At 40.1% G+C, this 144179-nt stretch overlaps 6 protein-coding genes and 3 long non-coding RNA genes across 12 annotated transcripts in view; 4 read left to right on the plus strand and 5 right to left on the minus strand.

Moving 5' to 3' along the window:
- Positions 1-8865: 8865 nt before the first annotated feature.
- LOC145422455 (uncharacterized) lies at positions 8866-10755 on the minus strand. The gene is made up of 2 exons (XR_013903740.1): positions 10264-10755; positions 8866-9841 (listed from the first exon to the last, which is right to left on the minus strand). It is a non-coding gene; the product is annotated as an uncharacterized LOC145422455 (long non-coding RNA).
- Positions 10756-27807: 17052 nt separating this feature from the next.
- On the plus strand, positions 27808-62655 carry LOC113019449 (uncharacterized). Its single transcript, XM_080293855.1, has 15 exons — positions 27808-27959; positions 39759-39896; positions 39981-40079; positions 40182-40289; positions 40404-40544; positions 46800-46878; positions 47028-47247; positions 47380-49147; positions 49876-50049; positions 51277-51450; positions 52171-52344; positions 52898-53071; positions 53579-53752; positions 60986-61032; positions 61207-62655. The coding sequence occupies exons 2-15, from the start codon at positions 39808-39810 to the stop codon at positions 61725-61727; spliced, it is 3942 nt and encodes a 1313-aa protein (XP_080149981.1). The 5' UTR covers positions 27808-27959; positions 39759-39807; the 3' UTR covers positions 61728-62655.
- Positions 41974-43904, minus strand: LOC145422456 (uncharacterized). Its single transcript, XR_013903742.1, has 3 exons — positions 43583-43904; positions 43294-43381; positions 41974-42582 (listed from the first exon to the last, which is right to left on the minus strand). It is a non-coding gene; the product is annotated as an uncharacterized LOC145422456 (long non-coding RNA).
- A 6746-nt stretch (positions 62656-69401) lies between the features above and the next one.
- Positions 69402-74233, minus strand: LOC113019466 (uncharacterized). Of its 2 annotated transcripts, none has more exons than XM_080293864.1 (6): positions 73769-74233; positions 72827-72929; positions 72611-72726; positions 71994-72232; positions 71777-71880; positions 69402-71011 (listed from the first exon to the last, which is right to left on the minus strand). In XM_080293864.1, exons 1-6 carry the CDS (start codon positions 73989-73991, stop codon positions 69694-69696), a joined length of 2103 nt encoding a protein of 700 aa, XP_080149990.1. In that variant the 5' UTR covers positions 73992-74233; the 3' UTR covers positions 69402-69693. The 2 variants fall into 2 exon arrangements, with proteins under 2 accessions (XP_080149990.1, XP_026018990.2); XM_026163205.2 differs by having other exon boundaries at positions 69402-71014.
- Positions 74234-74749: 516 nt separating this feature from the next.
- On the minus strand, positions 74750-78474 carry LOC113014526 (Fc receptor-like protein 5). The gene is made up of 6 exons (XM_080293868.1): positions 78435-78474; positions 78108-78143; positions 77341-77604; positions 75546-75791; positions 75312-75470; positions 74750-75173 (listed from the first exon to the last, which is right to left on the minus strand). The coding sequence occupies exons 1-6, from the start codon at positions 78460-78462 to the stop codon at positions 75079-75081; spliced, it is 828 nt and encodes a 275-aa protein (XP_080149994.1). The 5' UTR covers positions 78463-78474; the 3' UTR covers positions 74750-75078.
- A 6070-nt stretch (positions 78475-84544) lies between these two features.
- On the plus strand, positions 84545-88179 carry LOC145422459 (uncharacterized). Its single transcript, XR_013903745.1, has 3 exons — positions 84545-84982; positions 87606-87788; positions 87863-88179. It is a non-coding gene; the product is annotated as an uncharacterized LOC145422459 (long non-coding RNA).
- A 3097-nt stretch (positions 88180-91276) lies between these two features.
- On the plus strand, positions 91277-122332 carry LOC113019468 (NXPE family member 3-like). Of its 2 annotated transcripts, none has more exons than XM_026163207.2 (6): positions 91277-91529; positions 113566-114024; positions 115321-115610; positions 116021-116091; positions 118070-118276; positions 118368-122332. In XM_026163207.2, the coding sequence occupies exons 1-6, from the start codon at positions 91284-91286 to the stop codon at positions 118970-118972; spliced, it is 1878 nt and encodes a 625-aa protein (XP_026018992.2). In that variant the 5' UTR covers positions 91277-91283; the 3' UTR covers positions 118973-122332. The 2 variants fall into 2 exon arrangements, with proteins under 2 accessions (XP_026018992.2, XP_026018993.2); XM_026163208.2 differs by lacking the exon at positions 91277-91529 and adding an exon at positions 94377-94637.
- Positions 122333-123643: 1311 nt separating this feature from the next.
- LOC113019481 (uncharacterized) lies at positions 123644-135392 on the plus strand. 2 transcript variants are annotated; one of them, XM_026163232.2, is made up of 4 exons: positions 123644-124445; positions 126182-126532; positions 131268-131618; positions 134239-135392. In XM_026163232.2, the coding sequence occupies exons 1-4, from the start codon at positions 124379-124381 to the stop codon at positions 134415-134417; spliced, it is 948 nt and encodes a 315-aa protein (XP_026019017.1). In that variant the 5' UTR covers positions 123644-124378; the 3' UTR covers positions 134418-135392. The 2 variants fall into 2 exon arrangements, with proteins under 2 accessions (XP_026019017.1, XP_026019019.1); XM_026163234.2 differs by having other exon boundaries at positions 131268-131548.
- An 8591-nt stretch (positions 135393-143983) lies between these two features.
- LOC113014535 (Fc receptor-like protein 4) overlaps positions 143984-144179 on the minus strand; it is a 2126-nt gene continuing 1930 nt past the window's right edge. Inside the window, exon 5 of the mRNA XM_080293896.1 lies at positions 143984-144179. This exon is cut by the window's right edge and continues 611 nt beyond it. The gene's annotated coding sequence lies outside the window, so the exon portion shown is untranslated.

A 144179-nucleotide genomic window follows, 5' to 3' on the forward strand; every position in this document is an offset into this window, starting at 1 on the left:
CCCCCCCAAAAAACCCAATATATAGCCACAATTTATATAAAAATAAAATAGATATAAATATATCTATTTTATTTTATATATATATAAAATACATGACAAATACCTGACTTGATCACCCCAAAACCAACATCCTGAGACTTTATGCTAAGTGGTGGAAAGAAGGCTGAGGACTCGTGAGTGTCAGAACCACCGTCCAAGATGAAAAAACAAAGATCCATGAATACATAAGGAAGATAGCCACAACTGATCATGTGGTTAGCAAATACCTGGGCAGCAGAAACCTGTGAAAGAAGAGGAGCAAGAAGAGGATCCATCATGGAAGGACAGGCCCCTGCATGGTATGTACATCCGGAAGATAGAGGAAGTGGCTGACATCTATAAATCCTACCAATGCCTGGACAAAGCTGGACTGAAAGACAAAGGCACTAATCATGGCAGCAGAGGAACAAGCTCTAAGTACAAGATCCATAGAGGCTGGAGTCTATCAGACCAGACAAGACCCCAGGTGCAGGCTGTGTAAAGATGTTCCTGAGACAATGGATTGTCGGAGCAGTACGGCTACCGTATTCAGAAGCCTTGAGGAGTAATCCAGGTCCAAAACTCCACTTCAGGTCCCAAAGTCAAACGAACACTACGGCATTACTGAGAGTTAAAAACTGTCTAAATTCCTTCATCTTTAATAAAATGATCAGTGTTGCTGCTTTACCAGGTGTAACAATTAAGTTTAACATTCAGGCATCCATGAAAACCAAAGCTGGAGGATGAATACTAACTTTTTTCCACTTGATAAAAGTTAACGTGAGGGTTCCCGATGGTTAGGGACAAATGCAATGGCATGGCAGGATGCTGTAAATGGACCAAACTTGAGTCAGGTCAACTGAGATAATCCATCCACAATACAAGGTTAATCATTAATATACTGCAACAACATGGGAATAGAGCAGCTGCGAGACATTAATGAATCAATGGTAAGGAAGTGGAGGAAGCAAGAAGAATGAGTTAAGTAAAGTTTGACTTATCTGACTGTTTTGTTTTCCTTAACGCGCCTTATAACCCGAAAAATACGGTCTGTAAAAATCTAAATCTTGGGCCCATAAAAGAGGTTGAAGTAAGAGAACTCTATTCAAAGACTGGCAACAAATCAACTCTAACTCAAATAAACAGACTTACCTAAATAAGGCAGAAATGAAAATAGTTGCTGATCAGCCTACAGTGACACAAAAACATGTGGCAAAGATATTGAGTAATATCTCATTTATTCTGTTTAAAAATTGTTCTATCAACTCAAATTCTTACTCTCAGGAGTTAAACACAGTCATTCCAATTGACACATATCAAAAACTATTCACATCATCAATAATGATAAATGTAACTGTTAAACTAATTGTAAAAAAAAAAGTCATCCGTGCTTTGAATGTAAATTTGTAGTAGGAAAGCAGCCACACCCGTGTGCTGGCCAATGTGGTAGGAGTTAATTTTAATACATTCATCTTTAGCCTTGTTCATTTGAATCCTTCTATATATCCTCTCAGTCATTGGAGCGACTTAATGAACCATGCAATTTCTACATTATTATTTACAGTGTAAAATCTAAAAGCTGGTTATCAATCAGTTAGATCAGAGTTACTGAAATACTGCATTTTTTCATGAAAATTTAAGCTGTTTAAAATTATTTTAAAAAGTTGCAAGATTGTGTATTAAAGTGTCAACAGGGATGATTGCGGTTTTATTCAAAACACAATCGCACTCCACAATCAAAGCACATTTCTCAGCTGTACTTTAAACACACACACACACACACACACACACACACACACACACACACACACACACACACACACACAGCTAAACCACAGATTCACATTGAGGTATATCTAGATCAGATATCCATAAACAACATTCAGACACTTCAGAGACGCGGAACAAGAACAATTTCTGCTGAGGTACCTTTTTAAAAAAAACAAACATTTTAATGTTTTCTTTGGGGAACTTTGTAGATTAAAGATCATGTTAATCCTTGTGCTAATTAACTATGTTTAATACTGTTGGAATTTCATGCTTCGCAAAGACATAATAGTGTTAGTATGAAAAAAAATGTTGCTACATGGGTTTTTCAAATGTTATCATATTTAAAGGAAAATCATGCACACAAAGCATACTAAATTATACTAAAGCAACATAGATGGATTAAAAGCAGTACATAAAAAGTGCCCAAATTTGATTTTGGGGATAAAGGTTTTTTTCAGCCTTTGTTTCTGAAGTAGAGTCATTGCATCCTATGTGTTTTTCTTAATGGAAGAAGATGTGGATGGAGCACTTTGTTCTATAAACTTCAACAAAGTGTTTACGTTTATAGAACAGGCGACTGTTGTGTTTTGGTGATGTATAAATAAATTTGAATTGAATGTTAGCAACATATTTGCATTACCTCTCTTGTGACATTAATTTGTACAAGACTCTCTACATTTCATTAGGGATTCCACTTTGAGATCCATGGTTACAAAAATAACCTTTAATTCCACCACTTCCAGTGATTCAGCTACCTCAGCAGCAGCATGAGAGAGAATATATATCACAGCTATTTTCTATTGTATGTTGCCATTTTAGCTGCACCCCTGGTGAAAAACTGAAAATTGCTGTTGAGGTACTTTTATGTATTTCAAATAGAATCATTATTTTCTTGGTTATCCGATTCCAAGACTTGGGCAACCAGTTTACAAATTAGCTAAATTATATGAGTCCAAAGGTAATTAAACTATTTTCTCTTTTTAACATCCTAATTGTTTTCTGTACTTCCTTTTCCCCTTCAGCCCGACATGTATTTAGATATGACCATCAATTCTTCATCGTTCGCTGCAGTCCCCTTCATTCCTACAAAGCTCACAAACTCCAATTCCACCGTGATTCAGTGTTACCGATCCAAAGTGAGCATTTTAGTCTTCATCGCATCTTACATCGCCTTCTTCCTCCTCCTTCCTGTATGCATCCTTGTTCTCTTTCTGGGATATCAACAATGGAAAAAACAGCACTCTACTTCCAGGGCTGCAGTCAGTCACTCTGATGCCTTCCTCCACCACTCCTTAGCCATGGAGTTGGCTTCATTCCTGGCAGTCACTCTTTCATTTTGTGGTGGCTATTTAAACTTTGAAGAGATGAAGTTTCTGGGGCTCAATGTTTGGTATGTCACTTGGCTAGGACAGGCTCTGTTCCAATTCCTCACATGTGTGGACAGATACCTTGCTGTTGTTAAACCCATCACCTATCGAAGACTGAAGCAGGCAGATTGTGTCAGGATGAGAAATATGATCATTGGCTGTGTCTGGTTACTGAGCTTTGGATGGCTGTCTGTGTTTTATCTAACTGTCTTTAGTGTCCAATTAATTTTGCACTTCTGTGTTATGACTTTCTTTATAATTAGCTTTTCTTTTTGTAGCATTTCTGTTCTCTATGCCCTCAAGCGCCCAGGCCCAGGGGAAGTAGGCGGGAGCAGAGAGCGAGTTGACCAGTCAAAGCTGAAGGCTTGGTACACCATCATGGCTATAATGGGGACACTATTGTTCAGGATCGGAGGCAATCTGATAAGCACTATCATCTACAATTTAAGGCTGTTGGGGCCAAGTGAAAATTGTGTGATGTATATGTGTGATATCTGGTTTTCAGTGCCCAGCAATCTGGTGCTACCTTTGCTGTTTTTGCACCGAACAGGAAAGCTGCAATGCTATAAAAAACCAACTAAATCAAAGTAAGAAGAAAACTAAATTCAAACATGTAAAAACAAGTAGAGGAATCTTTGGCAGTAAACTGAAGAGTTAAGATGGACACATATAAAACGGAATGATCTGCATACAAATACACCACAACAGCCTGCATGCCACTGAGTGGCCAATCAATGATGCCACTGAGTGGCCAATCAATGGTGTCACTTGAAGAGTCATGCGAATTACTTCTTTCCAAAAAAACAAACCACTTTTGGAAACTGGCAATGAGGGCAATGGGTACACAAAAACCAAGACCATGGTTTCTGAGTCTGACAAAAAACCATAGAGCAGGGGTCTCAAACCTAAACAGCTGTGGGCCACTGCGGGCACTGTCATCTCACTGGGGAGTGTTCAAGTAGTACAGAAAAAAAACAACAACCAAACAAGAAAACACCCACAAATATTTCTGCAAATGTAGTGTTTTTTTTTTTTTTAATATTTCAAGTATTTTGTAATAAGACAAAACTGCAAATGGCAGTGCAAATCTTTTTTTCCTCACTCTTTACTTACTGAAGCCTTTCAGTGAACTAACAAATAAACAAATTGGTACTGTCTCCCTGGCCAGACACATGGCAGCACTTAATAATTCATTGGATTAATTAATTTTAACTTGGAAGTATGTGTATTTAAATTTATTTATGGAGTAGTTTAGACATACTTGGGCTGTAAAATATGTTCATCTGGAAGGAAAATCTTTGCAGAAATTTAGTCTAAAACTTTAATCTCAACTGTGCTGGTTGACGTATCAGGAATACATTTTAATACAAACTTCTTAGATTATGGATGAACTGAAATATTCACTGAGTGGCAAGCAGTCTGCTGTGGTGTATTTGTAATTGCTAAACAGGTAACAATATTGTAAATTCTTAATGACTGGTTTCATCAGACCTATTTAAATAGCGGATAGATATTTAAATAGATTCAGTTTGAAGAAAAGGCATTTGAAATTATACGTGAAGATCTATCATAGTGTATATTGTAAGATACTGTAATTCAACAAAACAAATTTCTGGTAAAATGATTGGATTTCAATAAAGTAAAAACACGTGTGATCATTCATTTTATGTTTTTCCTTTCTTTCTATTTCTTTGAATCCCAACAGAGCTAATTGGTGATTTGTTGAAACATTCTCCATTTTTTGGTGCACCTTACACTGTTCAAACTCTACTGAGGGAATCATGGAGTGGTTCTTATGGTGATGCCTTCTTGTGTGGAGTTTTCAGGTTCTCCACTTGCCAGCATGGATTTTCTCTGGGTATTCCAGCTTCCGACGGAGAGTCTCTGGCACCCGCATCTGATGATGTAAGATTAGATGGTCTCTGTAGCTGAAAGCTGTGTACAACTGGAATATGATATATGACCCATCAAACACCACCACCAAACAATCTAAAAATCAAACTAAAGTTAAGTAAAATACGAAAAAAAAAAAGCAAAAAAAGCTGATAAAACTAACGTGTTGCTCTACTACAGCACCAGCTTGTTTTGTTTGTTTGGTAGTTTTCTCCTGAAAGTTAATCTTCGCCTTGGTTTATTATTAAGGGAGAACCTGAAAACTCCTCACAGGAGGACATCAGCTGGCAGGATCCCAGCATCCACTTTCTGTACTATTTAATGTCAGCCTGTAGTTTGGATCAAAACTTTAACTCAGTCTGTAAAATCTTGCCATCTTTTAGAAAAGACTGCAATTTGGTAAACCTGTCCATGGCCACAAAGCATATAACAAACATCTGATGACTTTGCTAATCTCCTGACTTTTCCTCTAGCACCATGCAGGAATAAACTAAGGAAGTGATGTAAAAAAATATCAAAGTAAAATGTTTTCTTTTCTTTTTCTTTGTAATTAACAAGTGTTGCAGTTAAGATTTGCATAAACTGCTAAATATTTAACAAACTGGGGCAGAGGTTCACAACCTTGTACCTGGTTGATGCAGGGCTGCCCTTTGTCGCCAGTTTTATTCACCTTTTTTGGACACAATGGAATGATTCATATTTCCACCCTCACCTGTTGTCCTGTGCTGTGGGTAGTGATCAAAACTATAACTTCAAAGATGCAAGGAGAAAGTCAACCTCTCAATTTTTAATGTGAGGCTTAAAGCTTTCCTTTTTGATAAAGCATCTTCAATATTTACAGCTGGATCAGGTGACCCTGAGTCATTCCTGTGTTTTGCTGTAATAGGCCTAGGCTGCTGAAGGCTTCACATGATGCATTGTGAAAATGTGAAAAGTGTTTTTACATTTTCTTTGTACAATGCCAGTGGAGGTAATTGCTGTTTCATTCAAATATTAGTGCTCCTGGAAATGTAACCTGACCTCCTTCAATAACCCCTGCAACAATTTGAAGATTTGCCTGTTGTAATATGACCAGCGTAGACAAGAGTCATGCACATACAAATATAATGAGCAACACATACCTAAATCAGTGATTTACATGGAGATGTATTTTGACCACATCCAAGTGATCAGCAGTCAAAGAGTCGACAATCAGAGAGAAGCCAACTGCGGTATTTCTAATTTTGTTGTTAATGTTTTTCTTTATTTAATAAAATGTTGATAATTTATATGCTTTTAATTTATAGGAAAAAACATGCAACATTTTTCCCATATATTTGCTGCATTATTTGGTAATAATGTGAAACGCCCCCTTGTAAGATAAATATTGTTTCAGAAACTTGTTGTTTCTGGTTTTGTTTTTTTAACTGTTATGGATCTTTCTCACCACTGCACTGTTATACGAGTGTCACTTGCTTATCGATTACTTTGTTAACTTGACACTAAAATCCTCAAATTCAGTGAAAAACAGTTCTACAGTTCTTTACATGAAAATAACAGTCAGATCAAGATTTCAAAACTTCTGCATTTTTGGCGCCAATAAGAGAAAAAGTAATTTCAGTACAACCAGGAGGTTAAACTGGACCGGAGCTTTACAAACCAGGTTTCTAGACCCAATAAATAAGTGACTTTACTTTTCATTTCTCTCATACCTTATCATGCGTACACATGTGCAAAGGTGCAACTGCCATATTTATTTTTAGCATTCAGCCATCTGATACTGTAAGGCACAGTTACTCCAAGAAAAACATTAAAAACATTAAAAACAAAAAAGTAAGAGACCCTGAAAGAAAGATGAGAAATTGTTTTTAAAGTTAAAGACTGTACGTCAAGTAAAAGTTGATTAACCAAAAATGTAAAGCTTATTGTTTTTAGTGCTGTTGAAGTGTTTTTCCCACTTCCTTTTCTTTTCTTAATTTTTTTACAAACTGATCAAAACATTTTTTATGTAATTGAAAAAGTTACACTGAACACAGATACACTTGAAACTAGTCAGTTTTGCACTATTGTTGTACAGTTCAATGGATGCAGAGCAGTATGTCACATTTTATAGTCACAAGTAGTTAGTTGTTAATTTAAATGCTTATATATCGCAGAAAACAGTTGGCTAAATCTCCAAAAGCTCACGTGATCACAGCTTGTCCCCAAATAAATATATAAATTCAAAATTTTTATGTATGAAGTGCATACATGAAAATCTACTAAAGATCCTAATACAAATGATTGTGTGACTTGATGCTGCTGCATCACTGCAGTGAATCTACCAACCCACACTTTAAACCCAACTTATTGCAATTAGTCAGAGACTCTGGCGCCATCGAAGCTGCTCTAAAAATACTCAACCAAACTGACACTAAACCAAATATACAAAAAGAAATACTGAAGAATCCATTTTATTCACTGTGGTACCACCAAGGGAATCTAAAATGATCTAAACATCAAACTCACTGTAAATAACTTTAAACAACAGTGAGTTGTCTCAGATTGATGGCATGGTCATTTACCATAATAGATATACATAAACTGTGAGTCTGACAAGTGTGGCTAACGGAAAATAATCTAAACCTTTTCTTTCTTTCTTTCTTTTTTTATCTTTTTTTTATTTTGTTATGAGACAGTAGAGGGGCGACCTCTCAGTTCAAATGTATGTGATATCAGATTCTCAACTCTCTTCATCAACAATCTAAACAAATATTTTTCTTACGAGTTTATAAGATTTGTTTACTCATATCAGATGGAACGAAAAAATAAACACAAGCAGATCGGCTGACAGGGACCGTCTGACCATGACAACAGGATGTGTATTATGGTGCCTGTTAAAGTCCAAAATGACATTGAAGAAGTTAAGTTTTTACTAATGACTGAACTGGCTATCTCCTCTCCTGTCACATTTGTTATAAAGCATCAGGAAGCATTCAGACTGCAGTTTCTCAATGTTATTTCACTGTTCAGTAAGAAACTTTGTTGGCTATCCACAATCTATACCATTGATGTCTAAAATAAAAACTAATTGGCTCAGTGGGTTACTGTGATTATTATTAGTTTTAGTGGTTTAAAATATTCTTTCCAAGACCTACCATAATATTTGTTTACCCTCCTTCCCATCTCTTCACAGGTCTCTGTGAATTTGAATATGTCATCCAACTCCTTATCTTTTCCCCGCATCTCCATTCCTCATCATCATCATCCTTTAACTCCTCAATCCCTTCTATTGTGACTCCATGTTTCACATCCAAAGAAAGTATTGTTGTTTTTGTTGCTGTCTCCATCACCTATCTCCTCCTCTTCCTTCCCCTCTTCATCCTTGTTCTCTACTTTGGATATCAACAATTCAGGCAACAACACTCCACTTCCACATCAACGACCCACACTGAAAAAAATAATCAGTGGGATAAACATAAAAAAATTATTGTAAGCGGTTGCACGAAATTAAGTTATGTTTGGTTAACCTTAGTTTTTTATGTTATACCTGCACACATTTTTCTGGTAACACGAACATGACTTTTTTATGTTGTTGTTATGTTTTTCATTCCGGTCAAATATTTATAGAAACCACTTGTTTATCAGACATGAACTTTTTGTGTTAATTGTATTGGACTACTATGTGTTATATTGACAAGACAATTTTATGGTAAGCTTATTTTATTTTATAACAAATTTCTAATATATAATATATAATCTAATACATAATTGAGTGTTCAATAAATAAAACTAAATTAAGGCTGATCTTACTGTATGTACTGTACACTTTCTCTCAATCAAAGAAATAAGCAAAACATTTTTGAACAATGACCTGTATTTTTGAAAATACTACACAGTTGTAAAAATGGACTTTCAATTCAGGCTTCCAAAATATACATGAGTCATATTTGTACAATGCATCTCTTGAAAAACATTCCACAACATTCCTCAAAGTTATCTGCTGGAACCTGAATTCAACATTGTGGGGCCTTATGACATCGCGCTTATGTAAAAAATAGTTTTTTAAATGTAAGAGCCATAAGGTAATATGGCAACAGGGGTGTAATTATTAAAATGACACAAAGAAGAGACTTAAAATAACATTATAACCCACAGGCACACAACCAAGAGACCTAAACTGATTAGTATTGGCTTGCTTCTATCACTAAACATCACAATCACTAATACTAGACGATGCAATCTGTTTGTAGTGGTGCACCTTGGGAACAAAATTGCAAATTGGTGAAATTGGTGCAAGGCACCATTTCCATTGAGAAAAATGGACATTCAAAGTTTGAATTTTTTTTTAAAAGAGCCATGGCTTGAAAAGTGAAAACTGCAGTAATAAAGGCCCCAAGTTGAAAAGTGCCAGAAAAATAAGTTTCACTATGTACTGCAACTTTACCAGTGCTGGCTTAAAAGAAAGGATGGTATATATTCGAAGAGGTAAACATGTTGTTCCCACATCATAACTGGAAAACTGTTCAATCGTACAGTCTGGTCCTGAGAACCTGGGCCTTCTTTGAAAGGCTGTTCCTTTTGAGCTCCATAACCAGTTTCTATAATACCTCGAAGGTATACTTTTCCAGTGGGTAGGTGAGGTTCAAAGTGTACATTAGTCCAAACAGCATTGCAGCTGCTAGGGTATAGTTATCCAAATCCTGCCAGACTCTCTGGCCTTCAAGGACTATCCCGATGTCCTCAGGGCTGCCATTGGCATCTCTTGACTTTATGATGTAAATTCCCATGGTTGTTTCCTTATTAGATCGTTGGATAATGGCTTCATCTGTGGCCTAGAAAATGCAGAATTCCAAAATTTAATTAAACAGAACACTGGTCAAAGAACATTATACCAAATCTTTTTTCAATCTGTGTCACTATTCCAAAAAATGTTAACATTAACACATTAGGTGAACAAAAATGGATTCATTACAGCATGTGATTTGAGTCCTCAGAATGCTTAAAAAGGTAATGCATGAAGTGAAATCTCCATGCAAAGAAGCAGAATACTGTCAGAGCATAGAGAGGTGTTCAACTATGAACTCCACACATAGTTCTAATGCAGGTAAAAGAAGAAAAAAAAAAAAACGCACCCATGGTAAATTGTGAAAATCCCAGGTGATTTTCAACATACTCCTGGCATAGAGTGACAAGCAGCATTTTGTTAAAATTATTATTTTCCCTAGAGTGTATACACAAATTATTTTTTTCTTACCTGGGCCGTGGGCTCCAGAATGTTCTGCAGTCTTCTTCCTATTTGTCCTCCTCGCCTTTTGAAGACCTTTATGAGTTTGTCAGATAGCACATCTATCTGTGAGAGTAATCTGGACTGCAGTGGCATGGTGGTAATGCGCTTAAACTCTGCATTTATCTAAAAAGAGAAGTTGTCACATAAAAATGCTGTCAAAATCTCAAATCTCACAAGGTTACATCCACACAAAGTTGTTATTTTTTGTCATATTACTATTTATTAGCTATGGGTCCCATGTTGCTGAGCAGTTCCATAGTTGCCCTTACTTCCATACCACCCAAAGCCTGTTTGCAATCACAGCAGTTGCCTCCTTCTGGCCATTTTGCAGTTCTGCCAAATGACCCAGAAACTACATCTATTATTGTCATATACACATCAAGGTCTTTCATTAATACTTAGTTAAATTAGTTAATTTGACCTTTCCAGAAAATTTACCTTACAGAATGTGAGATAACATATGCAAATCTTCACCCCCCCCCCCCCCCCCCCCCCCCCACAACAGAGCCCACCCCATGGCAAACTAGCTTATTTAACTGTTTAACTAAAACATTTTAGGTACAACCAGTTAACTAAATGGACACGAGTTTGTTAGTCTGTATTCACTGAGAAAAAACAAGCGGATGTGACTGGGCACACACTGAAAAAAAGCTAATGCACATAATATTGTCCCGCAGCTTAAGCTAGCATTATCGTTAGTTAACTTAAGGAATGACTTGTTTTTTCCATTATGTTGCTCAACAGCAATTCATGAGAAAAACTTCCCCATCTAATGGATGTTCTCTTCGTTTCCACTCAAACATGTAGTTTTCAGTTTACCTCGACAAAGTAAAGCTCAGCACCAAACGTAAACGAAGCAACGACAAAAAATGGCGGACCGCCACAGTGAATTTTCCCTCGCAGAACACGCCCTGGGGGGTGGAGTTTCAACAGAAAACGTAACTATTTTCTGTTATTTTGATATGACTGGTTTTAAAAGACTGAACATCCTTCTAAAACAAGTGAAAGGCGTGAGACTTAATTATGTTTAGACCAAAAATATAACTGATTCATGTTGGATATATTTACTGTATTTTTACTAATTTAACAACGTCATCATTGCATTAGTTGCTTTATGCTATAGCATTACGCTTACATTAGCTTGAAGCTCAAGGTCGTCATTTTATTTAATTTCTTTTTCTGGGCTTACAAACAGGACACACAGCATTTAGATAACCGTTACACTGAATCTTGGGTCTGTGTTGAGTCTTCCAGCTGCTGACTACAGAAGCTAGATTGACCTTTCAGCATGTTTTTAGCGGCTGTGGCTATGTGCTGGTAATGTTACCGTGTGTGAGCAGTCACATTGGCAGCAGACATGTTTCAACAAACTAGTCATATCCCAGCCCTACATTAGCTTGTTTAATGGTTAAGACACTGCAGGTACCACCACTTACTACAGACACCGATGCAAGTTTGTAATAGTCTGGTAATTTAGACTGAAAGAATATACAAACAATATTAACTCACATTATATATGTTAATTACTAATTTGCTTATCGCATAATTTCGGTTACCATTAGCAAACTGGAGCTAGCTAACATTGGCCTTTCATGGTTTTCGATAAACAGCCCACATACCTGTAAAATAACAACACCCCAGTAAAAGTCCACATATATAAAGGGTCTACACTCTTTCTCACTGGTGTGTTAGCTTTAAAATCCTATTTACCTTCAAGTGTAAAACTCCAGATGGTAGTAGATTTTCCAAAGCGAGAGACAAAAATGGCGGACAGTGCAGCCGATTTTTCCTTTCCAGGGGGCGGAGCTTGAGGATAAAACACGACTAACTTGTTTCTTTTCAACATGATTTGTTCTAAAAGAATGAATATTCTTAAAGAATATGTGAAAATTAAAAGACAAAAATATGTTTAGATGTGAAATTTAAATTAGTCATGCTGGATATATGAAGTAATTCTACGCAGATTCAACAACCACCCTATTGCATTTTTTTCAGTGCAGTCTGACGCCTTCCTCTATAACTCATTTGCCATGGACCTGATTACATGTGTGGGGTACAACATCTTATTTTTTGGCAGCTATTTCAATCTCCCAGACATGATGTTGGTGGGGCCATGCTTTGAGACTGTTGCCTCCTGAGGACAGGATTTCTTCCACCTCCTTAGCTATGTGGAGCGCTACCTTGCCGTTGTTAAACCCATCACCTACCGGAGACTGAGACATGCAAGAGGGGTCAACATCAAATATATCAGCATTGGATGTGTTTGGTTTCTGAGTTTTCTTTATCTCACTCAGACTTTTCTGGGCAACGAAAAACTCAATATGATATTGTATTTCTGTTTTGTGGGTTTCTTTTTAATTGGCACCTTTTTTTTTGCAGCATTTCTGTTCTCTGTGTTCTCAAACACCCACGTCCAGGGGAACAGGGTGGGAAGAGAGAGCAGGCTAACCAATCAAAGCAGAGGTCTTTTTACACCATTATGGCAATAAAGGGGCTCACTATTGTTCAGGTTTGGAGGTCATTGATAACCTATATCATAGTCATTGGGGCCACTGAAGCATGTGTGATAATGTTTTCTGAGTCCTTGTTAATCTGTCCAGCACTCTGGTGTTACCTCTGTTGTTTTTACACCGAGTAGGAAATCTGCAATAGTGTAATACAAATAGTAAGGTAATTAGACCATAAACATGGATGTAAAAACTGTATCATCTGCACAAAAAATGATTGGAATATTGCACATTTCAATGTAAAAACACAGAATTTTCATTCATTTCATTATCAACTGCTTCTTAGATATATTGAAAAAGATCATCTGAGTCATCAAAATGCTGACTAAAAAGGTTCTAACTGTGAAATAAGTCTTTGGAGTGCTTCACATCTATAAACATGACTACACAAGACAAATGTAAAATAGAGTGCTGTTTTTCCTAAACAGGTTACATGGACCAGTTATTGGTTGTTTATACAGATTAGAAAGTAAAAAGCATTTACTGTGTGCCTAATGTAAATGACTGTTCCACTCTTGAGTTATCTTCTCATACTCTAGACTCTCTGCTTGTTTCAAATATATTTTCTCCTTGTTTTGCTCTGCATTGAACCGAGCCAAATATCCAGACAATGATAGGCTCAATATGACATTTTGTTGTCCTATTCACTAACATGAATCTTTCAGCTCAAAGCTACTTCTGGTTCAGCAGCCAGCTTATCAATCTATTTTTCTGGTTTTCTGTACCATTGTAGTTTTAATGACAACACGATCTTTTAACTTTTTAGTATTTACTTAAATACTGGTTACACAGAGTTATTATATTTTTATACTATATTATCAGAGTTATTATATTTTCTAAATTTTCCAATTAGTTATAATTTTTTATTTCATTTGGATATTTTTAATTCGACTCACCAGTTTAGCTTTTGTCTAAAAATATAAAATTTAGTCAAATTTTTAATTTTCAGTGTTAATTGTAGTCATTTTCATTTGTAATTGTTTGGACAGTATGTCAGAGATTCAAGATTTAAGGAAATAAGTATTTCAATATAATAAATAAGTATTTACTATTACAATAAAATCACATAACTTTAAAAAAAAAATAGTCAACTAACATTTTTCTCTCAATATAAACATCCATCAATGCCTCATGAGACAAGCTGTTATAAGGTTTTTACCAAACTAACACATATTAAACTAAGCATATTTTTTCACATTTTTTCTATTTTAGTTTCTTAAATTACAAAAAAATATTAGAGAGTTTTGTTTTTCGAAAGTCAATTTTTTATTTTTATTTTAGAAAGAATGTTTTTCACATTAACAATTATAACTTCATCCAATGGAACGCCTTTGTTATCGTTTCTCTCCATCCTGGGGTCTGTTCTTCGTACCTCGCTAAGTAGGTTAGCTGGATTTGATTGTTGACGATTTCGCGTGATCTTGGATTGTTCGGTTCTCCGAAGCTCATCCGGGACTTGCTGTCATAGCAACAGAGCCGTAAGCGTAAACCTGCTCGGGAGCAGGTTTACTTTATGTAAACAGGATTAGATCGCGGCCACGCAGGTATGTCCGCTTCATTTATACGAAAGCAACAGCGATATTCCACCACTGTTTCACCATAAATAAATAACATCAATGTAACTAAAGACAATGCAGTATTTGATCTTTTTATTGATGTCACACAGATACATACAGGTCATTTCCTAAAAAAGGGAAATGTACTATTAACATTCTATTACATGTATGTGATTATTACAGATGTAATTCATATTTCAGAGTAGTAATTGCAAATTACTTTGTGTAATCAAGATGAGAGACCACGGCTATAAAAGCGAAGGTGGATTTGGGAAGCCTGTCGCAGCCATGTCCTGTCCGTATACGCGAGCCACCCATTGCGAAGGTGCAAGATTGATAAGGAGAGTTTTCAGAATTCAGCGTATATTGCGGGACAGACAGGATCCTTTAGCTCAGCGCGACAGTGTGCTCATTGAGAGATATCGATTTTCCCGTGAGGGTATTATTCACTTAACCAACTTGTTGACGAGGAGGTGCAGGACCACCACCTGTCTTTTTTTGCTCTGCCCTTTTCTTGGTTGCTGTTATAAACAAACAAACAGATTATTCCAGGGTCTCTTTCCAAGAGACTAAAAGCAATATAAGTGATAAATATTACCAGTCTGTAGAATATTCTTATATTTCACTTTTACTTGTTCCCATGTTCTAGTGGGTCCTGTTGTGGCTCTAATGTGAAAGGGGATATAATATAACATAATACAATATAATGTAATATAATATTGGATAATATAGTGTGATATGATAAATCTACCCTACCGCCTACTGGTGTTGGCCAGAGGGGCCGATGGCGCAATATGGCAGCCTGGCTTCTGTCAGTCTGTCCCAGGGCAGCTGTGGCTACAACCGTAGCTGCCTCCACCAGTGTGTGAATGTGAGAGTGAATGAATAGTGGTATTGTAAAGCGCTTTGGGTGCCTTGAACAGCGCTATATAAATCCACTCCATTATTATTGTTATTATTAAATTACTTACGAGTTTAATTTGTCAGCAACTTTCTGCCAGCCCTCTCTCCTTGCTTTTGCAGCCTTTGCAGTGTTCCCTTGCGTTCTGATTAAACTCTGAAACTCCTGAAATCCCTCAATCAAGAGTTCTTGCTCTGCTGCCGAAAAATACTGAGCGCGCTCCTTCGACATTTTCGCCGACCAATCAGAGGGTTGCCGATCAATGTTTCTACTATCGATGCGTAGCCCCTGTTAAGCCACTCAGTGATCTCACATTACTTCATCCAGCTGTACTAATCGTCAACAACAGATGTGTTCGGAGAACCGGAATAGCGAGCTCAAAGTTAGCGCGATGATTTGATCTTGGATGTAGTAAGCGAGGTACGAAGAACGGACCCCAGGTTTGATCTGCTTGGGTGTTACCTTTGTTGTTTGTTCACCATGCAGAAAAACAAGACACGTTGATGAAGACTTTGAATGTTTTTTTTTAAAGTACCTCTAAGTCATAATGAAAATTTCAAACAGTGACGTGCAAAACATTTGTATATATTTTTGCATAAAAACTACTAACACTGCATCTCCGGACATGTTAGGCAGTAATGCAAAGTTATTGTAATGAGTAGTGAAACAGATGACTTAATTCAAGAAGAAATTTTGTAGTATATTTAAAAGTATAGCTTTTACTTTTTATGACTTATTTTACCTACATATTTTGTTTAAAAACACCATTTCTGGTGGAAAATCTTGGTGGATGGTGGAAATGTAGTACAAATCATTAGTCGCATGGAAAAATACAGCCATGTGCACATGTGCACTGGGCTGTGACTACATCCACACCTTTTCACTTACGAGCCATTTGAATACTTCCACATTTTCAGAATAATCGACTGACCAAATGATCCACACAAATTCAGCATTATTCACAACGATGGAAATTGTTAATGACTGATGATGTAAGACTTATTCAATAATTTTGGGAAATTATTTTATTGATACAAGTCCTGATATGCATGTTTTATTCATACATTCACCATTCTTATTATAGTTTACACCGTGTGTTTGTTATTCACTTTCATGATGCTTTGTTTTTGTAAATGCTCAGTAGAGGTGATTGATGTTTTATTCAAACAGTGGTTCTCCTGACCCTGCAATTTGAATCCGTAGGCATGAAAGAATACATCTGACTGTCTGATTTGCCAAAAAACCCCCAACAAATACCAGCCAAAAAAGGAACCAAAAAGCAACACACACCTATCTTAGAGATTAATATTTGATCAGACATCAGTGAACAGGCGTCTGGTTGTTTGCAGACACTGAAACAGGATGACTGGGAAGACATTTTGGTGAGGTACTTGATTAGGTAGATGATTTATTTAGTTCTTAATTAAGTTTTTTAATTGAGTTGTGCACAAGTTTTATTCTACAGTACATTTACTATTTAGATTTAATATTTAGAAACCGTTAATCTTGCAAAAAACAATTCTTCTGGGTTAAAACTTTCTAAACTGTCTAGTTATATAAACTGGGTTCTTATACATTAGGACTATGTAGGATGTAGTCTTAACACATTGGATAATATTTTATAAGACAGGCAAATAGGATCAGGATCAGAAACATCAGCACTGGAAACGTTTGCATCCTATACTTGCTTAATTTTATTGTATATTATCTGGTTAGCTCTGAAATGATTATGTTCTTTTGTATCATAGGCTTCACCCTAACTGTCATGTCTTTCTACAGCATTTCAGTTCTCTGTGCCCTCCCACGGCCAGAGGAATTGAGTAGAAACAGGGAGCGGGTTGACCAATCAAAACAGAGGGCTTTTTACACCATCATCGCTATATCGGCAGTGCTGTTGATAAGGTTTGGGTGCTATATGTGTTAGATTTGTATTGTTGATTGTCATTTATGCTTAGAAATATTTAACCATATATGCTTAGAGGTGTATAATCATTTGTAGATTGAAAGAATGTCTCATCCTAGGAGGTCTGTAACAGCTCTGTGTAGCATGAAGGGGGAGTGCGTTCACTCCCTCTACAGAGTGTTCCGGCGTAGATCACACCTCCTAGGAGAGGTCGTATCTTTTCTTATTGATTTATGGTATAGCAAGCACACGTATATCTGTTTAAGTATAAGAGCCTTTTGTTCAGATGGACCGCTAGACTCCTGGCACCAGCTTTGGGGAGTCTTCACAGGGTCACATCTGGATCTCACACACACACACACACACACACACACACACACACACACACACACACACACACACACACACACACACACACACAATACAGACCGCTGTGTGGGGTACTGTAGTGAGTTCTCCACCGCTCAGTGGGGTGTTGAGAAGTTCCGCGGGGTCCAGATTGTGCTGGACAATAGGCCTATTTTGTGTTGTTGTCATTGTTGTCATCGTCGTTTTTGTTGTTGTTGTTGTGTGAGTGTGTGCGGAGCAGAACATGTGGTCTGTGACACCGACTGTTGTTGTTATCATGGGTTTCTAAGCAACCAAGAGTGAGTCGGAGGGAGACAGACGTTTGTGCTGGACTTTGCTCCTGGCAGCACAAAGTATTTATGTAAAAAAGAGAGAGAGCGACGGCTCCACAGCTGCGCGGGTTCACGCGAGCGCGGTCACACGGACCTGAGCCGTGCGGTTAATCGCAGGCTTATAAATGGAAGAGATTCAAATGTTAGAAGTTTTCAGAAAACACACCAGCCTTGGAGAGCTGTGGAGAAGGCCAGCCCACACCAGCAGCACTTAAGATATGCTCTGGTGAATGGCTTTCCCCCCACCCCTTGCTGACACAATGTTTATTCTTTAGCTTGCCCTGATCGACAGCAGCCTGTGTGCCAGACCATAGATTTAATTGAGGTGGATAGTTGTTAAAAGTAATCTACATTAAGCTTGTGGTTGCTTAAATTCAGTACAATGACATGTGAGGTGAAGTGATATAGGTAAATATTTAAACTAATGAAGTGCATAGAGGCACTTGACCTGTGTGAAAGACTGTCGTCTTGTTATGAGCCATTGTTGAGATATGGAGCACACCTGTGAAAACAACTAATATGCTGAACCCTGTATGAAACATCTAAAAGTACATGATGGAGGAGCTGTGTTGAATATGAAAGTGTAAGACTTTGCCGCTGTGGGCAGAGCAACTACTGTGTGATGTTGCGTTGCAGTTTTTTTTCTGAGCTGATGAGCAAGCTACACATTATCAGATCAAGAGCTGTCTGGGAACTACTCAAAGAGAGGGAAACAGGGAGTGTGCAGCGTTTCCGTGAGCAGTTTTCCTGCATCTTGACTTGTGTGTAGAGTGTTCATAACATCAGCATCATGTTTTTGTTTATTTGTTTTGTTGGGTTGAAAATAATTAAATAAATGTGTGATCATGCCTATGGATCACCATGGCACATATCTCCAGCCATATGATTTATTTATGCAGATGACAAAGTGAGTGTGAATGTGTCTGACATCACAGTGTTTTTGTGCACTGTGCAAAAGTAATTGCCTTTGATTGTGAGTGAGAGCGGTGATTCTGCAGGTCACCAGCTATTGTAACGAAAAAAAAAAAAAAAGAGTGAAAAAGAGACAAAAATTACATTGTAGACGAAGAAAAATAATCATGGGAAAAAGGTTTCGTGTTGATCAGCCGAAAAACAACTACAATGTCATTTTATGCTTTTAAGAAAGGATTGTTCACACAAACACAGACAGAGAGAGAGAGAGAGAGATGTGTGTTGATTAAGCAGCGATGATAATAATGAAATGTCTTAGTTTGTCACTTTCAGGTGAAAAGCAGACCTGAATCAATTTTCCACATGCAGCGGTCGGAAGAAAGTTATAGTTTAACATCATTGGAAACATGCAGGCCAAGTTTCTGGCTGACTTATTTACAGTGCCATGTGTTTCTCAACCTCACAAGCGAGCTCACTCCTCCCTGAAGATAAGGAATGCAGCTCCAAAGCAATAACATGATAAAGAGACAGCAGCAAGTCCTGAGCACAAAAAGTCCCAGCAAAGCAGCAGCAATGTGGACAAACAGCAGCAGCAGAAGAAAGCAAACCCATCTTCCTGTCTGATTGGATGAATTCCACAGAGGGGCGAGCAAGATGGCGGTGGCAGCATGTTGAACTGCTCAGAAAGGACTGAGTGACTCGGGCAAGCCACTTTAGCCAGCAAGCTAGCATGCTGGCTAGCGACATGAAAGAAATGGACCCTTCATGATGCGTTCAACGTGCCAGTGCTGTGGTGGGAAAGGCTCCATCATAAACACGCCCTGCGCCCAAGAAGGCAGCGGCAGCACTTCAGACACTAGCACAAAGTCAACCGCATCAGAGGAGGGACAGGACAAAGCTGAAGGAGAAACTGCCTGCTATTGGACTATTGAAGTGGCAGAGGACAATAGTGAGAGTGGTGAGAACACAAATTTTGTTATTAAATGTGGGAAATCAAAATTTGGGTTAGCAAACCTGGGGAAAAAGAAAACTGACTGCTTAAGTTGGAAAATTGTGAAGGAGTCTGAAACATATACAAACATATACAAAATCACACAGAACATGCCTTAACCCTACTAATACAAACACAAAATAACTCATGAAGATTAGACATTTTAAGCGTGAGTCTGTTTATCATCTTGTCCAAGTCACCTCGTGTGATGCAAAGACCAGTGGAACTCATAGCACAGAACATGCTCTGTTGGAGATGCAGCTCCACAGACATGCTTGTTATCTTTCATCAGTGTTAAAATAGTGTCAATTTAGCAGACACTTGTTATCAAATACTGAATTTATCCAATAAAAAAAATTGACTCTCTAGGTTACAGGACAACAGTTTAACTTTTGTGGGAAAAAAGATCCTGGTTTGACCAACCAGTGATCAGACAATAAATTTAGTTGTTAATATAGCTTCCTGCTTGATTGATGCAGCACAAGTAATTTACTGTATGAGGGAAATTGTCTTTTGTGATACTATTTTGAACATGCATTTCTGTCGTCCTGTCAACTTAGCGGGTTAATAGCTGATATGCAAATTAGTTGATCGTTCTTAGATTAATGAAAGGTGACTGAATTCTAGCACGAGTGAATGAGATGTGTTGGAGTTTGTTGTGTGTTGAGTGGAGACTCTAAAACACTGAGTTTCCTGTTTTGATGTGCGAGTGAATCCTGTATTTAGATACACAACTCTGAATACGTCAGAACAAACTTCTTTTGTGAAGTGCATGACAGCATGTCACATGTTTTATGATGAAGGGAAAAGGAAAACTGAATAAAATGGGTGTGTGGCCTAAATGAGTGAAGAGCACAGACCGGGTGATTAAACTCATAGCTAATAAGACATATTAGGCTTATGTTGTGTGTTGTGCAGCTGATGGTTGGTTTGGAGTGAATCTAGCTAATGATTCTTCTCCTGTTGTGAAGATGATGAGGAGTTTGTGTCATGACTTAACAAGGCCTTTTTATTTTGATACTTTCACAGTGCACTGAGAGTTTGGTTTGATAATCTCTGTTATTTTTTATTTTTCATTTTTGAACAAGCACTGATTTTGCTTGTGAATTTCTTTTCTTTGAGCAGATCTGCAAGTCGGGAATTAAAAGCGTTACACATCGTCAAGAAAATTGTTGCAAGTGAGTTTCTCCACATTTAAAATGGGTTCAGGAGAAAGCCACTTATTTGGGACAATTAGGAAATGAGAGTCCCCCCCAAAAAGGATTCAACGAGGAAATCCAGTCTAAATTATTTTTCTTTTTGAAATAACGTCGTTTTGCTGAGCGTGGAAACGAATGCGATGATAATTTCCACAATTAGCAAAAGAAGGAACCACTGAGTGAATGAGTAAGAATTTTAAAATATCTGACTGACTGACTGAACATGATTGTGTGAAGTTAACCCCCACCTGACAAAGGTGCAGATGAACCCATGTGTTTCCTTTTACAGGAGCAGAAAGATGACAGCAACACTCGAGGTTGCATGATGATTTAACCTTTTAAATGCCATTTTCTGTGTCTGTGCATTTATCAGGTGTGTTATTCATAGGCTTGTGTTGCTCACAGAGGGAGCTGTGAATAAATATGCATACGCCTGCGCAAGCGCTAATATTTGCATTTTCTTTTCTTACAGCATTTCTGGGTTTATGTGTGAGGAAAACTGTGTTTACCGGTTATGAGTGGTGATGCTGTTACATTGTGTTTTTGGGAAAATGTGACGGTTACTTTGATGATATGAATAACATATTTTCCACAGCAATGGATGGTTGATTTTATGGTGTTTTTATGGCACCTCTGGAATGTGGTTGGCCGACGCCTGCCCACCAGGATAATCAATGTGTGTTGCTAATGTTTGTTTTTTGAGACTGCATGTACAAGATTCAGCAGAAGCGGACAAGTGACATGAGACAAACAAATAAGAGATGCGGTGTTATGGAATAGTTAATATGGGCTCATTTGCTGGCCACTCTTGAGCCCATAAATAATATATGAGTGGAGTGACTTTGCTTAAGAGCAGTCGCTGATTACGTTAATGTTGACTGAGTGCATGGGATGATCCATGTCTGAGGCGACTTATGAAAATAATTGTAGTTTACTGATTTGAGAAAACCTGCACATGACACTTGTCTTGCTGATGTTGAATGCTTATTGTTCTTATGATACAATTGTTTACAGGTATGTAGTTTGATTTCACTTCCAGATCTTGTTTTCCAGGCCATGATGGTGTGTATGCAGGCTCCTGGGAGAGCCCGGTGTTAAGCAAACTTAATATGCAAAACACACTAGCATTTTTGTTGCAGGATTATAGGTCCAGGGTGGTGCTGCTCCTGGGGAGGAGATGCCCTGATGTTGCCTGGGATATGATCTAGCTAATCTTTTTCTTTAAGACAGGAATCCAGGTTTGGTGAGTTGACGCATGGGTGTGTCCATGCGTCAAGAGGAGGGGTCCAAGGATTAACATTAAAAAATGTTTTTTATTAAACAATGTTTTCTATTATTGTTGCAGTGATTTGTGTGATTAACCGTTTATTTACAAGTATTAAACCTATGCAAGTGGTGCATCCATGTTCAGATGAGGCTTTGATGGCCTATAAGTGAAGTTCACTGAACTAAAGAATGTTGTTTGATGATTGTTGACATGCTCTCCAAATAGAAGTTTTCCCTCCTAGCAAGGAAATACAGGTGCAGCAGTAATCTCCTGAGAAATCTTAAGAGGCCAGTGAGAAGCAAGAACCATTCCAGGCATAGCTGACAGCCCAGGCAGTGGTTGAGGTCAAAGGTCGAGCTGGTTGGGGCCCATCATGAGATCAGACTTTGGAGCCACAGCAAGGACCATGAAACTGCGTTGGAATGAGAGCTGTGCCACGGGGGGTTTCCAGAGGCCAACAGAGGAGATTGTGGACAACAGACGGGGACCTGAAGGATGAGGGGAGCGTGCCAAGCTCCATCGACAACGCAGAGGGAGTCTAAGGATGACATCATGATTCTGTGAAAAGCACAGGAACCAGAAGCTATGGTGGTGATAACAGCAGTTTCCTATGAGGTCTGCAGCTTTGGAAATAGCTGAGACCCATGTTGACAAACAACAAAACTAACTGGTATGTTTGAATGTTTATTCTACATACATTTGGACTCTGGTCCTATGGACAATGATGGAAACAACTGGAAGAGACATTCATGACGCCCTGCAGAACTCAAACCACTCTGCAGAGAGACATGTGATTTGCACACCCGGAGGAAGCATCACCAAGCTGAGATGTTTTTGAGTGTAATAACGGACTGAAACAGAAGATGGCAGCACTGCATGTACAAGGATGCCAGCTGCCGTTAAACCCTGAAAAAGAAGAAGCTGTGTCCCAGAATTCATAGCACGGCCCAGCTCAGTTGTCAACAATGGCGGCAGCTAGTTAGTTTTAATATTACTCATATTATTCTTTTTGGGTCACAAAATAAACGTTTAACATATTTTCAGGCGAGAATGTAGCTGTGTAAACTTCAAATATCTGCTCAGTTTATCAAGACACCACATATTCTCAAAAGCGCTCCGAAGTTTTTGGAGATGTCTGTTACCCACCAGCTCGATAGTTAGCCGGGTTCAAGGCTCATTAGAGCCGGTGAGAACACCGGTCTCCCGGCAAATCGTTTTCAAAGCCACCACTTTTTTTCGCTACTCAGGTTAAACATGTAATATAAGTCACGTAGATAAAAATGTTATTATTTTGCTTTTTTTTAGTATTTTATTTGTTCCTGAGTACATCGGTTTGGCTGAGAAATAAATTCATAGTTTTTACACAGCTGAATAAACGTCAAGCAGACAACTGATTATCAGAAGTGTGAGATACTCGAGAATATACTCCGGTGTCCTGTTATATTTTAGATAGCAAGGAGCAGATGAGACTGAGTTTATTAAACTCCACCGAAACAATCTGCAGATTTCATTAAACTTTAATAAACTATCATCTTGTCCTTATTTTTAGTTAGCACATACCTTAAACACTTCAAGCTGTAAGCTAATGATAGTTATATAAGAGCAGATGCTGCTGGTGCAATAACCTGTACGTTTTACATTCAATGGATGCATGATCTGATTAGTCGACTAATCGCAAAAATAATCGGTGACTAGTCGATTATCAAAATAATCGTTTGTGGCAGCCCTACACAGGACCCGCACATTTCAGCTCCATATTACACGTTTTGACATTGAACGAAACTGGGAAATGGTCAGAAATCCCAGGGTTGTAAATGTCCGTGATGCAAATGTCCAGGCCGTAGGACAGTACCAAGTCAAGTGTGTGGCCCTAAATATGAGTTGGTTTGCTGACCCACTGAGTAAGGTTAAAAGAGTCTATAAAGGCAAGAAAGTCCTTGACCAGCGGGTCCAACTCACAACAAACATGGATATTAAAATCACCAGTGATGAGAATACAGTCACAACTTACAAAGAGGTTTCCTAGACAGTCAGCGAACTCACAGATCCTTATTGAATTTCGGTGGATGATACACCAGGACGAAGGACTTGTTCGCCAGCGATCTGATATTAAGCACAGCCATCTGGATCGTAGTCATCTCATTGTTGTTCAAGGTTCAAGGTTCAAGGTACTTTATTTGTCACATGCATAGTTATACAAGTATAACACACAGTGAAATGTAACCTGACACACTCCTCGACATGTGCAAAAATGGGGGGGGGGGGGGGGCTGTAGAGGAAGAACATTATATATATATATATAGTATGTACATTGGGTGAATGTGCAGTAGTAGCAGCAAGCAGGTGAATTCTGTACATTAATATGAATAAACATCTGACTATTTTACAGGATAGACAATATAAACATATTTAAAATTAAAGGAATTTGAAATGAACATTGTGCCTGGGTTTAGAGTGTTTGGAAGAGAGTCCTGTCTCAGTCAATTATAGATGATGTGAGATGATGTGAGAGGGCAGGTGTGTGTGTTTAGGGCACGGATGGCTTGGGGATAGAAGCTCCTCTTGAGTCTCTCTGTCCTTGCCCGGATGATGCGGAACCTTCTGCTCGCAGCAGCCCTTGAAATGGCGACTCTCATAGAGGAGCACTGGCTGAACATGATCCTCAGCCTGCCTCAGCTACTACACTGCTGTCAGACAGGAAACCTGATGTTGCTGATATCTGACTTTTTTAGGAGAACTGATTGATCTAGATTAGATTAGATTAGATTAGATTAGATTAGATTACCGTATTTCCCGGACTACAAAGCGCACCTAAATATTAGCCGCACAAGCTAAAATCAGGGGAAAATCCTGTTTTGTACATACATTAGCCGCACCTGACTAAAAGCCGCAGGTGTTTCAATGTTGACTTATCATATGTAAGAGAATATGCACAAAGGGAATTGTCAGGAAAGAGATGGCTGTTTGGAGACATCACTTTTATTAATATTTTGAAAAACAAGTTATGGGTACATATTTGCACATGTAGTACATAACAGTAGCCTACAGCACACCAGAAAAATAGATTCGGCCTACCTTTTAGGCTCAGGTGCAGTGACACAGCTTTAACAAGAAGAAAAGTCAGTCATTCACCACCATCTTTCTCTTCTTCCTGCGCACTAAAACCACCAAAGTCCTCTTCTCCAGTGTCGGATACAAACAGGCTCAGGATGGCTTCGTCATCCACTCTTCTTCTCTCTTTCGTTGTCACTTTCAAAACCAAAGAAATCCTCATTGTCAGTGTCAGAGTCGAACACCCTCAGAAGGGCCGTGGCGGTGTCCTCCTCTCCATCATGCAGCAGTCCAGCCCTTCAAAATCCGTTGGTGATTGTGGATGTTTTCACACTTTTCCACGCTGTCAGAATCCACCGGTGGAGTTGGGCATAACTTGCTTTTTGGGCATAACTTGCAAGTTTATCGCCGCTCATCATCCACGCCTCCCGCTGAATGCGTAGCGCTACTTTGAAGTTTGTTTTTTGCGCTACTTCGTACGGCACTACGTTGCCTGGCGGACGGACATGTGACTAACATACCACTCTTGAACCCCGATCCTTCCGCCAGGCAACGTAGTGCCGTACAACAGCGGAACACACAAAACAAATCGTCTTACGATATGACAAAAATCACGGACAATCCATAGAAAAGCCGCACCTGACTAAAAGCCGCAGGGTTCAAAGCTTGTGCAAAAAGTAGCGGCTTATAGCCCGACATTTACGGTAGATTAGATTAGATTAGATTAGATTAGATTAGATGAAAGTTTATTAATCCCTTGAGTGGGTTCCTCTGGGAAATTCAGTTTCCAGTAGCACAGCACCGACAGAAGTTGCATGTTACAGATACAATAAGGGGAATGAGGGTAAGGATATAAGCATAAATACACCATATATACACATATACACATATATAAATACAGAATATATAATATGGATAAATAGGATTTCACATTTGAGTGAGTAGGAAGGAACTGCAGGAAAAGTTACTTTGGCAATATCCCAGTTAAGAAGTGATCAAAACTTCACAGCGTAGAAAAGCCAGATTAATCCTGAATTCATCTGGATAACATGAAGTCCTGCATCATTACGACACCTGGTCAGAATCCTTTAACACTGACATTCTATGGATGGTAAACATGGTGTAAAACCCTTTATTTATTTGCAGTCTGAGTCTCTGTGCTCTATGTTTCTTTGTGTTTGCTATAGGGCAGAAAATATGAAGAACTTTTCTATCGTCAGGGACTCAAAAATCACTTCACTTTCAGGGGGAGAGGAGTTAAATGATTCACACAAATGTAAACTACACACTGCACAAGTATATGACACACAATTTACTGCATACTGTATGAAATCTGAACCTGAAGAAGTCAGTCTTCTTCCTGTTGTGGTCGTGATAAAAAGAGGAACAGAAAAACTGATTATGGCCTCACTTCTCGTTTCAGCACCAACACAGACATTTGTCATGGTCCTGGGTCATGGGACCCAGTATTTCTGAGTTTACGTTATCCTGTTATTTCATCTATATTCTAGTTTTTTCTTCAATCTAGATAAATTTGGTCATGCCTAGTTTACAGTTTTAGTTCATGGTTTATCAGGTTCACCTTGTGTGATCACGCCTGTGTCAAAGTTCCCCTGGTTGTTACGTGTGTCTTATCTGTCATGTTTTAGGTCTGTGTGATTCTCATTGTCAAGTTTGTGTCATGTCTACATCTCCATGTTTCCTGTTTTATTTTGAAAGAGTCCGGTGTTTTTTGGTTCATCATATTTAGTTTCATTTTCCCTATCCTGTCATTATGTTCATTGTTGTCAGGTGTTTTCCCATGTGATTGCACTTCCCTTGATCACTCCTTAATGTGTATTTAGTCTGTGTGTTTCCGTTCAGTTAGTGTCAGGTTATCATCATCATTGTTACAGTCATTGTGTTTCACAGTTTACTCTGTGTTCACAGTTTCTTCGTGGTGTTTTCACTAAGTGTCGTAGTCTTTTACTCAGTCTGAGTGTTTTCAGTCTTCTTCGTTTTCTTAGGTTCATTTTTGCTATTGCTTACAGCCAAATAAAGGTTCACCTTTTGTTAACACCTGCAAGCCCTCTGCGTCTGCTTCTGGGTCATATAAACGAACATACTTGCGCACCCCACCGTGACAACATTTACACTTGGTTTGTCTGGAAAGGGAAACTCACTGCGCCTTGTGTTTTATCTATATGCAACTTTTAAAGTGGAATATTTTCTCCATGTTACATAGCGAACAATTTAAATGTCAGTGTGACCATCAGTGTATTTTCACTGGCTTAAAAAACTGCTTGAGTTTTCCTGATATTCAACAAAGTGAACTCATTTAAGATTTGAGAACAACAGTGCAGCGAAAGCAAGTCAAACTACATCAAATGCCTCTAACATTTTATAGATATTTCTAAAGATAAAATAGAAAATACTCTCCTAATCGACCAGTTCCCGATTAGCTGATTCTGAACTTTCTCAAAAACATGTCTGGGAGTGTTTCACTTCTCTTTCCTGAAATCGGTGTCAGATGATCGTCTCCCTGTGAAGCTGCATGTGAAGGTAATGTTTTTCAGTCTGTAATATTTTCATGGTTAACATCAGCTGTGTGCAACGTAGTTCGAGCACAAACAGCATAAATCTTCCCTTCTGTAGTTCACGCTAACAGACTCACAGCTGGACCAACGAGAGTTAAACCTTCTTCCATCTGTTAGTGTGTGAGTATAATTCTGGAATCAGCAGAGCTGTTTTTGAATTCATGTTTTCATGAAATGTTAGAAACAGGTTGTTTTGAAAGGTTTGACCTGCTTTTGTAACTTAAAGCACTAAAAGTTGATTTTCTTCTCTGCTCTCTTGAAGCACGTCTGCTTTATTGAAATATTTCCCCTTTTCCTTACACAATCGAAGTATTGCATCACATATTTATGTGCTGAACATGACAGTAAACCAGAAACAGCTGACGTTATTAATGAAGAGCATTTTTATTTTTATATTTTATTAATATTTTATTAATTAATGAGATGATCACATGCTCTATTGTTTTGTGTTGTTTTCTATATGTACTCTCATGAAACAGTGATTGCTAAGATGTTAGTATCTGAAGAGGAACTTAATCAAGGGACTTCCTGGTCATCTGATATCCATAACACTGTTTATTACATATTTACTTTTTCTTCTTCTTTTTTTTTTTTTACACCAGTTTGTATATTTGTACATTTTATATATTGTTCTCTGTTAATGCTGTTCATATGTATATTGTGCTGCAGAACTGAGAGTCAGGGGAGGATGGTTGGAAATTTGTGATCATTGTTTGGTCATGCCTCCCCTGTTTAAGCAGCACAGGATTCTTTTTATAGCAGAGGGACATATAACTGTGTGTCATCTAACTGTGAAGGAATTATGTAAATCAAAAATAAAAGACGCATTGGCTGCCAGAGAAGTAAGCATTCAGCCACAGAGAAAGTTTTGTTTGTTTGATGAATCGAAGAGATGAAAACAAGATCATGAATCCTAATAAAAGGTCTGTAGACAGTGTAGGAGCATTCTGGCTGCATTCTTAAATACTTTTAAAAAATCTAAACACACAGAACTGAGCAGTCATATCAGCTGTTAGTCATGATGACCTTGATGAGGACACTTTCTGTGTTATGGCGAGCTCTAACACCTGGGTGAAAACTATCAAATATATTATTCACACAATAGTTTAACTGAAATGACAGTTTAGAAATGTTTAAGGCTTTTTCTTTCATAATTCACTGATTGAGTCGGTGCAACATTTAAAGGAAAAAAAGGAACTTCATCTTAACCAGTTTGGAAACTGAAACCTAATTACTGACTAAATGCGACTCCTGACTCTTGGTGGCACTGTCACTTGGTGTTTGCTATCACGTCCTGTTCCTGCTCAAACACAGTGGTGTTTTTGAGTAGCTTATCTGCTTAGCAATTTAATTAAAAACTGTTTTCATAAACAGTTCAAAACTTTTTTCATAGTACAGGGCTCTAGACTAACCTTTTACCATGGGCGTACCGGTATGCCCAACTTTAAAGAGTTAGGCGTACCGGCACAAAAGTTAGGCGCACACAAATTTTATAATAATTTATATAATATAATGTGTTTTTCTGGATACACTGTGCTTTTTCAGCATTCAAAGATTGATGACACCGTGTCAGCCCTCTGGCTATGAATTTCAGAAGGATCAGGCCTTAACTTAACAGAAAAGTTAGCAATAGTTCTTTTCCTATTACAGCTACATCCACTTCTGTCGTGCCTAGGCTGCTCACAAGGGCTGGGTATCATCACTGATTTCTATAATCCATTCGATTCCGGTTTTCAAAGTCCTGATTCGATTCAACTTAGCCTCAGACAGTCAGAAATATTATAATTCTGATCATTTATCAGTACTGACTTCATCAGAATTGTGAACATCACAGCAGATGCCTTTGTGTGAAAGTAACTGAGAATAAAACACAGAAAAACATGAAGGAGATTTTCCTGGTCGGGCTTTTTATAGCAGATAACCTTAAAAATATTCTACAATGTTCTGCATATAAAGTTTAAGTTTCTTCAGTATTGAACAACAGAAAAAATAGGCTTTCTTGTCCGAAGTCATTTAAGTGAAAAAAAGAAAAGAAAAAGACAGCAGCCACAGCGCTGTAAACAACGGTAGACTGGTGGGTAATAAGCGAATGAATAATACAGAAAACAGAGATTGGAGACGGGAAGCTGTTCTTGAAGTACAGAGAGAGATAGAGAGAGAGCTAGCTGTGCATGAAGTGTGATTTTAATAGTCGTGGAAGCAAAACAGCAAAATTCATGACGACATTGATCAAATGTGAAGCGCAGTTTGCTGCTTGTTTTGCTGCTGGCTCAGTGAATTTTGGTTGGAGAGACAAAACCTGCAGCTCAGAATCAGCGCAAAAAGACGTAATCACAGCGCAGACCGGACGCATCAGAACCGCTAAGCTCCGACAGCGTGTCCGTCTACGGGCCGTCGGGTGAGAAAGTCGAGAAAGACAAAGTTGAATCTGATGCGTCGGGTCCGTTCTGTGTTTACGTCTTTGTGTGGAATCCGTGTACCTGCTCTCATTTGCTGTTTGGTTGTTGTTGAAATGGTTTTGTGAGCTTTAATCTGGCAAAACACAGTTATATTTAAAAGTTGATTCAGGATTTAATGAATTGATATCGCTTTATTCAACCTACTCACCTCCCACTTCCACCTGCACTTTCAACTGGACTACGGCCAATCAGAGAGGTCCCGCCCCTGACTATCTCTGATTGGTTTAGTCCACGATAAGGGCAAAATGTGTGTCTGTTGTTGACCACAGGGAAGGTTGCAGATTTCTCTTCACCTGTCCCTCCTGCACTTTCCTGCTCATTGTGTCAGATGTTTAGCTACTCCTTGGCCTCCTTTAGCAGTAATGATACCTGTAACACATGTAGCATATTTGCATCTCTGGAGGCCAGGATTACTGAATTAAAGACTCGGCTTCGCACCCTTGATTTATCCGTAGCTAGCCAGGCCCCTGTAGCTGGTGCAGCCGAAGATAGTGTAGCCCAAGCAGCTGAGGAAAGAGGGCGGCTGGCTGATGATGAGGAGGAAGCATAGTCCTAAACAGAAGCCCCAGGTACACCACCAACCTGTTCATGTGTCTAACCGTTTTTCCCCACTCTGCGATACACCCGACCACTCTGTGACACTCTGGTAATTGGTGATTCTGTTCTCAGACATGTGAAGCTAGAGACACCGGCAACCATAGTCAATTGTCTTCCAGGGGCCAGAGCAGGCGACATTGAGGGAAATTTAAAACTGCTGGCTAAGGGTAAACGTAGATTCAGTAAAATCATAATTCACGTCGCAGTAATGACACCTGGTTACACCAATCAGAGGTCACTAAAATCAATATTGAATCCGTGTGTAACTTTGCCAAAACAATGTCGGACTCTGTAGTTTTCTCTGGTCCCCACCCCAAGCAGACCAGGAGTGACATGTTTAGCCGCATGTTCTCCTTAAATTGCTGGCTGTCTGAGTGGTATCCAAAAAACAGTGTGGGCTTCAAAGATAATTGGCAAACCTTCTGGAGGAAACCTGGTCTTGTTAGGAGAGACAGCATCCATCCCACTTTGGATGGAGCAGCTCTCATTATTGTACGATCTGCTGTACCATATAAAGCACCTTGAGGCAACTGCTGTTGTGATTTGGCGCTATATAAATAAAATTGAATTGAATTTAAAAGAATATTTTACTTGTTTTTTAAATGAAAATATTTTGTGTAATATTCTCATCTTTATTTTGGTCTTAAGTATGGGCTGTAAAATAATCAAATTCAACTCAATTTTATTTATATAGCATCAAATCACAGCAAGAGTCGCCTCAAGGTGCTTTATATTGTAAGGTAGACCCTACAACAATACATACAGAGAAAAACCCAACAATCAAATGACCCCCTATGAGCAAACACTTCGGTGACAGTAGGAAGGAAAAACTCCCTTTTAACAGGAAGAAACCTCTGGCAGAACCAGGCTCAGGGAGGGACAGCCATCTGCTGCGACAGGTTGGGGTGAGATAAGGAAGACGGGATAAAGACATGCTGTGGAAGAGAGACAGAGATTAATAACAGGTATGATCCAATGCAATGTCTATTAACACATAGTGAGTGAGAAAAGGGACTGGAAAGGAAAAACTCAATGCATCATGGGAATCCCCCGGCAGCCTACGCCTATTGCAACATAACTAAGGGAGGATTCAGGGTCACCTGATCCAGTCCTAACTATATGCTTTAGCAAATGCAACATTTTCAATTTTGTCCACATGATGGACAGAATGTAACTGTGTGCTTTTTGCAGATGTACTTCTTGCATTTCTTACAAAAAGTGCTTGTTTTAATGTCTTCTCGTGAGGGACAGACCTGGCATCTTTTCCATTTCTTTACACCCGTATCCACTGGATCCACTACAGATTGGTTGGATGGTGCACACTTAACCTTTTCAATGACAGCTGATGCTGCTGGGGATTGAGCTGGTCTGACTCGCATCTGGATCTTGGGAGTGACAAGACTTTTTCCCAGTTCTTCCAGGAAAAGCCGACGTCAGAACAATTTACCCGCATTCCAATATTGGTGGATTTCACTCCACAGGACATAGGCATTGTAAGCAGACACATCCAAAATGTGGAAAATTTCCAAGGGCCAAAGACCTGTCTTGCACTGGCAGCTGTATGTTGCTGTGACTTTGTCAAGATTGTCTACTCCTCCTTTGGTGGAGTTGTAGTCTAGGATCATTTGTGGTTTTTTGTCTTCTCTTGTGCTCAGACATGCATCTGTGTGCATTGTGCTCATGACAAGAACATTGTTATTTATCTTTGGGCAGTATGAAACAACTGTTGCTTTCTCAGTGAAAAGAAATATTGAGTAATGCAGAGATCTTCCCTGCATCTTCAAAATTTCACTGGGAAGTTCTGGCTTTTTTCTTCTGATTTTTCCCAACATAGTCAGCTTTCTCTTCAGAAGTTCCTCTCCAAGCCAGTAGGATGTAAAGAAATTGTCACAGGTGATGTTATCCCCTTGCAGCCCTTCACTCATCTGCAGCACCACACACATCCCCTGATTCTTCTCAGATGCTCCTCCAGGTAGCTTTCCAGTGTACACTTTCATATTCCATGCATAGCTAGATTTTGCATCACAAGGCTACCCATATTTTGATGCAATACTTGGCTGGCTTGTTGGGCATATACTGTCAGAAAGGACAGCGACCCCTGAATGGGACAAGGCGCTCATCAACAGTAACGTGGGAACCAGGGTTGTACAACAAAGGTAGAATTTCCACCCATTTATCCCATTTATTTATCATCTGTGATTGCAGCAAGTTTGTCTCTTACACATCAACCAGCTCTGGTTTCGCGGTTGTCAAATCTGATCACATGAGATATCTTGAGAAATGACATTTGTTGCTTGAAAGATTGGCCTTCCATTCTCTTCATTCCATAGACTTGCAGTTGCTTCTCCCTTGGACCTGTATACTCCAGCTAATATCAGATATTCCAATATAAGCATGCAAGTCAGTCTGATCCAGTGGCTTCCATTTCTCTTGAAATACACGCCTCCCCTCCAAGTTAGTCATGTCCAGTATAATTCTTTCTATTGGAGGGGATGTGAAGAGTTGAAATGCTGATTGAATATCATCAACTCGTGTGATGGCAAATCTTGTAGGACCAGGAGTCATTTTGATGATATTAGAAGATGACAGCCTACCTTGACTTTGGTGTGGTGATAATGACCATTTTATATTACTATCTTTAGATGTCCATGTCTCCTCTGTGGATGATGATTGCTGCATTCCTTGGTTTTCATTTGATGTGGAGATAGCGGTACAGTCCCTCTCAGAATCATCCTCCTCGTCTGAAAACTGGCAGTCTGGACCATCAATAACATTGTCCTCGGCCTCTGAAAGATCCTCAGTCTCTGAAACATCTTCTTCTTCATCACTATCCCAGTTGAAGAGCAATGATAAAGCTTCTTCAGCCTTCAACCTTCTGGAGCTCATTTTTAGTCTGTTGAAATGACGTGAGAACAGTGACAGGAATAGGCGAGAAAGGGCAGGAATTTCTTGCATACACACCTGCGTCTGAATGTATATTCAGTGGCAGTCAAAACAAAGTACTTCAAAGAGAAATGTTTATTTTTGATCTAAACAACTTTTCACTTACATAAAAGTGTGTGTGTCAAATTGACCCACAACATCATCTTTGTATACAAACATTGCAGAGACATTCCGGGACACATCAAAGTGTCCATATTTTACACACCAGTTCATGACCCCAGATGAGAAAAGGTCATAAACTTTCATGAAGAAAAAGAAAGGAGGACCAGTACTTTGGTCAACACAAAAACTGGAATGGGTCAAATTGACCCTTAACATAATAAAACATCATTTCTCACGTTTTTACTGAAAAATTGCTTATTTACTCCTGACTGAAAGTCATTTGTTCCTCTAATCACTCCATCAGTTTTTTGTTAATCTTCAATATTTCCTGATGAGTGTTGTCACATTATCAGGAGTCAACAGTCTCAGGCTGCAGTCGCACACACTAAACCCAGTCCTAATAAGGACTCACTGACTGCTCTTGACTGGACTTGTTGGTATGACGCTGAAGTTCAGTGAGGAGCTCAGACTTGTGAGAACAAGAGGACTCACTTGTAGAACTTTACTTCTCAATGCACTCTGGGTAGTGACGTCACACGGTCGCACCGCATCGAGTTCACAGTTAGCAGCAGCTTCTGTTCAACCTTTCCAGTTTGAACCACAGCAATCCGAGAGAGAGAATGAAAATAGTCAACCAGTACTTAGTTTAGATGAAGATGAAAGCAATCCATCACACGAGGACACGAGAGTGAGGGAAAACTACTGGTCTCCATGCGGCTACTGCTTGCCAGTGGCGTGCCAGATTATGTCTCCCCGACAGAATTTGTTTACCCTGCGTTGGGACCTTGGTAAAACATCGGATGGGATCATTTAAATAAACCAATGACATTTTGACTGATCATTATTTGTATCCTTCTGTAACTGTACAGAACTGTACTGAGATAAAACCTCCAAAATTTCAGGAGCAATACGTCTTTGGACAGGGGGAGCAAATTGTGGTAGAATCACCCTGATATTATTTGTATCCCACTGTAACTTTACTGTATATAGAGCTAACATCTCCAAAATTTCTGAAGTAGTTAGTAAGAAGTGTTTATGAACTACAAATCACGAACGTGGGATACTGTTAGTCCATGATTTCGAAAGGCCAGTGTTTGCACCCGACGCAGGGGAAACAAATTCTGTCGGGGATACCTAGTTTGGCACGACGGCTTCAAAGTTTTGGTGCACTGGTGTTGCATGGAGAATCTGTAAAAATAACGATATCATAATTTCACTGTATAATAAAAATTTGAATTCTATTAATGTTTTTATCTTGCGGTTATGTAATACCATGGATAGCTACTGCCATAAAACTGAGTTCTTTACAACAAACACTCTCAGTCGCCGCTGCCATTGGCAAGCAGTAGCCACATAGACACCAGTAGTTTTCCCTCACTCTCGCATCCTGGTGTGACGGATTGTTTTCATCTTCATCTAAACTAAGTACTGGTTGACTGTTTTCATTCTCTCTCCCGGATTGTTCTTGTTCAAACTGGAAAGGTTGAACAGAAACCATTTCTAGTGCTGAGCAGCATCTGCTGGGTCCATTTTGTGTCAAGTCGTTCACCGGGGTTCACCAGTGTGCAATTATTTCAGGACCCAGATGCAGATGCTGACACAGGAGTGCAGTTTGAACAAAAAGCGATCCTTTATTTGCATGATTTCAGGAGTTAAACATAAAACACTAAGCAAACTAAGAAACACTGTGAAACTATGACAAGGACTATGACTTTGACTAAGACTACGGTGGAAACAACAGAAGACCTGACAATGACATACAGAAAACAGAGGTCTTAAATACACCAGAGGTAATCAGGTGAAGTGGAAACACAAGGGGAAACAGCTGACACACATGAAACCAATGACAGGACAGGGGAAGTGAAACTAATTACAAAGACAGAGAACAAAAGACTCCTTCAAAATAAAACAGGAAACATGGAGAAAAAGTACAACAATCAGTGAAATAAAACTAAAATGCACACAACACTGGGTCGCAGACCCAGTACCATGACAGGTGTTCCTGCTGCTCCAGCACGGTATAGGTGACGGCGCTAAACGGTGTTAAAAAAGTTTAAAAAAATTTAAAAAACAGCTGCCATGTCTCTCTGCTCGCTCAGGAGTCACCAACAAACAAAGAGCCCCACACCCAAACAATAAAATCTTGTTATGAGGGATAAACCAGACACTTAGGTGATTAGTCAAAACAGTTTAGGGTGGCTCATGTTTATTCTGTAACTTTCTGGGCTTCTCCTATTTGGAGATGATCCTTCTGCTGGCAATGCTCCCATTACCATGACAACCATTTTCTGCATTATTCGCTTCTACCGTTGTTTACAGCTCTGTCGGCCGCTGTTTTTTTCCCTTTTACTTACTTCCGAAAAGAAAACCTAATTTCTGCTGTTCAATAGGCTTCTGAACAAATTTAAACTTTTTAAAATTGTGCAAAATGCAAAACGCTTAGCTGTGTCTCTAATAAAACCGTTGTAACGTCAGAGGTAATGTTCATATGTTGATTAATGGTTTTCTTTAGTTTTTGATGTACTGCAGAATATTTTTATAAAATCCCAGGCCAGGAAAACCACCTTCATGTTTTTTTCACTTTATCACTTTATCTTCAGCTACTTTGACACAAAGGCATCTGCTGTGATGCTCACACCTTTGATAAAGTCTGGAAAGTGTCAGCTTCCTTTTTATAGATACAAAAATATGTAAATGTACTGATCTGAATTATAATATTTCTGACTGTCTGAGGCAAAATTTCCCAGATTTAAATCGAATCGAATTTAATCGAATCGTGGATTGAATCGATTCGGGACCTTGTGAATCGGCATCGAATCGATTCTAGAAATCAGTGACGATACCCAGCCCTAGTTAAAAAGGGGGTATAGTGCATAGTATGAATGAGGCCACATTGCTGTGAAGGGCCTTCCCCAAACCACAGCTCAGTTCATGTCCAAGCACTCACCATTAGCTACTAAAACTCCTTCAATGCTAAGATGACGATGTGGGCCCACTTAGTGAATAACATATTAGCCGTACAGATAAACATAAATAGAAAAACAACATAAACAGTTGTCAGGTGAGAGTAGCAGATAATAAGGATTGAATATAATGCTGAATAACTAAATGCTGCTAATCTGTGACGTACCTCCAAGCAGCATCACATCATTTCTTTACTTTGAAATTTAACACTAGTTAGCTTAGCTAGCAGAGCAGCTAGCAGTTAAAGTTGAACTCTATAAGCAGTCAGCTTGGTCCTAGTAGTTAACTGGATTTTATGTTAATTGGTCTAGATTTGTTTACATATCCCAGTCTCTGAGTTCCAGATGTTGCGGATTCATTAATTTATGTGAGACTCTGACATAATTTGATCAGATGAAAGACTTTACAGATAAACAACAACAGCTGCCGTCTAGCTTGACTTGAACATGTGTGTTTGCTGCGATTTAAATCACAAGCTGACATCTTCCTTCTGAAAGCACTGAGCAGCTAAATGGATGTTTGAGTTTACCTGCCTATATGGTGTTAACCTGTTCACCTGTTTAACACCTGCCTGCTCAGTAACATGGTCTCAAACAGAGAAACAAAGAACATGTTTATTTGTGAGATTGCTGTCGTGGAGTCACCAGTTTATTTCTGAATCACTGACTTTTATTCTCGGTCAGCTCATTTATTGAGTTAAAGAGATAAACCCACACAACACTGACAGACTGTGTGTGTGTTCTTCATAACACCTTATTCATCCATCCATCCATTCACTTCCGCTTATCATTTCCAGGGTCGCGGGGGACACACGAGCCTATCCCAGCTGTCATAGGACGAGAGGCAGGGTATAGTGACAACTGTGATGAACAGGTCGCCAGTCCGTCGCAGGGCCAACACACAGACAACCATTCACACTCACATATTCACACCTATGGGCAATTTATATTAACCAATTAACCTATCCCCACTACTACATGTCTTTGGACTGTGGGAGGAATCCTGAGTACCCAGGGAGAACCCTGGCAAACATGGAAACACATGCAAACTCCACAGAGAAAGACCCCGGCCTGATGATGGAATTGAACTCAGGACCTTCTTGCTGTGCGGCAACAGTGCTAACCACCGTGCCACCATGCTGCCCCATAACACCTTATTCAATAATGTAATTGTCCTCAGTCTCACACCATTACCGGGAATCATGGGCATGTGTTCTGAATCTGCAGTAGGTGTTAAACAGCGGACAGAGTTAACACCATGTTTGCCAGTATACTCAAAGCTCAGGTGATCTGCTCGATGGTGTCAGACGGAAAAACCCAACTTGTAAATTTATGTCACAGAGACTCAAAGGTTTGAGTCCAGCCAGAGGGCTGCTTTACTATTTTAACTAATGTAAAAATAATTTTAATCAAAAAAAATTTGGTATTGAAGGATAATACTGACATTTATGCACATATACATGTTAACCTGAGAGAGCTTTTTTTCTGTGAGGTCTTTAATCTGGTTAAATCATGTAACATAATCAGTTTCGGGAAGGTTACTTTTAAAATGTATTCCACTACAGATTACAGAATACATGCTCCAAAATGTATTTTGTAACGTATTCCGTTACTCAATGAGAGTAACATATTCTGAAAACTTTGGATTACTTAATATATTATCATGCTTTTTACAACTACGTGAATGTACTATTGCTGTGTGATTTATTACTATTACTGAAGGTCACCTGCCATACCAATACCAACTATATTTTTAAATCTTAATGACTAACAGTAGGGTAAACATTAGGTAAGGCTGCACTTTTTGCAGCGATCTCGTGTAGAAAACTATCCTGCACGCATATAAAACAGGTTCGCGGCTCCAAACCGTAGTAAAGGGACCTCTGACTAATATGTTGGGTTCCGTGTCGGGCTCGTAGTCGAGGAAAACACAAACAAAGTGTACAGTCAAGTTTTAATAGCTTACTTACAACTGGGCTTATCAGGTACTCTTTTTGACTGCAGTGGTTATTATTATATTTACATGCTTCCAGCTCCCGTTTCTGGTCGGTGACAACTTGTAGTTTTCCCTTTTTTCCCTCCCTGGCGCTCACAGACACATAACGGGTATATGCATCCATTCTCTCTGCAGCATGGACTACACTGCCCATGAGGCTACATTCTTTAGGGCGATGCCTGTAACACTCTGCCTATTACCTTCATTATAAATAATTTTTCAAAATATGTCTTCAGGTCATAATGTATTATGCAAGTAGAGGTGACATGGGCCACAAAGATAAAGACATACAGGCATTAGAGCCTCTTAATGCGTGTTTTGTTTGGGTTTCCACCGGCATGAAATTACCAAAAATAGAGAGGGAATAGCCTAGCACATAAAACAGGAAAAGACCACTGTGTAATCCATTTATTTCAACAAAGTAACTGTATTCTGAACACCACCTTTTAAAATGTTAACTGTAACAGAATACAGTTCATATTTTGTATTTTAAATACATAGCACCGGTAAATATATTCCGTTACTCCCCAACACTGACCATAATCTACTCGGAGAAACCAAGAAATCTGTAGATGCAACATCTGGAACACATTAAAGGATCTAGCAAGTTTACATTAAAACCAGTTAACCTGGGACACTGGGCAGTGTTGCTTTCTGGCATTTCTACAGCCATGACTGACCTGCTGCTTTGTAGGACTACAGTAATGGAGGGATTTGGAGGCTGAACTGGGCTCTGTGACACTTTTTGTAGTAAACTGATGAAAGCTGTGTCTCAGATTGATGTTAGTCCAACACATCAGACATAACCTCTGCAGCTCTCAGTTGATTTGGACATGAATGCTTTGTGTTTCCTCCGCAGGTGAAGTTAGAAAGTGTGTGTGAGCTCATGTGGATGTGAATTCAGCGGCATGGATCAGTGTGAGGACGGAGAGGAGGGAGTCCCTCCCTCTAAAACCACTCTGTGTGGGGAACATGAGAGCCAGGCCAAAGCTCAGAGGTGAGATTACCATCCCTAACTCTCCCTGACTCTTCTCCATGTCACAGCTCAGCACTCACATCACTGCTACATCATTGTTCACAGGAACCAACCTGGCCCTCCACCCAGCTCTGTATCCGTAAAGAGCAACCGGGTGAAGGATTTCTTTCATAATTCAGGGGGGGCAAGGACATCTGAGAGAAGGTAGGTTCTTGTCAATATTAGAATGTCTAAAATTATATCTGCTTTTTATATACAGTGAGGCACATTGTATATTATACATGTTTAATGTTCACTTATTTTTAGGATCCCCCAGAGACTCAAACCTGAACCCAGCTGTTTGTCATTAAAGAGTGACTGGTCTAAAGCTGACCCCATTAATTTTACAATCCAGTCTCTGTCGCCTGCAGAGAGGTGAGCTGTTAGCAAAATGAACTCTTTGATGTCAGTTTGGGGTCTGACTTAAATGATGGTGATGCTTCATTAATTGTTTTTATGTTTCATGGTTTCTAATATGTATCCCCATAGGAGACAAATGGCTCAAAGGACATACAGGAAAAAACAAGGAACTAAACATGAACCTGAACCCAGCTGTGTGTCCTTAAAGAGTGACTGGTCTAAAGCTGACCCCATTAATTTTAAAACCCAGTCTCTGTCTGCTGCAGAGAGGTGAGCTGTTAGTAACATGAACTCTTTGATTTAACTGCTTGATGTTGTTAGAAATCCACTTCAGCAAACAGGAAGTGATGCTCGTGCTCATGTTTTCTTCCATCAGTCACGTTGTGCTGTATGTTGGAGGAAGTTAGAGGAGGTAACACTAACTTTGCTGCACAGATTTCACTTTTACTCATAAAACTCAGAGCATCAAAAATGACTCAAATACTGTCCCCAAAGTTTGATTCTGTCTGTCTGGACGTGGCGTTTTCAGTGGGAGAAACATTTCGTCGCTCATCCAATTAACTTCTTCAGTCTCAGCTGACTGCAGGTTTCCTCAATCTTATAAACAGTACATTTGCAGAAATTGTGCAAATGTACTGTTTGCATCAAGAGACTTCAACACTGATTATTATTTTTAACTTCTAAAAACAAAAGTCACTTTTATGAAAATCCATCAAATAAAAATCTAACTCTATTCTGCTAAAATGTAGAAAAGAAAGTTTACTCTCTAACTTTGTGCCTTTTGGAAATCACTTCATCTTCTGCTCATTGAACTGTTGACAGAAAAGAAACAAAGCTTCCCCATGCAAATGTGTGCCAAGAAATTTAAAATGTAAAGCAAAAGGAATTCAAATATTTTCTAAATCAACACCTGACCATGAGTTTGCATGTACCTATTACAGCTGCACCATACAGCTTGAAATTCCCTGGCTTAGTCTTTTAAAGTAAAACTACATTAAACACACACAGACAACAGAAAGGCAGAAGGTGAAGAGATTGTCCCTTGAGCTGGATCATTATCTGTTCTTGGAAGTACTTTGGATTTAGGATAAGTGGTGTTAACCATAAAGAAATCAAATGTGACATGAATTATTTGCCTGCAAAGCAAAGAAACATGACTAACTTATTGAATTACCTAAAAATACAACACAAACTATAGGATAATTAATGAATAGGGGCCAAGAAATGACAAGCGATTCAACTGAAACACAAATACAGCTCTCATGCACACACTCTGAAATCGCCAATGCGTTTCATTCCATCTGGCCAAAAACTAAACACAGAAAGTAAAAAAGAGTTCAGAAAAAAAAATTCTATTCATCACAGATATTAATCAAACTTTACGGTCAGTTTAACCATTCAGACATTTTAGCTCTGTAAAATGTAATGTAAATCAAACTATTCCCACCAATCATCCCTTTATTGATTTCAGTCTAATCAAATAAATATAAATAAATAAAGATGAATAACTTAAGAAAATAAATACTCAAGAGGCAGCATTGTTGCATAGCGGTTAGCACTGTTCTGTGCTAAAGCTCACCATCTGGCCTTTCTGTGTGGAGTTTGCATCAGAGGCAGAGCCAGACATTTGAAACACCCGGGGCTTAGCCCAAAAGGGTAGTATGCATGTGGGATTTTTTTTTAATTTTTTTTTTTGGGGGGGGGGGGGGGTTAGAAATGAGTGAAAGATTAATAGGCTCTGTTTTGAGTTTTGTTCAAAAAAGAATGTCTTCTTATAGGGAAAAATATATATCACATGTGCAGGACACCTTAAACTAGTTTTTTAATTAAGCAGCAAGGCAGAACAAGGTCAGGGCTGTATCAAGACATGAGGACTAAACCCCAATTCAACCAGACCCAGAACTGATCCAGAATTAAAACAGGACTACAAGAGTTCAAAATCAGGAGTACTTGGGATTTAACCAAGACAGAACCACAATCAGAACTAGATGATAGTAGCACTAAAAATCATCATAGACCTGCACTACACTTGTTTAATTCTACCAAAGTCCACTATTTAGATTGAGAAAAGTTTATATAATTATTTAGCCTTGTTGTGCAAACAAGCCTGCAAAACTTAATAAATATAGAATTTGAAAAATAACAAACCTAAAAAGAAACACTAGAAGATACATGAGTACCTATGATACGGTGGTACTTTTGGCAAACGACCATTTGACTAACATGTGTGTCTCACCTGCTCTTGTTCCATCTCTGTTCTGTCCTCATTCTCCATCTCCCTCTCTGTTCCTCTCTCTCCCTCTGTGTGCTGACAATCATCAAATATACAGGTGAAACCAGATATTTACAAACTCTTCAGATCAAAACACAAACACTTTTTTAATTGCAACATCAAATCAGACTAAATGTTTATTTTTTTTGATTGATAAATATAAAAAACACATTTGTTAACTTTAAGAGTAAAGAGAGAAACTATCTGTATTTCTTAATTGTAAATGGCACCAAATTGTATTCAAAATTGAGCCACACTTATGGAGCTCCACAGTTCTTTTTCTGGTGTTTTGGTTGATATCGCTTGGTTTTCCCATTTCAAAGAAACAGGCTCTGTGTTTTGCCTTATATGCATCCACAGCTGTGCCACCAATTTACTCACATGGACTCTACTAACCTATCAGAAGCTTCTTCAGCTCAGAATGGAATCCTCTGGAGTTTTCTTATTAATTAACAATAAACGTAGTGTATATGTACTCCTAAATTTAATGAAAGTGATAAAAATAGATCTCTCTCTCGCTTTATTCTGACATTTAACTAATTCAAAATATATTTCAATATTTATCTAAAACAAAAGTTTACTCTAAATTGATCTTGTACAGTAAAAATATTTTATGTTTTCTCCCTAAAGTGTATGTAAATATCTGGTTACAAATGTGAATATCCTGCTGTGTACTGAAACCCCTCTTGTTTTGCATAGAAATATACTGAACAACATACAAAGCATAATATATAAAATAACATTTACCTGAGTTTTTTCTTTGAAAGAACCCTCTAATGTCCATTCTTATATTTCAGTACATAACTGAAACCGATTTAGTCGGGGAGGGTAAGAACTGAAAATATGAAATAAACACACGTAAGCTAAGACTCTCTTAAAAAAATAGCATTTGTTCGGCTTTTCATTTCGCCATTTGTTGATTCACTTGAAGAGCGAGTAACGTAATATTGGTCAAGTGATCAGTTTGATATCAATCTTTCATGATGCACCGTCATATTTACATTATTTGTACAGTAGGAATGATTTGCTTTGGTACCTGGTCAAACTTAAGCTCTCCTTAGTATGGCTGGCTCCGTTTCTCCAACAGCGCACTCACTGCTGGCAGCAGCTGCCCCACCCCCTCTCTCAGTCGCTTAGTGACTGAGCTCGGATCATACCAATATCAGGGGGGATTCACGCACAGTCGTAAATTCCCACAGTGTGCACTATGTGCTTCGAATATTGTGTGTACTTTTTGTTTTATACAGTTGTCAGCCAGGCATCTAACTATGAAAAAATTACACTCCAAAAGACCCCGGGCTTCTGACAAAACAACCCGGGCTTAAGCCCAGTAAGCCACCCCCACGCTCCGCCCCTGGTTTGCATGTTCATCTAGTGTTTGCATTGGTTCTGGCAAGGTAATTTAGTTAATCATTAATTAGTCAATAATTTTAAATTTCAGTCCAGTTGTTGCTGGACACTTTCTGAGAAAATTTTCAGCTAGTTTATTTGTTAAGCTGCATTACACTATGCTATGAATCATTACACCATAAAAAGGCTCAGGTAAAAATAAATAGTGTGTATGGAGGAGGTCCAGGGGAGGTACAACAGTCCACCTATCTGTCAAAAATGGCTGAGGTGTTCTGGTTTGGGGCTGCATTTCAGCCAGTGGTGTCGGAGATCTTGTCAAATATGATGAATTATGGACACAGAGTTTGATCCACAATGCAATAGCACAAGGAAAAGCATCTGACTGACAACAGCTTTCTTTTTCAATGATTCCAAACATACCTAGACATGCCTGGACAGAAAAAGTGTGCAGCAGAAGACATTAGTCATGTAATTCCATTTATGTTTGCACCTACTTCCCATTTTTCAATCAATATGTATGTCCATATATGTGGTTGTTTGTGCATGTCCATGGGTATATGAATCAATTGTGTTAAGATGTAAGACACTTCACCCGTTGCCTACTGGTGGTGGTCAGAGGGCCCGGTGGCGCCAGTGTCCGGCAGCCTCACCTCTGTCAGTGCGCCCCAGGGTGGCTGTGGCTACAATGTAGCTTGCCATCACCAGTGTGTGAATGTGTGTGTGAATGGGTGGATGACTGGATATGTAAAGCGCTTTGGGGTCCTTAGGGACTAGTAAAGCGCTATATAAATACAGGCCATTTACCATTTACCATTTAAGATGTATTACTAATTAGTTATTACTACTTACTAATTGCTTTAATAATTTCTTGATTACTATTATTATTTGATTTTCTAATTCTAATTGTTTTTTAATTCATTAGGTTATCCCAAGAAGGTATGCAACAAGTCTATCTCATGACTTCCTTTCAGAACATATAAATATAGTTATGACTACCAATTAGAAAGGCTCCCTCCTCGGTGTCTGCAGACTGGTTTTTCATGGTGGTTATGCTCCAAGTTACCCCCTGACCTCTGATAAGGTCAGAGGGGAACTCAGAGCTAGCTGATCGCAGTCTAAAAAAAATAAAGATAGTGTCTGTAAAGACGGACACCACACACTGTTATAGTGTTCGTGTTTATGTCCTGGTCCTGAGTCTGACGAGTCAGTGTTTTGTATTTCTTTATAATATTTTATGTTCGTGTTTGTTCTGGTTATTTCTTCTTTTAAGATTTGCCATTTGTTAGATTTCAGTTCTGTGCCTGCCCTGGTCATCAACAGTGCCTGTATCTTGGGTCCTTACTCATAACCCCACACGTCTGCCGTCACAGCTGTAACAGTTTATGAGCTTTTATTGGAGTTTTTCACAGACAGTGACTCTCAGTTCGCAACTGGGCTCAGCGCACACAGGTCTCACTCCGGTTTCTGGCTTCTCTATAAGAAAGGAGATCCTTTTTTACCAGATGGTGACAGTGGCAGAGAAGAGGACATTAAAGAAACTACTGGACATTATGGACAATGCTGGGCATCCTCTGCACAAGGTCATAAACAACCTGAGGAGTCTGTTCAGTGACAGGTTGCTTTTCCCAAAGTCAAGAACCAACAGACTTAAAAATTCTTTTGTCCCACACGCCAGCAAACTGTTTGACCCTTTAAAACCGGTCGGAGTGGGCATGCTCTGCGTTGCGTAACTATTTTTAAATCTCTGTAGAACCGGAACCACATAAGCTAGAGCAATAACTTTTTTTGCATCTGAAACCAAAGGAGTTGTACTTACATCTTATGCCATTAGCTTGTCCTAGGTCACAGTGTCCTTCCAGATATAGCTTTGCAAAAATTGCATAAAAAGCACTTGCAGCAACAAAAATATAATATTCCAGAAATACGCTTTGCCGATCCGATCAGCTGTTCGCAACATTTCCTAGGTTGGAATAGACATCAGCGTGAACAATCGCATGTCCGCCATTACCTGGCCGAACTTGAAATGCTCCCAAAAATGGCACTACAGCATGTAAAAAAATAAAGATAAGCTTTGGCAGATTTGGTTCTATGGTAGGTCTTAAAACGTTAACTCCTCGTTGGAGGGGAGAGGGAGACGAAACAGGGGGACAAAGGAGGGCGGGAACAACTGAACAGTAGTGCTTTCTTTAACTGTGCAATATTTGCAATTTTTTTTTATATTTGACTGTGCAATAGACTCACTCAAATGTGCAATCCACTGGTATTCCTATTTATCTCTATTATATATTCTGTATTTATATATGTGTATATGTGTATATATGGTATATTTATGCTCATAGCCTTACTCTTATTCCCCTTTTTTTGGTATTCCAACTCTGTAACATGCAACTTCTGTCCATGCTGTGTGGAAACTGAATTCCCCGGAGGAACCCACCTGAGAGATTAATAAAGTTTAATCTAATATAATCTAAACACTCCCCTGAGCTGGAGAGGAAATCAGGCACAGCCATCTGTCCCCCTGGCCTATGGACCACCTTGACTTTAAACTACTATAAAGCCAGATACCACTGGGTGATCCGGGCATTGGCATCTTAACATGGCATCCCAAAGTTAACAAGTTGGCCAGACAGATTCCAGACAGGATGCACTCCAAGGGCACACTTATCAGCGTAGATGGCAGACCAATAAAATCGGGCCAATTATTTGCTCCAGGGTCTTGCCAGTCTGCCATGGAGTTAAAGTGTGTCACCTGGAAAATAATTTCCTGTCATCTTTGCGGCCCCAACAACTGGGTGTCTCTCTCCTCTGTGCCAGTGTCACAACTAACTCAATATAACCCATCTTTTAATAATTTTGGATCTTTAATTCTGTGCTTGAACTAATTCTTCATTGTTCCTCCACAGAGTGGACCAGGAGAGCTCAGAGGTTCCCAGTGGTCAGTCTGTCCAGCAGCATCAAACGCAACTGGACTCCATATTTATGGTCTGTACATGTACAACAACTACTTTTACATCTATTCTGTTCACAGTCATCTCCATGCTGCTCATTGTAGACCAGTGGATTGTCAGTGTGTCCAACATGGATCTGATGTTTGGCTCTGATTGGGTCATTCTTAAAGTATTCTGTTCCAGCTCCTGGAGGACAACATCATCACTTTTGTGAAGAATGAGCTGAAGAAGATCCAAAAGTTTATGAGTTCAAATTACCCAGAAGACAGTCAGAGAGAGGTTGGGGAGCTATTGGAGAGTGAAGATGAAGAGCAGAGGAGCAGCAGAGAGGCATTTGTAAAGATCACAGTGTACTTCCTGAGGAGAATGAAGCAGGAGGAGCTGGCTGACCGTCTGTATTACAGTAAGAGGATGTCTATAAAAAATCCTATTGTCTTAAGAGATGGACCAACATGTAGCCAAATATTCATATTTTGGGGAGATGTTTGCGAAACATAATGTTCTGCATTCTTTTTTGCATAAAAATTTCATGTAGTTTGTCAACGCAAGCTTAAATCTGCACTGAAGAAGAAGTTCCAGTGTGTGTTTGAGGGAATTGCTAAAGCAGGAAACCCAACCCTTCTGAATCAGATCTACACAGAGCTCTACATCACAGAGGGAGGGACTGCAGAGGTCAATGATGAACATGAGGTCAGGCAGATTGAAGCATCATCCAGGAAACCACACAGACCAGAAAAAATAATCAGACAAGAAGACATCTTTAAACCTTTACCTGGAAGAGATAAACCAATCAGAACAGTGCTGACAAAGGGAGTGGCTGGGATTGGGAAAACAGTCTTAACACAGAAATACACCCTGGACTGGGCTGAAGACAAAGCCAACCAGGACATCCAGTTCATATTTCCATTCACTTTCAGAGAACTGAATGTACTGAAAGAGGAAAAGTTCAGCTTGGTGGAACTTGTTCATCACTTCTTTACTGGAACCAGAGAAGCAGGAATCTGCAGCTTTGAAGACTTCCAGGTTGTGCTCATCTTTGATGGTCTGGATGAGTGTCGACTTCCTCTGGATTTCCACAAAACTACAATCCTCACTGACCCTAGAAAGTCCACCTCAGTGTATGTCCTGGTGATAAACCTCATCAGGGGGTACCTGCTTCCCTCTGCTCACGTCTGGATAACAACACGACCTGCAGCAGCCAATCAAATTCCTCCTTGGTGTGTTGATATTGAGACAGAGATCAGAGGGTTCACTGACCCACAGAAGGAGGAGTATTTCAGGAAGAGATTCAGAGATGAGGAGCAGGCCAGCAAGATCATCTCCCACATCAAGACATCACGAAGCTTCCACATCATGTGCCACATCCCAGTCTTCTGCTGGATCACTGCAACAGTTCTGGAGGATGTGTTGAAAACCAGAGACGGAGGAGAGCTCCCCAAGACCCTGACTGACATGTACATCCAGTTCCTAGTTGTTCAGGCCAGTGAAGTGAAGAAGGTCAAGTATGATGGAGGAGCTAAGACAGATCCACACTGGAGTCCAGAGAGCAGGAGGATGATTGAGTCTCTGGGAAAACTGGCTTTTGATCAGCTGCAGAAAGGAAACCTGATCTTCTATGAATCAGAGCTGACAGAGTGTGGCATCGATATCAAAGCCGCCTCAGTGTACTCAGGAGTGTTCACACAGATCTTTAAAGAGGAGAGAGGACTGTACCAGGACAAGGTGTTCTGCTTCATCCATCTGAGTGTTCAGGAGTTTCTGGCTGCTCTTCATGTCCATCTGACCTTCATCAACTCTGGACTCAATCTGCTGCAAGAACAAGAAGCAATGTCCTGGTGGTTTAAACCATCTCTCCACCAGAGCGCTGTGGACAAGGCCTTACAGAGTCCAAATGGACACTTAGACTTGTTCCTCCGCTTTCTCCTGGGTCTTTCACTGCAGACCAATCAGACTCTCCTTCGAGGCCTGCTGATACAGACAGGAAAAAGTTCTCAGACCAATCAGGAAACAGTCCAGTACATCCAGAAGAAGCTCAATGAGAATCTTTCTGCAGAGAAAAGCATCAATCTACTCCACTGTCTAAATGAACTGAATGATCGTTCTCTAGTGGAGGAGATCCACCTGTCCCTGAGATCAGGAAGGCTCTCCACAGATAAGCTGTCTCCTGCTCAGTGGTCAGCTCTGGTCTTCATCTTACTGTCATCAGAAAAAGATCTGGCTGTGTTTGACCTGAAGAAATACTCTGCTTCAGAGGAGGCTCTTCTGAGGCTGCTGCCAGTGGTCAAAGCCTCCAGCAAAGCTCTGTAAGTAAATTGTGGTGATATCGTCATGCTTAACCCTGGAGAACCCATGGGGTCAGAAAACCAATGGGGTCAGCTCTGACCCCATGGGTTCTCCAGGGTTAAAATGTTGATTATACTTAACAAAAAAGCAGGAATGAAAAAAACAAACAAACTGTGTAGCAGGAAATCTGAATTCAGTATCCTTAGCTAAAAAAATATTTAAGAAACACACAAAAAAGTAATCTGAGAAATTAGCAATTTATAGTTTATAGCAGGTTTACAGTTTTTTTTTTCACAAGTTCTACATTAGAAGCCAGAGGAGATGACGCAGTGAAGCTTTAATGCTTCAAAAAAAAAGTTATCTTTCTGGGAAAGGATAAGGGGAAAAGAGGTGAAATTACTTATTTCTGATGTAGAATGAAGGGCCTACAAACAAGGTCCAGAAAGGGATTATTTGAACTGTACGTAATCACAGACATTAGAATATGGAAAGTGACCAACAGTACTTTACGCCTGTGTCAGCAGGTACAGAGGTAGTACAACTAATTTTCTTCTTCACAGTTTTCCATTTACATTAAGAGGTATAATTATTTTTCCAAAGCAAATTCCACATTTAAATTCTGTTTATAATGAATTTAATTGTAATTTGTTTATTTTAAATGAATACTATTGTAAACCAACATTTTTCTTTTGCCTGTCTTCCTTCAACACAGAAAGTGATTTCATGTGAGTGTAAATTATTTTTTCAGACTGAGTGACTGTAACCTCTCAAAGAGAAGCTTTGAATCTCTGTCCTCAGTTCTCAGCTCCAATTATTCTAGTCTCAGAGAGCTGGACCTGAGTAACAATGACCTGGAGGGTCCAGGAGTTAATCACCTATCTTCAGGACTGAATACTACACACTGTACACTGGAAACTCTGAGGTAATCCCCCCATCCCCATTGGACAGCTGTGCTAAAGGTCTTTACAAAACGCATCAGAAGAGTACAAAGAATGTTTTACTGGGTAGTTACCATAAACAACACCTTTTTATAGCTACTCTGTTTCATATGGTCACTGTTTGAAAGACTGTTTCAAATCAAGCAGATTATGAGTGTAATATTCAACAGATAGTGATGTCCTGCTTTAATCTTTGTTGAGATTATGTTCCAAGTCATAAGGCAGAAATTATGTTTATAGTAACATAGTTTGTTTTCATAACCTTTACATCAGAAGACAGAGGAGGTGGAGCAGCATGGTTCCTGAAACTGGCCAATGAAAAATAAAGTAGTCTTTCTGAGGAAAGATAAACTGAAAGCGAAAGGAAGTAAGAAGACTTATTTCAGATGCAGAATTGGGGGACTACATACAGGGTTCAGAATGTAAAAAATAGGGATTAATTTGAAATGTATTTAATCGAAGCCATTAAAATTAGGAAAGTGACCCATAGTACTTTATGCCTCTGCCAACAGGTATGGAGGTATAACCACTAACAGCTTCTCATAGGCTTCTAATTACATAAATGTACAATTGTTTTTACTATGCAAATTCCACATATTAATTCTATTTTAACCCTTTGTGGTCCGTCGGAGCGGGCACGCTACCTTTCAGGTAACTATTTTTAAAGCCTGGTAGAATTACATCCAAGCTAGTGCAATTTTTTTTTCATATGAATGAGTGACTGAGTACAACTCACATTCAGCTTCTCCTAGGTCACAGTTTCTTTCTGCATATGGCTTTACAAATATTGCATAAAAAGCATTTGCAGAAACAAAAACATAATATTGCCAATCTGATCAGCTGTTTATAGCACTCCTGTGTTGAAATAAACATCAGCATGATCTATCTGATGTCCGCCATTACCTGCCCGAAACTGGAGGTGACATAGTTTTCACAGAAAATTTTTGGTTTTTTTCCTATAGGGCATTTACAAAGATATGCTGGTGTTTTTAAAATTGATGTTTGAGCTCATGCCTTTCTGTATAAATTCTGGGATGCTTAGAACGCATATTGCACTGTTGGAAATAGTTTATTTTGATGCACATTCTGTTGTTGTTATTTTTAAAAAAAATTTGCATTATATTGTATTTAATATATTTATATATTATATTATATTATATTATATGTTCAACATGCAAAGTGTTTTCATGAGAGTACAAATTGTTTTTTAGACTGAGTGGCTGTAACCTCTCAAAGAGAAGCTGTGAGGCTCTGTCTTCAGTTCTCAGCTCCCAGTCCTCTAGTCTGAGAGAGCTGGACTTGAAGAACAATGACCTGAAAGATCAAGGAGTAAAGCTTCTGTTCTCAGGTCTGACAAATCCACATTGTACACTGGAAACTCTGAGGTAATTTATTTCCCCGTTGAGACAGCTGGGCCAAAAGTTGTTTGAAACTGCAGCAGAGTAGTAAGAAAGAATATTTTACTGGGACGTTGCCATAAACAACACCTTTTAATAGCCACTCTGTTTTATATGGCCACTGTTTGATAGACTATTCAAAACTAGATTTTGAGTGTAATATTTACCACACAGTGATGTCCTGCTGTCATGTCTTTTTAGATTATGTTTAAAGTGATCAGCAAGAAATTGTGTTTATAGTAGCTTTAAAGTTAATTTTCACAACCTCTACCTCACAAACTGGCCAATCAAAATAAAGCAATCTTTCCAAGGAAGGATAAACTGAAAGTGAAAGGAGGTAAAATGACTTATTTCAGTTGAAGAATAAAGGGACTACAAGCAAGGTCCAACATGTCATAAATAAGTATAAATTTGAAATTTATGAAAACACTGACACTAGAATTAGGAAAAGGATCAGCAGTATTTTATGCCCGTGCAGAGGTATTACCACTGACTCCAGCTCCTCACCTGTTTACCCTCACACACAAATATTATTTTTACATTCACATACACACACATACACATTCCATGTTTGAATTCTTTTTTTTTTTTATAAAATACATTAATTATGATTTATTTCATTATTGTAATTGAATAATATTGCACACCAACATATTTTTTGTTGTCTTGGTTGAGCATAGCATTTGATTTCATTTGATTGTTTTTCAGACTGAATTGCTGCAAACTCTCAGAAAGAAGTTGTGAAACTCTGTCCTCAGTTCTCAGCTACCAGTCCTCTCATCTGAGAGATCTGGACTTGAGTAACAATGACCTGAAGGATAGAGGAGTTAAGCTTTTGTCGGAAGAACTGAAAACTCCACATTGTACACTGGAAACTCTGAAGTGAGATTTTTTTCCTACTCTTTTTTTCCCTGCTTTGGACAGCTGGGCTAAAAGTTGTCAGAAACTTTAGCAGAGCAGTACACAGCCTGTTCTACTGGAAGGTCGGCATGAACAATACTGAATGGGGTTTTATATACTATATATGGTCAATTTAGGGTTTTCCTTTGTGCCTTTGGGCCAAGGAATGGGTCTCTACTGCTTTTGGTCACTGTACTGAGAGATGAGCTTAAAAGTGAGGCTTAGCACTAAAAGCTGATTTACTGGTCAGTTTACCTTTCTAATTGCTTGGTGTAACACCCGGATATGGAGTAGAAATAGATCCACGGATTAATTATTTAATTAACAATTTTAGCTTTAAAAAAAGTTAACTGTATTTCTTTATTTGTTATTTCATTGTTGTTGAATTTTTTTCTTTCTTTCTTTTTTATAATTTAAATTGTGAATTTTCTAATCATAAATGTAATAAGCTATTGCTAAATGTAGTAGCTCCAAACTACACAATGATTACATTTTTAAAACAGTGTCCTTCTCTTGTTCTTGTTTTAACTTTAAGTCTAAGCCTCTGTAGCCTCTCAGAGATAAGCTGTGAAGCTCTGTCCTCAGTTATCAGCTCCATGCCATCTAGTCTGAGAGGGCTGGACCTGAGTAACAATGACCTGTTGGATTCAGGAGTGAAGCTTCTGTCTCTTGGAATGAAGAGTCCACACTGCAAACTGGAAGTTCTCTGGTAAGGATTCAGACTTTTCCTCTGATGACTTAAAATCTGATTCATATAACTGTGCAAAAAAATCAAACTTTATACTGAGTTTTATTTACCTTTGGGAGAATTATTAAAAATTTAATTGCAGTCTAAAGATTTTTCATAGTATTTTTTAAATTCAAATGTTCTAAGAAAATCGCTTCATACACTGTTTAATTAAGTAATTTGTGATATTTTACATCGATATGAGATGTTTGACAATAAAATGTGTCTATTGGGTATTAATGAAAATCATTACATGAGAGCCTTGGAAGCCTAGTCTCATGGGCGAGTAAGGTATACTGAGCTTGAAGTCGGCATTTTCAGTGTCATTATAGTGGTGCTCTTTTTACCTGGCTAGATCACCACGGTGACTGATGCTGAACCTGTAATTTGATAGGCAGAATAAAATGAATGGGAATGAATAAATGTTATTGTTTGTGGTAAATAGAAAATTATTGTTCCCTGATGGATTGTTGTTTTGTGTGTCTGCAGTCTATCAGGCTGTCTGATCACAGAAGACGGCTGTCGTTCTCTGGCCTTAGATCTGAGCTCAAACCCCTCTCACCTGAGAGAGCTCGACCTGAGCTACAATCATCCAGGAGACTCAGGAAGAAAGCTGCTGTTGGCTGGAGTGAAGGATCCATGCTGGAGACTGGACACTCTCAGGTATGGAGAGAATGTCCGATAGAGGAGGAAGAGCTGGAAAAACTTCCCGTGTCCATCAGTCACTTCCTTTTTTTTCATGCAGATATGAAATAAACTGATCAATAAAAATTGGTAGACATCTCAGCATATGCAAAAGAACAGATTAGATGAATCTGTGTATTGGGATGCCATTGACATATTTATCCTAAATTAAAACCAGTAGAAACTTTAAGCCTAATTTTGACATAAAAGAAAAAAATCCTCATTTCTAAATTAGAGCTGTGGAAGAAGATGACAACTACAGGGAGATGTTTTCTATAGATATTGTCACAGGTAATGGGAAAATACGGACTCAGTCGCAGAGCTCTGGATGCGAAGCAAACAGTGCGTTTATTTACAGTGCCCAAAAACAGTCTCAAAACACAAAGCGAAGTGCAAAATCCAACAGTGATCCTCTCCAAACTCCCAGTGGTGCGCAGGTGAATTTCCAAAGTGATTATCCAAGTGTGTGTTCTCCTCCGAGAGCTTAATTCCGTGGGTTCCTCCTCTCCAACCTCCTGCTCCATGTCTCTTCCTTCTATAAACGAGCGACAACAACAGGTGAGAAGGCTAGCCGGCTAAAGCTAAGTTGCAAGTAACAAACACTTTTAACTACCGAGCTTCAAGTACAATCCAGCGTCGACTGCCGTCTGGACACACAGTGCCTCAGCCCACGACGAAGGATGATTAGTGACAGCTGGGTGGCAAATTAGGTGCAGGTGTGTCAGCCGCTGCGTGGAGACAACAAGGGTGGGGAGGAGGAGAGAGAGAGAAACACACACACAGGCAGGTCGCCCGGGAAGGACCGTCCGACCATGACTGATATAAACTCAAGCAGCACTGTAGAAATGCATTTATTTATTAATTTATTTATTTTATTTTTTTCAGAGGAAGAAAAAAAAAGAAAAAAAAAGAAATGCATTTATTAAGTGTGCCTATGCCAAGAGGCACACTTATTGCTATTCCTCAGATATATTATTCTTATTCCACAGTTTCTGCCTGAAATTTTGTGGCATAACTCACCCCGCAGTTTTGAGACAAGCTTCAAATATGTTATATCATTTTGTGCGGCTGGATCAAGAATGGTGCGCTATGACTTTTGGTGTTTATTACTTTCTATTTTTTTAAATATTAATATTTTAATACAGGTTTTTGCCCATTGAAATGAATGGGAAAGTTTTTGCCCACTTCATTTGTGGTGTGTTGGCGCTCTCTAGTGGTATGCTGGGAGTGGTACGGCCTGTCTACCCTTATTTGGATTACCGTAATGACGAAAATATCATCGTCGCTGCTTTCAGGAACCATTGGAATTTTTAAGGTTGCGCGAACCATTGAATAGTTACTGTAACCGCAAGGGTGTATGCTTGGTGGAAAACTCCATATCCCACAATTCATAGCACACGAGTTAAACAATGGCGGCCACCTCTTCGTTTTATATATTGCTTTTATTAGTGTTTCTAGGTCACAAAATAAACTTTTAAGATATTTTCAGGTGAGAATGTAGCTGTGTAAACTTCAAATATCTGCTCGTTTTATCAAGACATCCCATATTAGCAACAGTTCTCTTACGATGTTGCTGCCTGTGGAATGCTGCATGGCATGGCTAGTATTAACCCCGATTCTTTTTTCCCCGTGATAGAACAGAGAAAACCGACTCATAGTGTGTTAAAAGATTTATTTTTCTTTTTATTCAATCATCTTCCGGAAGAGAGAGACCCCTGCACAGCTCAAACGCCAGTTGCAAGAGCTCTAACATTTTTAGCTCAACATGTGTCTTATATGGTGTTATTCCTGTTTTTCTTCTCTCACCCCAACCTGTCGCAGCAGATGGCCGCCCCTCCCTGAGCCTGGTTCGGCCGGAGGCTTCTTCCTGTTAAAAGGGAGTTTTTCCTTCCCACTGTCGCCAAAGTGCTTGCTCATAGTGGGTCATATGACTGTTGGGTTTTTCTCTGTATCTATTATTGTACGATCTACTGTACAATATAAAGCGCCTCGAGGCAACTGTTGCTGTGATTTGGCGCTATGTAAATAAAATTGAATTTAATTGAAATTGAATTGAAAAGTAAATGTAAGCGCACCGCAGGTGTATGCACACTTTCTCACAGTGACCTCTGCATTGTGAGCAATACAAGGTCATGAATAACACATAATAAATTCACAGACACAGAAAGTGGCTGTTAAGAGGTTAAATCGGCATGGCCCAAAGCTCATGCAACCTAGGATGTTGCTGTCATCTTTCTGCTCCTGTAAAAACAGAGAAACACACATAGATACCTCCATCCACCCCTTTGTCATTTCTGGGTGGAGGCATATGCAATCTTACATGTTGGTGTCAAGTCAGTCAAGTCAGTTAACTCCTATCAGTCCAGTCAGGTCCCCTTTTTATGATTTATTCATGGCTCATAGTGAAAACTGTCGTTGCATTGAGTTTCTCACTGTCAGCAATATGACGAAAATTCAAAAAGAAAAAGAATTTAGATCAGATTACCACGGTGAATTCTTTAAGACCGGGAGTCGCTTTCTGATTGTGTCCCAAATAAGTGGCTTTCTCCAGAACCCATTTCAATATGGAAAAGCTCAATTGCAACCATTTCCCGACAACATATTGTATAGTGCTTACCTTTCTAATCGTGCAGATCTGCTCAAACGACAGAGATTATCAAACAAAACTTGCAGGACACTGTTTAAGTAACAAAATAAGAAATAAAAAGGCCTAGTTAAGTCATGACACATGCTCCTCATCTCCGGAGGGTAAATCATACCAAACCTAATTGACAGGTTCAACTTTGCAACAAAAGAAAAATCATCAGCTAGATTAATCCCAAAACATTCATCCATCAGCCACACACCTCACACCGCACACGTTCAGAAACAAACAAACAACACACGCACGTAACACGCCCCCACCATAAGAATTAAACAATTCCTTGTTTGTTTAATTCCTGTCCGGTTACACTGCTCTGGATAGGGCATCGGCAATGACATTATCGAGGCCCTTTTTATGGCTAATTTGTAAGTTGAAGTCTTGTAAAAGGAGGGAAGCAAGCCTCGCTGATTGGAGTTTTGCATCCGCGAAAGAAACACAAGTGGGTTATGATCTGTGTTATGTGTCTGTGTTGGTTTTTTTGTTTTTTTTCTGAATGTGTGTATGCCAGTTCACCTGTGCAGGGGCTCGGCTGTGATTGGTGGACGGAAGGAACAGCCTGAACTAACTGGCTCCCCCTGTGGACTTAATCTATAAAAGGAGGACGGAAGAGCCGCGGTGTGTGGGGTGTGGAAATCTTCCCGTGCACTTGTCTTACGCTGTGTCCCAATTCAGGGTCTACACGCTTGAAGTACGCATTTTAAGTGCGGTTACGTCACCGCCATGCGACGACGGCTGTCCCAATTCAAAGTGTACTTCAAATGCATACTCCAAATGCGCCGTCGATTTCCCCAAATATCAAGCGTGGTCCAGTGCACGCTTCGTGGTCCCATATATTCGTGGTCCCATATATCCCACAATTCATAGCGCGGCGGTGGGTGTGGATAATTTTGCCGCAAAATACGGCAGAAGGGAGCGGCCGAAGAGGTTGTTTTTTTTTCTTTCAAAACTTTATTGAAATTATAAAGCGAACAGTCAGTCATTCCAGTTCAATTTGTAGAGTAGACATACAAGGCAAATAAGAGTAACAATATACAGTACAATGAAATAAGAAGGATAAATAAATAAAGGATAATAAAGAAAAAAGAAAAAAAAAGGGGGGGGGAATGTGACAGACTTCATAACAACTTTGTACTTGAAAGTTGTGACAGCTCATTCCTTGAACATTTCTGAATGAATTTCAATCAATGACAGACCATTTTTTATTGGAAGTTAATTTAACTCATTCACTGCCATTGACGTCTATAGCCGTCAATTGCAGTGAATGAGTCAATGGGTTTAACTCATTCACTGCCAATGGCTGGCAGTGAATGAGTTAAGAGAGTTTAAGTAATATTCAATTTCAATCAAAAACAAATTAAATGATGGGGTTGAGTTTTGAAATTTACATTTATGTATATGGAATTTCCCTAATAAGATGGAGCGGCCGAAGAGTGAACTGTCAAAAGTACTGAATTTGACGTCACTTATTTATGTGCGAATGTTTAATAATTAAAGTCAATCATATTTCCACAAACACAACAAGCTGAAAGTCAGTGATTATATGTATATATGTATGTATATATATATATATATATATATATATCATAGTTCAAGGCTCAAGGTTCTTTATTTGTCACATGCATAGTTATACAAGTATAACACACAGTGAAGTGTAGCCTGACACACTCCTCGACATGTGCCAAAATTTGGGGGGGGGCTGTAGAGGAAGAACATTTTATTTATATATATATATATATATATATATATATATATATATATATATATATATATACATACATACATACATACAGTGGGGCAAAAAAGTATTTAGTCAGCCACCGATTGTGCAAGTTCCCCCACCTAAAATGATGACAAAGGTCAGTAATTTGCACCAGAGGTACACTTCAACTGTGAGAGACAGAATGTGAAAAAAAAATCCATGAATCCACATGGTAGGATTTGTAAAGAATTTATTCGTAAATTAGGGTGGAAAATAAGTATTTGGTCAATAACAAAAATACAACTCAATACTTTGTAACATAACCTTTGTTGGGAATAACAGAGGTCAAACGTTTACTATAGGTCTTTACCAGGTTTGCACACACAGTAGCTGGTATTTTGGCCCATTCCTCCATGCAGATCTTCTCGAGAGCAGTGATGTTTTGGGGCTGTCGCCGAGCAACACGGGCTTTCAACTCCCGCCACAGATTTTCTATGGGGTTGAGGTCTGGAGACTGGCTAGGCCACTCCAGGACTTTCAAATGCTTCTTACGGAGCCACTCCTTTGTTGCCCGGGCGGTGTGTTTTGGATCATTGTCATGTTGGAAGACCCAGCCTCGTTTCATCTTCAAAGTTCTCACTGATGGAAGGAGGTTTTGGCTCAAAATCTCACGATGCATGGCCCCATTCATTCTGTCCTTAACACGGATCAGTCATCCTGTCCCCTTGGCAGAAAAACAGCCCCATAGCATGATGTTTACACCCCCATGCTTCACAGTAGGTATGGTGTTCTTGGGATGCAACTCAGTATTCTTCTTCCTCCAAACACGACGAGTTGAGTTTATACCAAAAAGTTCTACTTTGGTTTCATCTGACCACATGACATTCTCCCAATCCTCTGCTGTATCATCCATGTGCTCTCTGGCAAACTTCAGACGGGCCTGGACATGCACTGGCTTCAGCAGCGGAACACGTCTGGCACTGCGGGATTTGATTCCCTGCCGTTGTAGTGTGTTACTGATGGTGACCTTTGTTACTTTGGTCCCAGCTCTCTGCAGGTCATTCACCAGGTCCCCCCGTGTGGTTCTGGGATCTTTGCTCACCGTTCTCATGATCATTTTGACCCCACGGGATGAGATCTTGCGTGGAGCCCCAGATCGAGGGAGATTATCAGTGGTCTTGTATGTCTTCCATTTTCTGATGATTGCTCCCACAGTTGATTTTTTCACACCAAGCTGCTTGCCTATTGTAGATTCACTCTTCCCAGTCTGGTGCAGGTCTACAATACTTTTCCTGGTGTCCTTCGAAAGCTCTTTGGTCTTGGCCATGGCGGAGTTTGGAGTCTGACTGTTTGAGGCTGTGGACAGGTGTCTTTTATACAGATGATGAGTTCAAACAGGTGCCATTCATACAGGTAACGAGTGGGGGACAGAAAAGCTTCTTACAGAAGACGTTACAGGTCTGTGAGAGCCAGAGATTTTCCTTGTTTGAGGTGACCAAATACTTATTTCCCACCCTAATTTACGAATAAATTCTTTACAAATCCTACCATGTGAATTCATGGATTTTTTTTCACATTCTGTCTCTCACAGTTGAAGTGTACCTCTGGTGCAAATTACTGACCTCTGTCATCATTTTAGGTGGGGGAACTTGCACAATCGGTGGCTGACTAAATACTTTTTTGCCCCACTGTATATTATAATAATATAATAATCTGACAATACTATAATATTGGCCATATTATATTTACATTACCACAGTGAGTTGACTTTAGTCTCATGAACAACATTAACTAATTGTTATTTACTAACTAATCCTAAATGACTGTTCAGTACAGAAATGAAGCCCAACAATCATGTTTTACAGTCCTCTGGTCTCAGCCTCAGATACTCAACTAATCAAAGTGATGTCATGACGAAAATGAATGACCAACAAAACATTTTTCTCCTTCATTTCTGTCAAACAATGCTGTATGTAACGTGTCTCGCGGTTAGTATCATGGTTGCTAGGCAACCTGAACAGCGCGATGAAGCGTATACCGTCCCATTTCACAAGACTCTCACTTCCGCACTTCTCGTACTTATAGTGCGCACCGTACGTAGTACGCCTAGTGCGCGTACTTCAAGCATGCAGACCCTGAATTGGGACACAGCCTTAGATCCAGATGGAGCAGCCGCAGCTATAGCTACTTAGTTAAATTCGGGCATGTGTGTGAAGTGCAGAGCAAGTAGGGGTGAGCTGCCAATTATTTTGGAAAGCTTTGTTTTCTCCTGTTTTGTTAGACCAGGGAGGTCAGACTGTTTCATTTCTTTTGTTTCTTTTCTTGAAGAAGTCAAAGGGGAACCAAATTCTAGGTTGGGTTTTGTTTGTTGTGTTGGCCTTAGCTGAAATCATACACTCCCACTATCGTTGTACTGAGTGCCATTGCCGTAAATAAATTATTGTTAAAAGCCCAATGCTGTGGCTGTGTCTGTTTGGGCAAGGGAAGTCGTGGGACACCCCACTCTTGTTGCGGTCATTCCGAGCCGGGTAATAACATGATTTGGGGGCTCGTCTGTTTTGTCTCATATGGATTTTAGGCCATATTACCCAGCCCTAGCAGTGAGGTGTCATTTCCAGCTAAACAGAAGAGGAATATAAATATAATTATGGTAACAGTTTGAATCCGTCATATTTCATTCAATACAGTGGTGTACTGACGGATCCAGGATCAGTCCAAATCATCAGCAGTTTGATTCACAAATGGATTGAAGTGTATTTGTGAAAATGTTGGCCTGTTCCTTTATTAGTGTCTAACAGTATGTGTATGAGAGCCATGTAATGTCCATGTGAAAGAGACTGTGCTGGTCTGACCCCCCTCCTCCTTTCAGGGTGGAGCCTGCTGGAGTCCGATGGTTGAGACCAGGTCTGAGGAAGTGTAAGTGTTTTTTAATGTGATTAATGAAAACAAAGCAGCACACACTCAACCATCTTCAATCTGTCACATCACTCATTCACATCTCTAAAGTCAGGAGTCATCATCAAAGTGTTAATCAATGAACAGGTGATGGATCAATAACTGCTGTTGGATTGTGTTTGTTCTCTCCATCAGATTCCTGTCAACTCACAATCGACACAAACACAGTACACACAAACCTCCAGCTGTCTGACAACAACAAGAAGGTGACACATGTGAAGGAAGTTCAGTCATATCCTGATCATCCAGACAGATTTGATGTTTATCCTCAGCTGCTGTGTAGAAATGGTCTGTCTGGTCGCTGGTACTGGGAGGTTGAGTGGAGAGGATACATTTACATATCAGTGAGTTACAGAAGAATCAGAAGGAAAGGAGAGGGCAAAGACTGTTGGTTTGGATGGAATGATCAGTCGTGGAGTCTGTACTGCTCTGGTGATGGTCCTCGTCATGTCAAGCACAATAAAAGAGAAATATCCATCTCCTCCTCTGTCTCTAACAGAGTAGCAGTGTATGTGGATTGCCCTGCTGGCACTCTGTCCTTCTATAAAGTCTCCTCTGACACTCTGATCCACCTCCGCACCTTCAACACCACATTCACTGAAACTCTTTATGCTGGGTTTTGGGTCTGGTCTGGTTCCTCAGTCACTCTGTGCTGAGTGTAAAGAGTGTCCTCCTGTTAGAGAAACACTCTGACCGTTGAACAGTCTGTACATGTCTGTTTCTTTCACTCAGAAACATGTTTTCAAATTCTTGGATTCAATCAGTTGATGTTTGAAACTGTTCTAAATGATTCCTTGTAAACTTCTTCCTCTTCAGTCCTTTAAAGATGGAAGCTCCCATTATTCCAGGATACACATGTCTGTATTTTTCCACTCAAAGCTTCACAGTGAATATCAGTATGTTGTGTTTCTCTGAAGCTCAGCTCACAACCAGCTTTTAAGGTATTTCGTTTCATGTTTTTTATGCCTGTTTTTATTTGCTTATTTTATTTGTCCTTGGGTGTTTTGAAAGATGCTTTTAAATAAATAAAATGTATTATTATTATGAGCTCCTCTGCATTTTCAACAAGTCTGAGCTCATTAAAATGAATCCAAATGTTTGATTTCTCTTTCTTAATGGGATTTTCCCAAACTCTCCACAAGATCTTACTGTTTCACTCATTGTTGGAAGCTCATGATTTGAAAAGATTTCCGCCATATAAGCTGAAAATATTGACTCAATAGTTTTGAATGCACTTCTAACCAGAATATAATTGTATTGAGGTATCATAATGCATGTGGTTTATCTAATAAACAGCAAATCCTCATTTGAAACTAGTCTTGTGTTTTTCCCATGTTGAACAAGAGCATGTTGGTAACAGCTTGGTTATCAAACTCTTAGAAACATGAAAATATGTGTGTATAGCACTGCATATGTTGTGTATCACTTTAGTTTATATGAAACATGAAAACTATCACAAAGGGTCCTGGTGAAGATTCTGCTGGAATTTGGTGACAGAGATTTGCTTTGATCTCAAACTTTTAGAAGCTGTTTCATTGTTTTTCATGCAACTCTAATTTGATAAAACGCTGCATCAAAAACAAAGAGGAAGTGATGTCAATTTTTTCTGTGTTTATTTCCACATTCCACATTGTTCTTGACAATGACAATAAATAAATAAATACTAAATACTAAATACACAAAGCAGAATGAGCTCTATTGCTGACAATAAGTGATATGCAAGCAGAGTGAGCATTTCTGAGGCCCAAAATAAATTGAGTAGTAGTTCACTGAATAAAAATTGGAGTGTGAGCTCAGTTCCTTCATCAGTATGTATTATACATGTATATATGTATGTGTATTATATTAGTATAATGAGCGATGTATTCTTCCAAAAGAACTGACTGAAAAAAAAAACATGCAAAATTGCACTAAAAGAAATCTGTGAAATGACGAGACCGCGAAAGGTGAAGCACGTTATAGCAAGGGACCACTGTATACATAAAAATATGCATTACATGATACTGCTGATTTCATTTGACGCAACTAAATGATTGAGATCAAACACAGCATAATATCTAGACTGTTCTTGCTTCAGCTGTTCATCTGGATTACACAGCAGTTGACTGATTTCTTATGGCTCACACATTACGATATTTAAAGCATGACCAGCTGCAATAAACATCAAAAAAGGAAAAGAGCACATGCTGCACACAGTCACAGTAAAGAGAAGCTATAACGTTCTTAAATCAAAGGCTGGAAAACAACTTTTACATCCTTTCATTATAAATCAATTATACTTAATTATAAATCACTACAAAAGTAATGTAGAGCACTCTGCATCTGTGCCCCATTCAGTACAGTTGACTTACTATATAAGATGGAGAAATATTGTTTTTCCACTAAATATTACTGACACTGTACTTAAAACTATTTACACATGACTGAAATGTACTTAAAGAATACTTATTTTTGGTTTCATGTAAATATCTAACTTTTCCATAATTCTATTGTAGCCAACTTTAAGTACTTGTACATACAATTATATTGTTGTATATTTTTATTGTTATATTGTTGTTGAGCTAAACATACATATCATGTATGTTTAGCATTTATGGATGGCTGTTTGATCCTCTACATGTTTAAAGGTGTCCAGTCCTGAGACACTGGGGGTGGAAACAGCTGTGATGTCATTCGACTGTCACAAAGAAGGAAGTGCATGAAGTGAGCAGCAAGGAGCCGCTGATGTTTTGGATTCAACAGTTCAGCATTTTAAAGATTGACACATACACATTTACACATATAAAGCTGAATTTGTCATATGCCACAGTTAACTCACTGTTCAGTGTTTTTTAGGAAGCTTCTTAACTGCCTCAGCTGCCAAACAACCAGCTGATGTCCTTGAGAAGAAGCTGAAAAAGTCTTCAACAACAAATACAGTAAGTGTACTTTAAAATACTAGATTCACTTTAGACTCACACAAGAAATTACTAAAGTAGTTGTGTTTCATTGACTACGTTTACTATATGAAAGGTAAGTTCAGTGTGTGTCTCTGCACAGACTGTTATGTTGTACTATTATTCAGTTGTCTGCTGTGTGTTGAACTGTGAATGTTTTTATGTTGAAATGTCTGCATCTCAGTGTAGATGAGGCTGGGGGTCATGGGGGGCTGCCATAGCAGTCTCTTCAAAATCATGACATCATCATAAATGCTGCTGGACTGCCTGATGGCTTGATGGTGAAAAAGCCATCCACCTCTGGAAGAAAGCAGAAGACATTTCAGAGGCTGCAGGCAGATTTCTTTTCAAACAGGTATTTTTTTATTTTTGGCCTTTTTCATCTTTATTGGACAGAGCAGTGAAGATAAGTGACAGCAAAGCAGAGGGAGAGAGAAAGGGGATGTGGCCCAGGTCAGAATCAAACCCAGGCCAGCTGCTCTCCACCTCGTGGCACATGGTCACCTGCTCAGCCTCGTGAGCTACACCAGCAGCCCTTTCACACACTTTACACTGTCAAACACTGTATGTGAACCTCATCTAACAATAGGTTACATTTAAGTCTGTACTAGATGGTTTTATATTAGGGGACATTTTTCAGTACTTGTGTGTTTTATTCCATTAGCAGCTCAACATCATGAGCAGTGGTTTGCCGTAAAGAAATCAAACACAAGCTGACTTTAAATTGGATCTACTTTAAATACAGGGGATCAAAAACAACTAACATCTTTATTTTATATCAGTACAGAAAGACATTTCATCTCAAATGTAAAATAGGTTTATTTTGAATAACTGATGATCAGCACTATTAACAGTTTCATGTCTTTACAGCTTCTCCAAAAGGTTCCTGTATGTTTGTCTTTATTAGTTTGATTTATTATTCAGTCACAACCTGCTGTCATCTAATGAACAAAATGATGTTTATATTAGTCAAAAAAATTCAAAAAGAAAAAAAAAAGCTTACTAGCTTAAACACAAAGTGTTTGGAGCCAAAATGTTAACTAGCTGCCCTTTTTTAAATGGCAGAGGTACAGTGGTGTCTAACAGCACATTGTGGAAGGCAAATATGTTATTCTTTGATGAAAATTCTTGAATACTTTGTAGATTTGACGTTACTTTTCTCTTCAGTTGTACAGAGTGCTGAGGAGGCAGGTGAAACAGGTGGCACTGTTGTAATGCAGGCAAGGGGTGTGTCTTAGTCATTCTGTTCGGTATAACTGGATACAACATTGTGGATGTGTTGATGTTAGAGCCATTAAGATTCTCTGCCCACACTGTAGGATTTCCCTTTTATTCACTGCGAGGGCATTTTTGAGTCTGTCAATGAAACACTTCATATTTTGTGTTTTACATATGTGCAATACATATGCATTACAATATGTGTTATATATATATATTTGTTCATTGGTTGAACTTTTTGTAAGGAGAGATATTGAAAACCATGTTAATAAGATATTGTTGTTTTGTGTTTCATGTGGCTTAGACACAGAGAGTGGACGAAGGAAGTTTCTGTATGTTTGCTGATTAGTATCTTACATGTGGAAAATCAACACGCGATATTTTTTTAAGTTATAATTGTTCTAACAGCATTTTGAGTGGGAGTAATCAGTTATTTGATATTTAAACAAGCTGAGTGTTTCTGTGCACGATGAAGAAGATCATCATCACCAGCTCAGCTGATGAATTTATATGTATCAGTCATTTCATGAGATGAAGTCATCAGTAGACATTTGTTATAACTTTGTGATAAATGTCATAACGTTAGGGCTCTGGTTTTGCTCACTACTTAACAAGATGATCATTGGCTCATTGTTGAATACAGTGGCCCAGGTGGAGTCTGACCTCTGACCCTTTCTGAGTTCTCTCTCTCCACTTTCATGTCTGATCTTCTGCTGTATTGTCCAAAATAGACATATGAATCATTTCATCATTTAGAACACTTAAGCAGATCTTTAGTTTGGGCAGTACAGTACAAAATAACACATATTGTACTATACTGCCCACTTCCTTATCTTATTGGATCTCTGTGTTAGGTTGGTGAAGGAAACACAACACTAGTTGTAGTTGTGTTAGGAACTAGTTTTTCATATCACAACCTAGAAACCTAGTGATCAAAATCCCAGTTATACTCAAGAGTTTTACTGCAACTCTCAAAAGGGGATCTATTTTTACTTTAGCACTGCCTGCTTTACTTTTGATGCCTGTGGATGAAATTTCAATTTTGATTAATTTAATGGTGGAAATCAGAATGGGCTTATTGCCAGATGTTGAGGTTTACAACATTAGGAATTTGCTGCGGTGCTTCAGTGCAAACAATAAGAATTAAAGTGCTATGTAGAAAGAAAGATATGTGCATGAGATATACATGGGATATATACATGAGAATAAGAATTAAGAGTGCTACGTAGAAAGATATATACATGAGTGCAGGTGGTGATCAGTGCCAGACATGAAATGATGCAGTGACACAGCGTAGGGTCATGTGTGAGTGGCGGGGACAGTCATGTGGTTATTGTTCATGTGTCCCACAGCAGAGGGGAAGAAACTGTTCTTGTGGCGAGAGGTTCTGGTGCGAATGGACCGGAGCCTCCTGCCTGAGGGGAGCAGGTCAAACAGACTGTGTCCAGGGTGAGAAGGGTCAGCTGAGATCCGGGCTGCACGCCGCAATGTCCTGGAGGTGTACAGGTCCTGCAGAGATGGGAGTCTGCAGCCAATCACCTTCTCAGCAGAGCGCACAACACGCTGCAGTCTCTGTTTGTCCCTGATAGTGGCTCCAGCGTACCACACGGTGATGGAGGAGGTGAGGATGGACTCGATGATTGCGGTGTAGAATTGCATCATCGTCCGTGTTGGCAGGTTGAATTTCTTCAGCTGCCTCAGGAAGTACATCCTCTGCTGGGCTTTCTTGATGACGGAGGTGATGGTGGGCTCCCACTTCAGGTCCTGGGTGATGGTGGTACCCAGGAAGCGGAATGAGTCCACAGAGGTGATGGGGGTGTCAGTCAGGATGATGGGGGGGAGTGGGGCTGTGTGCTTCCTGAAGTCCACAATAATCTCCACTGTCTTCTGGGCATTCAGCACCAGGTTGTTGTGGCTGCACCAGGACACCAGACGTTCAACCTCCCTCCTGTAGGCAGACTCATCCCCGTCAGAGATGAGCCCAATGACGGTGGTGTCATCTGCGAACTTGATTAGCTTGACAGACTGGTGGGTGGAGGTGCAGCAGTTGGTGTACAGGGAGAAGAGCAGAGGAGAAAGAACACAGCCCTGAGGGGAGCCGGTGCTGATGGTCCGGGAGTCCGAGACATTCTTCCCCAGCCTCACGTGCTGCTTCCTGTCCGTCAGGAAGTCAGTGATCCACCGGCAGATGGGATCAGGCACATTCATCTGGGAAAGCTTGCCTCGGAGATGGTCTGGAAGGATGGTGTTGAAGGCAGAGCTGAAGTCCACAAACAGGATCCTGGCGTAGGTTCCTGGGGAGTCCAGATGCTGCAGGATGAAGTGTAGGGCCATGTTGATGGCGTCGTCTACAGACCTGTTGGCTCTATATGCAAACTGCAGGGGGTCCAGGAGGGGGGCCGTGAGGGTCTTGAGAAGGGAGAGAACTAGGCGCTCAAATGACTTCATGACCACAGATGTCAGAGCCACGGGTCTGTAGTCATTTAGTCCAGTGATCCTAGGTTTCTTGGGGACAGGGATTATGGTAGAGGACTTGAAGCAGGCAGGCACATGACATGCCTGCAGTGAGGAGTTGAAGATGCCAGAAAACACTGGGGCCAGCTCGTTTGCACAGTGTCTGAGGGTGGCAGGAGACACACCGTCTGGGCCGGGAGCTTTCCGAGCATTCCGGGAGCATTCCGAGCATTAATGGTGGAAATGTGACGATCGCAAGTTTGAGTGGCTGCATCCTAGTGGTGCAACGGATCAAAAATCTCGCGGTTCGGATCGGATCACAGTTTTAAGTCACGGATCAGATAAATTTTCGGATCAGCAAAAATAGAAAAAAAAGACAAAAATTCGACTCGCCATTTAGTTATTTAAGTATTTTTTGCCTATTAAAAAACATTCAACTGAAGACTCATTCCACGCACTTATATAAAACCAAATTAAGGTGCAATATGGACATTATGGACCATGCTGGGCATCCTCTGCACATGGCCGAGTCTGTTCAGTGACAGGTTGCTTCTCCCAAAGACAAGAACCAGCAGACTTAAAAATTCCTTTGTCCCACACGCCATCAAACTGTTTAACTCCTCGCTGGAGGGGAGAGGGAGGGGAAAGGGGGACAAAGGAGGGGGGAACAAGTAGCTGTAGTGCCTTTTCACTGTGCAATAGTTTTTGTTAATAACCAACGGTGTAATAGACTCACAATACTTGAAATGTGCCGTTCCCTTGTATTCTTATTCCTATTTATTCTATTTATCCCTTTTGTATTCTCTGTATTTATATATGTGTATATGTGGTATATTTCTGCTCACATTCGGCAACTTCTGTCGGTGCTGTGCTATTGGAAACTGAATTTCCCGGAGGAACCCACCCGAGGGATAAATAAAGTTTCATCTAATCCAATGTAATCTATAGGGCAGTGCAGGGCTTTGTACCACTCCGCTCTGATATAACGAGCGGTCATGGTCACGTGGCTTTCCGTTGCCCTGGAGGTCCACCCATTTGTAGTTATAGCAACAGAAGATGCCTGGGACAGTTCAGCCATAACTTTAAACTTCTCCTGCTCATACATGCTTGGAACGATCTTGTCACACTGAAGTGGACGCGCAACGGGATATCATAGCGTGGCTCAAGCACGTTCATCATAGTTTAAACCCCTTGTTTTGCACAACGGAATACGGCCTTCAGTCTGCAGCTAAACACCCCAATAGCTTTTGTAATAGCTTTAGCCTGGATGGATTGGGCAGCAAAGGGCTGCTTAAATGCCGCAAACTCCTCTGCTCCTCCACTTGGACCACTAGCGCTGACCATAACTACCGCTTGACAGACTGACCACGCGCACCATACACATACCTTCTTTTTCTTTTTCGAATCTTCGGATCACGTGCATGATCACTGCTTGATTTGGCAGTTTTACTTAAAGGAGATTCATAGAATTGGACCAGCAAGTGTTTAAACCAGTACACAATGGAGCCACACGGCTGCTGCCTGTTCAAATCTAAAAAATATCCAGAGGTCAGTACACAAAGTAAAGGAATTTCTAAGAAGCTAGGTTAAACACCTAAAGGAGCTCTGTGACTAGTATTACTATACAAATTTATTTTATGTCACAGGGTGACAGCCTTAAAAGCACTGCACATGCTCTGTTGTAAGTGCAGCAACACTGAAAGTTACACAATACACGACAGATTGTAACAAAGGCTTTATTAGAGATGTCTCATAGGGGTAATACATGTACAGGTTTATTACTGAAAAAAGTAAAACAACAATAAATAAAGCTTAAGGCAAATAAGTTAATTTTCACTGTTCTGTTTAAACAGCCTGTGATAGGCTAATGAGCTGTCCAGGATGTACCCTTCCTCTCACTCTACGGGAGCTGGGATAGGCTCCAGCCCCCTTGCAACCCCTGAATTTGATAAGCTGAAGAGAGAATGGACTTGTGGATGTTTAAAAACAAAAAAACAAACCAGAACTTTAAGTGTTACGTTGCAGATCCTGGCGCCTGGTGGCTCTTCATGTGTGTTTTTAGACAATGGCTCTGAGTAAAAGCTTTGTCACAGAGGGTACACTTGTATGGTCTCTCTCCATTGTGGGTCCTCATGTGAACAGTCAAGTATTCTTTTCGTGCGCAAGCTTTCCCACAAATACCGCACACAAATGGCTTGATGCCCGAGTGAAGCACTAAGTGGTTGTCTAGGTTGGTCTTGCGTTTGAAGGACCAGCCGCAGTCTGGGCAGTGGTAGGGCGTCTCCCCGCTGTGGACCCGCTTGTGAACGGTCAACGGGCCCTTGGTGCTGAATCCCTTGCCACACTCGCTGCAGTGATACGGCTTTTCGTTGGTGTGAATCCTCATGTGGATCTCCAGCTGCGCACTAGTCAGGAACATTTTGCAGCAAATGTCACAGAGGTATGACCTCTCTCTGTTTGTGTGAATCTTCTCGTGTTGCCTCAGAGTCCCAGGAAGTTTAAAACGCCTCCCGCAAATCTTACAGCTGTGGGGTCTTTCCCCAGAATGGGTCATTTTGTGGCGGGATAACGATCTGTAGTCGCAGAGGGATTTACCGCACACACCGCAGAGGTGTGTCTTCCTGTTGGTGTGAGTCCTGTGATGAGCCTTTAACTGCTCTTTGAGTTCAAACACTTTATGACAGGTGTGACATTTGTGGCGCTTCCCCTCCTCGTGAAGTTTTCGATGATCCTCCAGGGAAGCCTTTAGTGCAAATTCATTATGGCAAACATCACATTTGTATGGTTTCTCCCCCGAGTGGCAGGCTACGTGCTCGTCGAGGCTGAGAGCACTAAGGAAAGACTCGCCACAGATGTGACAGTCATCAGTTTTGTGTCGACTTTGAAGATGATCCTTTAAGACCTCCACAGACTCTGAGCGCTCTCCGCATGCTCCGCAAACACTTCCTGGATCGTTTCCGTGACTCCAGGCATGTTTAACAAGCATAACTTCTGACATGTGCAGAGCTCCACAGACCAAGCAGGAAAGATTAGCAACACTTTTCTCAGTCTTAGTCCGAGTGACGCCAGGATGTCTGATCTTTTGCTTTTTTGACACCCTGGACTGCATTTTGGAATCACATCTCTTCAGTTCATTTTTGGACTTATCATTCCTTTCTACTTTTTCTTCTTTCCTTTTGTTGCAGTTCCTGAAAGTTTCTTTCCCCTCAGCTGCAGAGCTGGCTATAAGATCTGCAGCAGGTTCTTCACTATCAGCTTCTCCCATTTCTATCTCATTTTCTTCTCTGCCAGACGCAATCTCTGATTTGCTGCCATCAACCTCTTGGGCAAGGCTGCTGCAGAAACCAGAAGCAAAAATTAACTGGGTTTAAAGTCTACATTACAATAGAGTACAGTATGATAAGACAGTGCTACACTGCCAAACGTGAAACCTGAAGATGTTTTGAAATTTTTAAGTACAAAATCTAATTTTGCTGGGAACAAATATTTAAAGCCAAGTAAAATCTTTTCTTCAATGTTCTTGCACTCCTTGGCACTCTAGGCTGAGGCATATTCTGCCCACTCCTCTTGAAGCAGCTTGCCTTTTCTGCACTTACATGGACTAATTTGAGGCAAGCTTAATTTGTAACTTGGCTACAGTTAAAAGACATGCTGAAGCCCTAGCTTGGATATCTGCCGGCTATTCAATGATACCCCCAAAAATTGACACTTGCTCCAGTGACTAAGTCAGCACACTAGAAAATGGGTTCCAGATGACTGGATTTTAGCATCCAAGAAACCTTCAAATTCACCAATTTGGTACTCCATTCGCATTTCTTTGGTTATATTTCATGCCTCACTACTCACATAACGCCTCACTGACACATGTTTGGGACGTCTCACTTTCCAGATTGAAACATGATAATCTCCAAATTTACAAAACCAGAACCTTAATAAAATATTTTTCCAGTTTGGTGTGGCTGTGTCGTAAACTCAACCTAATCCAACACGAATGGGATGAACTGGAGCAACAATCACGAGCCGATCCGTAACATCCAAAACATGTGTTGACTGTCCAGATATTTTACATCACTAGGCGATGCTTTTTTGTGAGTTACCTCGTCTGTTGTCTGGTCTCATCATTAGTTAAGACAACAGAGTTCATGTTTTCAGTTTGAAGACGATGAAGGTCTTCTTCTCTGGGCTGATGCACCTCTTGAGTCTGAAAAAAAAAACAAAAAAAAAAACAAACACTCAGCACTAACAACGTAAAAGAAATACTGCTTAATAAAAAAAAGTGCTGTTCCACCTCAAAGGTTACAGAGTCTTAACTACCTTCAGTCGAATGTAGACCGTAGACCGCCCCCATCCCATGATGCTTCTGTGGATCTCCTCTGGCGTCAGCGTCTCTAGTTTCAGAGGTTGTAATTTACGCTTCTTGTCCAACGTTAAGATGTCAAAAGGTTTGTTGTCTCCGGCCAGCTGCGGGCAGGTGGATCTCAGCAGGTTCAGGAAGTCCGCCTCTTTCTGTCCCCGCGGACACTTCAGCTTCAGGACTGGACATTTCTTCAGGACTAACAGAGAGAGGAGCATAGAAACAGCTGCTTAGCTTTTTACACTTAACACTTTAACATTTTCAAAATAGAAAACATTTACAGTAAATAGTGACGACATAGTTAGTAAAAAAAAAGTAAAAAAAGAAAAGAAAAAAGAAGAGACTGAGACATTAATATTTCCAGTGAATTTAAACTCCCCTTCAGCATGTAGATCACTGGTTGAATGATTAAAGGTGCACATTGTTTTGAGAGAACAGGGTGTATGTGTGTGTGTGTGTGTGTGTTATTATATATATATATATATATATATATATATATATATATATATATATATATATATATATATATATATATATATAATTTTTATACTTTTTATTACATTGAAATACTTATTACCATTTTTCAAGAGCAGGCTGGTCTGAGAGTGCTCCAGGATGCTGATCTTGAGGTCTATGTGGTTCTGAGCTCTGGCAAGATTTCTTCTTTCTGTCTCACACTGGTGTGGTGAAGACCTTAAAGACAGAGATCATCCACAGGCTAATTACAGTCTGAAATGGCCAATATTAAAATGGAAATCATCCAATATACAGGTAAGGATGGTTCATTTTCAACCTTGATGGACCGGTTATGTCCGCAGTCTGCAGATTCTCATGAGACTCTTCTTTCTCACCCTCCTCTTCCTCAACAGGACTGAAGCTCCTGCTGCACTTTGATCCTGAAGAAAACAAGAACAAAGTAGAAGAGCCTCTTTGAAAGCAGAATTGTTTTATTCTTATCTTAATAATAATAATAATAATAATAATGGATTGCATTTATGTAGCGCTTTTCAAGACCCTCAAAGCACTTTACAATTCCACTATTCATTCACTCTCACATTCACACACTGGTGGAGGCAGCTACAGTTGTAGCCACAGCTGCCCTGGGACAGACTGACAGAAGCGAGGCTTATCCCATTGTTTTGTCCACTTTCTGCTGTGACACAACACATGTGGGACTAATGAAGGTTTATCTTATCTTAGCTTGTATTAATATTATTGTCTACAATGCTCTGCTTTTAATGTTATAGACCACACATGCCAGACTTCAATGACAAAATCTACTATTCTGCCATTCAGAATCAATTTTAAAAGTGTAAAGGACATGATTGTACACAGTTAACACAAACACGGCTGCCGAGCTGTTAATACTGCGAATATAAAATGTGTGAAATAAATAAAGAAATAAAAAATGAAAATAAATGGTATAAAGACAAACACGGCTGGGGGAAAAAAAACACATACTTCAGAAGACTTTATTTATCCCCAAGGGGCAACTAAGAGACTGACCTTGCCAACCGTACATACAATACACAAACATCACATTGGGGAGACAGGTCAGGATAGGTAGCTGGCCGGTCAGCCGCACGAGCAGCGACCCGGAAACGAACAATGGGAAAATGTACAACATGAGGAAAGACGAGGAGAAAAGAGAACTCCCCCCAGACTGACAGGGAGATCAGTTTGAGAACAGGCTTGCTAAATTCTCGTTTATATGCTACAAAGAAAAATGACCCACCCGCTTTGTTTAGCGTGGCTTCATGCGGTAGAAGCTCCAGCTGTCTCTTCTGCCGGTCGATCTCCTGTCTGAAGCCCGAAGCCTCCTCCTCGTACCCGGCCACCAGTCTGTCCACAGCCGCTAAGATCTCCCGGGAGGCGGCGGCGAGCTTCTCTGTAACAAACTCCCGCAGTTCCTCGGCTTTAGACATGTCAGCCAAACGGTCCGCTGTGTTTCTGCTCATCACCGCAACCACTGCTTTAATGTTTATATCAAATACTTAGTCACTCGCAGCATTGTTTACAATCTGAGAGCGTTTCCGGTTTTGGTGCCCGTTTCATTTTCTCCCACTAGAAACAGAGACCGTCACAAACGTTCCCGGGTCACCTCAGCCGTCCTCTTTTGTGCGTCGATGTTTTTACAGAAGCCGTAAGCTTTAATCAGTGAGAACGTAAAACAAAACGAGATATCATTATATGAAAATGACGTAAAATGATCTTCAAAGTTTTCTTTAATCAATGTATTGCAATTTCTTTATCATTTTCAATTTTAGCTGCATAAAACTGTAAAATTAAAAACAAATCGAATAAAATGTGGGATAAATATATATTGTAAAGACACACTACCTAGTCCGAAGAAAATTTATTAAGAGAAAAAAGAATAGAAATAGTGAATAAAGTAATTACAATAACTACAGAAACATACAAATATATTTATTTTTTTCACATTTGTTGTGCAGATGCACTTAATGATGTAATAAAAATGTATTTAGAGCTGAAACTACAACAATGATGTGAAAGAACAACAAAATGACCAATACAGGATTCAAAAGACTACAAAAGGTTGAAAAAAGATAAATAAAAAAAACCCAAAAAACTAAAACTAAACTAAACTAAACATAAAAACTAATACAAATACAATGCACAAAGTAAAAGCTTTCAATTTAAAGGTACTGCAGTGGTTAGCACTGTTCCCTCACAGCAAGAAGGTCGTGGGTTCAAATATGCCATCTGTGTTGTGGTTGTTGTTTTTTTTTGGAGTTTCTCTCCAGGTACTCCCGCTCCTCCGACAGTCCAAAGACATGCAGTTAGTGGGGTTAGGTTAACTATTTATTCTAAATTCCATTTGTAAATGGTTGTCTGTTTCTCATTGTTAGTCCTGCAAAAGATTGGCAAACTGTTCAGGTTGTACTCCACCTCTCACTCTGTGGCAGCTGGGATAGGCTCTAGTAACCCTTAGCTGGACTAAAATGTGACTCTAAAAAGAGACTTGATCTTTAGCTCTATCTAAAGGTCAAGTCTCTTTTTAGAACCACATTTTAGTGCAGAAGATCAAAAGTGATGCTCTGTGGTGACAGCATGGATGCCATCATCATAATTGTTGTCAAATCCATGCTTAGGCTGGGCATGAGACTTTAGCATCTGACCTGCAGTCAGAAAAGTAGAATATAAATAACATAATATATATGTTTTTATAAATAAAATAAAAACAGAATACACACATGAAGAGTTCAGAGAGAGATGAGTTAATTGTCAGCATATTGATTGATCAATGAACGATTCACCTGTGGTTCTGTGTCGATATAAAGAAACCAAGAGGAGAGTGGAGATGAAGTACGGACAGAACACCATGAGGTACCATATCAGTATGAACACAAGTTTGGGGGAGGTGGGCTCAGGTGAAAGAGGTGAGTCAGGAGCAGATGTAGTTATTTTAAGTTCATCTGCAGAGAGAATCCCACCTGTTACACTAAATATGTGGATAAAATAAGAGTGATGATCAAAGTGAAGCTGCTCACCTGTGACAGTGATCCAGCTGGATGGAGACTCTCCATGACCGCTGATGTCACACTTGTAGAGGCCTTCATCAGACCTGGAAACATGCTGGATGGTCATGTGACCTGTAGGCTGCTTCCTGATGAGGGAGCCATCTTTATAGAAAGCAGCTGGGAGGTTGGAGGGAGTGGTCTTTGTTTTACAGAGCAGAGTGACGTCATCTCCCTCCATCACAGGGAGGACAGGACTCTGCAGGATCACTGATCCACCTCAACACAGAGACAAACTACAGCATTTCATCCATTTACACACAGCTTCATCAACACTAACTCCACACTCTGATCCACAGGTACCAACGTTAAGGGCTAAAGCGTGATACACACTTCCCCTCATATCTAAGTACACAATAAGAGCATGAAAGTAGCAGAACCTCATACTATGAAGTTTATATATTTCAGAGTCACAGATCCCCAGAATAGTATAAGAGTGGGCTGAAATTCAGTTGGAGTATGTGCAGTTTTAACAGAATTTAAAGATTTTTTTTATCCCCAAAAGATCTTAAGATTGTCTTCTTTACTTAAATGTTATGGAGACTCAAACATTCTGTAAAGATAAGGTGACTCAAAAAGTGCCAATTTCCCGCTCAGCTCAATGTCCTTCAAAGACCTGTAACTCTGATAATAATGATGGAAATCCCAATAATATAATAAGTAAATAAATAAAAATTATATGTACAATGGCTTGAAAAAGTGTTTAATGCCTTCCTGAGTTCATATATTTTGTCACACTTTTTTCACACAAATTTAAACATTAGACAAAGACAACACAAGTAAAGAGACAATACAGTTTCTAAATGAAGGTGTTTATTATTAAGAGGATAAAAAATCTAAACCTACATGGTCTGTGTGAAAAGTTAATTGTGGTGTATCATATCTTTGGGAACCCTGATTACCGCCACACTTTTTTAGATAAAGAAATCATTTAAGTAGCACCTGCCTGCAAAATGGAGTAGATCACAAGATCCTCAAAAGCCAGACATTATGCCAGGATCCAAGGAAATTCAGGAGCAAATGAAAAACAAAGCAATTGAAATCTCTCAGTTTGGAAAAGGTTATAAAGCAATTTCTGAAGCTGTGGGACTCCAGTGAACCAGAGAGAAAGCTATCATCTGCAAATGCCAAAAACATGGAACCTTGGTGAAGCTCCTCAGGAGTGGCCAAAATTACCCTAAGAGTGCTGCAACTCATCGAAGAGGTCACGAAAGACATCAGAAAAACATCCACAGAACTGCAGGCTTCATGTGCCTCAGTTAAAGTCAGAGTTCACAGCTCTACCATAAGGAAGCAACTAGTCAAAAATGCCCCTTCATGGCAGAGTTACAACACAAAAACCACTGCTGAGCAAAAGGGACATCTCAGTTTTACCAGAAAACATCTTGATGAGAAATATGGAAAATACTCTGTGGACTGATGAGACAAAAGCTGACCTTTTTTGGAAGATGTGTGCTCTGTTACATCTGGCATAAAATTAACAGCATCTAAGAAAAGGAACATCGTACCAGCAGTAAAGTATGGTGGTGCTAGTGTGATTAGTGTTAGATTAGTGTTTAGGGGGCAATAACTTTTTCCTACAGGGCCATGTAGGTTTGGATATTTTTTCCCTTCATTTAGAAACTGCACTTTGTGTTTTAGTTGTGTTATTTTTGTCTAATATTTAAATTTGTTTGATTTGAAACATTTAAGTGTGACAAACATGCAGAAAAAATGAAATCAGGAAGGGAGCAAACACTTTTCACACCACCTTATGTGCTGAGCTTACCACTGACTGTCAGGTGGATGCTCTTGCTTGTTGCTTTCTCTCTGGACTCACACCAGTAAACCCCGCTGTCCAGCGGGTCAATGTAGCTGATGTTACAGGACGAGCCAGCTGGTTTTCCCCACCCAGCTCCACACTGAGTCCTGGTTTCAAAGGTTGTGTTTCTCCTCAGAGTCCATCCAGCAGAGCTGTCGTCCTCCTCACAGCTCAGAGACACAAAGTCTCCGTAGAACAGCTGAGAGCTGCTGGGACTCACAGTCAGACGAGCTGAGAAACATGAGCGAGTCTGGGTTTTAAATAAATATCAGGGACTTTGATTTTGGTCTATTTGAGGTGCAGAAGAAAAAAACAATACAAGAGTGTAGCAATGGATTAATGAGTTGGAAGGTTTATCGGATGGTAAAACACCACCCAGTTAACATATTTTATTTATTTAAGCCTGACAGATGCTTGCAGGTTTAGTTAACCAGCTGCTGGCTGTGCAGATATAATTCTGAAGGTCTGTCTTAATGAAACTAAAGAGGATTTTCTTTTCTTTTTTTAAGCTTTTACCATAATTTTTGGGTATTTCTGTTGAATTCAGGGTGCTGATTATGAAGAAGTGTTGATAAATGTATTTCATTCTGCAGGTTATTCTGCTCATTATTGGATCCACTTCATTCTGTTGTGACTTGATTTTGTTTTAGAATAGCACAATATTCAGCACCAAAAACTTCCCATTTCACCTTTAACCTTTCAACGTCAGTTTGTCCTATAACAGGTTCACTAACCTTGGTTTGTTGTGCAGCAGATCAGTGAGGTCAGAACTGCAAAGAGAGGCAAACTTTCAGTGAGCTTCAGTGAAGTTTTGCTTCAAACTCCAAATGTCAAGGAAAAAAAGTGCAGCAGTGACAAACAGAAAGTGTTTTTCAGGGACAGGATGTAGGTTATAGATGGAGGTGAGAAAGTAATTCAACACTTACTAAAACCTTATTTTTAAACCGTTTAATGAAGCAAAAGTTTAATTTAGAAACTTTCTGTGAGTCAAATTTTATTTAATTGTGCCACTCTTTTTCATCAAGCTGTAAATGTAGGTAAATAAAGCTTTTCGTACTTACAGAGGAGTCGTAGAGACATTTGACCCATTGTGCCGTGAGCAGAGATGTGAGCAGTCACACCCACCGCCTTCCTCGGGTCTAGCTGCTTTGTGGGGGGTTTTAAAAGCAGTGACAGGAAACCTGACCTTCTTACTGTAATTCTTCAGACGAGTTATGAAACATCCAGTGAATTTAGGCCACAAACACACTCAGATTTTTAAAATCACTCACTCATCACATTTCATGCTGGCATGACAGACGTCACATATGAGTACAAACAAAGTCCAGAGCAGATGGGCTGATGTGAGTTAGAGAGATTTCCCTCACGTCACTGCGACTAAAAAGAGATCATTCACAAGCTTGTGCAGTTATCTTTAAGGGATGATGTCACTAGAAAATAGCAAAATAAATGAAGACGTCCTCAAGAAATTCTGTAGTCACAGAGTTTGTCTCATAATGTAGTAATTAGGGCTAAATTTATCTTTGCAAACAATTATGCATGTTGCTTTGGATTGAAGGAGACGGTTTAGCACAAAATTAGTTGCATAGCCTGTAAAGTTGGCCCAATTTAAGGTTATCAATTATTATATGGCATCTTGCAGTCAGTGTTCTCAGGTGTAACAGGTTCCCTCCACTAAGCCTTAATGAATAACGTTAGGTTTTCAGATGTACAAAATGTGGGCTCATATCTGATGGCATGAATATAAACCTCGGTTTCCTTTGTGAAACAGCAAAGTAGGAGGAGCCGAACAACCAAATGTTAAAGCTGGCTACCTGTTCAAGTGTTCTCTTATCTGTGGTGCACAAATCCGGGGATGGTTAGTTCATAAAGCTAACTTACAAAGAAATGTGAAATTGTCCAACTCGGGTACCAAATAAGTGAGTTTAGATAAATTTGGTGATTTTATCTCATCAAGATACACCTCATAATCTTTTAAATGTTACAGTCCCATCTAAAGATATCCTCAGGAGTATGTCTGTGAAGGTTCTCAGTCATCCAGGCCATCGTAGTCAAAGGAGATTGGAAAGATCCTTTGAGTCAGTCAGAACAAATTGATTCAGAATTAACTGATTAGCACATTTCACATGCATATGCCATTAATCAGATTTTAAAAATACACCAATTTGGCTTCTCATATACAAACTCAGCATGCATCAAGAGGTCTCTCAAATATTTTCCCACATTTACATACAATAAAAGTGAATATTCAAAAATATCCTATACTGGGGAATTTGATTTCAATAAATCTCAGTACTTCAAAAAAACTGATGTCACAATATGTCACTGAATCCATCTGTTGTGCAAACTTCTTTACATTATACATTAAGTTTTTGGGAATAATATAATTATCTATCAACCAAATGCCGGCCAAATGGGAGTCTTTGGACAGACCAATATTTTTCAGTCACTAGGGTCTGCGGATGAGTTTCAATTGGACCTCGCAATTTGTTCCTTACCAGTTAGCATGTATTACCTGCCTTATTTAAGAATATTAAAATCACTCTTGTCTTGAAGAATATTGAATTTGAATGCAGAGAGCACTTTGACCACACAAATATGTACACAGTGTGGATATTTGTGTTTTTAAAGTTTTGTTTTCTTATTGAAAAGGTTTAAGAAATATTACCGTGTTTGTGCTGATTTTGTATTTGGAGATTTTTCCCTAATCTGTAAAATGCTTTACATTGTTTGACCCATCGGACCCAGTTATTCCCAGCGCCAACATTTGTACCACTAGCCACCACTGGTCACAGTGTTAAAGATGTGTTGCCAGCTTTTTATGTGATGTCATCTGCTTCCCTATTCATGGGTCGCCGCTGCAAGTAAATTTGCGTGTTTGAGTTTGGAAGATGTGCCAGATACCTTTCCTGACATGACTCCAAAAGATTAGGATTTGAATGATTCCAATCATTTACATTTCTTTAAATTCTTTAAATCCTTGGTGAATGCAGAGGTGCCACCAAGTAAGGCAGGTAACTACTAGGTGCCCCAGGGCAGTAGGGTCAGCAGAGGGCCCCTGAGGACTGACAAACTGCAGCAGAAGCCATGTACAAAGTCTGCAGTGACATTGGCTGTGTCGCAATCCAGCGACTGCACGCTTTGGAGTACACGCAGTTCACATGCTATGTACAGCGTGTACTAGGAAGTAGGAGAAGTGCGGAAGTGAGATGCTTGTGAAATAGGACAGTCGCGCTGCTCAGGTTGATTTTTTGGATCTAACCGTGAGAAACGTTTCATACAGCATTGTTTGACAGAAATGAAGGAGAAAAAATGTTTCTTTGTTCATTAATTTGTTTTATGACATCAATTTGATTAGTTGGGTATCTGAGGCCGAGACCACAGGACTGTAAAACATGATTGTTGGGCTTCACTTCTGTGCTGAACAGTCATTTAAGATTAGTTAGTAAATAACAATTAGCTAATGTTGTTCATGAGACTAAAGTCATCTCACTGTGGTAATGTAAATATAATATGGCCAATATTATATTTATTGTCAGATTATTATGATATATTACAGCAGTGAGCTTAAACTCTGTGTCAAATGAGCTTCAGTAAAGATTCAAGTTGCAGTTATTTACATTTCCAATCACTTAAATCTTCACTCAAAGACAAGTATCTTTGACAGTGTATATATAGATGTGTTATATATAAGAGACAAATATTGTTCGTTTAATATGTTGGCATTTTTACATTTGGCTCAATGCTTACATATATGTGTAAAAAGAAAATGTAAGAGCTGTGATAACTTGAAGACCCTGAGTACTTTCTCCCACACTGAAAACACTGGAATGATAAAATTATTTGAACATTACCTAATAAGACTGATTCAGGACAGACAATTAGTTATTTTAAACTTTTCTAGCAGTCCTTCACAAACAGGGAACAGTCTGTCTATTCTCTCCATCTGTCAGCTGCTGCTGGCTCTTCCTCCTCCTCTTCCTCACACACTGCTGAGTTTGTCCTGGTGGATCATCAGGGGTGCAAAGCCTCACAGATGATGTGCAGCAGTGGGTCCCTCAGTCTGTCCTCACTCTGGACACTTGCAGTCGTCACACATGGAAATCAAATGTGTGATAAGCTTCAAACACAAGTGTAACTTATAAATGAATGTTCATACTTTTATTACACAATCAGAGAGAAAGAAAAAGAGAGAGAGTGCAGGACAGACAGACAGGTGACAGTCTCAGGTGTATACACTGCTACAAAACAGCACAGGAGGATTTAGTGTTTGTGTTATTACGAGTGCTAAACAAGAAGAGTTCCCAGATGGTGCAGTGGACACATGTGTGACTCCTGTGATTAAAGCATCTTTCTTTCAGCTTAACAAGTGAACCGTCAGCTCGTTCTAACACACGTTAAAGTCCGTTTGGCTCAACACCACCACATTCTCTGTAAGATTAAAGTCAGCTATTGAACGGCGTATATTTTAGAGTAAAGACTTTGTACTAAAGTACAGACATCGCTAATGTTTGTAACTTTGCCGACATGTGGCCAACAGTCATGTTTTAATGTTCTTCGTTATTTAAACATTTGCACATAATTAAGTGACATAGATGTCTCCTTCCTCAACGAGCTCAACAACTTTTATGCTCATTTTGAGCGAGGGAACCCCACAACCACAACCAAAGCAGACATGACGCCAGACCACCAACCTCTGACTCTCCCCCACCGATGTAGGAGCGGTGCTGAGCAGGATCAATGTCCACAAGACTGCAGGTCCTGATGGCATCCCCGGGCGTGTTCTCAGAGCGTGTTCTGGGGAGCTTGCAGGAGTGCTCACAGACATATTCAATCTGTCCTTGGCCCACGCTGTGGTACCGGCCTGCTTCAAATCCACCTCCATCGTCCCGATACCCAAAAACTCCAACCCATCTAGCCTCAATGACTACCGCCCAGTAGCACTCACCCCCATCATCACTAAGTGCTTAGAGCAGCTGGTCCTAGCACACTTCAAATCCTGTCTCCCCCCCACCCTGGACCCCCACCAATTCGCATACCACCAGAACAGGAGCCCAGAGGATGCAGTCTCCATCGCACTGCACTCTGTCCTCTCACACCTGGTCAACAACAACACATACGCCAGAATGCTGTTTATAGACTTCAGTTCAGCATTCAATACAATCCACCCCTCACAACTCATCAGGAAACTGACAGACCTGGGCATCAGTTCCCTCATGTGCAAATGTTTACTGGACTTCCTGACCAACCGCCCCCAACATGTCCGGTTGGATAACCGCTGCTCATCTACAATCACAATGAACACCGGTGTACCACAAGGCTGTGTGATGAGCCCTTTCCTCTACTCCCTCTTCACCCACGACTGCAGACCTGCTGATGGTTCCAACACCATCATTAAGTTTGCAGATGACACCACGGTGATTGGCCTCATCAATGACAACGATGAGGCCGCCTACAGGGAGGAGGTGGATCGTCTGGCTGAGTGGTGCGACACAAACAACCTGCTGCTTAACACCGAGAAGACCAAGGAGCTCATCGTGGACTACAGGAGGAATGCTGACCCACATCCACCCATCCACATTAAGGGGACGGCTGTGGAGCGTGTGAGCAGCTTCAAGTTCCTGGGAGTCCACATCTCCGAGGACCTGGACGACCAACTGCTCCAAGCTGGTCAAGAAGGCTCACCAGCGCCTCTTCTTCTTGAGGACTCTGAGGAAGAACCACCTGTCCTCAGACATCCTGGTGAACTTCTATCGTTGCACCATCGAGAGCATCCTGACCAACTGTATAACAGTCTGGTACGGGAACTGCTCTGCCTCGGACCGGAAGGCGTTGCAGAGGGTCGTGAAAACTGCCCAGCGCATCGCCGGAGCACCACTTCCTGCCATAAAAGACATCTTCAGGAAGCGGTGTCTGAAAAGGGCTGGGAAAATCATCAAAGACCCCAGTCACCCATCACATGGACTCTTCACTCTCCTGCCCTCTGGGAGGCGCCACAGGAGCCTCCGGACTAAGACCACCAGGTACCGGAACAGCTTCTTCCCCACAGCTGTCAGACTCCTGAACTCTGCCTCCTGACATCTGACCCACGTTAAACTCATGGACTGAACATACACACACCCACAATGGACAACTGTACCCTCAAACACACAATAATAACATGGACTGAACCACCACTCACAACCACTAACACTTTATATAGCCTCTGTAGAAATTATCCACATATCTCACTTATCTTAACTGCACTACTGTATAGTTCTGTGTAAATAATCATTCTGTACATACGATAATTTTTAATCCTACAACTGTTTACAACTTGCATAGTTCACGTTTCTCTATAGCTGTATATCTCAGATTCTGTAAAGTTATTTATTTCATATTCTGTATAGTTTTTCATATTTATATCCTGTTCATAGCCTGTACATACTTATAGTTATAGAATATTCATAACATACTTCATACCGTGTACATTATAACATACCATAATAGACCCATTTCTGTAATATACTTACATATCTATATTATTGCTAATATATATTGTAATATATCTATATCATGGCTAAAGCACTTCTGGATGGATGCAAACTGCATTTCGTTGCCCTGTACCTGTGTATGTGCAATGACAACAAAGTTGAATTCTATTCTATTCTATTCTAATATTCAGTACTTACTTTTGAAAGTTTACTCTTCAGCCGCCCCGCTTCAGCCATCTGCCGCTTTTTTCAGCAAAATTATCCACACCCACCGCCGCGCTATGAATTGTGGGATATATGGGACCACGAAGTGTACACCGGACCACAATTCAAATCTGGGGAAATTGACTGCGCATTTGGAGTACACTTCGGATTGGGACAGCCATCGTCACGTCGCTGTGACGTGATAGGTCTCAAAATACGTGCTCCGAAGTGTGTGGTTGCTGGATTGGGACGCAGCTATTCACAGAGACATGACCTCCTTAAGAGGCCCAATACTGTGGCCCTGAGAGGCCAAAGAGACTGCAAACACCAGCAATAAGAAAAACGCTGCAAAAGCACACAAAACACAACGGGAATAGGAAAACCGACAACGGAAATAGGAAAAAACAGATTTCCAAAAGCACAAGGGAAGTGTTTCTGGGGAGACAATAACCTGACGGACCAGTTGCAGGAAATAAAATGTGCGAAGAACTGCACTGGGAGACACTTAAAAGAAGTGGAGAATCTATTGGTTTTGTGAGGGAAAAAAAGATGAGAGATTAGCCTAACTGTTAGTCTAAAAATCCGTCATCAGTATTAAATGAATCATGATAAAACACACCTAGCATGTTTTGGATTCCTGCATCTGGTCCGCCGGGTTATTGTCTTTTCTTGTTGTTCTATATAAATCAAATATAAAGAGCGAGTTGTATATACCTTATCAGTAAACCATTAATAAACAAACAAGACTGCTTATTTTGCTTCATATTCCTAATGTCCTTCATCCTGTATCCTACAATAGCTGGTGTGTTCTGTTGTTCTCATTTTTTTTTTCATTTTTTCTCTCTCTTTTTGCAGGTTTCTCAGTTGGAAGTTGGAACAAAGCAAGATCATTTTGGCTATTGCTGTGACCACAAGCTGGGACTGCAGTTAAGGTCAGAGCTAAGGCTATGGTCATTATTGTGGTTCAGGCTGTGTCCAAGAAGTATGGCTTGATGTGAAGGATAAGGAGAATTTTCAAAATCCTTCATAACACCCTCCAGCGCACTGCTTCTACTTCAGTAATATATCTATTAAGTATTAAAACCAATCATCCTGCACATTCTACAGAAGAATGTATTTGAGTGATAATTCGCTGCTGTCCACTTCTAATGAGGATGATCTTAAAAATGTAAGGGTGGTGCTCCATTGTGTGCTGGAGTAAATAAAGTGATAATTCTATGAATATCTCTGTATACCTTTGATTATTTATAAATGTTTTACCTTCTAAACATGACTGAAGTAATAATTATTTAGTCATATTGCTTACTGGTACTTGGTAGCTGTGAGGATAAATTCCATGTAACCTAAACAAAACAGCTGATATATCAGTCCTGTGTTAGCTACTTTCTAAATTGTAGAACATACACTGTGTTTATCATGGTAAGAAGGTGGTCATACTATATAACATTAACAATATCCTGAGAAAATCTTCTGTTTTGACTACAAACGCTGACTGTGACAAATGAAGATGTGCTGTGACTAAAAGTCAAGTAGTAATCAGAATCAGAAAAGGGTTTATTGCCAGATGTTGAGCAGATTTACAACATTAGGAAATTGCTGCGGTACTTAGTGCGAAACATACTATAAGAGAAACAAAAAACAAATAAAACAAAAATAAGAAAAGCAGATTGATATATACATAAATGCAGGTGATCAGTGCAAAAATGGAACAGATGCAGAGAACAAAATATATAGTTCATATGTTTGTGGTGGGAACAGTCTTATGGTTATTGCTCATGAGTCCAACAGCAGAGGGGAAGAAACTGCTCTTGGTGAGAGGTTCTGGTCCGGAGCCTCCTGCCTGAGGGGAGCAGGTCAAACAGACTGTGTCCAGGGTGAGAAGGTCAGCTGTGATCTGAGCTGCACGCCACAGTGTCCTGGAGGTGTACAGGTACAGGATCAAGACATTCCTTTGTCTCTGACTACCTCTCCAGCCACTCTGTGCTGGGGGAGGTTTTATTGCAGATACATCCTATCTGAAAGATCTGTTTCTTGTGTGGTAAGCTTCCTGCCCTTTTGTGGCTTCACTGTGTTGTGCATGCTGAACCAATACAGGAATTGAACCATATATTGGGTGTGGGGGAGATTACCATTTTATGACTAAGGATGTTGTTAAAAACAGTTGGAAGTCACGCACACAGAGAGACACACATTCTCACACACTCAATCAAGCACACACACACACACTATCTCACATGCATACACACAGTGTTGGGGAGTAACGGAATACATGTACCGCCGTTACGTATTTAAAATACAAAATATGAGTAACTGTATTCCGTTACAGTTACCATTTAAAAAGGTGGTATTCAGAATACAGTTACTTTGTTGAAATAAATGGATTACACTGCGGTACTTTCCTGTTTCATTTTGTCGCGGGTCAGGACTGTTTGGGTTTTGTTTGACAGCTACGTTCTGTTGTTCCAGGCAGCAGCGTTATGGTTGCCATGGTTACAGGGCGACGCTCTCTCTCTCTCTCTGCGACTGTGTGTTTTGAGAGAGCGCCTTTTCATTGTTGTTGTTGTGCTAAGCTAACAGGCAGAATGCTACAAGCATAGCTCTAAAGAATGTAGCATCATGGGCAGTGTAGTCCGTGTTGCAGGGAGAATGAACTGCCATACACGTTATGTGTCCGTGAGCGAGGAGGGAGAAAAAGGGGAGTGGAAAGATACGAGTTGTCGTCGAGGAAAAACGGGAGCTGGAAGCATGTAAATATAATAATAACCACTGCAGCCAAGAAGAGTGCCTGACGAGCCCAGTTGTAAGTAAGCTATTAAGACTCGACTGTACACCGTGTTCGTGTTTTCCTCCGAAAACAATAAGTTCTGTTGGAGCAGACTTTCAACGCCTCTCTCTGTCTCTCGCAATAAAAGTTGACCCACACAACAAAGTAAAGCTATTTTTCGGCTATGAGCCGACAGGGACCCCGCCGTATTAGTCAGAGGTCCCTTTACTACAGTTCAGAGTCGCGGACCTTCAGTAATAGTAATAAATCACACAGCAATAGTACATTCACGTTGTTGTAAAAAGCATGATAATATATTAAGTAATCCAAAGTATTCAGAATACGTTACTGTCATTGAGTAACGTAACGGAATACGTTACAGAATACATTTTGGGGCATGTATTCTGTATTCTGTAATGGAATACATTTTAAAAGTAACCTTCGCAACACTGCATACATACACACACACACACACACACACACACACACACGTTCTTACACATGCATATACGTGCTTACACATACACACACATAGTGCCTTGTCTTAGAACCATTGCGGGGTTTTACAGAGGGAGGTGCTTGTGCTGTGATGTGTATTGTAACAGTTTGTCAATAAGTATCTGTGAGGGAAGCTGCTCTTGGAAGGATTTTGGACATGAGACAGGTGAGCTCCAAGAGCTGGTTCTTGACCAAAAACTTCCCTCGTTAGCGAGTGAAAAACCGGTTGAAGATGTTCTGTTATGTCTTAGAAAATAATAGAAAATTATGTTTTCTTTTCCTTTTGTCTTCAGGGGCAAAGGGGACTGGAGAGAATGACACTGTTCAGTCTTCACTTCCCAGAGATGAGGCCATCATACAAGTGAATTCTGAAAATCGCGATGTTGAGCACCCAGCCCACCATGATCAAGTGGAGCTGCAAGATCAAGAGATGATGGACAAAGATCCATCGACCAAAGGAGAAGCCACGAGGAAAGGTGAGAACAGGTGAGTTTACAGTCATGACGATTCAGGTGCAAATTCTGATTCTTAACATCTTTTTTCCCTACAGGCCTCCCAATTGGAAGCTGGATGAGCAGCACAAAGCAGTCGTGGCTATTGGTTGAGGCCAGGGGCAAGATGAAGGCTTGTTTACCAAGCCAACAATTCCCTCACATTATTCCACTTTAATTCCATGTATTTCTCTAATTTGAGGATGATAAAGTGTACTTGTGACCAGAAAGCAAATCAATTTACCTGATGTATGTAATACAAAATGTAATGTTTTACCAACCATAAAAGAAGCATCAAACAACACTGTTCTTGTTTAGAAAAGTTCCCCCTTTGGAGGATATAGAACCTTTTGGCTCCACTCTGTATCCCAAAAGTAAGGTGAATAAAGACAAGTCTGGATATAAAAATCTCTGCCTACCTTTGATTCCTTTTTCATTTTTTACCTTCTAAATATCACTGAGAAAACACTTCTGCTACAAAATTAACCTGATTATAAAGAAACCAGTGTTTCACAGTGTGTGACTGGACAGTGTGTGACTGGAGCACAGTGGCTGTGGTTTCATGGTCAGAGTTGGGTTACATCAAGTGTAGCAGAGATTCATATAAATTTTAGTTGATGCCCAGATTTATTCACTGAATTCCACCTTTATATAAATTGTATACCATCTAGAAAACACAGCATAAACAGTCTACTATCGGTGTTGGAAATCAGCCAGAACAACTCATAAAACATCTGCTTAGATCTTATGAATTCAGTTGTGTACATCCACAAAAAGCAGCAGCTCAGCTGCTAAGAAAATCTACTGGAGCTCCCAATAGAAATTAGAGGCAACCTGTCTCTGAGCAGACTCCTCTGGTTGTTTATGACCACATGCAGAGGATGTATGTATTTATTATTATACTACAGGGTGGGCCATTTATATGGATACACCGTAATAACATGGGAATGGTTGGTGATATTAACCCTTTAAGACCTACCATAGAACCAAGTCCGCCAGAGCTTATATTATATTTTTACATGCTGTGGAGCCATTTTTGGGAGCATTTCAAGTTGCTATACATCAATACAACCATTATAGCCCAAACTTTAATAATATGTCTGCATTAGGTGCATAGTAATTACATAAATTGCAAAAAAGTGCAATAAACTACAAAAAAAATGGAAATCGTTTTTGTTTTTTTAACATATATTTCTAGTTAGAGAAATTTAAGAGGCGTATCCCTCAAAACTGTAAATACAAAAAAGTTGCACAAACTAGTTTCCCACCACAGGAAATTTATTTTAAGTGTCTTCATAGTTTTATTTTTGAAATACACCAATTTTTATATACTGCAGGAAAAATGAAAATAAATATTATAGTGCAAATTTGCAAAATAACAGCATATGCATCACAATAAACTATTTCCAGCAGTGCAATATGAGTCCTAAGCATCCCAGAAACGACACAGAAAGTCATGAAGTCAAACATAACTTTTAAAAACACAAGTATAAGCTCATGAGGCCACGATGGTAAAAAAAAACTACATTTCCGCAAAATGACGTCACTTCCGGTTTCGGGCAGGTCATGCGGTCATGTGATAGTTCACGCTGATGGACGTAGGAAGTGTTACAAACAGCTGATTGGATCGGCGAAGCGTGTTTCTGGAATATCATGTTTTTGTTGCTGCAAGTGATTTTTATGCAGTTTTTGCAAAGCTATATGTGGAAGGAAACTGTGACCTAGGACAAGCTGATGGCATAAGATGTAAGTACAACTCCTCCAGTTTCATATGCAAAAAAAATTATTGCGCTAGCTTACGTGGTTGCAGAGCTACCGGGATTTAAAAATAGCTACGCAAAACAGAGCGTGCCCGCTCCGATCGGCTGTAAAGGGTTAAAGTCCTGTTTGTGGCACATTAGTATATGTGAGGGGGCAAACTCCTCAAGATGGGTGGTGACCATGGTGGCCATTTAGAAGTCGGCCATCTTGGATACAACTTATGTTTTTTCAATAGGAAGAGGGCCATGTGACACATCAAACTTATTGGTAATGTCAGAAGAAAAACAATGGTGGGCTTGGTTTCAACGTAACTTTATTCTTTCATGAGTTATTTACAAGTTTCTCTTTGTTCACAGCCATTGACATGTCGAAGAGGTTAACACGTGATGAGCGGATCGAAATTGTGTTGATATCTGGTGAAGGCAGTAACCGGGTCATTGCAGCAGATTTCAATGCAGGACACCCTACGAGACCACCCATCTCCCATGCTACAGTCAGCAAACTGCTTGCTAAGTTTCGTGAAACTGGTTCAGTGTTGGATTTGCCAAAATATGGATGCAAGAAAACTGTGACTAATGAAGAAACATCAGTGGCTGTCCTAGCTTCATTCAGCAAGAGCCCACAGCGTAGCACTCGCCGCATGTCACTGGAGAGTGGCATTAGTCGAACATCCCTTCGGCAGATATTAGCTACTCACAAATTGCACCCTTACAAACTCCAGCTACTGCAGCATCTCAACGAGGATGACCCAGATCGGCGCACAGAATTTGCAGAATGGGCAAAACAAAAATTGGAACAGGACCCTCAGTTCATGCAGAAGATTTTGTTCAGTGATGAGGCAAACTTTTATGTGAATGGTGAAGTTAACAAACAAAACCACCGCTATTGGTCTGATACTAACCCACATTGGATGGATCCCTCCAAGACTGTTGGAACACCAAAAGTGATGGTTTGGTGTGGTATATGGGGTACAACGATAGTGGGTCCATTCTTCATCAGACTTTTATCTTTGGGGTCATCTGAAGGCAATTGTCTATGGTGTGAAGATTCGAGATGTGCAGCACCTGAAACTACGGATACTGGATGCCTGTGCTGGGGGTCCATAGCGACTAAGTAAAAGCGCTATACAAATACAGCCAATTTACCATTATAGAATGGTTAATATTTTTTTTTAAATCTCAAAATTAAAAAGTTTAGTTTTGCTTCATTACACTTCTGCTACACATCCTTTAAAAACCAGCTTCATTAACAGCTCCTCTCACAGCAACCCAAATTCAGAGTGTTGTTAATCTATCTTAAACTATGTTAAGCCAAGAAAAACATACGTTTAATTCTACTGTTGTAATAATTTGGCACAGTCATGGTAAACGGTCTGCCAAGCAACACACACCACAAATCTCTGAATAAATCTCTGCTATTATTTCAATTTGTCCTTGTTTAACCTTATTGGCATTACTGCACATCGTTGTTTGGTTCATCACGAGGTTAAGTTACAGCCTAATCTGTCCAGATTAAAAAAGCAACATCTTCCTGAAATTCTTACTTTAGGCTCATCATGTAAGTTGGTAACTTAGTTATAACACCCTCCAAACACATATTTGTTTTGATTGCTAAAATCTGGGTTCTCTCCAGATGCCCTTCAACAACCCCTCCCCCTTGCTCTTCATCATCAGCTGGATCAATCATTTTGTGTACTTATGTGTCCACACAGACAAGCGGATGATTGATTGGCGACGACATCAGTGGGCAGAAGAGACCCGTTGCTCCCTAACAGAGAGAATAACTCTCTGTAGCTGCAACTTATTTCGAGAGATTTATGCCTTACAAATTGCCTGTTTAAACATTTCTGAGGGACCAAAACGAGAGGATTTTTACCGTTTCATCATTATCATTACATTTGCCAGGATGATATCTGCCAGAGTTTCTGTTTCCTTGTTATTTAATTTCTTCATTAACTTTGAAATGGTGAGTTAGCCTCTCTTTTATCAGTTTTGTTGATCTGTTGATCAGAGTTGCACTGCATGGCTAATGAGGCCAGTATTCAGTACTGTGTTGTCTAATAACTGTAACTGAGATTTAGCAAATTTACAGAATTTACAGTTGCTATACTTTTACTTCTGTTTTAAATGGGCTATTATAAAAACTGTTTTGTAAAATCACTTAGATCTGAATGCAAATTTATAAAAATAACATTTGAGGTTGGGCTTTGGGGGAATTGGAGGCTTCACTGTGGCAAATGTAATCAGTCAGCGTGACTGAGTTTGAAAAACCTGGACTCTTACGGCAGGAATCCAACAGGCAAGCCTACCAAGTGATATGAACCATATGCCCATGTATGATTTATTTACCTTACTCACCAACAGTATCCTGAAGTTCTAGACACAAAAAGTGCTCAAATTTGGTTAAAATCATGGAGTGATCAGGTAGCCTGGTTAGCGAGTTGTTGTTTTGACCTTCTGCCCACCTGAAGCAACATACTTCCACCAATGCAGCTGCGTGTGTTGCTTTAAAAAGCTGCAGAACATGTTTAACCTCCTAAGACCCGAACTCTTCCACGGCATGCATTTTTAATTATTCTTTGATATTTGGGCTGATTGGGACCTGATGAATGTAAAAACAAACACCAGATTTTTTTTTATCTAATTTTTGTTTCTTAGAAAAATGAGAGCCACAAATGAGGATATTCGTTTAAAATTTCGATAGAACAGTAGCAGTATAATGTCCTCGTAAGTGGATATGAGGCCCTTGTAGAGCAAAATTGAGTATTTTGGTCTAAATAACCCAAAATGTGATGTCCACATATGTGGACGCCAGGTCCTAGGAGGTTAAGCTTTATAACAGAGGTCACAGGCCAATATTAACAATAGATGTAAATAAATAAAGCGATTCAATGTGAAATGTGACTAAAATTACATAACTAAATTGAATATCTTCTTTAATTTTATAATTATATTCATTAATACCAAACAGACAGTTTAATGAACTTTACACCTAGCAGCTCTAAACATATGGAGTCTTACCTGGGATTAATGAAATTGTTACAGGCCTTCGATGGGGTCTGTTTTTAAACTGTTTTTTTAACAGAAAAGCAGAGACAGGAGACATCAGTTGCGTTTGGTCTGCAGGCTCTTCCTCGTCTGATATATTAACAGAATTTAACAACGCCCTTTTCTTTTCATTTAGATGCACACCTTTCTCTTTTAACAACACAAACACATTCAATTAGGTCCATAGCTCAAACCCTTTTGGTTACCTTGCACTCTCGCAAGAATAAACTTAGAAAATAATCATTGTATATGAGTGTCCTTTACAGTAAATCTGTAACCAATTCTACTGCTGTTCAGCATCAAAAACATTTCTGTGCAGCATCACTAACACTGCAATTAACCTGCTTATATACCATTATACATTCCTTATACTTCAACAGATTCAAACAATATATTACATTTGTAACAAATAAACAAAAATATTCTTCCATTGCTCACAAACAGTTCACAATCATCCACAAACAGTATACATCAGACTATTTACATTTGACATATAAGAACTGGGTAGGTCCTAATCAACTGTAACTTCCAATAATGCCAGGATAAAAGAAGCGTCTTAAGAGCTGCGTTTGTCACAAAATAAAACAGGTAATAAAACCAGCTGCCTATTTAGACTACGAGTGAAATGGCGGCTGCCATTACAAATGGCGGTATAGTTAGCTTTCTCTCAATCGGTGAAAACACACTCTCTCACAAATTCGCGGTCTTTAAACTAAGACAGAAAAAGGTTTTCTTGGTTTATATGTACATTGCAGTGAGCAAACTTGAACTACTGACCTGTTTTTTAACAGAAAAGCAGAGACAGGAGACATCAGATGCGTTCGGTCTGCAGGCTCTTCTTTCTTTCTTTCTTTCTTTCATTCTTTCTTTCTTTCTTACAGTTATATTGGCGGTTGGCACTGCAGGCTCTTCCTCGTCTGAGGCAGAGAAGCGTTGCAACGGCCTATCGCACTCGCCTCTATCTCCCCCTTGTGGCAATGCCACGCAATTACATTGTCCATAACTCTAAATGAAAAGTGCAATACCACCATAAAATCAGGTCTTTTACATCAAAAATTATTCACAAAAAAATTACAATTGTGACCATACACTTGTGGGCGTCACAAAATTCTAATTATAAGTAGGCTACTTTAGCTTTAAAACTGTAATAAAATAAATAACAGAGAATTTACAAATGAATAAACCATTTGTTTTATGAATTTTGACTAAAATCTATTTCCAGACTAAGCATTAAGCAAAAAAAATCTGTTTGCATACTGTTAAATTGATCCAGTTTCCATCCTGTTCTTGGTGAAGTCTAGACAAAGCTTTCATCAAATTAAAAGGTTAAGTGGTAGATAGGCCATAGGGAGCTACTGGTGATTAACAGGACAGCGAAAGGTTTGCCATCTTTACTGATTTCTACTCTCAGGTCTAGTAACAGCTGACTGTTATCAGTGAAACGACCTCAGAAATATGGATAAGACTTCAGGTTTGGAAAATTTGTGTGTGTTTAAGGGGCCAAACCAAATGAACCTTTATTGGCAGTCATCCAGTAGCAGCATAACCAAACAACATAAAGGGGGTTATAGTCCACAAAAGAAGGGCATGGATTAGTTACTGTGGGTTGTAGTGCGGGAGAAAACATTGAGATTAGCATAAAAAGTCTTATTTTATTTGACTTGTTACTTTTTAAAAAATAATTGATTTCAATGGATCATGCCACCACTGGAGCTACCGGTAACTCTTTCACCAATCAGACGTAGCCATGCAGTCACATGACCAGATATAAAATGGCGGGCCGAGCAGCCCAAGCCTTTCAAACTTACAAAGATGGATAGAAGAAACACATAAAAAAATGGCAGAAGCAACCGTCTCCGCTAACACTGAACAGGACAAACACCCTTGGCCGCATATGCAAAGCATGTTTCGCTTTAAAGGAGTACAAAAGGACAGCTATATAATGCGATGTCTTCTGTGTGAGCCAGAGCAAAGTGACATTTCAGCGTACAAAAACTCAACATCTAACCTGAGGAAACATTTTGCGGTAAGTTTGCTCTAAATTTTTTTTTAGCTGTGGTTAAGTGGATGTCAGTCTTACAGCCGCTGTGTCGAGCTTGATTCCTTGAGAGTCGGTGTACTGCAACTTTTTGATGTGTCCATAATCCAACACACATGAATTAAATGGCTGAATTGCCACTTCAGCATGCAGTCAAGTACTTTAGAGTCTTGCTAATGACCTAATAATTTTATTTGGTCTGTCGCGGTGAGGACAATTTTAATAGTTTCAGGACACTGGCCCTCGAGGACTGGAGCTTGACACCCGTGGGTTATAGAATCACAGTCTTAGGCTTTGCCCATATTAGAAATGAGATGATGTAAAAAAAAATGCACATATCCAGAATCACTCCCTTTCTCCTAGAAACTACATTAGTAATTAAGCCGTTTTAATATTTTTCTTTTCTCCACAAGTGACTTTTTGTCCTTACTCTTGCTTCAGAGAAGTACAGTTATAAGGTGTAGAAGTTTATAAATAAGAAAAGCTAAACATTTTTTTTTGAAGGAGAATCTATTGACTAGCACTGCTAAGCCTTTCGTACGTTCTTGTTTTGAACTTTATCTGGAATTTGTTTTTTTCTTTTTAGCACAAACACATGTAATGCAGGCACGACTTTGTTTCTCTTCCCTTCCTGTCGTCTTTGGGTCAACACAACTTAAAGCACTGATAAATATTGTGTTTTACACCTGATGCCTAATGATATCCTCCACACTATGCACTTGAACATGCACTTGAAGTGATGATCACCTTGTTCATTGAATTTTGAGTGTTTTAATCAACATTGTTACACCTGTGGTGTTTCTGGACAAAAGTGACTGCCATAGGAAATGAGTTGGTATCCACTCACTGAACGGCCCACTTAACTAATTTGGTGGTGAAAAATGTTTTTTTTTGTGCTAGTTTAACCCTCCGGTCGTGTTCATCACCCACCCCAAATAGTTGAACATGACAGCATGACAGGAGGGTTAAGAATATGGGAACATTGTTTTTTATTTTTTTAAACTGTATAGACATTGCTTAGTCACATGTCATTTCATGCTCTTTTTTTTTCTGCAAACAGAGGGGTTCACTCCAACAAAACGAGGATGTATACAGAATTAATGGACAGCCACAGAAAACGAAAGTCGTTTTGCAAAACTTACAGATTCTTTTACTGGCTCTAGGTGGATAACACAAGCAACGTTTGACAAGCTTCTGCTTACGTTTGATGTGAGGCCAACCAACCATTTTCTATAGTTGAGACATCTTCCTTCAAGACTATTTTAAAGTAATGCTACTCTTACTTGAGTACAATTTTTGGATACCAAGTTTGGTTGTTCGAGCCCTGCCTGCTCCAGTCTGCAAGTATCCTCTTGCAAGATACTGAACCCCAAAACTGCTTTTCAACATGTTCATCAGATTGTTAATCTGTGTGATTCACTTCAACAAGTGTAATATAATAAATGAATTAATGGATTTGTAGTAGGTTTTCCATACATTCATTACAGCTACATCCCAAAGCACAAGAAATATCAAATGAAGGATAGTTCACTATCCTCCTAGATATAATAAGAAAAATAATTTTTTTTCCTGAGTTTTCTGGCTTTCTTGCTTACTGTGCATCACGGTATGACCAGATCCTGGATTCACGGCTTTGCCCAGGGAAGCCCCTGGCTAAGGACTTAATGGACTTAGTGAACTCTTTTAATCTTGTTCAATCTGTTAAGGGTGCCACTCAAGAACAAGGTCACACATTGGACTGTGCTATCATATGAGTTATGTGTCTGTAACTTACATGTCGAGGATACTGTATTCTCTGACCATATGCCCATTTTATTTGACATTGTTCCTCTTAGTCCTGTGATTAAACAGGTTGCACCTGTCCCACACTGTCGTGCCTTCGGCTCAGATACTGCCGAGCATTTTTCTACACTGTTTGACCAACTTTTGTCCCGTCGTCTGAGTCGTCCACCTCAGATGGATTACTCGTTTATCTGGACTTTTTACAGTGTAAACGCAAGACCAGTCCTTGGCTAACTGGTTTTACTCGACTAGAGTCAGCAACATTGTCCATAAAGACTAGATGATGTGAAAAATGACGGGCTGCACTTCTCTCTGGAAGCTCTTAATCAATACCAGCCTCTTGTCTGGTCAAGTACCAAAGGAGTTTAAGAATGCAGTTTCCATCTTTTACTTAAGAAACCAGGCTCAGACACTTCAATTATGACAAACTTCAGACCCATCTCTAAGCTTCCTTTTCTGAGTAAGATCCTGCAAAAGATTGCTCACACTCATCTGATTGACTATCTAAACGATTTTCAAATCCCAGAAGCTCTTCAGGCTGGCTTTAAGCCATTTCACAGCATGAAGACAACCCTTATAAGGGTTATAAATGACATTTTGTTAGCAACATACTGTGGTAAACATGTATTGCTTGTTTTGCTGGATATGACACAGTGGATCATGACCTACTGATCTCCTGACTACAGTGTTGTGTAGAAATTTCCAGCTTAAAATAATAAAATCATATCTCTCTAACAGGAGCTTTTGTGTTATATTAGGTTCGGCTTCATCCTCTGTAGCCCCTCTGCCATGTGGTGTACCACAGGGATCTATTCTTGGGCCATTACTGTTTTCATTGTATCTCCTGCCACTAGGTGCGATCTTCAAAATTTCATTTCGTCTATATGCTCCTGATTGCCAGCTTTATCTACCTTTTAGTCACTCTGATAGCTCCTCGATTGGACTCCTGCTTGATTGTCTTAGTGATGTTAGATCATGGATGACTATAAATTTTTAAAATTTTAATGAACGTAAAAAGGAAGCAATTTTATTCGGTTCCAGTTGTCCCTCTGGTACCCCAGAAGTTGACTTTGCTGCTCTCACTCATTACCTGAAGAGCTTGGTTACATATCTTGCGGTAAAAATCGATTCTGCACTTACCGGTAGTTTCGATGGTCATGTTAATGGGGTGGTGAAATCTTCATTCTATCACCTCAGACGTCTGTTGAAGGTTAAGCCTTTTCTTTTCAGGCGTGACTTGGAAACTGTCATCCATGCTTTATAACCTCAGGCAACTCCCTTTTAATAGGGGTTGGCCAGGGTGCTATGTTGGTCCTGCAACTGGTGTAGAATGCTGCTGCACCGTTTTTAACTGTTAAAAGAAAATTTGAGCATATTACTCCAGTTCTGGCCTCCTAATACTGGCTTCCAGTTGAATTTAGGATAAATTTTTAAAAGTAAGTACTGAATATTATGTCACTTATTTATGTGCTAATGTTTAATAATGAAGAACATTAAGACATTACTGTTGGCCACATGTCGGCAAAGTTATGTGACATTAACGATGTTTGTACTTTCAGCGTTAACTTGGTTTTAAAGCCTTTACTTTAAAATATACGCTGTTTACTAGTTAACCTTAATCTTACAGAGAATGTGATGATTTTATGGATAATTAAAGTCAGTCATATATCCACAAACACAACAGGCTGAAAGTCAGTGATGCTGCTCGGTTTGCAGTCCTGAATATCACGGCACAAGCAGGATTCACTGCACTGTTAATGTTAGCTATGTTATATTGCTGCCTCTGTTCGGTGGTGTCGAGCCAAACGGACTTTAAAGTGTGTTGAGAGTGAATGAATACTGGAATTGTAAAGTGCTTTGAGGGTCTCGAAAAGCGCTATATAAATGCAATCCATTATTATGGTGTTACATGATATTCTATGAGGATGTTATGTGTTTGTATACCTTCTGCCCAGTTTGACCCATTTAGCAGAAGTCAGCCTGTTTAAGGCTCTGATATCTATTCTGTATGACTTAAAGCAGTTATGACATGGTCTGATTTTCTCACCCAATAAAGGAATATTTAATATATCAGTCTACTCTTCATTTTATCAGAAACGGTTATCACAGCTCGTACGTTTCCTTTTTACACATATATGTAAGCATTGAGCCAAATTTAGTAATGCCAACATATTAAATGAACAATATTTGTCTCTTATATATAATACATATATGCTTACATATATGTAAGCATTGAGCCAAATTTAGTAATGCCAACATATTAAATGAACAATATTTGTCTCTTATATATAATACATCTATATATACACTGTCAAAGATACTTTTCTTTGAGTGAAGATTTAAGGTGATAGGTGATAAGGTGATAACTTGAATCTTTTTTTAAGCTCAGTATTTGACAGAGTTCAAACTCACTGCTGTAATATATCATAATAATCTAATAATAACTTTAATATTGGCCATATTATATTTACATTACCAAAGTGAGATGACTTTAGTTTCATGAACAACATAAGCTAATTGTTATTTACTAACTAATCTTAATAATGACTGCTCAGTACAGAAATGAAGCCCAACTACGTACTACGGAGCGTGCGGTCGCTGGATTGGGACACAGCTATAGTGAGACAAGGGGAAAGCAAAACTAGATACACTGCACATGGGACAGTGACTATCAAAATAAAACAGAAAGCATGACATTCATAAAGACGCAGACTAGACACTGAGACGTGGAAACATGGAAGACTTGGGAACAGAGGAAACATGAAGTACAGAGACAAAAATAACTGGAACACAGAGGTGTAGTGACCGAGAACAAAGACAAGCATACAACACAGAGAGAAATAATGATATAAAAAGACTACAGAACAAAACCTTCACTAGCGAGACGACAACAGGATCACAGGGGAGACACAGAAACAGAACAGCAAACCCGAAACTAAATACAACACAAACAGAAAACAATTATTCAAAGAAAACAATTTAAATCAAAAACACAGACCCAGTGCCGTGAAACATTCTAGAAAACGGTTTTAGGTTGAATGTGTTTAGATGAATAATAATAAATAAATAATATTGTCAGGTAAAACAACTATGACTATTAACAAGAAATGCTGTTTATATACTGAATATGCTGTTTTACAATGAATTCAGAATGACATGCTCTGGTATTTTATTTTAAAAATTATCCAAATGTATGATACTAGTAGTCTTCTTGGATAATTTTGACAAATAATTTTTTCCAGACATCTGTATTTTCTGAAATGTCAAAGTGATGCAACTAAATACGTGGTACTTTTATGATGAAGTAAAACAGTAATAATGGTGAAAATGGTGAAAATATTTCATAAAACAGAGGGCCCCATGATCTTTATGGCTAGTCATTTTGTTTATTGTTTTGTTTCTCTTAAATCTCATGATGTCACGTTGGTTACAAATATCTCTTTTTCTTCCTCCCCCAACTGCTCTTCCACCTTTTTAAATCGGTTCACTCTCAGGAAAACCACTCTTTTTTTCCCCCCTCCCCCCTTTTTAAATGTACTTTTTTGACCTATCATACATACAACGAAAAATAGTTTTCACCCAGACCACCTGGTAGGACGCCTACAGACTCACTAACTATCCGGCCCCCATTTACACATCCTGGTGCGTCGTAAGATGGCCACACCGACGAGAGCTCATACACATCACACGTACGTGCATGCATGCACATGCATGTACATGCATGCATATCTATATGCGTATATGGGCATATGCATATACACACATAAAAAATGTGGAATAAAGTACAAAAAACATATTATTGTCAAGGCGAGTGGAGTGAGCCGTGTGGAGATGATAAAGGAGGATCCAATCGCAGGCACTTGAAAAGGTGTGAAGGTGGTTTATTGAACACAAAACACAAATAGAAAAATGGCAAACAGAACGGCAGACTATCTAAACTGAGAACAACTAAACCACTAAACACGAACCAGAACACGAACATGAAGGACGATAGACAGCAGGGAGAACACACGAACAGAACATGGTAGATACACAGCCTAAAATGTGACTACAGTGACTACAATGACAGAAGACACGACTTAAATACACCCAGAGAAACACAGGGAGATTACACACAGGTGGTGGACACAGCTGGAAGTAATTAACGAGATGGGACAAGGGAGGTAAAATTGAACACACTCACATGAGACGCAGACCTTCACAATAAAACAGGAAACAAGAGATCACTACACAAGGACGCAGACTAGACACAAAACTAAACCCACACAAAACATGAGAACACAAAACCTGCGAACAAAACCCTAAAACAGAACCACAGTAATATAATATAAGTTCGATTCCTGCCTGGGGCGTCTGTATCCAGTAAGGGTCCTAAGGCTAGACCCCCTATGCTAAGCAAGCCTACCGCAGACATGAGCGAGACAGATAAATATGAAGGCATGCCAGCTCGGACGTCGCCCGGATCAACAAGGTCCGCGTCAGGTGTTGAGGAACCAGGGCACCCTGACGAAAAGTGGGCTACTGGAACAAGAAGGCATCGGTGGGCAAGAGACGAAAACAGGGCATTGTTGGAATGCTACTACGCAAGTAACCCTGGCGGAAGGGGCTACATGAATAGGATGAGGGACCTATGGATTCTTCGATACCCAACATCCACAATGACGGCGAAACAACTAGTAGCTCAGTGTTCCAACATTCGAAAGAAGGGACTGCTCTCACAGCTAGAGATTGACGAGGTACAACACAAATGCTACGGCAAGGAGGAGTCAGGACGCCAGGTCAGGGGGGAGATATCATCACCCGTGATTGGGTACATAGCCCCAAGTGCGATAGGAGAAGGATCGTTGAGTGCGAGAGGAACTGACCTGAAAAATAGGATCATGGCCAAGCTTGAAACCTGGATCCCCCGTAGCCGGTTACCAAGATTACGTGAAGTACCCTCAGAAGGTCTGCTAGATGATGTTAATGCAGCACTACGGGCAATACCTACAACCACGATTACCGACACTAACAAGCTCATCTACAATACGGCAACAGTGATCAGTGAGATGCTTGGCTACAAGTTGAACAGCGACAAGGAGCAGTACCCTCCATGGAGAAGGAGGCTAGAGGGCAAGATCAAAGTAGCACAGAGGGAGGTTAGCCAACTAACGGAGTTGCAGAAAGGTGCGACAAATAAGGTGCCTAAGAAATACAGCAAGCTGTCCATACCTGAGGCCTTGGAAACTGCCAAGCAAAGACTCACAGCCTTGGCCAGCCGCTTGAGGAGGTACACCAGAGAGATAGAAGGCAGGAGAATAAACCAGCTGTTCTCCACAGAACCAGCAAAGGTGTACTCTCAGTGGCAAGGGAACAATAAGAGAACAGCACCACCAAGGCTGGAGACGGAGCAATACTGGAAGAGCATATGGGAGAAGGATGCAACCCATAACGGCAATGCTCAGTGGCTAGAGGATCTGAGGGCAGACCACAGCGACCTCCCTGAACAGGGTCCAGTAACCATCACAGTGGCAGATATCCAAGAAAGGGTCTCCAGTATGAAGAGTTGGACAGCACCAGGGCCCGACATGGTTCACGCCTACTGGCTGAAGAAGCTGACTGCACTCCACGAGCGTCTGGCAGCACAAATGAACCAGCTGCTAGTTAACGAGAGACACCCGGAATGGCTAACTGAAGGCTGGACGGTCCTGATCCCCAAGGACCCCAAGAAGGGACCGGTCCCCTCCAACTACCGACCAATAACCTGCCTCAGTACTACATGGAAGCTCCTGTCAGGCATCATATCGGCTAAGATGAACAGACACATGGGTCAATACATGAGCGGGACACAGAAAGGAATTGGCAAAAATACCAGAGGCGCAAAACACCAGCTACTGGTAGACAGAACAATCAGCCGAGACTGCAAGACCAGACTGACCAACCTGTGCACTGCCTGGATTGATTACAAGAAGGCCTATGACTCAATGCCCCACAGCTGGATACTGGAATGCCTAGAATTGTACAAGATCAATGGGACCCTAAGAGCCTTCATCAGGAACTCAATGGGGATGTGGCGTACAACACTAGAGGCCAACTCCAAGCCCATAGCACAAGTCACCATCAAGTGCGGGATCTACCAAGGAGATGCTCTGTCCCCACTGCTGTTCTGCATAGGCCTGAACCCCCTCAGTGAGATCATTAACAAGACTGGCTACGGATACCGACTACGGAACGGAGCAGTTGTCAGCCACCTCCTGTACATGGATGACATCAAGCTGTATGCCAAGAGTGAACGAGACATCGATTCACTGATCCACACTACCAGGCTATACAGCAATGACATTGGAATGTCGTTCGGACTGGAGAAGTGTAGTCAGATGGTAACAAAGAGAGGGAAGGTAGTCAGAACTGAGGGGATTGAACTACCAGAAGGCAACATTGCAGACATAGAGGACAGTTACAAGTACTTGGGGATCCCGCAGGCGAATGGGAACCATGAAGAGGCCACTAGAAAAACTGCAACCACCAAGTACCTGCAGAGGGTCAGGCAAGTCCTGAGGAGTCAGCTGAATGGTAAGAACAAGATCCGGGCCATCAACACGTACGCCCTGCCCGTGATCAGGTATCCTGCTGGGAGAAGGAGGCTAGAGGGCAAGATCAAAGTAGCACAGAGGGAGGTTAGCCAACTAACGGAGTTGCAGAAAGGTGCGACAAATAAGGTGCCTAAGAAATACAGCAAGCTGGTGGTAGACAAACAGAAGAAGACGGCCGTAGTGATCGATGTAGCGGTTCCGAATGACAGCAATATCAGGAAGAAGGAACACGAGAAGCTGGAGAAATACCAAGGGCTCAGAGAAGAGCTCGAGAGGATGTGGAGGGTGAAGGTAACGGTGGTCCCCGTGGTAATCGGAGCACTAGGTGCGGTGACTCCCAAGCTAGGCGAGTGGCTCCAGCAGATCCCGGGAACAACATCGGAGATCTCTGTCCAGAAGAGCGCAGTCCTGGGAACAGCTAAGATACTGCGCAGGACCCTCAAGCTCCCAGGCCTCTGGTAGAGGACCCGAGCTTGAAGGAGCGTGCTGGGTGTTATATATATATATATATATATATATATATATATATATAAAAACACCCAGCACGCCCCTGCGGGCGGTTTATCCTTCAAGCTCTTGGGGTCCTTGGGGATCAGGACCGTCCAGCCTTCAGTTAGCCATTCCGGGTGTCTCTCGTTAACTAGCAGCTGGTTCATTTGTGCTGCCAGACGCTCGTGGAGTGCAGTCAGCTTCTTCAGCCAGTAGGCGTGAACCATGTCGGGCCCTGGTGCTGTCCAACTCTTCATACTGGAGACCCTTTCTTGGATATCTGCCACTGTGATGGTTACTGGACCCTGTTCAGGGAGGTCGCTGTGGTCTGCCCTCAGATCCTCTAGCCACTGAGCATTGCCGTTATGGGTTGCATCCTTCTCCCATATGCTCTTCCAGTATTGCTCCGTCTCCAGCCTTGGTGGTGCTGTTCTCTTATTGTTCCCTTGCCACTGAGAGTACACCTTTGCTGGTTCTGTGGAGAACAGCTGGTTTATTCTCCTGCCTTCTATCTCTCTGGTGTACCTCCTCAAGCGGCTGGCCAAGGCTGTATTGTGTGTGTGTGTGTGTGTGTGTGTGTGTATATATATATATATATATATATATATATATATATATATATATATATTGTTGAAAATAAGCAGTTCTTTAAATCTTTGGGCTGAAGGAAGGACAATACTCGGTGTATAAATGCTCAATCAACAATCATTTATTTGCGTACAATTCAACAATAAGAGCATTAGAACGTCCGGACGGGAGAGATGCTACCAGAGGGTCAGGCACATGTCTCAAAATGGTGACGGGTTGCTCAGCTTTTTATAGTCTCTAGTGGCCCCCAGCTAGTCGTAAAAGCCAAAACATCACATTTTTTCTCTGTTACAGCGCCTACGTTATGACCTCGGCAGTTGTTTCTCTGCTTTCTGTAAGGTGGGGGTGTGGAATGTGGTCTGTCTATCTCCCCTGTCTTTAGACACAGAGTCTCCTGCTTACAACCTTCTTTTCATGATTCAACAATTAAGCATGTCAAGAAAACAGTGTAACACATTCCCAGCAGATCAAGGATACAGAGTGATGCACATTTATCTAATGAACTAATATGTGAATATGTTCTGTTAACTCAAAAGTATAATGAGAACTAAACTACATACAGATCACACACTCTATTTTAAAGGATATACTATGATCTACAGCAGTATTCTAATTCAACTACTTTGATTACATATATAAGGTAACATATAATAACAGAATAATATCACAATACCCTCTTTTGATCTCTCATTAAAGAGATCACTAATAACAAGCACTTCAGCGTTGCAAGGTCCAGGTTTTCTTGATCCTGAGGCCCTCTGTCCCCCTTTAACGGGTGGACCATATGTGGGATGACCTCTGTGTTCACGCAGTTCAGATGCAAGCAAAGTTAGATTTACAACCATAACAGCAGTTACAGATGACACTCCCATCACTCCCCATTTTCCCACAGCTTTATTTTGGTGCTCCAGTTTTCCACTCCCATTTTAATGCCCCCTTATACCTTTCAAATGTACTTAGACTAGAACCTCTGTCTAAGGAGCTTTTAACCTTAATTTTTATTGCTGCAGCTACCAGTGTCTTCCAGTTGGGTGATTCTCAGCTTCTTTCTTCGACCTCCGGGGTTAGACCACCCTTTAGTCATTGCACAGTTCTGGGGATTATTCCGCCCCGATTTCAAACAAGGATCTGTGTGTTTTGGGTTCACCGGCGTGTCCCCCTTTTTGCCAAGAGCCTCTCGAACCTCGTTGGTCTGGTGTTCCTGGTTTTCGCCAACCCCTTCATGGTTATTGCTGTGTTTGTGGGATCCATCTTCTCCAGGAGCCCAAACGTCATGACACTTGACCCCAGTTGCTGTCTCGACAGTCCCTACATCTGTCCCTGCTGTGAAGGGTCCTCACATCTCCGGGTCCCCGTCTGGTGTCTGTTCCTTTCTCTGCAAGAGACAGAAAACCAAAACACCTCTCTCCCTAGCCTTGATAATCTAATATTGTTATCCATTGTTGTTCTAATGATTCAAATTTGGTTTACAATATTATGTTCAGGACTTATTCTAATCATAATCTATGTGTGTGTAAGCAGTGTTTGCATTTAGCCCTCCGCACTCAAGGCATTTCTTACACTTTATCAGTCCGGACAGTCACGCCGAACGAAGCTTCTGACCTTCAAAAGGCCGAGTGCCAACTCGTTATAAGCACATTTGCAAGGTGTGTCTGAAGATTATTGAAACCCCTGTTTTTAACAAAAGACAAAAAGTTAACAAATCTTCAAAACGCTATTCAGTTCATTTCAATGAGTAATGATTAAACATGAAAGTGATAGTTTATGCTTTTTCACTGATTCTCTAAAAGGTCAGTCTTCTCGGACCGCTATTAGCTTAAGCTTTACCATTCCTAAATTATTAAAGACACAAATGAAGTTATAAAATGTTCAAATAATCCTTGTTTGATGTTAAAGCTCAACCTTCCCCCCCTTTTTTGACACATTCCAATGTGTCAAATCAACGGAGCTAGAACATTCAAAAAAGTTAGGCAGCTACAAAGTTTCCCAGACTCTTAAGGTGATCCGCGTGTAACGTTCTGACTCAGGTATTTAATATTTTAATGAATCTCGTTTAATTAACTGCCACTATTTAAACTAACCTTAAAGACATAATTTAAGAAAAGATCACAAAAAATAACATGATATCAGTGTTTTGTAAGCGCGTGCGGCCTTCTATGCTCGAAGCCTTTCCCCTCACTAGATCAGTCAGACATTCGCGCTGACTGTAGCTTTTAACCCTTATTAACTTGAGCACAACTCTACAATGAGCAACAAGTTGCAATATGTATAAAAATGATCATGGTTGCACCTGCAATGAAAAATTATATCATTATCCTAACACCTGTAAATGGAAGATTCATCAGAAGTTATAACAATCACAGGAACACAGATGTTAGTATAAGGTCAAAAGCTTCAATAAATGATCATCGATGCAATGCTTGTTGCATGATTCTCATACAATAATAATGCTGACATTGAAAATAACAGTATAACACCCCCTTTTGTCCCGTTTCACTTGACACCTAAACGTTTATAAATGCCTCTCTAATTCTTGATTTTATTTCCCCCTTTTTCTCCCCTTACTGACCACAGCAGGGGGATCTTAGTTTTGAATCAGCCATGAATCCAGCTCACCTGATTCATCAGTGAGCTCCACCATCACTGGCGTCTGACAGGGTGGTGCTGCATACTCTTCCTTTAATGTCACTATTTTCAACCTGTTAATTAAAGTGTTTAAACCTGAAGTCGACTACGTCCACAACAAGTCAATACAGCTGTAAATGAGGCCAATTATCAATCTATTACCAATCAATAACAACAGATAACTTCTATTTTATGCATGCTTTTAATCAACCACTCACCCAGAGGATCTCCAATCCCAGGAAATGCCTTCTCCTCCTTTAATGAGTCTGTCCTCCTTCCATGCCCTGGTAACTGGTCCATCCAGAGCCATATGATCTCAAATATACATACAACAAGCCAAACCACACCTTGGTCACACCAACCCCCTTTCCACCCCCAAGATGTCCAATGCCATCCTAGTATGGACTGTCAAAAGTGGCTTTAACGCTGACTGTTCTGACAATCCATTTTATAACGTTCCTGGTCAGATTTGCCAATCTCTGCACCAGAGTTTTAAACGTTTCGCCATTTTCATTAGGTTTTATCTTTTATTTAGTTTCGACTCCAGCTTTTCAATTTTTTGCCAGTTGTAATTAGTTTTTACCAATTCTTTGCTAGTTTAGTGTAGTTTTTATTTTCTGAAAATCCTTAGTTTCAATTTAGTTTTATTTGTGTTTTGCAAAAGTTAAGTGTAACAAAATCTCAGTTGCATCATATCAGTCATGCTCTTCTAATTATCCTTGGGTGTTGAGACTAATAACTATTAACTCTTGCCGCACCGAGTGTTTTGTTGTCTTTAATAATAATAATCTCCTCTGCACCCTTGAATAAACACCATTAACATGATCAACCTTTTGCTGCTTGTTACTTCACCATCTTATTGAATCAAATACTTCATGCTTATGTGGTTTACGACATTATATTTATCTAAATCTCCACTTTGTGTCTAAATGTTTGAAGAATTTTTGAGGGTCAAATTTTAAGAATTTGACCATAGTGAAAGTTATGGCATTATCACCCCCTTTGGGGATTACCTGTTTCCAGTTTTGATGATATTCCTCCCCGTTCTTTATTATTATTTTTTTTTTCAAGTACCCCTCTTCGGTGGCGAGAAACTGTTGGTGTGATCAAGCGGGTGCTGTAAAAACAAAAGCTCAGGACAGAACAGTCACCAGTCATGTACTTCATTCAAAATTAACAAATATTAAGCTTCATATTGATCCTCTGAGTGTAATGGTACATTTTAATTTGCACTTCTAAAAACAATATTTTCTTTATTTTACTCTTGTTCTTGTGCAGCACCACCCCTCAGCACATGCCCCTGTTATTTTATCTTACTTTTAAATTGTTGACTACTTCAAGAGAGCGCCCAAAAGACGGGGACCAGTGTTTATCATTACATATCTCCATTTTGAGTGTGGCTGTCTATCATTCCCCTCTTATTCCTAGACCTCGGTGGAGGGTTTTTTGTTTGTTTGTTTTTTTTCTAAAATTAATTGACTCTCTATAGTGACCCACTATGGTTAATAATAACATGCTCAGTCATGAGTGGGATCAAACCTTTTCTTCACTTTAGCATTTACTATTCCCAACAATATAATGTAATACCTTAATTAAAACACAGCTACTAAAACACAATTTCCTTAATGCAAACATCAGTAGCTCAAAATTAGCAACCAAAGGGTTCAGTCTGCAGTTCACACTGCTGTGAAGCTACAGCTCTTTAGTCTCTGTCATTCTTCTGTTCTTGCAGACAAAACAAAGCAGAACAAAACATCCACCCTTCTTTTACAGGCTGGGTGAATTGTCTGTGGACATTCAATAATCCTAAAGTCAGCACCGTTTTTGTCTCAGTATCAAGTCAGTTAAACTTTTAGTCGTCAGTCCATGACTTTTAGTCGTCAGTCATATGCATACATCCACACACATTCATACCAAAAGTTGCTGATAATGGAGTCTCACGCACAACCTATTCGAGCCTCCATCACCAGCAAGATGACGTCATCATTTTAAAGGAAAACAATTCCTTGTTGTTTTTTGGGCCGGATTGACTCGGTGCAATCCTTTTAGACTCAGAACTTCTCAGTGTTCCCTATAAGTGAATTTCTCCCAAGCCAATTACAATCATGGAGAAGCACACTTTGCAACTGTTTACAGTAATAATATTTCATAGCGCTTTAAATTCCAATCTTTCAGGCCTTGTTTAAAGAGCTGATTGTTAAATCATGAACTCACAAAATATCAACATATCACCACCGGTGGATCACACCTCTCAGATGTTTTTTCTCCAGTGCACTGTAACAAAAACGAAAACAGACATAACCAACAAAATACTACTAAAATAACACAAACTAGGGCCCGTTGCAGACATGTCCAAGCATAAAACTATCCCTCTCTCGCTTACGAGAAAGAACACAAGCCAAAGCTCACTGATAAAATCAAGCTAGCGCTAAACAAAACCAAACAATCAACCAGAAATTCACAGGAACATTTTGCTTCCTGCCGGGACAATATTGTGTGGGAATGAGAACCTCAGGTGCCGTAACACCTTTTGTTCCTCCTTGAATTAAATCTCAATCACAGAAAATGCCGTACTCCAACCTAAAACTTACACTATTAATTCATCATTTTCACTCTGTGCCACTGTTCCTCATCAGGGCTGTGTGAAGCACAGCAAAGAATTCAGTCAAGGCCTTGAGCCATAAACAGACATCACGCACAGACATTGTTTTCATAACCAAACCGTTTTAGAGCTTATTCCTAAAATCTACATAAATGCCTTCTAGGTGACATATAACACATTCTAAGTAATCAATGGCTCCTCATAAAAATTATGCATTGGGATGTTTGTGTGCAGCATTTTGCATATCAGCATAAGCAAAGCCTTCTTCATTGCATCAGCGTGTGCATGTGTATGTGTGTGCATCACTTCTCAGTGAATCAACATTCCCGTGTGTGTGTGTGTGTGTGTGTGTGTGTGTGTGTGTGTGTGTGTGTGTGTGTGTGTGTGTGTGTTTCTCTTCATTCTGAGTCAGTGCATGTAGGTGTGTGTGTTTGTGTGGGTGTTTGTGTTCATCACTTTCCTGTTCTGGTGTTCTGGGTAAACCACGGCCTGAAGCGTGCCCTGGGGTCCTGCCCCCCCCCTCCTTTTCAGTTTGTTTGCGACCATTGCTGCTGCTGCTGCTCAAAATTCAGTCCGTCCTGGTTCTGACCCCAATTGGGGCAGTCCTTTCTCCAGTGTCGATGTTCACCGCAGGTGAAACCTGCATCTTCTTCTGTGTTTTTGTCCATTCTGAGGTGCCTTCTGTCCTCAGTTACTCCTCTTGTCTCGGTCACGCCCTTTTTCGCCACCCGATCATCCGTGTTGGTCCATCACTGTCCTGCACAGTGTGAATGCAAAGTTATCAAGGTCAGCATTCTTTCGCTCGGCCTTACTTTTCATTCGGGCTTGGCGGGCGTCTCGTCATAGCTCTGTCAGCTGACGCAGTCTGGGAATTTTCCCCCGTGTAGTGAAACGGGCCTTAGGTTTAGTGCTCTCCGTCTCGGCTGCATGAGATCACATTCCTGCAGGTCTGTTGACATTCTCAGGTCGTTGTTGTGGGTCCAGCTGTTGCAGCATTTGGTCAGTGTCACGTATGGGGGAGAGCAGGAGTCCAGTCAGCCTCGGCTTTCAGGGCCGGCAAAGCAGCCTGTAATTAAATATGTATAGAAAAACAAAAACAAAACAAAACAAAAACAAAACAAAAAACAAAAACAAACGAACAGGAAAATGTTGTTGTGTTGGCTGTGTTATTCAGAGGGGAGGCAATGGGGCCAGGCCCTGTGTCAGCCTTCTCTCCCCCTTTTTTTGTTTTTTGTCTCCCGATATAATCAACTCCTAACCCACCAAGTTGACAGGACAACACCGGTATATGTTAAAATTCTTAAGATCATGTTTAAAAGCCCAAAAAGGAACTTTCTTTCATTCAGTAATCACTTTTATTAATCAATCAGCAGAAAACATGTCACAATTTGAATCTTTTAACCACTAAATTTGTTGTGTCTTGCCTGGTTGGTTAGACCAGTGTTCCTTCTTTTTTTTTTTTGTTAAATTGTTGTCCTGCAACCCAGAGGGTTTCTTTGTCAGTAATGTATAGACTTCATCATTTAAGTATGTTAATTTTTCTTTAACCTTGCTGGAAAATCTTCACGTGTTCATGAGTGTAAGCTGTTTCTTCATTGCGTGTATGTGCATTTGTATAAAAGCAGGTTAATTTTATCTTTTCTCAAACTAGGCGTTACCTTAAAAGGAGCCTTTCTCTCAGATTTCTCTGCTTGTGTGTGTTTTTGTTTCACCTTTTTGTTGTGATGCTCCGGACGCCTTCCCAACCTCCACAAGTCCGTTGGCCCCAATTTTATGTGTTAAAGCTTCTCTTAATTTCTCCTCTAATTCTCTCCTCGCTGCTGTCTTTTTCACAGCTGCTGATTCGTGCTGGGTGTGGTTCCCATTACCTATAATTTTGCTTCGGCCGCTGTGCTTGTGGGGGCAGTTGGTCCAGGTCCGCAGCTTCCTGTATTAACACACTAAGAGATTTATTTAATTTCATTTTCATCACTGTTAAACAGATAAGCAGGCAACCCGCCTACCTTGACAGCGTAAACTGTACGCCAGTCTCCCAACACATTCCTCTCTGTACTCCTCCATAATTCTCCACTGCACACCTCTTACTATCTCTCCTTTTTATTTTTATTACACCACAGAGTAATACACCCAATTATGCCCGTCTATCTCTATGTGGCTCCAAATTCCCTCTTTATTCTAATTTCACACTCGTCAGGGGACAGGCACACAACAATTTCAACCACTGAAACGAGGAATTCAACCTTTTTATATTTCTTCACTAATCTAGACTCAACGTTTGTTCGCAAAAATGTGTCTTGTTCTAGTCCGGAATAAATGTGAACCCGTGATTACACGGCCGTTCCAGTGTTATATCCGTAGCTATGCGGGGGCCCTCACCTCCCCAAGTCACCACCTCGGCACCCGGACGCCGCCGGTCCTGGCCAAGCGTCCCTGGACAGGAGGGTCGCCACTCCTAGGGCAAAGGTCCACAGGTACACTAGGCATCAACCTTTGATCCTAAAATGTGTCTTTGCTCTAATGTCCTCCTAATCAAACACATTAACCGTCACTGTCACTGTGTTCACGCTTCACACTCCACACAAAACACACTCAGAGCGCGCCTCAGTCACACTCTCCCTCAGTGCGCGCTTCACCCACAAGACAGCACCCAGAGCGCGCCTCGCAGCTTCACACACACTCTCACTCAGAGCGCGCTTTGACACTCACACACAACACTTTTCCTCAGCGGGAATTTTACACAGAAACCTCTGAGCTCAACTTCAATGTACTGAACTAATGGCCGCGTCTTCAGAATAAATTCTAACGTATTATTGCTACAGAAGCCAGTATTAGACAAAATTAAATGTGGAAGGTAAAGTGGCTGCACTCTAGTCCAACGTAGTATGTTATTAGTATCTCGGTAGAGGCAGATTACTGCAATCTAGACCAACGTAGTGTGTTATTAGTATCTCGGTAGAAGCAGATTACTGCAATCTAGACCAACGTAGTATGTTATTAGTATCTCGGTAGAAGCAGTTTATTTAACACCCTGGAATTCAGCCTCAACTTATGTTGTTAGTATCTTGCGCCAAAAACCAGACACCGACAAATTTACTGTGAAAATACATGTGACTCAGTGAACAGATTAATTTGGAAAGCCCAATATGCACATTTGGTATTTATAATACAACAGGCTGTGCTTACCTTTCTGTCTTAGGCCGGCCTTCTGTTCACTTTGCCCCACGATCTCACCAAAGGTCAAATCTGCACCTCCTCAGCACACCAAAGATCCGGGTCACACGGCACCAAGTTGTTGAAAATAAGCAGTTCTTTAAATCTTTGGGCTGAAGGAAGGACAATACTCGGTGTATAAATGCTCAATCAACAATCATTTATTTGCGTACAATTCAACAATAAGAGCATTAGAACGTCCGGACGGGAGAGATGCTACCAGAGGGTCAGGCACATGTCTCAAAATGGTGACGGGTTGCTCAGCTTTTTATAGTCTCTAGTGGCCCCCAGCTAGTCGTAAAAGCCAAAACATCACATTTTTTCTCTGTTACAGCGCCTACGTTATGACCTCGGCAGTTGTTTCTCTGCTTTCTGTAAGGTGGGGGTGTGGAATGTGGTCTGTCTATCTCCCCTGTCTTTAGACACAGAGTCTCCTGCTTACAACCTTCTTTTCATGATTCAACAATTAAGCATGTCAAGAAAACAGTGTAACACATTCCCAGCAGATCAAGGATACAGAGTGATGCACATTTATCTAATGAACTAATATGTGAATATGTTCTGTTAACTCAAAAGTATAATGAGAACTAAACTACATACAGATCACACACTCTATTTTAAAGGATATACTATGATCTACAGCAGTATTCTAATTCAACTACTTTGATTACATATATAAGGTAACATATAATAACAGAATAATATCACAATATATATATATATATATATATATATATATTGTCAGAACATGTGATCAATATATAAGCGTAAAAGAAATTTCCATCACAATATATTACAAGTAGTAATTTAATAATTCAATCACTGTATTGAATAAAGAGCTAGATTAGATTAGATAAAACTTTATTAAGCCCTCGGGTGGGTTCCTTTGGGAAATTCAGCTGACATGCATTATACATTGCAAGTAAGATAGTGAAAGCAGGAAATGTCACGTCCAGAGGAATCATTCATTATGTTGTGTTTAAAACTAAACACAGACTTCTTTTGTTTGAAGCGTTTATATAACTGCCATGCTCTCTCCCTTTTACAGTTTCAGAAGAAAATAAACACCACCTACATCATCCCTTACCCAAGACCTGCCATTGTAACTCAACCTGTTGACATACATTACAACTTCTGCAAGTTAAAACCACTGTCCCCTGAGGAGACTCTTGAAGAACAACTTCTGCTGGAGTCCTTTGCTTGGCCTGAAACCCCATCTTTACCATCACCTCTTTTTATGAATAGCAGCAGTGATCCAGCCCACAGCACCTTCACCATTCTCCCCAGGAAGAGAGAGGGACAGTGGCAAATAGGGGATAAACTGGAGGCCCTGATCAAAATATATGACTTCATGGGCCGTCCAAAGAAGTATGGGGCAGACGTCTTACTTGCCCGGCTGCACAACCCCACCCTTGGTGCTGGTGTTGCAGGACAAGTGGTGGATCATCTCAATGGTTCCTACTCTGCTGTATTCTCTTTACTCTGGGAAGGAAGCGCACAGGTTGAGGTGATGATAAAACTTTTAATTTTTATTGTTACTGGAGTTGTTGCTGGAGTCACTAAGAGTTTATCTATGTATTTGTAGTTGCTAGCAGATTTAAGATCGGAATGCTTAATTTATCCCATATTCGTGAAGTTTATTGTTGCATCAACTGAAATGATAATGAAATAAAAAGAAAAAAATAATAACAAAAAACAATAAGACTAGCAATAATAAAATAGAAATAAAAACTAAAAATAAAATAAAATAAAATGTGTGTATCTTAGTGGTCAAGGGCCATTCTTTATGTTGATAGCTAGAGAATAAAATAAGTGTATGAGCAAAGATAAGTGATTAAGAAAATAGCACATCACTCTGTGATGACTAATATTTCTGTAGTAGCAATATTTAACTGGATAATGAGGCACTTAGCTTTGAGGGACACTTAATGACTACATACTTAATGCTGTGCTAAAGCACCAATGCCAAACATTCTTATTGTAGACAGTATCTTAGCTGTTCCCTGCACCTAGTGCTCCACTTACCACAGGAACCACTGTTACCTTCCCCCTCCACATCTTCTCAAGCTGTTCTCTGAGCTCTGAGCCCTTGGTATTTCTCCAGCTTCTCATATTCCTTCCTGATGTGGCTGTCATTCGGAATCGCTACATCTATCACTACGGCCTTCTTCTTCAGTTTGTCTACCAGCGCTATGTCCTGTTGGTTAGTGTTAAGCCTTCTCCTGGGCAGGGGGGGGGGGGGGGGGGGGGATTTTTACAATACAACAACTCAATGATGGAGGAGGCAAGACAGAATCCCTTCACATAAGTAAGATACTTACTTAATCCCTAAGGAAATTATGTGGCATTGGAACCTTGGCAGATGATGAGCAGTGGAGGTGGACAGTCTCAGGCTCAAAAGATATGAGAGGCTTGAACTCATCTGGAATGGGAAATAGGCTCGAGCTCACCTTCAGGGTCAAGGCGCACAGGACCCACAGGTGTGTGCAAGTGGCTCAGGTTGTGTGTGGATTCATGGACGTGCGGTCTCCCCAGGATGTGGGAAGCCTCAGAGTAAAGAAAGCTAATGGTCACAGGAATAAGAGGTGACACATCAGGAGACGCGGTGCTTCCTGGTGCCAGATCAAAGGTTCAGACCTATCCTGGCCTGCAGGGACTATTTATATCAACAACTTCACATTTACTGTAGCACAATGAAGTTCTGTCTTGCTTAATAATATTTAACAGTTCCATGTGCCAGATACATGTTATATATACTTCTGTGAGACCCAAATTTCCAAACTTTGATTAATTGTCCTACCAGGTGACACTGGTTCATCCCAGTGAGGCAGTCACAGAGCTGCGCAGGGTGAACATAGAAGAACCCGACAGGATCTACTTCAAGAGTCAGTTCCGCTCGAGCTTGCTCACTAGAACAACCACCTGTAACGTATGTTTACGTCCAACCCAGCCTGTGTGCAACTACACAGATTTACGTACAGGTGAGCCATGGTTCTGCTATAAGCCAGAAAATATGAGTTGTGACACCAGGATCAGCAACTACAATGGAGGATATAAAGAAAGCCTGACAACCATGGAGAAGCTTTTTCAGAGGTGAGCATTACCTGTGGTGTTCAATTTTTAGAGTTACTAAAATTAAAAATTAATACAAGGGAAAATAAGTGCTACTCTGCAAATGCTTTCAAAACACATGAAATAAATTCCCTCACTTTTTAATATTTGCTAGAGAGGGAATTATGTAGCTTGCTACCTGGAAAAATGTTCCATATTTTCTCAATCTTGTCTGAAGCTCAATGATTGGTAGTTTATAACTCGAGCTATTTTTGCTGCCTACTGAGCCTAAAATTTTCATTGTCAGTAGTTGTGTACCATTGTTACCTAAATATGACAATGATAAAAATTTGAATTTGATTGACAGTATTTAATACGTCTCTCTAGTTTAAAAATCATTTTAATATTTTCCAATTTTTTTGAAAAGATTTTATTGTGTGTACTTTCCTCAGCGGCGTAAACATGAAAGTCTCCATTCCAGCTTCAGGTCCTGCCAATGTCACTGTTTTTCCAAAGCAGAAAGGTAAAAATACAAATCTTACTGCTAACATCTATATCTTAATCTCCATCTCTATATCTTCCCTGGCCTCTCTGTGGGGATGGTTTTCGCTCTGTGTCTTAGTGCGATGACACACAGTTTGTGCTCCAATGGTCAAACTTTAAATACGTATTTGTATTCGTTAGTTTATGGTACACATCAACTTTTAAATGTCCCTCATTACTCGTGGAAGCCTCACAAGAAGGCTAACCTGCCACCTTTTTCCTTGGTGAACATGATGTATTGTTCCACTGAGTAAATGTGATCAGTGTTTCGTGGTAAGTCTTGAGAGTTGATTTTCACCAACATGCCTGAACGAGGCAGCATGGTGGTGCGATGATTAGCAAGAAGGTAAAAAGGTCCTGAGTTCGATTCCAACACCTGGCTGTGGCCTTTCTGTCTGGACTTTGCATGTTCTCCCCATGTTTGCATTGGTTCTTTCCGGGTACTGCGGCTTCTGACCACAGTCCAGGGTGAATCTGGGTGCAAATGGTTGTTCGTCTCCATGTGTTAGCCCTGTGACAGACTGGCGACAAGTCGAGGGTATACCCTGCCTCTCGACCTAACTGGAATAGGCTCCAGCCCCCCCAGGACCCTGAAAAGAATAAGCAGGAGAGAACAGATGGATACCTGAACCAATGATTTTATGGTGTTCCAGTGTAGGACAGCAGAGCTCTCTTTCTCACTCACCATTAACAAATTGACTGCAATGGGTGAAATTGGGGAAGCCATCGTGCACCCATAATTCTCCTTGTAGTATTGACCGTCGTATGTGAAATAGGTGGAACCCTGACACAGAACTGACATTTACACATTCTCTACTGATTAGAGATAGACTGTATTGAATGAGTCCAGACACTCACACAGAATACCAACACACCGACTTGTTGCCAAAAAGCTGCCGGGAAATGATTTTCCAGGCAGCCCGCCCATATAACCCTATGAGAAGGCATATGGGATATGATAAAAGTCGTGGCGGGGGTGTGGTTTGTTGGCCTGCTGCAGAGGAGGGGTGACACAGTGAGCGGGGAGGCAACAGGTGTACAGGACTGCTTTAATGAGGGAGATGTCTTTTTTTGTTCCCACAGTGAGATGGAGCAGATGATGCTGGCAGAGAGACGGAGTGGCTGCGTTCAAGGCGGGTGCCAAAAAAAACGCAGATTATTGTCAAAATAAAAAGACACTAAGCATAACATGTGTGTGTGTGGGTCCTGTGTCACAAGTGCTGTTGTTGAAATTCAGGGCCAAAACGCATAGAGTTAAGGTGGCAGTTAGCCCGCGCCTGTCGCATCCCCTTATTTTGGGCACGGATTGGTTCCACAGCTTATTGGGGCAGTACGCGGGGATGCGATCGCGGTCTGTAAATTCGTGTGATGTTTGCGCGGCGCTGAGCAGTGATGTGGGGTCGACTGACACCGACTCTGGGGGGGAGGAGGTGGACGGGACTTCTACAGAAGCCCCACTGCCTCCCGTTATGCACCCCACTGAAGATTTTCCACTAGAGCAGTCTCGGGACGACACCCTATGCTCAGCCTATGACCAAGTGATAGATATTGATGGTCGCTTGGTGCGCCCTGACGCTGCGCGGACTTACCCTCATTTCCAATTGCGGAACGATCGGCTTTATCGAGTGAGCCGCGACACTCACACTAATGAGATCCGCACCCAGTTGTTGGTGTCGCAAAGCCGCCGGGAAACAATTTTTCAGGCGGCTCATTCGAACCCCATGGCAGGGCATTTGGGTTGTGAGAAAACTCTGGAGCGCATAATGGCCCGATTCTATTGGCCGGGAATTTGGGCCGACGTGCGCCGCTGCTGTGCGTTGTGCCCAGAATCCCAGCTGGTTAACCAGCTGTTTTATTGCAAGTTTTATTGCTACAAACAGGTTAAGAATAGACTTTGTTTGTTTCTTTTTCATATTAAGTAAAAAACACACACAATTGTCTGTTTTACTGCTTACCAGGTCAGTTAGAGGTGAACAGCAGTAGTGTGGAGTCTGAACCGTCTGGCTATTACTACCAGGGTGTGTGGCGAGCACTAGATGGGACCACCGTTCATCAGTTCAACACTTCCTCAGCCATCACTCAGTGTCTGAAAGGAAAGCTGGTCCATATGTATGGAGACTCCACAATGAGGCAGTGGTTTGAGTACCTTAATGCAGCACTACCAGGTAGCTGCTCTGCAAATCTGGCAAACAACAATATTTTATTTACACTATTTTATTTATGTAGTTTAACTTATTCCCTTTGGAATTCTTTTAGATCTAAAGGAGTTTAACCTTCATAGCCACAAATCAGTCGGACCTTTAATGGCCCTGGACTATGCAAATAACATCTTTGTGATGTTCCGCGCCCATGGTCCTCCTCTACGTACTTTCAGTGTCCCATCCATGGAGCTGCATTATATTGCCAATGAGCTGGACAATGTGCTTGGAGGCACTAACACTGTAGTAGTTTTTGGCATCTGGGCACACTTTGACACTTTCCCTGTTGGGTTCTACATCCGTCGACTGATGTCCATCCGCAGTGCAGTGGTACGGCTACTGTCCAGGGCTCCAGGCACAGTGGTTGTCATTCGGACTGGAAACCCCAAACCTTATACAAGTCTTGGTGCATTTGTCCACAGCGACTGGTACACTTTTCAGCGGCTAAAGGCACTCAAGGCTATATTCAAAGGATTGAATGTCCATCTGGTGGATGCCTGGGAGATGGTTCTGGCCCACCACCTGCCACACAGCATGCACCCACAACCTCCAATTATCAAGAACATGATTAATGTTTTCTTGTCATACATATGTCCGCCAAAGGGCGGATTCACTAGTTGGGCCGACTTCCTCATTTTAGGTTTGAAAGCATTTAGTGGGTAAAGGTGAATGCTAGGACATGAATTGAGCTGCGGTTTCGGGAAGACCTCGAAGTGGTTTGGCGATGGCTCCCGGGCCTGGCAGATCCCCATGCACTAAATAAGTGTTACAGTTTTTTCTGAATGCTTAAACCCTAACTGTGATTCCTGTAGCACAATCTCTAAAACTATTCAGACTTATAGCAAAACCACTCACTGAGTTTGCAAAACTAAAAGCACAAAAACTGCTTTGCACTCAGTTTGCAATTTTGTAACGCACACTTTGCAAAACTGTAGGCACAATTCACTGCACAACACTCAATTACCAAATTTCCAACACACTCCTAGCAAAAGTATACACATGTATGGCTATCATTAACACTAATTCGCCAACTGTCTGGCACACTTTCACATGTGAAAACTTTTTTAGATAATTAGTTCACTTTGCAATCAGCCTAAGCACTATAATACAGGTAAGCTGTGTGTGCGGAGTACAATGGAGGGAGCAGAAAGAGTGAGAAGTAGAGGAGGCCGAGGAAGAGGACGTGGAGGTGAAGAAGTAGGATGAAGAGGATGACAAGGACAAGCAGGAGCAAGAGGAAAACGAGGAGGGGGGAGAGGAAGATGAGGAGGGGGGAGAGGAAGGGTAGGAAGAGTAAGAAATAGAATTGCTGATGACATGTAATCAACCGTGGAAGGACCCTGAGGGTAGCTGGCCAACGGGTCCAGCCTAACTCGAGCCGCTACACTGTAGCAAGTACCATAAGGACATCTTGAAATGAGAATCGGTTAGTACAGTCACTTCGCACAAAGATTTGTAGCACTGCCGTATGCCAATGAGAAACACACCAATACCATTGATGTAAAAATACTGAAATTGTTACTTTACAGAATTGCTAGGTGACCAGATGCTGGGGGCAGAGGAAGCATGTTCACTGCAGACCAAGTAACCCATATAGTCATTATGGCGATTGCAAATAATCCTATACTTGGAAATAAACACTTGTGTTTGTTTTGATGTGTTTGAATAAACACCAGTACTTGAAGTTTGGATCCCTCTATGCTTATGGATCTATGACAGAAGTATGAGCTCAAACTGACATAGCCTACCTTGTGCACAGAGACAGCAAAAGCCAGATGTGTTTTGTATTCATACCATCAGTGTGCAGTTGGCGCATTGTGTGCTTAGTAGATGATGGCTTGTGTGTACTGTTTGATACGGAAACACCATTTTTACGAAGGTGTGAAGAGTTAACCTAGCTGTGTTCGCGTTTGCAAGAGAACTACAATGTTTTGATTATTGGGTGACAGGTTTTCTTATTTGTGTGAAGAGTTTTGCAAAATTAGCCAATAGTTACAAAAAATGTGCTTAAGCAATCAGAAAAAACTGTAAGAAGTTAAAGAATTGAGAACAAGGAGGGAGGGTGCGGCACATAAACAAGAATGAACAGCTTGCAGAACTGGGGGAACCTATATAGATGACAAACGGAAGGAGCGTGTTTGGAGGCGTGGTCCCCTGAAATTCCGACACATAATCTCCAATAGATGTGTTTCAGTACTCCATTTATAAACATATTCGATTCTCATCTAATCTATCTACTTCACTCTTCACAGTGCAGTTTATGAAAACATTACTCCAGTTTTCACAGTTCCAATGTGATGTTAACTCTTGCATTCTCTTAGACTTCAATTGGGGCTTTTTTTCTATTAGTGCTTTTATATTTACAATTCAAAAATTCTGCTATCCCTTTTATATTTTCTGTTTCTTTCAATATTCATAATATTAAATCAAAACCCATTTAAAAAAGCCAGTTTTACTTTTTAGTTATTATACCAAACATAAAATAGTAACATGAGGGGTTAAAAATGAAAAACAACCAGCAAAGCTGACATGTTCTAGTGTGTTCCTAAGATGGGAAGAACCTGAAATATTATGCTTTCTCTAAATGTGATTTTCAAATTCAAATTCAAATTCAAATTTTATTTGTCACGTACACAGTCATACACAGTACGATATGTAGTGAAATGCTTGGACAACTGCTCGTGACCTAAAGAGAACAAAAAAGGAAAAGGCTATGAATAAGATAGGAAATAAATATGAAAAATTAAAAAGGGTAAATTTAACTAGGAAGGAATAAAATATAAATTAAGGTTAAAAATGAAATAACTGTACAACACAAATTAGAATGAAGGGTAAATTTAACTGGGAAGAATAAGATAAAGATAAATATATAAATTAAAGTTGAAAATAAAATAACTGTACAACAAAATACACAATATAGAACTATATAAGAATGTATGAAGAAATCTAAATATAAATAAATATATACACAATAACAGCAGCTGTACAAGTATTAACCGGAAATGAAGAATATAGTGACCAGTGTTGTGCAAAACCAAAGTCCAGAAAGTCCAGTGTGTGTGTAAGAACCATATGTGTGGGTCAGTACTGTGTGGTGGTGTGATTGAGAGACCGTATCGCCTGCGGGAAGAAGCTCCTCCTCAGTCTCTCTGTGTTGGTCTTCAGGGAGCGGAATCGCTTTCCTGACCTCAACAGAGAGAACAGTCTGTTGTTGGGATGGCTGAGGTCCTTCACGATCTTCCTGGCCTTGGTCCAGCACCGCCTGCTGTAGATTGAGTGCAGGTCAGGGAGCTCGGAGCGGATGGTGCGCTCAGCTGACCGCACAACCCTCTGTAGATTTTATATAATTATGTGTTTCCATCATGCGGGTCAACAAATTACATCACTTGGATTTGGTGCTTCACTGAAGGTTCAACCCATTATGTTCTTTTTATAATAGGCCTAGTTGTCAGTGTGGAGAGAGGCCGGTAAGGAAGCAGACCAAAGTTATCCTCCAAATCTGTGTCACAGCTTACGTCCATCCAGCTGGTTATTATGGTTGACTGCCAGCCCTGAATTTGTTTCTTGATTTTGCAAAATTTTGTAATTCTGTGTCTGAGAATGCCTCACACACTTTCTTCTTTTGTTTCCACATTGCAGTCTGTTTGGAAACCAAAGTGGGGTTTTTTTCCTATTCACTGAACTTAGCTGGAGTGGACTGGTGATTACTAAACAATATTATTTTTTTCTAAATAAACTGAAGTATCTCAGACATGATTTGTTGAGACTTGACTTGAGTCTGAAGTAGTTTTTCCTTTCTTCTTGCATTGTGCTTGCTAATTTGTGTCTGAAAGGTGTTTGGAAAATGTCATGTGACTATGTGGTGTATGAATTATTTGGAAAGGTTGTTCAGAGTTGATTATTTGGTTGTTTTTTTTAAATATCATTTTCACAATATACAGACAGATATATATTGTTACATTAGCTTGCCAATTATGTCCAGAAGTGAAGTTAAATAAATAAAACTGCTTTGAAAAAACAAAATTCTCTTTGTTTTTGCGAGTTACCACACAGGAGCACCATTTTTGGAGTTATAGTAACAACAAATGTACATACTACGCAATCAAGGGAATACTTTGCGCAGCATGTCATGTGTTTTTTCTGTTGTAAAGTACATGTTAAATTATAATAAAATAATACAAAATAAGCATTTAATTAAAATAGAATTAATGCCATATGTTTTCTTTCACTTTTTTTTCCAAATGCCAACAGCACCGTCACCCTTGTTCTTGATCCTACCAGTGACTCCCATTCATAAAAATCTCCAGCTCTGGCTACTCGAGATACTAGAGCTACAGATGCCGACAGAATAAATGTCCTCTCAGTGTTGACTGCAATAATTCAATACGTCCTAGTTGAAAGCACTAGACGCTGCAAGCATTTTTTGACTTTTTTCTTTGTTCATGTTAGTCCAAGTAAGTAAAGTTCTTCTTTAGGACCTTAGGATAAATCATATTACGATAAATAGTAGGATTGTAAAATTTTAGATTTTCAGAAAAAAAATAACTAGATCAGAAAAGCATCTATGAAGTGAAACAGTTGGTGTAACAAACCTGGAAGCAGTTTTACATCAAATGAACAACCTAAAATATTACCTGTTTGCTGCACTCTGCACATTTCTGATTTTGGTCCAGTACAGTTTTTATGCCTTAATTATAAAATCAATTTTTTCCACCTGAAATTAAAACTTTAGTCACCATCTTTGCAATTAAATAACTTAACATTTCTGTTCAGGATATTTATAAAATCCACTTATTTTACAATAATAATTTATAATTATATGATAATATCTACCGCCTGGGAGCTTGAGGGTCCTGCGCAGTCGCTTAGCTGGTCCTGTTACCTTCACCCTCCACATCTTCTCCAGCTCTTCACTGAGGCCTTTTTATTTCTCCAGCTTCTTGTGTTCCTTCTTCCTGATGTTGCTGTCGTTCGGAACCGCTCCGTCTATCACTACGGCCGTCTTCTTCTGTTAGTTGTGTAAATACACAACTCAGAGCCATGGGGGTCATTTCACCAGAGAAGTCTGATTATCATCAAAGTCAGACTGAAGACAAATTCAGACTAAAACTAAACCAGAGGAGAATAAAACTGTGGGAACTGAAGTCTTTCCCTGATTTCCGAAATGTTTGTTATGAAGTTCATGCAAGGCAGTGATATCCTCTGCTCTGAAATGAGTGAATCTGTCTGTGAGTCCACATTTAACAGAGTTGCAACACACTGACTAAGAGTCAGTCAACATCCTTTAGCATGATCTCTTTTTGCTTGTATGGTGTTCACCACAGCAGAAACAGATGCCCCCTGCTGTCTGTGTGTGCAGTTCAACACTCAACTATTTTTAAAAATCGTTATTATACATATGAATCTCATTTTCTAGCATATAAGGTCTATCTTGCTTACATTAAAGGGCGGTAAACCAATTCACAGTGCTGTAAAAAGTATTTAGCCTCCTCCTGGTTTCTCAGTTTGCTGCATATTCTGCAAAGCAGAGTGGGTAAAATTCCTCCACAGTGATGTGAAAGACTCATTTACAGTTATTACAAATGGCTGATTGCCCCTGCCAGTAGTGACATAACCATATAGCAGGTTTGGGGGAGGATTACTTCTTCACGTGGCCCCAGGAAGGTAGGATAATTTTTTTCCCCTTAGCAAATGAAATCATCATTTCAAAGCTGCATTTTCTATTTACTTGGATTATACTTGTCAATTTGATTGAGGATTTCAAACATGCAAGTGTCTCAAACAAATTTTAATATCTTATGTGTAGTCTCCTCCCCCATTTTGTGCACTTTCAGTGTTGATTTAATAATAACTGAATGTGGATTTAAGGCAGTTCACACATGAACAGTAGAGAGCAGCAAACCTCCAACTCTGCGTCCAGTCTGAAGGATGAGGCAGATGGGCTGAAGCAGAAAACCTGCGATTGAACAGTGGAGACTGTGTCCAGTTAGACAAGAGTACAAGTGCTCACAGCACCCCAACGCACCAAGAAGAAGCAGCTCTTCAACGCTACTGCTACTTCCGACGAAGATGAACGTGTCCAGAAGAGCCGTGCTGGGTTTGATTCTCCTTTGTCTGTCACCATCATCTTCTGGAGGTGAGGTTTTTCATTAGAATGATGTAAATCAGCTCTTTTGGCTGAATGTCTGATGTCAGACTTGCAGCCAGCAGCGACACATGTATATACAGAGATGCGTATTTCTCCTACTTTGTACTATGTTAGATACTTCGTGTGCTGCACTTAGTGTTTGGATTTTGACAGAGCGTGTTTGTCTTAGTGATAAATATCAACAGGTGGAGGACAGACAGGTGTTAAGTTCACACGTGTGAGTAATGAAAACCATCTGAAGGATCTATCAGGAATCACCACGACAAAAATATCTAATCAGCAGAGCCTCAATTTGAATCAAATGCAGAAGAAAAATCAGAATGCTTTTCAATGTGGAGCACAATGCTGATCTTTTTCATCAAAACTCATTGATTCAAGATCAATTTTCCTTAATAGGCATTAAAGGGGGAATCATGAAATATTTTTTTTATTTTTTATCATGAAAAAAATATCAAAAGCGATGAGACACATGTTTCTGTTGGATCTGTGAAGATACTCTCAGCTCGGAAGGCTTTTAATTCAAGTGATTTTAATTCAAAAATGTTTCATTTTTGGGATCTTTCCATATCAGTTCGTTAAATACCTCTCACCCGATCATCCCAGATTTGCCGGGAAAAAATTAAGGCAAATATAAACTTCTCAATGTAAATTATGCAAACTTTTAGGTCCCTGTTGTAATAATTTTTTGTTTGAGAAAATTGAATGTTCGATTACATATGAGCAGGTATCAGGGTGTTGTTGGAAATTTTGCTGATACTCTTTGTAGAGGATATTTTAAAATTCTTTTATCTAAAAAAGCACTTTAAGGGACATCGCATGGCTGTATGAATGTGAACTCTCAATGTGAACAATTGAAATCACAGTGTAGCGGGGATTGATATTTTATGCACAAATTTCCATATTTAAGGCATAAACTTCTACTGTGCAAATCGTTGTTAATGGTTTTACAGATTTTAAAGCTTAAAAGTACAAAGGTCCAGCTTCAGTGTGATATTCCCCAGGTGTTCACAGAAATTGAAATCATTCTAGTTTCTGTTAATATAATATAGTGTCTGAAAATTGATTTTTGACATTTTGGCATTTATTTATACATTTTCTATTAGTGTTGTAAGAGTGTTTTTTTCTGTGTAATTTTTTTTCAGGCAAATTGATGATGGGAGAGGAGAGGCTTTTTCTTTTTTTAAATTAAATTGATGCCTTTGTCTTTGAATTATCTCCATACTTTCAACTACTAGTCTTTACCTGATTGTGTCTAAAGCTCACATGTGATTTTCATTTAAACTATGTTTACTGCAGTCCAGCTCAGGTACAGGTAACTCTAATGGTACCTGTAGATTTGGGGTGAAGTGGGTGACTCATCCTATCTGAGACACATCATGTTGGGTCTAAAAGCTTTTGACAGGAGACTGCTGGAACCAGACATTTCAGGGTTTTTTTGCTGCAATGTAACATGTGTACAAAAACAACTGAGCAGGAAGTTTCTGTTTGAGGGAGGGAGACATATTTTCCAGTGTTACTTGATCTAATGGATTCTTACATGTAAAAGGTTTAAATTTATATTTCATTTCTATCTGTGTCGTGGGCAACCGATTCTCTCTGAATGTTTCTCCTCATGTGATTCTCAGTAATTGTATTAATATTCAGCATGCACTGTATTCTGGTTTGTTTGGTATCAGCTGTAACTCCAGCTTACTAGTCTGTGTTGTATTTTTTGTCTCTTTCAGACTCCACAACCCTCAAGATTTTTCCTGGAGATAATGTCATTCTGCCATGTCACGTTCCAAATGATATATCAATTGGGGCTGTGATGTGGACCAGGTCTTACTTGGATTCAAAATATGTATTTTTTTACCAAAGCAATGCGTCTGATCCAGACACTCAGAAGTCAGCTTCTCTGAGTCGCATATATCTGCTGCATACAGACATGTGGAATGGTCAATTGTCTTTGTATATAGTGGAGGCGACATTTGCTGAGATTGGAACGTATGAGTGTCATGTCGCCCAGACAGGAACAAACAACTCTAAGGCGGCCATTTTGAAGACCAAGCCAATCAACACTCTCAATCTGACAATGGGTGAGTTTGTAGAAAAAATTAATCTTCTTCCTGGAAAACAAGTTCAACATATCCAGATGATCTTTTCCTTTATTTGGCTTCACATGAAGGTGGTTATTATATCAGTAAGTCTACACTGTATTTATTAAACTAGCTGCTTTAAACAATCAGAAATATTAACATGACCAAATTGATGTCACCAGTAATTCAATTCAAATCAACTTTATTTATATAGTCACAACAACAGTTGCATTGAGGCACTTTATACTGCAAGGTAAAGACCCTACAATAATAAAAAGACAAGAGAGAAAATATGATATATGACCCCCTATGAGCGAGCACTTCGGTGACAGTGGGAAGAAAAAAATATTAACAGGAAGAAACCTCCAGCAGAATCAAATTCAAATTCAAATTCAAATTTTATTTGTCACGTACACAGTCATACACAGTACGATATGTAGTGAAATGCTTGGACAACTGCTCGTGACCTAAAGAAAACAAAAAAGGAAAAGGCTATGAATAAGATAGGAAATAAATATGAAAAATTAAAAAGGGTAAATTTAACTAGGAAGGAATAAAATATAAATTAAGGTTAAAAATGAAATAACTGTACAACACAAATTAGAATGAAGGGTAAATTTAACTGGGAAAGAATAAGATAAAATATATAAATTAAAGTTGAAAATAAAATAACTGTACAACAAAATACACAATACACAGTATAGAACTATATAAGAATGTATGAAGAAATATAAATAAATATATACACAATAACAGCAGCTGTACAAGTATTAACTGGAAATGAAGAATATAGTGACCAGTGTTGTGCAATCCACATTATGTCTTGTGCAGTGCAAATATGCTTAAAGTGATTTAAGTGATGAAGTGAAAACAATGTCCAGAAAGTCCAGTGTGTGTGTAAGAACTGTATGTGTGGGTCAGTACTGTGTGGTGGTGTGATTGAGAGACCGTATCGCCTGCGGGAAGAAGCTCCTCCTCAGTCTCTCTGTGTTGGTCTTCAGGGAGCGGAATCGCTTTCCTGACCTCAACAGAGAGAACAGTCTGTTGTTGGGATGGCTGAGGTCCTTCACGATCTTCCTGGCCTTGGTCCAGCACCGCCTGCTGTAGATTGAGTGCAGGTCAGGGAGCTTGGAGCGGATGGTGCGAGCTCCCCCCTAACTCAGGGAGGGGCGGCCACATGCCATGACCAGTTCTGGGTGAGGGGGGTAAGATGCTGCGAAAGACAGCCAGAGATTAATAATAACTAATAATTAAATGGAGAAAGGTGTTTAAAAACATCCAGCATAAATAAGAGAGGATTCAGGTGATCCAAACTGGGAGCTGATTCCACAGAAGAGGGGCATAAAGGCTGGCTCCCATTCTACTTTTAAATACTCTAGGAACAATAAGTAGGCCTGCAGAGCGAGAGCGAAGTGCTCTAATAGGGTGATGTGGTACTACAAGGTCATTAAGATAAGATGGGGCCTGATTATTTACGACCTTGTAGGTGAGCAGCAGTACTCAGGATGTACTTTGTAGGACATCCTGATAATAATGAATTACAGTCGTCCAGCCTGGAAGTAATAAATGCATGAACTAGTTTTTCAGCGTCACTCTGAGACAGGATATTTCTAATTTTAGAGATGTTGCGCAAATGGAAGAAAGCAGTCTTACATATTTGTTTATTATGTGCACCGAAGGACATGTCCTGGTCAAAAATGACTCCAGGGTTCCTCACAGTGTTACTGGAGGTCAAGGTAATGCCATCCAGAGTAAGAATCTGGTTAGATACCATATTTCTAACATCTTTAGGGCCGAGTACAATAACCTCAGTTTTATTGGAATTTACACAGCCTTTACCACAGAGCCTCACTTCCCTCCATCACAGACATTGATCACACCTGCTGCATCTGCAAAGCAACCACAGTTGTGGAAGACCCTACACACCCCTCCTACACACTCTTTACCCTGCTGCCTTCTGGTAAGAGGTACCAGAGGTACCGGACCCTCATTGCCAGACTGCAAAACAGTTTCTTCCCCATGTCAGACTCCTGAACACTCAATGAGTGGACTGACACACACACACAAACACACACACGTTCATACAGGTCACTACTTCAAGCACTTATCTGCCCAGCCTCATACACACACAGTGCTCAGTCTTTTGCACAACCCACTGTCATTGTTGCAGTGTCTGCACCGTCTTGTGACTGTATCAGTCTGTTGTGCCTGTTGCGCTGTCTTTGTTTTGTTTTTTTGCGATTTTTGCATACAGTGGTCGCTCGTTCATCAAAGGAGTTACGTTCTAAAAATAACCTGTGATAGGTGAAATCTGCATAGTCAGCTTTATTATTATTTTTTAACAATTTTATAGATGTTTTAAGGCTGTAAAACCCCTAACTACACACTTTATACACTTTTCTCAGACAACCTTGAACATTTTCACACTTTTCTGTCTTGTTTAAATACTCTCAAAGTTCAAACCTTGGTAGAAAAAAAAGTATTATAGAATGAAACCAAAGATCAAACCCTGTTTTCAGGTCCAGAACATGAGAATAGAGCAGCTGCCAGAGAACTCAACATTAATGAATCAATGGTATGGAAGTAGAGGAAGCAAGAAGAATGAGTTGAGTAAAGTTTGACTTATCTGACTGTTTTGTTTTCCATAATGCGCCTCACAATACGGAAAATACGGTAACTTCTACCTTCCTTTAGCATGTCCAGAAGTCCAACTTTTTGTGCAATGGTTAGCATCTTCCTCTGCCTTTTGGGTGCTAGCGCAGGTGCCTTTGACGGTGCAAAATGTTTCGTCTACATTGTTGTGTTTGCTGGGGAGAAAACTTACAAACATACTGTACAGCACTTGAGGGCGACACTGCCAGATTATTGACAAGCTGAACGCATTCTGTACTGTACTGGAGACACGGCATGGAGGAGATTGATTGACAATGGTCTACAGCCAATCAGGACACAGAACAAATTGCACTGTTAAAAAAAATAAATAAAAAAAAAGCATGCAAAATGACACCCCAAAAAAATCTGCGAAACAGCGAAAGGTGAACCACGTTATAGCGAGGGACCACTGTATTGCACTTTATGTAGTCCTTTGTGAAAAACACTGGAGCGCACTACCTGCAATACCTACATTATCCTCTAATCACCCTAATAGAATATTACAGTCAACAGTACTGAACACTAGGGATGGGTATCGTTTAGGTTTTATCCGATACCAGTACCAAACCGGTACTTTGGAAACGGTGCCGGTGCTTAAACGGTGCTCGAACCGGTGCTTAAAGAATCAAGAACACAAACTTTGTCCAAAAACCTCTCATGTTCAGCTGTTTTTTGTAAAAAGATAACAATGTTAGCCTTTTCTGCAGCTATGGGGCATATATGGTATCACTCTTGGCTGGAAGCAGTGCTTAATCAATGGAAAAAAAACCACCAACTTTGTCCAAAAACCTCTCATGTTTAGCTGTTTTCCTCTTTTTCTTTGGTCATTTTAGCCTTTTTGGCCAGGGTGAAGGGAGTATCTGCCATCAAACAAGAAGACAGCCGCATGTAACTACGACGGTGTTTGCTAGTTCACCTTACATGCATTAATGTAATAACGTGGTTAGCCTACTCAATGTAAATTACACACGAACAACATTAAGCTACTCACGCAGAGAAGAACGGCTGCTGCTGCCATCATCATCCGTCATCATTTCTGCTACACTGGCAGGGCTAGGGGCCAGGACTCTCCTCTTCGGGTTCATGTTGCTAACTCCGGGTCGATAACAGGCACCACACAGTTGATGTGCTCGGTGTGAGGTCTCGCAGCAAGCTATCAAATACGGTGCATTTCTCAGGTTTTAAAAAAACGCTATGCCAGGTGTTTCATCAGATTCGAGGTGTTACCTCCTTTGCACAGTATCACAGTATCAGCATAATAGCACTTGTTGCAGGCTGCTGAGTTTGCATCTTTTGCTGTGAAGTACAGACAGACTTTTGACCGCTCCGCCTTGGGCATTTTTAATCTGTAGCTCTGCTCTAAATGAACGTACGTACCTGGACCCGCCTACTACGCTTGCAAATGTAAAATGATTGGCTAGAATCTAAAGTGTATGACATCTCAGGAAAAAAAGAAAGCACAGAAATGAAGCACCGGAATGTGCGCTGCTTTTCGGTCTGCCATAATGGCACCGGATACCGGTAGCCATCTCTACTGAATACTGCATTTAGTTCCAGTAGGTCAAGCACAGAGATGAATCCACTGTCAGAGGCCATACGAACCTTAAACCTTTTTAAACCTTCACTAAAGCTGTTTCTGTACTGTGAGCTCTGAAATCTCTTCAGATGATCAGTTTGTTATTTTACAACTACTCTTTTAGTCATTTTTAAGATAAAAAGACATGATGAATGTAGAAATTAATATAACAAAAGAGAAATGTTAAGCAACAATGAACCATAATCCAATAAATAGGAACCTGAGTGACATTTGACCACTCTGGAGCATGTTAGTGTAATTCTGTAATGTAAGTTTCTGTTTGAGGGAGAGCGACATTTTTTCCAGTGTTACTTGATCTAATAGACGATCCTTAGATTGTGACAGGTTTAAATTTATAGTTGATTTCTATTTGTGTTGTGGGGAATCTAAATTATTCTCCTCATGTGATTCTCAGTAATTTTTAAATATTTAGCATGCAGTGTATTCTGGTTTGTTTGGTATCATATTAGCTCTAAACTGTTTTGTGTTGTTTCCTCTCCATTTCAGAACCAATGAAAGTCTTCGCTGCACCTGGAGAAATTGCCATTCTGCCATGCGAGGTTCCAAATAAGGAGTCCATTGGAGCTGTGATGTGGACCAGATCTGTCTTGAATCTAGAAAAAGAACTTTTTTACCAGAGCAATGCATCTGATCCAAGCACTCAGCCGCCACATTATGCGAACCGAGTACGTCTCATGTATACAGACATGCAAAAAGGGAAATTGACATTGTTTCTGTATGGCACGACATTTGATGATGATGGAACGTACGAGTGTCATGTCACCCAGGTAGGAACAAACAACTCTAAGGCAGCCATTTTAAAGACTACGCCCATCACAATCATCAAGCTGACAATAGGTGAGTTTGTAGAAGAAATGAATCTTCTTCCTGGAGCCTGTACTACAAAACAAGTTCAACATATCCAGATTATCTTTTCTTCATTTGGTTTCACATCAGGGTGTTTATTAGATCAGTAAGTCAACACTGGGTTTATTAATCTAGCTGCTTTAAACAATCAGAAGTTCAGTTTCTGTCCAATGTCAGCAGAGTGACTTACAAACACAGTGAAAACTGTCACATTATCTGTTAAAAGGGCTGGGTATCGTCACTGATTGTAATAAAATACAATTCTGATTCAAAAGTCCTGAATCGATTTGATTCGACTCAATTCAATTTAGACTCTGTCAGAACTATTATGCTTCTGGTCATTTCTCAGTGCATACCCATATTTTTATATCTGTGTAGAAAAACAAAGCTGACACTTGTGAGACTTCATCAGAGGTGTAACCATCACAGCAGCATACCTTTGTATCAATGTTACTGAGGATAAAACACAGAATAGCAAATTACCTCCTTAAAAATATTCTGCAGTAGAACAAAAACGGAAGAAAACCCAGAATCAACATATGAACATTACCTGATGCTGCTGAAGTGAAGCAGAGGGCGTAATTTGTAAAAGATGCTGTCGAACCCCGACTTACGAATACCCCATTTAACGAAAAATTCAAGTTACGAAGGCACTGAATGGCAATATTTCTGCCCGTGTTACGGCAAAATGACCGTGTAACGAAATCCACTGGCTCTGATTGGCTGAGCCTACAATGCCTACCGGATCATGTTACAACCCCTTGAACGACCTATTGTTGTTAGCAATTAGCCTATAGCTTATCATTCAGCATCACCTCACTCACTGGGTGCTTCGACTTACGAAAAGTTTCGACTTACGAAAGACCCTCGGGAACAAATTAATTTCGTAAGTTGGGGTTCCACTGTATTAGGCTTTTTTGTCATTAAAAGAAGAAACAAACAAAAAAATAGTGGTGGAGAGCACTGAACAGCAGAGTCGTAAGCGAATCGTGTAATAAACAGAGATTTCTGATGGTAAACGGCTCTGAGTACACTGAGAGAGAGCACTGTGCAGGAAGTAAAGATTTAAACACAAAGATGTAAACATAAAGTGTTTACATCTTTGTGTTTACAACTTTGTGTGGAACAAAATCAATCAATCAAAAATTAATCAATATCGCATTATTCAAACTAAAAATGATTTGAATCTGGAAATTGATTTTTAAACCCACCCCCAATTGTTGGCTTCTGTCCTGAGTCTAAAGACTTGCTTGCTTTGTTGACTATTGATTCTAAATTGGCTGTAGGTGTGAATGTGAGAATGAATGTTTTTTGTGGTTCTGTGTGCCGCCCTGTGATAGGCTGCCTACCTGTCCAAAGTGTACTGATGCTCAAAAGAAGCCAACATGTAAAAACTGCTGTTCCTCTAGGTGTCACTTGAGGGTGGATATCCTCGGTAAATCTTAGATATGGTTGTGTTGAAATATTCCAGCAGATCAGCAGTTTCTGAAAAACTGAAATAACCCAATTGCTGTTGGTGCCACATTAACAGTCACTCATATCACCTTTCTCCCCCATGCCTAGTTTCATTCAGTTAAAACTATGAAAATGGGTGACTAGATGCCTGAACTGATGAGCAGCTGAACATCCTGTACCTAATGAAGTCAGTAATAAAGTGAATGTGAATTTCTTACTGATGCTGTTTTCCAGATAACTGACTGATCAGCCTTAGGTCTGCAATTGAGTTTCACGTGGTGTTGTAGCCCAATAAGAAGTGAACCGCTTTCCTAAAGCTGCATCCAAACTGGAATTGATTAAGTCGTTGCACATTGCTTTGAAGACGACCGGTCACATGCACACATCCCATAATTCCATTGCCTAGGTAACCTCAACTGTATTTACTTCCAGGTCAAACGTCACTCGGTGGTACACTGCATACTGCATTCTCATTGGTAGTAGCTTCAAGCACTCACCGCTCACACTCACCTGTGTTGAAGGTTACTTTGCCTATACTCATCTGAAGTCATCCAATGCCATTAACTTTTCATTGAACCAGAATCCACTGTGAATGTAGCTCAACGCTGAAAACCCAGAGCTGACTCTTTGAGATCCAAAGCTTGCTTTGTAGTACAGGTGTCAGATTGTTGTTGTGAGAAAGGAACATGCATTTATTTATCTTTTAATTTAATTTTATGTATTCTTCTGTAAACATGTTGTTGATGAGACTGCATAAAGCAATAATAGTACAGGGTGGGCCATTTATATGGATACACCGTAATAACATGGGAATGGTTGGTGATATTAAAGTCCTGTTTGTGGCACATTAGTATGTGTGAGGGGGCAAACTCCTCAAGATGGGTGGTGACCATGGTGGCCATTTAGAAGTCGGCCATCTTGGATACAACTTTTGTTTTTTCAATAGGAAGAGGGTCATGTGACACTTCAAACTTATTGGTAATGTCACAAGAAAAACAATGGTGTGGTGTGAGGAGTTTGCCCCCTCACATATACTGATGTGCCACAAACAGGACTTTAATATCACCAACCATTCCCATGTTATTATGGTGTATCCATATAAACGGCCCACTCTGTAGATCATGTCTGACACCTCTCTTCTAATTCTCACCAACAGTACCAGTACCAGAAGGGTTTGAGATTGACCAGAGATTGGAAGCGTGTGATCCAGCTACATTTTTTCAGCCACTTGTTTTTGCTATGGGAGCTACTGTTGTCATCATAGGTATTTTGAAATATTGTGTTTGCTGGCATAAGGCAGCTCCATGCATAGCCAAACTGCTTATTAAAGAATAATTTTTTTCTTCAAACATTTTGAACTTCTTCAGTGTTAGGTTTAGTTATTAATGTATTTCTGTTCATGTAATATTGTTTAACAGTTTGTTAAAATTAACTGTAAAGAGCCCAGGTGGTATGTTATATGTTTTGTGAGGGTTTTTTTGGTCAAACATTGAGGGTTGGCTGTGATGTAGGATTTAGGATGGTGGGAAAGAAAGACAGCAGGCTGAGCTGAAGGTCAGAGAGTTGGAGATGTTAAGATTTTGATTATGAGAGACCAGAATTAAAAAAATAAAAAATAGAAATTAGTACATTAGAGGAACAGGCAAGACAGAGCAGTTCAGAGACAAAAAAAAAGCAAAGTGGAAACAGTGGAGATACAATGTTTATACTGGACAAATGCTTTTGAAGATGGAGGAAGACCACAAAGAAGATTTGTGGATTGAGTGAAGAAGGATAGCAAGAGTGCTAGTGTAATGAGAAGCAGGTAGATGATCCCAAAATAAATTTGCCTTGCCACATGTAGTGTTTCCTGTCTACGTTAGCATTAGTTTTATTGTTTCATGTGCAGCTTCTGAGCTTTCTGAGAAAAAAAAACATGTTGCTTTTAAAAAAAAAAGGAAAACTTTATGTGGTTTTAATACTACACATGATAGCAGTGTGACTAATGCAGACAGCAATCGTAGCAATGGTGGATGAATTTTCTGGTTCTCCAACATCCAAAAAAACCTAAAAATAAATGTAGCTTAGAGTAGTTTTCAAATCCAGGCTGCAGACAATCCAAGTGCACTCTTATTGTTTTTCATGTTGAAATATGTGTAAATGTTCAAATGTAGTCATTAAATGTTTAAATTTCCAGTGTATGTATAAGTGTTGGAAATCACAAAAACTGTTTTCACTGGATATATAATGTGTCTTTTCTGTTTGATTGATATTTGTATCTTTATTTGATTAATTAGATGTAAACATTAAATGCATCATTTGGCCAGAGTCTAGGTTTGTCAGCATGAAGTAAAAATGAAGTTGGGTAAAATGAGGAGTAAACAACCCTGAACAGGAAAAAATAGTTTTTTCCCTTTTTTATGAAAGATAAATATAAATAATGGTCTACAATGAAGCACAGTCCTCAACCCACTGCACTCAAGTAGAGTATTTACCTGTTGCCATGGTGAATCTATTTATGACTATCCGTCGAAGCACTCAGCTTTGAGTGAATCAGCCTTAATCATCCTTCCTAGAACTGCAAACTGTTACATTTTTTTCTAACGTCATCATATTTACACTGATTCTTTCATGAATTTTATGTTTTAGAAAGTTTATTTTGACATACTGTATTAACACAATTGATCTAAAATCAGACAAAAAACATAAAATCAAAGTAGAAAAAGTTACATTTTTTTATTGTAACAACCACAAACATGTTTAATGAATCATATTTCATAACTTTAAATGCAAATATAAATTGTCAATTTTAAAATCATATGCACAAGTTTTGCAAACAACAAAGTTATTTGCATCCATTTAACTTTTACCTTGATTTTTTAAATAACCATTTCAAACTATTTACAGAACAATCAGCTGTTCTGCATTCAATAAGATGCCACTCCAAAAAAATAATTTCTGTCCACTATAAAGGAGAACATCGCAGCCTGATACCTGCAGGTCTGACAGCAGCAGGTGTAACACTCCTCTTTTATACTTGGAGACAGCAGTCACCTCATTGTTCTGACACACAACACAAAACTATCCACAACACTACACACTAACTACACAAGACAACACATTAACTACACACTCCAAACACGCTAAACGCCACAAATCTCTCACATCTCAAAACTCGCTTTCTCTCTCTCCCAAGAGAGAGACCAATATAATTAACAATATCACGATGATATATGTGACTATAACAGTAAATACTAAATATTAAACATTATTGTGCAGCACATAAGATCAACAGAACACAGTGTGCTTTGAGGTAGGAGCCAAAAAGGGTGTAGTTTGTGTGTGTGATCACCCGTGTGTACACCTGTGAGCATGGACGCGCTTGTATTTAAAAGGTTCCTTCATGTAATGATCTGCTAGAGGGTGTGGGGGGGCCACAGCCCCGTCCTCCAGGGCATGAAGCAGGTATGGAGGAGATCAAAACTCCAGACATCCAGAGGCCCCCAGAACACAAGAGACCAAGGAAGACCAACAGAGGGGCAGCCGCGCCACTGTCCCAGAAAGAGCTGAGGAGAGTCCCAGATGAGGGCTCACTCAGCAGCCACGGAGCAGAAGCCAGGGGGGGTTGCAGTGACGCGCCCGTGAGCTCCGCCGACAGCCAGCTGTGCCTGAGTGACCGAGCCCCAGGCCGAGAGGCCGAGGGCACCCCACCTCCGAAGAGGCCCTAGCGAGCCCCAGGCTCCAGGCCCCGATAAGCGGCCACCAAGGAGTGAGCCGGTGTGTACCTGGACGCCCATCCCCGGACACAAACAAACCAACAACGCACCGATGTCTGAGGGCGTCTGCCACTGGCAGGGGAAGTGGTGGTGGGAGATAGGCCATCTCGTGCCAAAACTTCTGTACTGGTGGACAGAACCAAAGAGCGTGGATATAATTGTCCGGTGAATTGGTTTGGCAGTGTGAGCAGTTATTGGTAGACGTAAAGCCCATCTTGAACATCCGATGACCTGTATAGTGCACTCTATGTAATATTTTGTATTGAATTAATTGAAGACTGGGATTTCTAATTAAATGAAAGGTTTTTAAGCAAATCTGAGACCAGAAGTTTTGGTCTAAGTTAACTGATAAATCCGCTTCCCATTTTGCAATAGGAAGTGATATTGATTCATCTGTTTTAGAAAGCATTCTGTATATTTTGGATAGTAATTTGGGGGGTTTAAGAGTAAGAAATTGAACCACACTTGGTGGTGTTTTTAGTTCAACTTGACCCGGTTTAAATTTCTTTTTTACTATGGATTTAATTTGTTGATATTCTAAAAATCTTTTCTTGTTGATCCCATATTGTGTAACTAGTCCGTCAAATGAAATAAATTCTGTTCCTTCTAGTATATGTTCTAAATATTTGATTCCTTTACCACTCCAATCTGAAAAGTTTATCATATTATTGTTTTGTAATATGTCAGGGTTGTTCCAGATAGGTGTACGTTTGCATGAAGAAACCCCCCCCCCCCCCGGAAACATTCCAATTAAATCACTGACGGAGAGTGACGGTGTTAATTCTGCTATGAAATCACACTTAAGATGTGATTTGATACTCATAAGTTAAACAGATGTTAATGCAAGTTAGTGTGAGTGGATAGGGAAAGGGTGTAGCAGATTCTTATCTGGTCTGAAGTTAGTACAGCCACGGAGAGATGCTGGGGTCGTGGTAAAGCTGTCCATCCACGTCCACAGCGTGGGAGCCCTTCTGGATGAAGCCGCGTCGGATTGGGAAGAGGACCCTGTGTCGTTCCAGGATCTCTTTTGGGAACTGGTCGTTTACGCTGAAGTCCGTTCCTTTTAATTCCCTTCCGCGACTTTTCACCTGTTCCTTTTGTTTGAAGTGGCCAAATTTGGCCACAATAGGATGTGGTCTCCCGGTCGCAGCCCGCATGGGGCCGATGCGATGCACTCTATCAAAGGCGATGTTCTTCACCGTGTCCTCCGGCAGCTTCAGGTGGGTTTTGATGAAGCTTTTTACTGTAGTCTCTGCGTCCTCTCCAGCGGCTTCTGAAGTACCAGAAAATACCAGATTATCACGTATGCCACGAGTTTGTAGATCAATAACTGTCTCTTTCATTTTGTTATTTTCTCTATTGAGCTGGGTAACATTCTCTGTGAGACATTTCACCGACTCCCTTAGCGTGGCATTTTCAGCAGCGAGCGTTTCCACCTGCTGCTGATTCTCGCAAGCATTTAAATTCTCGGTGAAGAATCTCCATCAAGGCCTGTCATGACCCTGTGCATTCTCGGCTGACTCTGTATGGCTACAGGTGTTTCTGTTGTGCTGCGTCTCTCTCTCCTCCTGCGCTCTACCGGGGCGTAGTCATGACGACTCCAGCCCCTGGCTCAGACACCTGCAAGCAATCGTCTCATCACCACGCTCACTTCTTAAGGCGGCTGCCGAGAATGCTTCTTCGCTGGATTATTGTGTAACACTTGTCAGTGTCATTGCAAGTCTGAGCTTTTCCACGAGTTTCTTTCGTGCCGCAACTTACCTGTTCTTCCTCCCTGTGCCAGATTTCTCGTCAGCCTGAGGACCGCTGTTTGGTGAGCTAAAGCCTGAGCATCAGCGAAGGATTGTGTATATAGCCCCGTGTGTCCCCTTCCCGTGCCTGTGTTCTCCGAAGACCCTCTTCCCGTACCCCCTCACCTGTATATATCTGCACCTGGTGTCTGTGTAAAATAAATTGTGAAACTTTACAAAGGGTCTGCCTCTGAGTTTCTCCTGAGCCTGACAAGGACAGCCTTGCATCGAAAATGGACAATCGTTTGTCGATTGACTCCAGTATGTCGGCAATATCTTTGCCGGCTGGCGATGTTGAGCCGGGGGAATCTGCCGGGTAAAGTCTTTTCGACGACGGTGTCTCAGATTTGGCTGGGGAAGCACTCTGGGCCTTCTTCATTACAAGATCCTGGAAGCACTGATTGATGTAATCTTGGAGAGCCTCTAAACTCTCCCCGTTGTCAAGGGTGTTGGAGATGATTTAGACAAATGTTGTTAGTTATAAGACAATTGATAAGTGTATTTGGTAATACTGAAGCTTAAAGGAATTTGTTCAATTCTAAACTACCATTCGCTTTAATTTTCCGCCAAAATCTCTGGCGTCTGACGTCAGTTACAACATGAGTCGCTTACCTTGTCCGTCACGTCCGTCACTTACCTCTCACGCAGAATCAGCTTTGTCTTTCTCGGCTTTCTCACCAGGTCTCCTGGTAAGAAAGCCGTTATAGATTATAGAGTTAAAAACTCATTATAGAGTTAAAATTATGCAGAAGTCCTGGCTCAGATGTTAGTTTCATGCTGCAAATGTTTTGTTGTGACTGTAAATTGTTATTGACCTTGTCAACGTGTTTAACTTACTGTTGGGTAACATGTGATTGTAGTTATGTATTAAAACGTTTACTACCAGTGTACCTGTTTGTGTGTGACACCAAATTCTTTTCTGCAACTCAAACCTCGAACATGAGGACTGACATGTCTTCCAGAGGCTGCAGCAGCTGTTTGCCAGTAACTGTTTCATTAAAAGCGAGATAGCAGACTCAGGCAGGCATTTTCACACCTAGTTCATTTACTCAGTTGTTGAATTGGAAAACTTGCAGCTTTTCGAAGTGTTTTGATTTTTTTCACACTAAGAAGAATCCAAATGACCTAAAATGTGTTACCGCAAACCACGTGAGAATATTCAGTCCCCTTATTTGCCAGATGTCTCAGAGGTGGAAGCAACAAAAGTAAATACAGGAAGAAGCTGCTGTGTTCTGGACTACTTGATAATGAGGACAATTTGCATTCATTCCACAGCTATTTGCAAACCTGTACAGACATTCAGAATCAATAGCATGTATGGCTTCTTGATGGGTCTGTTTTGGTTTTTGCACCCAAGTCATTACTTTGTTCACACCTGCAGAAACAAACCACACCAAGGCAAACAGCGAACAAACCAGAGTTTGATTTTAAATGACTAAAAACCACTGGCATGAAATTACCCATTGTGTACAACAACACATACCCTGCAGACTGTCCATAAGTTATCGACAAACCCCACGGTAAAGTGTCTTAAGCCTGAACTTTAAAAATAATTCTCTGCCTGTACATTATCCACATTTTTAAGGAAGTTCACAGACTTTTCCATAAACGGTGAAACCAAGACTTCGATAGATTTACAGTAGATCCATTGTACCATTTGCATTTTGTTTAACTCCAAAAAACAAAGTTATGTACATTTTCTTTAACATTAACAGACACTGCCATCAATAGTAAAATGGAAAAATCTTATGTTTTATTACCATTTACAGGCATTTGCTTTTAAAATATTTATGCTAAATATCCCTCTATTGCCCAGGGTGCTTGCAGAGGCAGTTGCTCTGCCCGGGCTGGGCGGCTGGCCTCTTCTGCATGGGTGCTGGTCCCCATGGACACAATGACCTGGGGTTGTTTCTGATGAATTGTGAGCGTTTCAGAGAGACAGAAACAGAGAGCCTTTCTTTAACCATGGTTACTCCCTCAATTCTACTGAATGATGCTGAAATGAACAAACAGAACTGATAGGTTTGTAGCTTGAACCCATCCGCTGGAACGTTGAAGACAATATAATTACACTGCAAAGCAAGACACAAGTAGGCAAAGTTCTTCATGTTACTCGTGCACGGGAGAGACCGGACAAAGCGCCGTCCCTTCGCTTGACCCCAGTTGCTCTCGTCCGTTCTCCCGTACCACTGTCCTTTTATTGAGGTTACATGAATATGCATAGGTTCATTAACATATGACGTCTACATACACACAAAGAGTACCTTGCCTGTGTGTGTGTGTGTGTGTGTGTGTGTGTGTGTGTGTGTGTGTGTGTGTGTGTGTGTGTGTGTGTGTGTGGCGGGTACTGCTGATCAAAGGGTCATAAAAGCACACAAGCAAACATCCTTGGTCAGGAAGAGGGTAGACCCCCCCCCCCCTCATCCACAGTAAGGAAGTCCAGCAGTTCATTTATACACAAAAAGCACTTAGACTAGAACAGACGTAACTACGTTAATCCTACCATAAAACAATAAGAGAAGGTATGACCTCTCTCATGCTCCCAGGATGTAGGTGTGGAATGCACACCAAGCCTCTGTAGCCTGTTAAAGATCACACAACTTATCACTACACAATTGATTATACACCTCTAAGCATCTATGGTTAAATATTTCTAAGCATAAATGACAATCAACAATACAAACTCTAACAAGAACAATTTGAGTTTTTCAACTTTGCTAGAATTTATTTATTTGTATTTGTCAGTATTTAATCCAATTTTAAAGTTTTCCTAAGCTGCTTGCTATTTCCTTATTGTGTCATGATGGTCCTTTTTAAACTGTCATCTCTGCCTGGCCTCTCTTTCACCTCTCCTCATCAATCTCCTGCACTCTTAATCTCCTATGCTCTCTCTTTTTGCCCTCTCTCAGCATGCATCAATCAAACTCTGTCCAAATCTGTAATTTCTGATGAGATGATTTAACACATTATTTACCAACTTATTTTATACATCTACTCAACTAATTACATATTTGGACACGTTAAAAATATGAAATTTCTGAATTTAGAATAGATTGCAGAATTCAATATTAATGAAGTAGCTCATGAGCACTTTGAGCTCAATAGTCATCAATTTCCTTAGGGATTAATACAATACTCTGATTCAGATTGCGATTGAAATGGATGCCAACACTATCTTGCTAGCTGTAGGCCACTCAAGTGAAGGTTTCACTATTACCTTCTAAAACAGATTAATGATGTAGAGTGCATATTTTTTCTGTTTAATGGAGTAATTAATGTTATAAATAAAAATGGCAGTAATGTTACATTCTTCATTTTCCATGGACATAATGACCTGAGGTTGTTTATGATGAATCATGAGTGTTTCAGAGAGACAGCCACAGAGAGGCTTTCTGTAACCATGGTTACTCACTCCAGTACAAGGGTCTGAGTAAGCTTTGAGAGCAGAAAAGAAAAAGACAACGCCGTACTTTAGCCCCGAGTATACCTGAGCATCATGATCAATTATCCTGCACTCTCTGAACATCTAAACAATGAGTTTGATTTAAAGTTGTGTCTCATGTCCAGTCTCTTCTGCAGCAGCAACAACAGGACACAACTCCTCCTTATCCCTTCTTATCTCTCCTTTTCTCGCCTTGCTCTGTTTCTTCACTTTCTCATTTTTCTTTTAAACAAAGCATGTCTCCAATTTTGAAAAACTGTTTATTTATTTTAGTCACCACCAGCCCACCTTGCTTTACAACACAGGGCACTTACAAGCATTGACCCTGGGACTTGACAAACTGATGCTGATGATATGTGCTACTAAAAACATCCAGGCCTCTAATTCCGTTTCATTCTATGTTATTTCTGCATCATCATGCATTGTGAAGACAACTGAAAATAGTGTTCACAAGTTGAGACAGAAGTTTAATCAATGTCCATCATCTACTCCAATCAAAGGAGAAGTAGCTAGTGTAATTTTAGAGCAAACAGACACCATTAGTGTTTGAATCTGTTAAAGCCTGTATGTTGTGAAGTTTCTATTTAATTTACTAATTGTGTGTTTTCACATTTACTCCTATTTTGAATAGCATTAGTCTGAAAGGATATAGCCAGCAATCAGATCTGAAATATAAATGATATGATGATGACTATAAGTCAGAGGCTGAACAGGTACTGGGCTGCATCTATGTGTAATACCCCTTTGGACCACCAGATGACTCAGTGAAACATTTATTTACCCAGACGAGTCACTAAAAATGTGTTTTTAACCTCTAGGGTTAGAATTAAGACGAAATACCAGAATGTAAAATTTAATAAAATGAAACTGTGTCTACAGGAGCTTGCTGACAAGCTGCATTACAGTTTGGTATGGAAGCTGCTCTGCCAGCAGCCTGAGATCACTACAGAGGGTGGGGAAGGCAGCAGAGCTCATCACAAGCATGAGGCTTCCTGCCATTCAGGACATTTATCTCCAGCGATGCCTCCGTAAAGCACACAGCATCATCAAGGACCACAGCCACCCAGCACATCAGCTGTTCTCCTTGTTACCGTCTGGCAGACGTTACAGGAGTCTGTCTGCTCGGACTACAAGACTTAAAAACAGTTGTTACCATCAAGCCATTTGACACCTCAACCACTCACTTCACTTTTATCAGTATTAAAATAACCTCAAGAAATGTCAAAGGTGAGATTTCTATTTTCTCTCTTATGTCATATATATATATGTGTGTGTGTGTGTGTGTGTGTGTGTGTGTGTGTGTGTGTGTGTGTGTGTGTGTGTGTGTGTGTGTGTGTGTGTGTGTGTGTGTGTGTGTGTGTGTGTGTGTGTGTTTGTGTACGTGTGCATGCAATGAACGGCCTAACTGCTGTATGTGGAGCTGAATCCATGCAGGCAGGGGTGGGACTTTATTCATGGGCACACAATGCAGCCGATCACATGCAAAGACAAACTGGGATCATACCATTATGTGAAAGAAGGAAGGAGGCAGATGGAAGACAGCAAGTGTGGTGTTACAAGCCAGATACACAGAATGTGCATGTCAGGAAAAAGTGAAGAAAACGCAAAATGAGATGCATCAGGCTGCATTTCAATGATATTGGAGGCTGCAAGGCTGAGTGCAGAATTTATAAAACTATGAGCTGACTAGAATGTTACCTTTTTTTATTTTCAGCCATTTTCCATTGTTGAGGAACCAAAGTTTCAAACTTGTCCAGGCCTGAAAACCTGTTGCATGTTCTCACTAGTAAATCCTTAAAATAAGTGATAATTGATGATAACCTGAGCTGGAAGTCTCATGTAAACCATGTGAAAACAAAAATGTCAAAAAACATTGCTATTCTCTACAAAACAAAGCATGTCTTGAACAAGAAATCATTATACACACTTTATTGTTCTTTGTTGCTTCCATATATGACTTATTGTCTAGAGATATGAGGTAATGCACATAAAACAAATACTCTTCCTATTTTCAAGTTACAAAAAAGAGCTATAAGAATTAGCCCTTGAGACTATGCTAGAAAATAAATCTTCAATGGCACACATCGATGTGGCATCCTGGAGGAGTAGG

The sequence above is a fragment of the Astatotilapia calliptera genome, chromosome 3 (assembly GCF_964374335.1).
Source record: "Astatotilapia calliptera chromosome 3, fAstCal68.1, whole genome shotgun sequence".
NCBI lineage: Eukaryota > Metazoa > Chordata > Actinopteri > Cichliformes > Cichlidae > Astatotilapia > Astatotilapia calliptera.

What these genes read in the sequence shown, in the direction of transcription:
- LOC113019449 (XM_080293855.1), top strand. Translation starts at nt 39,808, where the DNA reads ATGGATCAGTGTGAGGACGGAGAGGAGGGAGTCCCTCCCTCTAAAACC. An exon ending in TCTCTGTCGCCTGCAGAGAG is followed by an intron (nt 40,290 to 40,403) that starts GTGAGCTGTTAG and finishes GTATCCCCATAG; the next exon opens with GAGACAAATGGCTCAAAGGA. An exon ending in TGTACACTGGAAACTCTGAG is followed by an intron (nt 50,050 to 51,276) that starts GTAATCCCCCCA and finishes ATTGTTTTTTAG; the next exon opens with ACTGAGTGGCTGTAACCTCT.
- LOC113019466 (XM_026163205.2), bottom strand. Translation starts at nt 73,991, where the DNA reads ATGAGCAGAAACACAGCGGACCGTTTGGCTGACATGTCTAAAGCCGAG. An exon ending in AGCCACGCTAAACAAAGCGG is followed by an intron (nt 72,930 to 73,768) that starts GTGGGTCATTTT and finishes TGTTTTCTTCAG; the next exon opens with GATCAAAGTGCAGCAGGAGC. An exon ending in GACATAACCGGTCCATCAAG is followed by an intron (nt 72,727 to 72,826) that starts GTTGAAAATGAA and finishes TCTGTCTTTAAG; the next exon opens with GTCTTCACCACACCAGTGTG.
- LOC113014526 (XM_080293868.1), bottom strand. Translation starts at nt 78,462, where the DNA reads ATGGGTCAAATGTCTCTACGACTCCTCT. An exon ending in AATGTCTCTACGACTCCTCT is followed by an intron (nt 78,144 to 78,434) that starts GTAAGTACGAAA and finishes CTCTCTTTGCAG; the next exon opens with TTCTGACCTCACTGATCTGC. An exon ending in CAGCTGGATCACTGTCACAG is followed by an intron (nt 75,471 to 75,545) that starts GTGAGCAGCTTC and finishes TTCTCTCTGCAG; the next exon opens with ATGAACTTAAAATAACTACA.
- LOC113019468 (XM_026163207.2), top strand. Translation starts at nt 91,284, where the DNA reads ATGATTGATTGGCGACGACATCAGTGGGCAGAAGAGACCCGTTGCTCC. An exon ending in AAGGAAGCGCACAGGTTGAG is followed by an intron (nt 114,025 to 115,320) that starts GTGATGATAAAA and finishes TTGTCCTACCAG; the next exon opens with GTGACACTGGTTCATCCCAG. An exon ending in CCTTAATGCAGCACTACCAG is followed by an intron (nt 118,277 to 118,367) that starts GTAGCTGCTCTG and finishes GAATTCTTTTAG; the next exon opens with ATCTAAAGGAGTTTAACCTT.
- LOC113019481 (XM_026163232.2), top strand. Translation starts at nt 124,379, where the DNA reads ATGAACGTGTCCAGAAGAGCCGTGCTGGGTTTGATTCTCCTTTGTCTG. An exon ending in CACTCTCAATCTGACAATGG is followed by an intron (nt 126,533 to 131,267) that starts GTGAGTTTGTAG and finishes TCTCCATTTCAG; the next exon opens with AACCAATGAAAGTCTTCGCT. An exon ending in AATCATCAAGCTGACAATAG is followed by an intron (nt 131,619 to 134,238) that starts GTGAGTTTGTAG and finishes TCTCACCAACAG; the next exon opens with TACCAGTACCAGAAGGGTTT.